This window comes from Rattus norvegicus, chromosome 11 (genome assembly GCF_036323735.1).
Source record: "Rattus norvegicus strain BN/NHsdMcwi chromosome 11, GRCr8, whole genome shotgun sequence".
NCBI lineage: Eukaryota > Metazoa > Chordata > Mammalia > Rodentia > Muridae > Rattus > Rattus norvegicus.
Genome location: NC_086029.1, coordinates 45,223,270 through 45,367,448, shown reverse-complemented (window position 1 = coordinate 45,367,448; position 144,179 = coordinate 45,223,270). Strand labels below are relative to the sequence as shown.

Sequence of the window (144,179 nt, the reverse complement as noted above, 5' to 3'; positions counted from 1 at the left end):
CCTTCAGATTCAAGTGAAGTTTTCATTTTAATATCTGTTCTTTTCAAAATACGAAGAGGGAGGCATGCGTGTGTGTGGGGGGGGGGGTACAGGCTATGTCATGCATAATGTTTTCAGATGAGAAGTGTGAGTTCTGCCCCTCTGTGGGCCAGTCACCAGCTGCAAACTCGCTGTGAGACGTAACACTGCACACACCCTCTGTGCCGAGTTGGATAATGCTCACAGTGCATTTCGGCAGCAGGACTGCTGACGTCAGAGGCCGTCTGCTCAGTGATGCCATTATACTAACGGAAACGCAGTTTTCTCTGTGCCCTGTGGGACACAGCTGTATACGTGGCGTGCTTACAGCGATACTCCTTCTGCAGAGGTGCAGGCCTGGGCTACTCTAATGAAAGATGAGCAGCCCGTATGGAGACGGGGGCCGAGAGAGGGATGGCAGCAGGGGTGGGGCTCTGCCCTTCACAGAAAGCAGAGGTTAGTTTCCTCTGAGCTCCATATGGGGCGTGCGGGCAGCATCTACTCGACAAGGTTTTTATCTGAGCAAATGACTGTCTCTGGAGAGAAGCATGCAGGGCTCACAAAAGCCACATTTTCCAGAGTGTAATATATAGAAAGCCTATACCCTAGGCATGGCGATACAATCCAGTTATCACAGCACCTGCAAGATGGAGACAGCAGAATCAAGAGTTCAAGGCCAGCCATGGCTACATAGGCAGCTCGAGGCCAACCTGAGATACACAAGACCATGTCAGCACAGTGTGGGACCTCTCATCTCTCTCTTCTATAAAAGGACACAAAGGATTTCTTTCTAGGTAGATTTAGAAAAAGAACACGCCAAAACCCTTAGTTGTTTTGTTTTGTTTGGTGTTTAATAGTGGTGAATAATCACTCAAAACATTCACACTAATTTTCCAAAGATTCCACAGTGCAGCTCGGTGGTGGATTGAGGGAAATCGCACTTTAGGTGCGGTGGATGGACTGTGAGGAGAAGGAGAACGAAATGTCCAAGGATGTTTTTGTGCCTTCTGTTTACCATCACTTAAGTTCACACACGTTTTCTCCTGGATCTCATATGTCCAAACCAAAGAGAAGGCAGTTCTCTTGCCCTCTCAGGGCTGCCCTGTTCACCTGTGAGCTGAGGAGGAGGCTTGCCTTTTACTTACGGGAGAGTCAAACCAGAACTGGTAAGCGTTTTTAAAGCCAGCTCAAAGCCATGGGGGAGCAAGTTCAGATGGGTGCCTCTGCCTGCTTTGTGACCTTGGACTGCTTCCGCTTGCCATTGTGTATGCCTCGTCCCTAGAAACTGCAGAGCGGGGTGGGGGTGCTCAGGAGAGTCCTGGGCCTGTGAAACAGCCCGCTTGTGCACAGAGCCATCGTCATGGACAGGTGGCTGGTCATCTGAGGCTCTCTGGAGCACTGAACTTGCTCTTGGAGTATCCTAGAGGCTTGATTGGTGCTCTGAGAAGGTGTGTAGACTATATTGTGGATGTTTTTTCTCTCCAGTATATGAATTTGATATGCAGGGATTTGCTCCCTCCCCCACCCCCAACCCCCGGCAGACATACAGTTTCAAACAGTGTCAAAATATTGCATGTGAAACTGCTTTCACTTTCTCGTGTTCTCTCTCACTCCTGCCCTGTATTTCTCTCGCCTATCCTCCTTCTTCCCCCTCCGCTCCTCCTCTTGTATCTCGTTTTTTTTTTCCTTCTTATAAGAAAATGCCATTTACTACACATCTAGTTTTGATTTTTCATTTTTGATCTAGTTTTGACTCTTGGATTTTTTTTTTCCCCTTGAAATTTTAACATTAACAGAGATGATGTAACAGGCAGTCGTTCCTGGGGTTAGCCCTAGAGCATGCATGCCTTTTTAAGGTGGGAATTTAAGCAATGCACCATGGGTTCCTGGCTCTCTGAGATGGCAACCACAGTCTTAAGACAACTATCCCAGAGGTAGCCTGGACCGCAGAGACACAAGAATGACTTTCAGCTTTACAGAGGTGTCAGTCACTGCAGGGGGCTGTGGAGAAGCAGGAGAACACAGGCTAGAGCCACCCCTTGTCTCTGCCAGCAGAGGATCATGGGTACAGAATAGCATGTTTCCTTACCTCACCAAATAGACACCTCGAGTGATCTACATATAAGTTGGTTCATTTTAGGTCTTGAATTCTGATTTCCCAGCCGACCATCATGCAGGGGGTGTGACTTCAGCCTTTCTGGGGAGATGTGGATGGGGTGTGAAGATACTGCTGGGGAAATCCTTCAGACCACAGAAGTATGCTGAGCCTCTAAAGTTTAGCTTTCCTTGGGTTCATTGTGAGGAATGTGGGCATAGCTCACACCTCGAGGTCTACACTGTTCTCTCCGTGATCTTGCGGTGTGGCTTTTAGACAGACACACATAATTCTCAGCTCAGAGGTTAAACAATCCCCCACCACTTCCAGCACTGTTAAGTGATGAAGTCAAATCCAGACCCCTCTGAAGGCACAGGCAGCAAGGTGGTTGGTGTGGAGGAAGGTAGTGTGGAGGGACACACTTGTGCTCCTGGCTCAGGGACTGGTGTGCCACTGGACCAACAGACACGGAGAGGTGCTGGGCTAGCCACCCGTGTAGAAGACTCGGACTGCATGTGTTCTGTTGTAATTAGTGATTGAAGCGGCTGCTGATAGAGTGATAGCATCAGGCTCTGGGTTTTGGGCACCTTGCTAAGTCATAATTTGGGATATTTTATCTTTAAAGATGGGGAGAAGGTAAAACTCATCAGAATACATAAATCCTGAGCATTCCCTAAAGGGGACAGTGGGGTGAGGAGACTTCGATCACCCCTATGCTTTCTTGGGGTAACTCCCCCTACATATGAGTCTCTCTCCTGTGGCCTTTTACCACTAAAGCCTTCTTCCCAAGTACCATGTGATCAGCTTAGATGAGAGGGGCTGCCCCCACTTAAAGCTCCATGCGACTAAGGAAGGCCACATGCTCTCAGGTGGCCCCCAGATTCTCAGTTCTCTAACGGATTGTCTTAGGCTCCTGTCAAGTCCCTTTGGAAAAGTTATACACGCTACCGTCTGTGACGCTCTTAGAGGTAGGGTTATGACGTCAGTCCAGTTCTCTCCACCCACAGAATGTACAGAGGGAAGAGAGCATTTCCACCTTCCAGAGTAAGGAGCAAACTCCTGCATCCAGACAGCCAGACCACAGGAGATGTGAAAACTTCTTGTCCTGTCCACCACCGGCACTCCCTATGGAGTAACTAGCATAGGCGAAGGGAGAGAAAGGGACCTGAGAACCCCACCCACCCTGGGGTAAAGCATGCTCTGCATTGGTTCCCTGCTTTTCTCTATGTCTCTGCCCCCCTCCCGCTGTGTGCGCTCTCTCTCTCCCCCCCCCCCCTTTCTGTGTCACCAGTCACATACAAATACCTTTAGAGCCATCATGGGATAGGCCTGCTGATTTTCCAGGTAAATCTTTGAATGGCCATCTCACGCACACATCGTAAAAGTACTAAAAGTTAACCCACGCCACTTTCTCATAACACAAAGTAACTTTCCCTTCAAAATAACTCTGGGTCAGTGGCAGGCACTGGACCCAGAGAGCTGCAGCATGGGAGTTGTCCGGGCACAGCACACCGGAATCAGGCGTTCCCACAATAAACGGGAAAGTGGGGAGGGGAAGGGGGAAAGAAGTAGGTTGGAGAAGACCCTGAAAGAAGAGTGCAGAATATAGAGCCCCTGTCATGTGGCTGCGCTGCCCCGCCCCTGTCACGTGGTGCATGCTACCCTCCTCTCACCCCACAGGGAGAAGGCAGAAATCCAAGTTCATAGAAACAGAAGCGCTTCAAGGCAGGAACTGAGGACTCTGCACCAAGTACATATATATTCTTAGCTGGTGCAACACAAACTCTACGTCTAAAGAAAGTGTGGAAGTGCGGGCTAAAAACCCATACTATAGACATTCAGGAGAAGAGGAAGACGGGCGGGAGGGAGAAAGAGCCCCACGCCTTGGTGTTCTGTCTGGGCCCCTCCGTCTCTTGAGTGCGAGGTGCTAACACAACCAGCCACCATAAGGATGGGCGCAGGTGTCAGCACCATGGTCCCTAAAACAGTGCGGTGTGCACAACCTTGGTGCATTATGTATTGACCTTGCCCCCAAATACGTAATCAGCCCTTCAAAGAATCGCTTACCACTTAAACTGACACCACCTTTGTAACCCAAAACCACAGTTTAATAGGACTGGTTTCCAAATTGTTTCATGAGCGTTGCTCAAAGAGGTCTGCCCATATTCTCAGGATCCTGTTAGTCCCTGTGGACACCTTTTCTGATTACAAGGGAGAATCCTTTGCTGTGGGGCTGGGTCTCTGTGATCAAATCGTCCTTCTCTGAGTTTCGGAGGTTCTGGACGTCTCCCTGACGCTAATGACTCTGCAAGTGGCACACAGGTGCATTAAACCATGTCCTTGGGACCTTACAGCGCGGTCATTTGTGTGCTTACTGAAGTTAAATAGCAGAGACTTCGAAAGGCACCGGTTTTTAGCTGCCAAGAAGGAAGAACACAGCCACAAACTGGCCCATACCACATATGCTTTAGGACTTTTAGCAAGAAGTTCCACCTCTTAAAGCCTTTGTCTTCCTGTCAGCACAATGGAGTAGTAATTGTTCTTGTCGGTCGGTCTTCAGGACAAGAAGCTCGAGCCACGGAATGTCCTCCATGATTGGTCACTTTTACAATCCTTGTCGACAGTACCAACTTGACTGGTTTTTCTGTGGCTGACCCAACATATGGAACACAGATTTGGTGACTTAGAACAATGAGAATTTATTCTCTCAAAATTGGAGGCTGCTAAGTCCCAACATTAAGGTGACACAAGATGGGGGTTGGGGATTTAGCTCCGTGGTAGAGCGCTTGCCTAGCAAGCACAAGGCCCTGGGTTCGGTCCCCAGCTCGTTCGGTCCCAGCTCCGAAAAAAAAGAAAAAAAAGAAAAAAAAGAAAAAAAAGAAAAAAAAGAAAAAAAAGAAAAAAAAGAAAAAAAAGAAAAAAAAAAAAGGTGACACAAGATGGCCCTCCCACTGAAGGCCCAAAAGAAGGGCCCTTCTGGCCTCCTCTAATCCTTGCCGGCTCCAGGCACTCACTGGCCATGGCTGCATTCCCCCCAGACCCCCCCTTCTCTTCTGACCTCCTCTCTGTCTCTCCCTCTGCTCCTTAAAGGGTTGTGGGTCACTGTATCTAGATCCAGGTTACGCATGACAGGGTCAGGCCCTTCACTTAGCGTCGGGAGTTATGTGTGTCACTTAGCTGTGTGTGTGACAGACCAACCCCTTTGCTAATGAGATCCTAGTCACAATGTAAGTGTCAGAATAAGGGCTTTCTGGTGCCACCATTCAGTGTCCTAGATCAAACCCAAGATATTTATGTCATCAGAACATTAGCCAGCCGATCCAGGTCTGTCCAGGGAGAACTTTCTCATCTGTCCCTCAGAGTAGAGCTAGTGTCCAGGTAAATGCGAGTCCATGCTTCTGTGTCCCCATCTTGTCCTCTGGACTTTGGTATCTCAGCCATTCATTTTGCTGGAGCCGCGTCCTGCTTCTGCCTTTCCCCAGGACGGGGAGTAGAGTTTCTGTTTTCGGGACAGAGACAAGATCGGCTATTTCCCGGTGTTTCTAGAGCACTCATGAAACCAAAGGCCAATGGCAGTGGGAAAAGGAGGCTTCCATCCCCCAGCCCCAGCCCCAGCCCCAGCCCCAGCCCCAGCCCCAGCCCCAGCCCCAGCCCCAGCCCCAGCCCAACATCTAGCATATAATGTCAGACCAGAGCGCAGGAGGCCTGGGTCCTCCCGTAACAGCCTCCAGAATCCTGTGGCCACATAGATAGTAGAGAAACAAACATTGCCCTGAAGACCAAAGCCAGCCAGTTGGGATGGACTCAAGAATGTGACCTCCCAGACAAAGCCAGGCTAGAGGCAGGCATGTTGTTGTTTGGAAGCACCGAGTGGTATTAGCACAGAGTATTGTCAACCAGAGACCCATTCCAGAAGAACAGTGATTCGCTCTGGGTCTCTCATCATGCCAAGCCACAAGTCACTTACAGATAGCCTTTCGGGTCTGGAGGGATAAGAGTATGTTTAACGGCAGCTGTGAAGCTTTATCAGAGTTTAAGAAAAGTTTCGCCCCAGAGAACAGTGCCAAGCTGAAAGGGACTGGGCCACCTAGGAGTTCTCCCAGTGGAAGGCTTTGTAAGTGCAGCCACACCCCAAAGGCTTCCCCACTCTGTCTCATCTCCCTCCAGCTCCCAGGACAGCCCCATCTGGGGGACCACGGACCAAGGTTCAGGACCTCCCTTACCTTCCAGACCACAGCCACCTAGTACTTGGTCTCTGTCCTGTTCCTACCCCTCTTGGCCCCACACAGACTTTATATTTCCATTAAACAATTGCCTGCAGAGCCACAGAACAGCCAATTGTTGTGGAGATTAAAGGCGGGGACTCAGCAAAAAGCCTGCAAACGCACTGTTTACTGACAAGCCGCATCTCCCCACAGAGTTTCCTCCCATAATCCCTTTCTGGCAGGACATTTTATGTGCCAATGCTGGGCGATTCGGTTACCAACCACAGTCAATATGACAAAGTAATAAGGAGGAAAATAGAATAGAACTCACCCTAAAAACAAACACGGATCAGTCATGTGTGTGTTCTGCCTCTGGTGCATGCCTGAGAACAGAGCAAGGAAGAAGTGGGCAGGGACCGTGTTATTTCCTTGTTTTCAGTCTCTGTGACCAGGTAATGGCGGGTCCTCAGGCTGAGTCCCAGATGACCCTGGCTCCTTGGAGCTGTGCTTACCATTTTAAAAGTAGAGCATTTTAAGGGCAAACAGAACCGTGTTTCCAGTGCTAGAATGAACCAGTGGGTGGAGAGACTGGCCAGAAGGGAGCCTTTTCTCTGACTCAGGTCAAAAGGTCTCAATAACTGGGCATCACCATTGCCCAATGTCTCCCTCTGGCGCACGCACGGCTTAGAACCTTCCAGGTGTATCTGCAAGAGTTGAACCGTCACTGTCAATCTGATCTCCATGACTCATAGCCTTCCAGTTTTGGAAGTGGGGAGGGTATTCATTTTAAACACAAGACTCCAGCCCTTTCCTCTGAGAGGGGAATCATCTAGGTAGAACCTCTCTGCCAAATCAGATGGACAGACACACCTTCCATGTCACCCAACAACTACGGGATAGCATTTGAGGACTCCAAGTCTGTCGCTGGTTTCTTCGTGCCCCATCTTAATTCTCACAGTCTCACTAGAGTCACTGAATTTGGGGTTCCAGGATATAACACAGTTAAACCTATCAAGACTTGGGCACTGCGGTGATCCTGGGAGTGTGGCAGAGGATGTGCTAGAACCATGCTGCTCTGGAATGAAGAGACACCGTTGATGGATTAAAGTAGAACTTCCCCGGGGAAGGAGGGTCTATGAGCTGTGTTCATGGGTTCAGTGGCTCACCCATTAGGGCCGTCTCCAGCTTCAAGCAGGAGCGGTCTTCTTCCCGCGGTTGTTCTGAGGCCAGATCCGAGGCTCAGAGCTAAAACTTGGCCTTTTCCTCTCCGCACAGCTTTAAGGGCTGCTTTGGGGGCTTTGAGAGAACATCTTGATACCAAAAGGGGCCGAAAACTAATGAGACCGAGGACCTCATGTCTTAGAGATGCTGCCCGTACAAGGGGAGCGAACTCGGTCGCTTTATGGTGTCTCCTGAGACAACCGCACTGCTGCAGCCACTCTCCTTCCATTAGCGCTTCTCTCTGCCCAGATCAGATGGCAAGTTACAGAATGATAAGGTTATTACAATATCTGTAAAAGGCAGCCCAGGCTCAAGGGCTCGACTTGGCCTTTCTGCCCGTCCAGTGGTTTATTTACACCTCCCAAGGTCAGCTCAACCTCATCTGTATTTTGCGGTAAACCGCCCACTCCACAGACCCACCAGAACAGGCCGCCTTTAAGGATGTGCTTCCGTTGATTTTCCAGCAAGGCCAATATCTTACAAGTAAGCCCAGAACTCTCCAGACTTTATCCTCCCTCCGCACCCCCAGCCCTGATTTAGACACTTCAGGGTAGGTGTGTGACCATGTCTGCAGCTGGATTTTTACCAGAGTAGCTGAGGTAACAAAGACTGTCATAATGATGGCAATAATATCGCCGTCGTAGTTTATGTTGGCGGAACGGATTGTGAGTGGCCTGGTGAGGTCACCGACAGAGGAAATGAAATACATTCTAGAAGGTTCAGTTCAGCTGCCCCTTCTTTTTCGTATTACCTGACAGTCCCCCCCCCATCCCCGTATGGGATGCATACAGGCGGGCACACGCACACATGTACCCTCGAAAGCCGGACGACAGCCTCAGGCGAGGGAGGATGGCCTCAAGTGTCATCCTCTAATAACGGCCACATTTGCTTAAGCAGGGTCTCTTGTTAGCCTTGAGCTTTGCCGAGTAGGCTGGAAGACCAGCCAACTCCAGGAGTCACCGTCTGTATCTCCCTCTCGCTGTGCCCCTCGAGGTTACCTTCATGTGCCACCGTACCCCACTCTTTATAGGGATGGGTCTTCGGGATGAAATTGAGGGCCTCCTCCTTGTGAGGAAAGCGCTTCACTGAATCTCCCCAGGCCTGGCTTCTGCTCTACAACCTCCCAGGCCGGCCGTGTTGTCAAGCGAGAGATTCACTTGTAATCCTGGACGTGGCATTGTGAAGGGATTACAGTCACCCTAACCCTCTCAGGGAAACCGCCAGCAATGCCCCAGAGCCCCCCTCCCTGCTGCTTCTGATTGGCAGACTTTTGTGGGGGGGGTGATACTTTTTGCTGTGTGATCACGCTTAAAGAGGCTCCGACCCACCCTGTGTTGCTAAATGAGAGAAGTCATTGACCAGACATGGATCTGTCTAATTTAATATGATTTTCCATAAATTACAAAGCAGGAGTTTGAAATCGAATTTGTGTAATATTACGGATAGCCAGTTCAGGTGGAAGGGGAAGGGAACCTTGTTATTCTTGTTCCTGTTCTTTTCCTGATTTCCCCGTTTGATTCCTTCACGACTTGGGGGAGGGTAGACTCGGTGAGGGCCTACATAGAGTATAGCTCTTACTGTCAGACTTTCCCCCTGGCCAGTCATGGCTTCCTCTAAGGAGGACTCCAGAGCCTGGAGATGGTGGGGCAAAAAGACAGATCCGCGGTCCATCCATCCCATCATCCAGCCCAGAACTAATCTTCATAGCTGGTCATGTGAGGGGTTTCAGAATAAACCCAGGCCACCAAAAAAGCCTAATGCTGACCCATGATGCTCTGGGATTCAAACCCCCACTTTGTCCACTTCCTAGTGATAGGACCTTGCGAGAAGCACTCAGGTCCCTGTGCCCCACTGTCACCATCTGTAAAATGGGCACACTCGTGACGCCTGATTCATCAAATGGTCTCGAGGACTAAGTCAGCATGAGTAGAGTGTTGGGTGCCCAGAACGTTGTATCTTGGTATGGTTGGGTCTTTCCTCTCACTCCTGCACAAACCCCTCACTGAGGCCAAGATGCAATCATCTCAGGGGATCTGTCCTTTTGCCTCACCTGGGGTGCGCTGAGGACAGCGCCCAGGATGCTTAAAGTTCTTGAGGATGCTCCTGTCGTTCTCAGAGAAGCCATTGCTACTGCAGCTCTCGCTGCTGGCTCCCTAGCAGGCTCCCATGAGGCCTGTCCTGTGAGCTTCACAGCCACTCTGTAACAAGGGCCTTTAGAGTTTTCATGATTTGAGTTTTGGGTCCTTGGGTAAACTCCAGCGGTATTTAGGGACTCTAGTCCCTAGTCAGTATTCCACAAGTCCGTGTGAGAATATAGAGTAGTAAGGTTGAAAGGAGTCTTAAAACAGCTTTGCCTGGGGCCACCTCCCACCCCATCCAACACCCTGAAGGCCCAGAGACTTTCCATCCTCCACCCCATCCAAAACTGAACTCTCCCAGCACTGCCCGTCCCCTTGTATTTAAGTCTGTCACATGGGAACAGCTCATTTACCCCAACGCTGGCTGAGTTTTACTCAGCCTTTTCCTGAATGTGTCTTTGGCTCTGGGAGAGGGTAGGATTTAGTTTCTTATGATCCTTTCTCTCCTTCACTTAATGCTAAATTTTATTTTTAAAATATTTTTAAAAACAATTAAAATAATACGTTTTAAAATAGGGATTTTTTTTCTTTCATAAACAAGGCTCCACTCTTTCTCCTCCTCTTCAGCCCCAGCAAGCACTCCCAGATAGCTAACAGCTGCATTGAGCTGACAGGTCACTTCCTGAACCCAGAGGCTCTGAGTGGGCAGCAGTCGGTCCTCAGTGGACAGCCCCTCCCCCTCTCCATTGCTTTCTTGAGTTAGACAGGTTCACCCCGTGTGGATAGCATGACTCTTCTGTGTTTTTAACAATGTACCATGTACTAAAGGATTTCTTTGAACGAGGCTGAGTGATTTTTTAGTCAAGACCTCCCTCTGCTGAATCCACCGCTGAAAGCCATACCCTGTAAGCCTGCTGTCGGCTTCGGCCCAGGCTGTCAAGCCCAGAAGAGGACAGCAAACAGGTGTGTGAGGTGACACAGCCACAGCTGTGGGAACGCCAGCCACTCCGGCCAGACCCTAGGCTGGGATGGGGAGGAGGTGCAGAGTCCACTCGACCCAGTTCAGGATGGTACTGCCAAGCTCGAGTCATTTACTCCCAGAAGACTGAGTGCGTAGCCTGAGAGGAAGTAAGCAGAGACCCGAATCCAACCAGAGGTGTCCCTGTGACAGACAAGTCTTTGTCATGAGTTCAGGGTCAGGGTCATGAATGGCTGGATCAGAGGCTGCTTTGGAATTTGTAAGATCAGCCACCACTCTCTCTCTCTCTCTCCCCCAGCTGATAGGGAACAGGATCCTGCTTAGATGGTGTCTTCTGTCTCCCTTCCTTAACTGAGAGACAGAGGATTCCAGCATCCTGGCTCTCAAGTGATATTTACTTAATAGTTAACCGGGTTTTAAAAGAGAATGGGGACTAGACTCCCTTCACTAATTAGCCCTGGCTGCCTTGTCATCTCCACCTTCACCACCCACGGAGTGTGCTCTTGACAAGTCATGACCCGAACGCCCAGGGGACTCGCACTCTGGGCTTGCCTCCTCCACTGTCTGAGAAACACAAGTCTCTAAAGAAGATAAGGCTAGAGAGATGAAAGGCATGCTGGGAAATACAAAGGATCCCCTCCGAATCCCAGTGTTCAGTGACTTTTATCTCCCACCTGGAGTGATTTCTCCCCACTTAGGCATGCTTATGATGACTTTGAGCTTGTCGGGGATGGCGAGTGTCTCAGAGGGAGCAATGGCCAGCCTGTTCCTTACATAGAGGAGTAATGGCATCCCAGAGGGGTAAAGTGACTTGCCACAGGTGGCATACACTGTTATCCCAGTGCTTGGCTTTCCTCTCTGTCTCAAATGCTGGACGCATTCCTAATATTTGGAAGTAGCACAGGGAGCCGTCCTGAGGAGTCCCTTCCAAACACCATCCAGGCAGACGAGGGGCTGTTGGGACAAGATAGGGCAAACCCAGGTGTGCCTGTGCACACAGCTCCACCCATTTTCTCGTGCTTATAGTGTGTGTGTGTGTGTGTGTGTGTGTGTGTGTGTGTGTGTGTGTGTGTGAAATAACCCAAACAGGCAGGGTCTGATCTGCAGACAGTCTGCAGGCACCTGCCCAAGAAGCTGCCGGTCGGCTGGTCCATCCGCCTCTGATTTATGCTGTGCGTGTTAAGCCTTAAATTGTTGAGTCTCTGGCTGGCTGCAGGGGCATTACTGGAGGGCTGGTGCATGTTTGCAGCTCACAGGGCTGGTTCTGGTGCTGGAGGTGTTGGCTACGGATCAAGTCCAATCTCACACCTGTCTGGGACAATGAAGGCCTTGTTAAAGGTATCTCCAGCCTTCAGCGCTTGGGGGAGGAGATGGGAGGAGGGGGGACTGAAGAAGCCAAGGCAAGACTAGGGAAGTACTAGGTCAGCCAATGCTTAAATTCTTTTCCTTTCCTGTCCCCTGCTCCCCGCCCACTCCTATCCCCCCCCAACTTTATAAATTTATATTTAGAAACTAAATATAGTTTCTAACTAACAGTAGCCCTGTTGTGAAGAACGTCTTGCGGCATAAGGAGAGAGAGAGAGGTCTGTAGAGGACTCAGGGTGAGGAAGGGAATGTAACCTTTAGCCCACCGGAACCTGAGCCCATCCCCCACTCGTGGTCCTGTCTCTTCTAGTTCTTCCTTTCCTCTGCAGACATTAAGGAGGGAATCACACACTGACGAAGTACCAGACATCACACTACCATCCAGCCTGCCTTTCCCACAAGGTCAGCAGACCACTGGGCTGGCCATGGGCAAGCCCCATCTGTAAACTCTGCAAAGCCAGTCTCCAGCCCAAGGTTCTGACAGCAATAGATACAGGCAGGGGGACTCTTCCAGCCCAGGTTGGCACCCCTCAGGGTTGGTATCCCTGAAGGTGTGTGTTGGTTAGCCATGGACTGGTCCTCACAGGATTGTACACGGGAGGCTCAAAGCAAGGGCTGTGGAAATTATCCTAGGCGCTCTGTGATGCAAGAGCCCACCGTATGGAGGCCGTCCGTATAGGAGCCCTTGGTAGTCTTCCCCGTGTAGTCGCCATACCTTGGGGACTTAGCTCAGGAACCTGGCAGCTTAGGTGCTTGTGGCCATTTTTCTCAGAGCTACAAAGAGCTTGTTTCCACACAAAGCCCATCTCTGAGCTTCCCCATCACGAGCACTACAGGGAAAGCAAACACTGTTAGTTCATGGGCAACTGAGGACTCAGGAGACTTGAAGTTCATCCCGTCCTTCTTGTAACATAAGTCAGTGTTACTCAGCCATCCTGTGTCTCTATGTGGATATCGGAACAGCTTTTTAGACGCAGCAGAATGGCTGCAGTGCACAGGAAGAGTGACGCTTCTGACCTCAGTGTGTGCTCCGCCACTGTGACTCTGAATGGCAATCTAAGTGAAGATCCTGAGGCTTCCGGTTGGCTCCCTTGCCTTCAGGGAGTCCAGTGACCATTATAAACCTCCCTCGGTCTTGTGCCGCTGACTGTACCCACCTGGTCTGATCATGTAGCCTTCAGTGGGCCATGGCCATGGACAAAGAAGCCATTAATGCCTTTCAAGCCAACTGAAGGCCAAAGGCTTGGCACACAGAGCTGTTTTCGCTGCCCGTTTTAAATTCCCTTCTCAAGGAGTGCCTCCCTGTGGTGTTCCAGACCATGAGGGGCTCTCCCTGGCTCCCTAGCCCATCCAAGCACTGAAATCGCCCACCGTCGAGCACAGGAGCAGGAGGGAGACAGGGGTACCAAGTGGATATGAGCGTTAGCTTCTTATCTGTCTTCCTCTCTGGCCAGTCCTGTTCCTGCCTCACCCTGTACCCATGCCCTTCCATAATTCAGCATACCTTACATATCCCTTCCTTCAGGACATCTTCATCTCCCGGAGGACCAAACCAAGTCCTCTCCAGTTCCTAGACAAGCCTGACAGTCCCTCTCACTGTGACATCTCCCCATGTCTACTCTCTGGTTACACTAGAGAGGTAGTGGGGCCAAGTGCCCTTTCCCTCCCTGTCCCGGGCGAGTCGCCATCTTGTGTAGTCAACATCTGCAGCCAGCTAACAGGAGGACCGTGTCTATGTGCTCCAGCATGACCTTCCCCACACATCTGGGCTCTGAGACCCACAGAAAGGTCAGTAGAGTCCCAAGTACCCTTGAACCCTCTCTCACTTCTCTGGGTCCCCAGGAATACAGGCCTTGGAGTTCAGAAGCCAGCAGCAGTCCCCATAGAAGCAATTTTTTCTGATCTTAGGAACTCAGGTCAAAGTGGGGCATTGGTGGGTCTGAACCCCATTTCAGAGTTCCAGGCAGGGAACAAGGCTGGTCCCTTTACCTCTTGACAATCTGGCCCATAACTCATGGCTGCGTTCATCCTTGAACACCTGCTGCACACCCCCCTACCCATCCCCCATTCTGTTCCCAGCCCCACTCCTCTCTGATGCCCTGCCTTCCTTCCTCTGCAGACATCTCAGCCTCACCCAAGGCAGCCTTCCACAGATTCGAACCTGTTTTGCATCCTTAATTAGAGACCTAGGCCCTGAAATAAGCTGTCCTATTTATCCACAACTTCCTAGGGATCCCAACCCCTACCACAATCCTGCCTCTCTTGTACCAGCCAGGTTCCTGCTTCCTGCCCTTCAGGTGTGTCTGTCTGTTGCTTCCTTCCCAGACCACATTCCTAGATTCTTCTTCAAATCCATCCTTCGAGACTATTTATTTAGGGCTCTCTCTCTCTCTCTCTCTCTCTCTCTCTCTCTCTCTCTCTCTCTCCACCTTTTCACACCCGTAAAGCCTCGCCCGGGGCTAGAACTGGAGCTCGGTTGGAAGAGTGCTTTCCTAGGGAATGTGATCCCTAGATTCCGTCCCCAGCACTTGGTGCCCTGGCATGGTGGTACACCTCTGTACCACCTGAATTCCAGCATTTAGGAGGTGGAGGCAGGAAGATCAGAAGTTTATGGTCATTTTTGGCTCTCAGATATACAAGTTCAAGGCTAGTCTGACCACAAAAAATTCTCTTCTTTAAAAATAACTGATCCATTGCCAAGCCGACGGGGGTGGGGTGGGGAGGGGTGCTTCAGGGCCCCATCCACAGCTTCTGGGGACTTTAACATATGTCTCCCACCACACGGGAAAGCCTGGCTTGCCTTCCTCTCGTTGTCCTTCCTCTGGTCACAAGATGGTGCTCTGCCAGCCATCCAGGTGCCCACTCTCATCTGTCTGTCTTCTTACCCACCATCTGTGAAAGCGTGTCCGCTTGTGACCCTGCACCGGAAGCCTCTGGCCCCCTGGTCCACTAGCCCCCTTGGGGAGAAACCTTCACTAGGTACTCTTTGGAGGGTCCTTGTTCAAATCAAGGGGAAAGTGCTTTGAATGAGTAATTTTGTTTTTAGAAGACAGGAAGTTTTTTTTTTCTTTTTTTTTTTTTTCAGAAAAGGCCATTCATTTTCAAAAAACCAACTTACAGAGCCAATCAACCACAGGGTTCCTTCGGGGTCCCTCCTCCCCTCCCCCTCTTCCCCCCACAAGGTGGCACACAATACATACAGAAGAGAAAGGGGGGAACCCACCAGTGAGAGATAGTCAGCAAACACAAAGGGAGATATTATAATCGGCCTTTGTTGATGCCTGCGTCTTCTTGTTGAAAACCAGAAAGCCCCTGAGGTGCTGAGGTGCGGACAGAAGCTGATGTTATCAGCCCCCAGAAATCCTGCCTGGAGTCCAGTGGCAGGCGGGATCCAAAGCTCCCAAGACCACAGCAACTGGCCCTGCTCAGTACAAATGGTGCTTTCAGTCTCTGGTAAACAGCCTGTGCCCCAGGGCTCAAATCCTTCAAAAGTTTGCCTAGGTAATTGCGTTTCATTGCTGTCTGGCCTGCACTCGTCAGTCTAATCTGGAGGTTCAGACAGCCAGGCCAAAGCTTGCGAGTCTGGAGGGGAACAAGCCCATGAATCTAATCCACTTGAAAGACAGACTAATACAAGTGCAGCTAACTCATTATTTTAAGTGATTTGAACAGAAAGGGTACAGTGCTCTCCATAAAAGGTTTCAAGTCAGCGCAGTGCGGTGCTCGGCAGCTTAAAGCCATTAGAAGAACGGCAAAGGGTGTCAATGTCCCCCACCCCCACCCCACCCCAGTCACCGTCCTTGTTTTACGAAGCCGAAGCTGGGTCCCTCCCTGTGACCACCCTGAAGTGGTCTTTTCCTGCCTTGCACTTCTTTTGAATCATTGGTGAATTATGATAGTAAAAGACACCAACTTTTGTCTTTGATCCAGGTGTGAGTCCAAAAGGTGACACAAATGTAAAGACAGAGTTCTGAAGGAACCCTAAGAGTTCTGAGTACCCCCAGGTCGGCAAACAGGGAGAGCTACACTCTTCAGAGCCGGTCTTACCAACGCCCTCAGCAGTTGCAGGTTGTAGCGGTTTTTGAAGGTTAAAGTGTTCCCATTTTGCCGGTTTGGTCACTAGACAGGAGGAGGGGAGGTTTGCTGTAGCCTTATGGAAGGAAAACACGTCTACAATTAGCCAGGAGATCTGCCTTCACCCTACCACCATCCTTGTGCGGGGAACAGAGACCGTGCCTTTGTCTTAGACTCCAGCTTTCTCTGAGTCGGAGCTGGCACAGACAGTCTCTGGGGCTGCTTCCTGCCCCATCATTCTGTGAGTCTTTGGAATGAGACCTCAGAACTGTTGACAACAATCTACATCATTATCTAGTTACATGTGACTCATTCCCAGAAAGCCCAGGAGAAGCAAGTGCTGGCCTGTCCCTTCCGAGGTAGCACAGCCAGTGGTCAACTCAGGGGCAATCTTATTGGCCATTTACACCTGTGGCTCCCCCACACACACACACCCCCACTCCCCAGGTCTGGATTCAGCCAGTGCCAAGCCTGGGTGTCAGCCTGAGACTGTGAGAAAGCAGTTTCTGCAAATGCCAGTGTAGAGACAGGATTCGCCTCAGCCTAGCCACAGCAGCCCCCACAGCAGCCCCCACCTCAGCCCCCTCTGTTCATGAGTCTCCTGACCATGCCACAGTGCTAGCTTGTATCTCTCAAAATCAGAGCAGCCTCTAGAAGTGAAATTCTCTGCTTTGATGTTGAAGTTGGCCAAACTACCCTATCAGTGTGACCCTCCCTGGGTCGGTCATCCCTCGTCATTTTGGTTACCCTAGACTTTGGGGGTCAAACCATCCTTTAAGGGGAACGTCTTATCAGATATCAAACAGCGCCTGTGGTCTCTACCCGCTAAATGCCTCTGGCTCTCCTGACTCTAATCAAGGGTAGTCCTGTTTCCTGACATTGCTAAAAGTCCTCCAGAGGACAGTTTCCAACTGGTTTAGATCAGCCTGGGAAACCCTGAAGTGTTTAGTCCATGTGTATAAGATGCCAATGCGCAAAAGAGAACCGAGTTGATCGGGTGTCTGCAGAGCACTTCGGACTCCGGGTCTCTGGCACCTCCTTCCTCCCCTGACCAGTCCCGTTGTATGATCAAATGCGTCAGTACCTCCCGAAATCTCAACCTGTATGTTGCTTTTCTCCCATCTGTGTCCAAGTCACTGAAAACCTATCGCTTCTGTATGAAAGGCTGCCTTGACCTTGTAAATCAAAGGAGCTCTCTGGAGGGAGGTTTCCCACTGCTGGGCTCAGTTCGGTATCATCTTTCTCAGGGTGACCTCATCTATTCAAGTGTGAAGGTTGTATTTGAAATGTCATTTACTCTCCTTAGTCAATAAATGAGTCTGTGGATCTTTAGATCATCAGAGGCCTGCTTATTACCGAGAGTTTTTACTATGTATGGGTGTGAGTCTTTTTTTTTTTTTTTTTTTTTTTTGAGATCTGTGTTAGAGTTTAAAAGAATTCTGGCAGATTTCTGTTTGCCTTTCTGAATCAGAGCATGGGGCAGGAATTCCTCTGTGAGTGGAGATTGCCCCCAGATGAATCTGCCTTTATTAGTTTATGTCTTTGTTAAGAGCACCAGGGATTAGTTTATGAAAGCGCGCATAACTCTTATCTTCAAAGGTCTCCCCTGTATGGCAGACTCCGCCTCGCCAACCTGCGTTATTAATCCATTGCCGTCCCAATTAGTTCACACCAAGGTCAACTACTTGGGGTGTGCAGAGAGGGGCCGCAAACATAAGTGAGCGATGCCCCCTCCTGTGGTTCTCCCACGAAAATGAGAGATTACGGGGCAGGGAATGCAGAAGCAGGAACGGTCCGGTGCCTCCGTGCTTCAGAGTGAAGACACCCAGGAAGCCTAAATGACCCAAAGCTTAAGTAGAAATGTAAGATCCCCTGGGCATGGGAGGGTCTCAGCCCCCTCTTCCCCGCCCTATTCCCCATGGCAAGCATCTGCGTATTTAGCAACCTCACTGTGTCTGAGAACATTTGCTGGGCATGGAGGAAGAGCCTTGTATTTACAGCGTGTGATAAGCAATGTCCTAGCCACACATCCCACTGTCATCTTGAGGCCACACAGCAGGAGGGAGGGTAAGGTATGTGAGGGCTGCATCTCTCCAGCTGGACAACAAGACCCTTCCTTATGTAATGAGAATATGCTTCCCCGATCTACCATTATTTCTAGGCCACTGAAGACCAAAAGGAAGGGCAGCGTTTCGTGCTGGTTGTGCTGGACAGTCAGCCAGGACAGTTCTTGGGAAAGAGGAATGTGTTAGAACAACCCAGATTAGAACAGCCAGGAATCATGAAAGGTTGATCCCCTCATCAGGAAGACCCTGGACTTATTTATCAGATTCTTCTGATGTAGGGAGAGACCTGGGCACAGCCTGACTACAAGATAGGTAAAGGCGGGGAGGGGAGGGAGCACCCCACCCCCACCCCACAACTCTCACTGTGCTACACTGCTCTCCTGGCTTCGCTTTGGGGAATCGACTCCATGAGCCCAAGTCCGATGCGTAGGAAAGGAAAAAACAGCAGTGACCAGGGTTCAGGCCGGAGGGAACAGTCGAGTAAGACCAGACCAGCACTCCCACCCTACCCCACCACACACACACACACATACACGGAGCATGAAGATATGGGGGCAGACACTGACTGGATCTCTCTTGCAAACACTTACCAAAGGGGGCTAGGCACTTCATATTTGGGGAATTTTTCTAATTCCCTGTGTTGGAATGTTCTTTGTGAGTTGGGAGTGTGGAATGAGAGCTCTTAAAGCAAGAACAACCGTCTGACATGACTCACACCTCAGGAGACAAAGAACAATGAGTATCTCTGACTTGCAATTCAGCTTCCAGACCCTGTGTCCCAGCAGGAACTGCGCCACCCACCCCGCCACAAGCCTGCGTTCCACTGAGTGGGTACAGGACTCCCTCTGGAGCTGTGGTGTTCAGGGAGGGGACGCTCACACTGTGTCTTGACGCTGGCACTCAGCCACGGGAACCACACACATATGGTTGTGGGAACCACAGTTTGCACCCCCAGAAGTCTGGCTGGCTCAGGCAGGTCCCATTCCTGGTAGCCTCCTGGTGTCTCTGCTATGCGGAGCACCAGAGTGTGGATAAGGAGTCTGTGCTGGACAAAGGTCAAGCCCTCCTCACTCTGGACACCGTTACCATTCCCTGAAAGGGTAGCAAGGGGAGATGGCCTCGCCTCTTCATACCAGCAACAGAACTGACAGTGATCAGGCCAAGGTCCCATTCACCCTCCCAGTATCTCGCAGGCCGATGCAATGACCCCTCTTCACAGGAGGGGAGTGTCCCCGAAATAAGCCACTTGCCTCAACGGAAAACAGGCAAACCAGTGTCTCCATTGCAACCTCTGAGACTTGAAAGTCGTCCCCTTGCTCTATCACTGCCTGAGCACTGTTGGTTCAGGAATGGGGGACAGCACAGAGGTGAGGTACCCAGAACCTAGAGATGCTTGGGGTCCCCGCACAAGCCGTAGCACAGCCGGCATCCTCTGTTCTGTTGGGGGAGTATTTTAGAGGATACTGCCCTGGATTCTTCTTTTCTGTCCTCACCAATATGAATTTCTCTTCAGACTCTGCTGTAGAATGAATGCTGTAATCCCTACTTAAGACCCTGGTCAGAGGAACACAGGGGACAGGAACTGAGTTCTGCCCTTTAAGACGCCTTAGAAATTGACATGCAGGTCTAACATTTAACAAATGTTAGGCAGGTTGAGCACTCACAGGAAACACTGCGGGTCAGGTGGCTGGGGTAGAGGTGACCTCTGCCCTCCCATCAGAGGTCCCAAGTGTTGACTCAGTGACAGCCCCCGGCACAGAGATCTGAGTGCTGCACAGGTAGTGGTGATCCCCAAAGGAAGCAAGGCCACCCAATGGCATGACAGAGTCTGGAGTAGGTCGGACTTCACTCTAGGCTGGGCCCGACTGACATCGTCTGAGCAATAGACCCACTTCTGCAATCCCAAAGAGAATGGTCACTCCTTTCTTGGTGCCTTCAATCACGCTAAGGCATGTTAAGGACCCTCATAAAGCCTCAGCCGTTCACTTAATGTGATCTGCCCAAGGGACAGCTCTCACTGCATGGAATTGTCAGAAGACAGTCAGTGCTTCCCGGAGACCCAGAGCAGACTGGACAGAACAAGCCGCCTTCCGCAGGCACCTGGACCATCTCCAACATCCCCTGGCCTGAGCCACACAAGTCAAGTCTGCCGTGTGTGCTACTGTCAGTGAGCCATGCCCAGAACCTTCTACTCTGTAAGACACCTGGAGGCATGAGGTCCTCCTGCCTGCAGCTCCCCACACGAGGTGTCAACACCTTCTGTTATGAGTGAGGGTCCCCTCACCCCATAAGCTCCCAAAGTACCTGGGACTTCCGGCTCCACTCAACAAAGGAGTAAAGACGTGGAAGAGGTTAGAGAAGAACCACGGGGGTGCTGGGGCAGAAAGATGTCTTTACCTTCAGCCTTTCAGGACTGAGAGGAGGAGGGGAAAAAATGGAGGAGAGGTTAATTCAGCAGGTGCTTAAAGAATGGCACCTGCCACACAATGGCTAGCGTGACGGGACTTTACCCAGCCTGACTATAGGCTCCTCCAGGCCTAGAAAACCCAAGTGGAGGTCAGAGGTGCAGACAGCCCTTACAAGTGAGGCACTGGGGTGGGGGCAGGGTTTCTTCAACATACTTCAGCGAAATAAGTTATCTGCAGGAAAGGACACTGCAGAGACCAGACAGGGCCTTTGGTGCCCTCAGAACCACAGTTCTGTCTGGATACTAAAGGCCACTCTCTGTCTGGAGGAGAGACGGTGCCAACGGAGAATGAGAGGTGTTATGAAAACAGCGCCTTTTCTAGAAGCGGGTGACTTATCCCTGAACCCTTGCCCAGGGAGGACTCTGCCTAAATACAGAGCCCTTTCCAGACGTGTCTCAGACTGATCTGGCTGAGAGGAGCAGCCTCGTGGTGAGGGCTGAACTATTTCCCCTGGGAACTGTCTGGCAGCTCTAATGAGGAATAGCACTTTGCATTTATAGAGAGCCTTTCATCTGTGGATCTCAAAGCTGTACCACAAACATTAATTAACGCTCACACCTGTGAGGCAGGTGAGTCTGGTTACCCCCCACCCCCAAAAAAATGAGGAAACAGAGGTTTGGGAAGAAAAGGGGATCTAGGGGGACGAGCCACCAGGGTTAGTAGTATCCCTGATTTGGGGAATGAGTATTTCAGATTTGCAGCATCCTGACCACAAAGTCAGGAAGCCTCCCTGGGCTGAGTGAGGAATGTGGGTACCGGAACAGGAGTAGTGGGGATGAAACCACACAATTCCTTCTTCCCTTTCCCAGGCAGCCTGTCACCTGCCGAGTCCATGAGCGTCAGGGAGAATGGGTTCCTCAGACCCTGAAGGCCTTTGAAACAGCCTAACCAGACAGGTCTCTGTCTGGCTCAGGCTGGGTGCCTCCTTTCAAAGTAACCGTTGGAACAGTGACCGCGGCTGATCTGCACATGACTAACCGAAATGTCTACAGCCAGTGGGAGACAAATGGTTGGCAAATCCCGGGGCTCTTTCACAACCCTCTCTTCTTCCAGGATGCAGAGCCAGTGGGAACCAACCCCTGTGATCACAGGTTCTCACCGGTATGCTTAGGTGATGCTAATCCAGTGCTGGCTACCTGGTGGGAGGGACTCTGGAGTGTTCTGACTTCTGGGGCTGTCCTAGATTTACTGCCCTCCGCAGAAGCCAAAGGAAACACGGCTCAAAACCACCAGACGCTGCTGCAAGGAAGTAGCCTTTCAGTGGGGTCACCTGTCCAACACCAGGACTGTGAAAGCTGACACCGCACAGTGTGGGGGAGGGGGTACGCCTCCAAGCATCTGGGGGCATGACTGCTTTCCTGTACGAGGAGGTATCCTGGGCCTTTCTTTACAAGGGTCCCAGATGAGAAGGTGCAAGCCTCCCTTGGGGCTCGCCCTGACACATCACCCTGGAAACTGACTCAACATCTCTGTGTCCTGACTCACATCCTGTTGTGCTCTCTGAGGCATCCAAGAGGGCATTACACCAGCTACCCATGACCGAGGTGCACTGGGAGGGCGCCCTGAGGATGACTCTGCCTTCTTCCTTGCAGAAAGAGGGGGAGTCTTCTAAGGAAAAACCCAGAACAGGCCTCTTGGGTTTAATATCTTCACAGACCAGTTTGTCTCTTTTAAAAAGCAAATGTTTACTTTGTATGGATTGAAGGTGAATGAAAGACTTGTTTTAGGGATGCCTGCCAAATGGTCAAGGAACGGGGTTCTGACTGCGGCCGAGCCCCACCATCCTGACACCAGATCTTCTAATTCCCTGGGAAACCCAGGCTGTGAGGTCAGGTGCCAGGGCCATCAAAGGCTCGAGCGAATCAGGCTGATGTCCCTGAATGTCCTTTCCTTGGACAGGGAGGGCACAAGGCTGGACCAGGGGGGTGCTTTGGATTTTCAAAGCAGGAGCATTCGTTCTTCTGAACGGAGTTGGTTTCATTGACAACTTTAGATAATGGCTACTTCTCCTGCCCTTGGGTTTGGAGTGTCCCTCCTCCCCGGCTCGTTTTATAAGCTTAGTTATTGGTGTTCGATCTTTCAAATACGTCTTCAGCACCAGAAGTTTCCCTTCCAACGCTGCCTTTCCTCCAGTCCCTAAATGTTGGCCTTTCCATTTTCGTTAAGTGACCAATAGCTTGAACATCTTCTCAGATCTCTTCTCTGAATGGCTACAGCATTTACAGACAATCTCCCATTTTCGAGGATTTCCAAGTAATTTTTCTGTTACTAATTTTTGTTCCTGTTTTGCAGGGGAGGTGTTGCGTTTTTAGCTTAAGTCCTTGTGGCCTAAGAAAACACCCCGTATGACTATGCTGCTAAGCCCAAGTAGTATTTCATCGCCTCAAACGTAGTCTGTCTTAGTGAGTGCTTTGTGCTTTAGAAGAAGAAAGGAGCTGTCTACCAGTGTTCATTAAGTCAAGCCGATACTCTCCAGGTCAGCAGAGTCTGAATTTCTGCTTGCCTGGTCTATTAGTGACTGAAAGAGGGTGCTGAAGTCTGTGGTCGTAAGGATGGGTTTGTCTGCTCTTCCTTGTACTCAGTTAGCTCTCCCTCAGGTCTCTTGACACCCTCCGTTCACTGGGTTAAGGAATATGTATTTTCAGTTGGCCACATTATCATAATGTAACTCCTCTCTTATCCCCGAGAAGCTCCATCTCCAGTTAGCTCTGTATAAAACTGATGCAGCAGCCTGGGCCTTCTCTGGATTGATGTTAGCATAATTCCTCCCCACCCCTTTATGCTTAACCTATCTGAGTCTACATTTAAATGAGCCGTTTGTATGCGTCAGGTAGTTAAGTTTTATTTGTAGCTTGTTCTGACAACCTCTGTGGTAGATGTAGACAATTCGCCTTTACAGCGTTTATAGATCCAGCTGGGTCATTATCTGCCACCGTCTAACTTTTATGTCTGCTGCCCATGGTTCTTCCCCCTACCTGCTTTTCTGACTCCTCTCACCGTAATGAAGCACTTTACTTGACTTCATTTTAGCTTGCTCATGTGTCTATCAGGTATGCAAATAAACTCTTTAAAAATGTGCTTGGTGGGAGCTAGAGAGACGGGTCAGAGATAAACGCACTGACAGCTCTTCCAGCGGACCTGGGTCTGATCCCTGGTAACACGAGTGGCTAAAGGCTGTGTTAACTAGGGAAATCCTAGGGAAATCCAGCACCCGATTCAGGTCTCCCTAGGCACTACAAGCATGAGGTGCACAGATAGGATGCAAGTAGAACCAATACCCACATTCATTAAACAATAGATAAGTAATAAATAAAATCTTTTAAAGATTGCTTCAGTGATTGTTCTAGAGTCTAAAAGCGAAGCCCACAATCAAATAATGTTATATTGTTATATGCTGCTTATTTTTATTTTTTTTACATTTTTAAATTAGTGTCTCTCTCTTTCTGTGTGTATATGTGTCCGTCTGTCTCTGTGTGCTTGTGTGTGTATGTCTCTGTGTATGTCTGTCTGTGTCTACCGCTCTCTCTGTGTATCTGTCTCTGTGTTTCTCTGTGTGCGTGTTGTCTCTGTGTATCTCTCTGTATGTGTCTGTCTGTCTGTCTCTGTGTGCTTGTGTGTGTATGTGTATATATGTCTCTGTGTGTCTGTCTGTGTGTCTGTCTCTCTCTGTGTATCTGTTTCTGTGTGCCTATCTCTCAGTGTGTCTCTGTGTGTCTCTCTCTGTATGTGTCTGTGTGTGTCTCTGTCTGTCTGTCTCGCTCTGTGTGTCTGTCTCTTTCTCTTTGTGTGTATGTGTCTCTCTGGGTGTATATGTCTGTGTGTCTGTCTCCCTCTCTGTGTCTGTCTCTCGGTGTGTCTGTCTGTCTGTGTATCTGTCTGTCTCTGTATATGTCTCTCTGTGTCTGTCTGTCTCACTCTGTGTGTGTGTATATTTCTTTCTCTGTGTGTATGTGTCTGTGTGTGTATATGTCTGTGTGTCTGTCTGTCTCTCTGTGTCTGTCTCTGTGTCTGTCTGTCTCTCTGTGTGTCTGTCTCTCTGTGTATGTTTGTCTCTCCCTGTGTGTCTGTCTGTCTCTCTGTATGTGTCCGTCTCTCTCTGTATGTTTGTCTCTCCCTGTGTATCTGTCTCTTTCTGTGTATGTGTCTGTCTCTGTGTGTGCCTGTCTTTCTGTGTGTGAGTCTCTCTCTCTCTCTCTCTCTCTCTCTCTCTCTCTCTCGTGTGTGTGTGTGTCGTAAGTGGTGTGTGTGTGTGTGTGTGTATGTGTGTCATAAGTGGTGTGTGTGTGTGTGTGTGTGTGTGTGTGTGTGTGTGTGTGTGTGTGCTGCGCTGTACATATGGAGGTCAGAGGACCTCACAGGAATCAGTGGTTCTAGCCTTCTACCATGTGGGTCTTGAGGATCAAGCAAGCTCGTGTTGTTGGACAAGTGCCACCCTGCTGACCTGCATGACTCCTTTACTATCTGCCAATCATTTCCTTCATCTTGATGCTGTAACTGTCCAATACATTGTGGCTGTTACCACACTAACAGTTATCTTTCAGATCCATTATGAATAGAAAACGGGCTTTATTTCATTTGATTCGCTTCTCTGATGACCTCCTTTTCACTGCAGATCTAAGTTTCTGGTCTGCTTCATTTTCTTGCTGTCTGAGGCCCTTTAAACATGTCTGTTGGTGATCACTGATTTCATCAGAAGGTGTATTGAACTTCCCTTTGTATTGGAAGAATAGTTTGGCTGGGTATAAAACTCTGGGTTGGTTTCCGCTTTGCTCCCTTCAGATCTTTGGTATGAGTTTTCTGTGCTTGTCAGGTTGGGTTTAATGATTACAAAGCTATAGTTGAGAAAGGCATCCAATCCCCCCCCCCAACCCCGTGTCTTTGTTTTTTTTTTGTTGTTGTTGTTTTTTTTGGGGGGTTTTTTTTTGTTTTTTTGTTTTGTTTTGTTTTGTTTTGGTTTGGTTTGGTTCTTTTTTTCGGAGCTGGGGACCGAACCCAGGGCCTTGCGCTTCCTAGGCAAGCGCTCTACCACTGAGCTAAATCCCCAACCCGTGTTATTTTCTTCCTTGTTGTTCAAGTTTCCCATGAAATCTGCCTTAGGCTGCTCTTAAAGCTCTTGGTTGGCAGTCTACACTTAGATGGGATCCCATAAGAACCCAATGGAGTTCCTGGGTCACAAACATGTCTCTTTTGGACAGGACTATGGCTCTCCAGACTTTATTCTCATTGTCAGCCTAGCTTCAGCTTCCTGCAACTTGTGACATCCCCATGATGTACTCCTATGAACTTCTGTTTCTAAGCAATAGTCCTTAGATTGGTCTTCTATGCTGGCCTGCCTCCCAAGGCTTGGGTGGAAGCCTGGTTTACTGCTAGAATTCTGTGGGAGATCCAGGAAGATCGTAGATTCTCTGTTCTGCTTTTTTCCTTGTTCTGAAGATAAGAACGGTAACTCTGCAGCTCTTTACATTTTGGTGCTAAAAACTGAAGAATCAGGCCACTCTGACACAAATTATGTGATAGGCTCATGGCAGACTCAATGACATTTTGACATTGGTCCCTTTAAGGCATTCTTTTCCTAAGTGAAATGTGTTGTGGTCCTTTATACTCTCTCCCTACCTTCTCCCTTGTCTCTGACCTCCATTTCCAATGGAAGGGAGTGGGGTTCGGGAATGTGAAAGGAGCCCCTCTTATCTATGATTTGTAATGGCCTTGGTTGTGTAATCTCATCAAAGCCATTTGCCCTGAAAACAAAAACAGCCAGCATACGGAAGGCTAAACTTTTCCGGTGCTTTCAAAAACAGAAGCATGAATTGATTAAAACACTGAATTCCTGCTTTCTCTACATCACAAAATTCTACCTTCCTTACTCATAAATCATCTAATCCCCAGAGCCTACCACTTCTCAGGATACTCAGCTCCAAGCACCGCAGTAGTGCCTGAGTCCCACCCCAGTGCGAGTCTGTGTCGCCTCACCTGTAGGCACCAGATAAGCCTCTTGGTGGGACCTGCTCAAGGCATTTCTTTTAGCAATGCAATCACAGAACTCACTCAGATTAATTATGATGGTCACATATTGTGACAGGTCTTTTTTTTTCCTGTAGCTCGCTTGTTCCTTGATAGTACTCTTGGTAGTCAGAAGACTATGAGTCTTGCCTGAAGCTAGTTTATGGTGGAGGCAAGATTCAACCCCAAATCTGGTTGACTTTTCTACCCTGGGCAGAGCATAAGCAGGTCACAAGTGTCACTGCTGTCCTCGCCTCTGTCTTGGAGACAGCCATTTGCAAGCCCAAAGTAAGTGCGTGATTTAGTAGGCAGGCTCTATTCAACCTTTACCCCATCCTGTGGCTGTAACTCTAACAAAGGAAAGACTATAAAACCATTCACTAGTGGGTCCCGACCACCAGGTCCCCCTGTGAAGCAGAACTATTTGTGGAAACATGAATGAAGGAAAAAGTAAACAATCTCACCAGCCTACGAACAGACAAGTGTTTGAATGAGTGAGTGAGTGAATGAATGAATGAATGAAGCCACTCTCAGTGTGCTAACATGTGCATGAGGAAGGCACCTTTCCAACAATCACATAGTTAGAAACCTTTCCATGATGAGCTGCAGCAGGGGCCATGTGGCTCAGTCAACACTATCACTGGTCACCGCTCCTGTGCCTGGCACGTGGTGTATGTTTAACCAACTCTTGTTCACTTGGGTGGACTGGCTTACCAGAGGCAACTCCTTCAAGAGTACTTCGCCTACACTTTGCAGAATGCCTAACACCTGCTGTCTCTCAGCCTGTAGCCTTTTCTGGGTAGCTCCCATTTAATCCCTCCTTGTGGCATTTCCCAGAATGCACATAGTTATGATTGTAAGTACCTGCACCTCGCCTCACGTCCCCTACCTGACTCTTCCCTGACTCTAGGGACACGTAAGTTAGACGATGCAACGTTGAGTTGGACTAATTTGAATGGGGACCCTCCCCTGTCGCCACTGGACGGTTTTAGAGATCAGAGACAGAGAGAGAGGTATGGAGGTTTGATCCAGAGCACCTGGCCCTCTCACCAAACGGATGGGCCTGGACTCCTTTTTCTGCTAGGCAACCAACAACATGGTTGTTTTGATTCTGGCTTCCCCTGTTCGAGGCCCCACCTCCCCTCCCGTCCTAACGATGACGACAGAACCTCTCATACAAGCGCAGAGTGCGCTGAGCCGCTGTGCGTCTTTTGCTTTGGTTTTTGTTTATTTGTTTGTTTGTTTGTTTGTTTCTGTTTTTGTTTTTATTTGATCATTTGACAAAGCTGAAAACAACCCAAATCACAAGGAGAGGCTCACCACCACCACCTACTGGTCCACCCTTGGCAAAGGACCCGAGTAGATTCCTTGTGATGGTGGAAATGAAGGTGGCTTCCGGTATCCCACTCAACAGTGTGGTGGGAAGCAAGATGAGGCCAAATCTATAACCTGCATTAAAAAGGAAAAAAAGGCACGGACGCTGAGCCCGAATCATAAAGGTCATTTTCCCGAAGCGAGGCTGTGAAGTATTGTGCAACGTTTGCACGGCTTAATTACAAGTTTAGAAAGGCCCAGCCTGAGTTTTTCACTACAGTAAAACATGACAGAGCATGAACCCTGCCATCATGCTTCATGCTTAGTGTGGTTTCAGACACAGGGCTGGGGGTGCTAGGCTGTCTACACAACAAGGCACGGATTACAATACCGCAATTCACACCCCGGGGGCCTCTAGGACAATTACGGAGCCTCCTTTGTTTGCCTTTTAAGTGATTACACTATTTGAGTAGCGTATGTCCATTTGCTGAGTGTGTATAGGGAAAGCGCAGGCGCATCTGATTAGAAAATACCTGGGCCCCGCACACTCTCTGCAGCAAGATGCTTATAGCGAGTGTCGTGGGATGCAGGACGGTGTGCTGTTCCTGTGCACCTCAGAAACAGTCGGCTGTAAAACTGCACTAGGCACCACCTCGTCCAAGCACTCACTTGTCTGATGTGCCCCAGCTCCCTTTTCTGTACCAATTCTTCAAACAAACCCTCCACCGTTTGGAAGGAAGTCAGGAGGTTCGAAGTTTAAAACGTTTGTCCAGGAACAAGCAGGTTTGTGGCCCTGAACGTTTTCAGGTTTGTTGTGTTTTATTTTCCTGGACACTAAAACCAAGGTGAGCGGGAGAAAGCAGCTGGGCGTACTTTGGAGTCAAGTGGACAAAAGTCACTTGCCTCGAGTCTCTGCTCTGTCCTGGTTCCTTCTCAATGACATCTATAAAATACATTCTCAAAGTTCTGCCCTTTTCAAAACGCTGCTGGATCCGAGGCACCAGGCTACCGGTTTGGTTTGATGTGAGGCAGCCTCACTGGTGTGCCTGTGGCCTGGTCACTCGCCGTCTTTGTCTTTGCTGTCTATCTGTCTGTCGTCTGTCTGTCTCTTTCTCTGTGTGTGTGAGATCCTTTTACTGTCATGATTGCTATTGTTTCTGTGGCATTTGGTGAAATAGAAAGTGTTTACAAGCCTGTGGACATTTTTGTCAGGGTTTCCTCATATTCCACATCGCCTCACATCTTTTGTACTTCCGGACAAAGGTGACCATCTGAGCTGATAAAATGTTTCTGGTAATTATAATTGTTGGCCAAGATGTCATGTTTAGTACCTCAAGTCATCCAGTCTACCAGAGTCCAACTCCAGTATAAACCATTCCCCACAGTATTAGTGTGAATATATTTGTGTGTATTTGTGTGTATATTTCATACGTGCACATGTATGAAAGGGTTACCAAATAAAAATCACTCTAAGTACACGAACTGAATTTCAGTGTCTTTAGGGGGCTTTCATACAACAGAGGCGTCAAATACTTGGACTCTACTGGTCTCGTTAGATGCAAGCAAACAAGCTGTGTACATACATGTGTAATTATTTAAATAATGGTTAATAATTCTCATTATCAGAACCTCTCGTTTTAGAAACTCCGCCCCACCCCATCTACCACCAACATCCTTGTCTCCCTGCAGATGCCAGGCAGATCCAGCCGTCCCCACCGTGGTCCTATGACCAGTCTTACCAGTACCTGGGGTCCATCACCTCTTCTGTGCACCCGGCGACACCCATTTCTCCCGGCCGAGCCAGTGGCATGACCAGCCTCTCAGCGGAACTTTCCAGTCGACTCTCAAGTAAGCCCTGTGAAATCATACCTGCAGAGGGACTGGAGGGGAAGGTTTGGAAGGGCCACAGGAGACTCAGGAAAACACAGAAAGACACAGAAGAGGCAGGACATGGACCAGGAAAGGGTTCAAAGACCAAGTCTCCTGCCTCTGCGCTGGTCCAGTGCCTGAGCGCCAATCTTCCCTGATGTGCTAAGAGGTGACAGATAAATAGGCAGACATGCCTCAGACAGTCTGTCTCTTGGGTATTTAGGGTTCACTCATATCTGGTGGGAAACATTGGTGGCTAAGGGCTACCATCTTGAAAAGTGAAAGCGGCCTAAGGATTTTTTACCTTTGGCCAAGAAATTAACATCCCAACTGAACGCTAGGCCGTGGCTGCTCTTTCCTGGAGTGGTGAGTTTTCACGGGGGGCCTGCGTCCAGCACAGTGGGGCACATATTGGAATAGGACACAAATACGCCCCAAGATAAACATTCCCAGCTAAGAGCTGTTCAGACCAAGGCTAGGAACCAGGTAGAAAGCTCAGGTGTCATGGTTAGCATAATTGTTGTTAATATGAGCTCATTAAATATTAGTCATTTAACCTAGGAGCCCTTTGGACTTGGCACTCCTCACCTTCGCTCCTGGGCAGGGAAATCAGAGTTACAGAGGGGAAAAAAATCCCTTTGTTGAGGGCAAAAGAAGAAACTTAGAGTTTGGGGCTTTGAAATTGGAGCTGAAGCAAACTGTGAAACACTTCAGAGAGCTTCGTCCTTCTGAGGCCCCAGTGAATGCACTTGAACGCGTGCTGGGGGAGGGGCAGACTTTGCTTTTGGACTCATGGAGGCAGAGTAGAACAGATGAGGGGGCAGGCAAAGGAGTTGGGGCTGCTGCCTTAAATGTTGTGAAAGACTATGTTTCCAGACAGCCATGATTGCTTAAGTCTCTGTGGGTCAGTTGCTCCATCACGATCACCCCCAGCTCACCTGGCTACGATAGCTTACCATTCCCCAGCAACCGAACTGACATTTGGGCTAAATCATGATTTGTTATTGGGGGTTGGCCTATGGGACAAACAACAGTTAGATGCACTTTGACCTCTAGACACCAGTAGCGAATGCCCCTGTCTGTCCATCAGAAATGTCTCTGAGGCTGGGGACTGACTCAGTTGGTAAAGCCCTTGCCTAGTAAACACGAGGACACGGTATGGACTCCAGAGCCCAGGTATAAAGGCAGAGTGTGGTGGCACAACCTGCTAGTTCCCTCATGGGGACATGGAGACGTGTGAGTAAGTTTAATTAGAAAGTTACAGGCCGAGGAGAGGACCGGCCTCAAAAGAACAAGTTGGGGTTGCTGAGGAGCAAAACCTCAGGTCAACCTCTGGCCTCCACACACACGTGTGCCTGCACAGGAGGGTACTCATCAGCGAACACTCAGGACCCTCCCACGCCCCGACACAAACACAAACACAAACACAAACACAAACACACCCACACAGACATTGTTGCCGGACACTGTGATTTGTCTCAGCTGGGCACCGAGAGAGCCTCTAACTTCAATGAGCCCTTGGTACTGGACTGAAATGCCAAAGCCAGCTTTCTCTGCTTTCACCTGACTTTGGGCCGTCAGTGCCAACATTTCCCTGGCAGCTGACAGTCTCCAGAATCGAGAGGGTGACATAGAAATGCTGGCATTCGTTCAGCTGGCTGTGTGTAAAAACCTGTCCCCCCTCGGGGACACAGTGTGATCGCAGCAGCAGCACCTGTCAACATTCAGATCCCTCCCAGTGACACTCCTGTCCACTCCATCTGAAATACTGTTCTCCTTGGAAATGTCCGCAGTGTGGGCTTGTCCCTTGAAATTTATTACACAAGTCCTTTAGCTTGGTCACCGTCCAAAATGGGCACCTAGGGCTGACTTCTCTGGCAGAGTGGCCATCGCACGCAAGAGTGGCCTCTGACACTCTCCATTTACTCTCTGAGAATCGCATGCATGGGGACGATCTATTTGGTCCACTTCCCTTCCTCCTTTCAATGCCCCATACCATCTCCCTCAAAACGTCATGTCCTTTAAGGTTTTTTTTTTATTAATGCTTTTGATTAGTCGAGTGCAGGGAGTGACACCCACAGACACATGGGCGTAGGGACATTCACTATGACATGGGCAATCTATCAGCAGCCATTGTCACCCAAAGGAGAGTAAGTTACAGGTCCTAATCACAGCTATATGATCTGGATTTCAACAATACAAGCAAGAAGGAAAGGTATTTAATGGCACAGGAATGAGGGGAGAGGGAGAGGGGAAGGGAAAGGGGGAAGGGGAAGGAGGAGGAGGAGGGAGAAAGAAAGAGGGGAGAGGGAGAGGGAGGAGAGGGAAAATGGGAGGGGAGGAGAGAGAGAGAGAGAGAGAGAGAGAGAGAGAGAGAGAGAGAGAGAGAGAGAGACCTCATCAGGACCCAAAAGCAACCCTCTGCTACCCAATAGGAAAGACCAGAGAATGATAAAGAAGCCACACAGAAAGTGAGCTTCAACTTGGCAAAACTCTAGAAACCAAGGCCCCAGCACAGGCCTCAAAGACCTGTAAAGTGTTGTCATAAACCTGGCCCAGAGAGGGTGGGATCCTTGAGAGGAAGTGGCAGGGCAGCCAGGCCTACAGCTTGTCGAACTTGACCCCCCCTGTGGTTGATGTGCCTTCTAATCTCACCGTAGGGCAGCTTCCCCCAGCCCCCCCTGCCTCCTCCCTCTGGGCTGCAGACAGGCTCTCTGTGCCTTGCAGACAGACTCCACACCTTGTCTGAGAGGAGCCGCCCTGTGAGGGGGTTACCTTTCCTCCGAGTTTCTTTGCTTCCTTTCTTTCCCCCCTTCGTTCTCTTTTTGGTAATTAATGTTTAGCTGCCAACCTGGGCGACAGACAGTGCGCACTAATCTGAGTCACGCAGAAGATCCTTTTAAGGCGGCCATTATCTGCTCTGGTTGTTTAATCCTTCGGGGGCAGTGGGAGGGGCCTGAGATGGGACTGCTTTCATCCACTCGGGCTTTAGAGCCCAGACTAGCTCTGTCAAGGCAGAGTGCACCATAGAGGGGGAGGCGCTTCCAGTGAAAATAGCTGAACCTTCTAATCCTCAGACTTCCTCCTTTTAAAATCTCCCCATGAATGGGGGAGGGGGCAGTCACCTTAGATACTGAATTGGGGGGATGGGGGAACTAGGTCAGCCAAAAGGACAGAGGAGCCATACCTGGGTGATGGATAAATTCTGTGTGACTGCTGATTTGTAAGAAAAGAGGTTAGACCGGATTTAAAAATGAAAACCCATGGAGCTGGAGAGATGGCTCAGTGGTTAAGGGCCTTTGCTACTCTGCCCAGGCCCCACATTAGCTGGCTCACAGATGTCCATAACTCCAGCTCCAAGGCATCTCCCTCCTTCCTCCAGTGTCTGCAAGCACACTGCACTCATGCATGCATACGTACACGCACACACACGTACACACACACACACAAACACACAAACACACACGCACACACAAACACACACACACGCACACACAAACACACACAAACACACATACACACACAAACACACACTCACACACAAACACGCACACACAAACACACACACAAACACGCACACACAAACACAAACACGCACGCACACACAAACACACACACACGCATGCACATAACTGAAAATAAAGTACAAAATGAAAGCAAGCATTTGAATAGAGCATTGGATCTGAACATACCTAAAAGCCCCAGTTTTTTATTACAAAGTATGTGTAAAAAGAGAAAACAACCAAGACAGGGAGGGATGGAGATAGGAGGGGAGGAAGAAGAGAGAGAGGGAGGGAGAAAGAACTTGACCTCCCGCAGAAAGACGCCACACTCTCTGAGATCTTCCACATACTCTGCCCCCAGCAGCTGAGACTGTAACATTACTCCTGTGCTCATGCCCATGACAAATCACGGACTCATTCGGGATTCCAGTAACTTGGTACCATTACCACATTACCGTGTAGGAATTGGAATGGACTGGCAGAGCATGTTCAGACACGGCTGTGAGACGGGGTGACCTCTCGTTCATTTTTTTTTCCCAGTGGATTCACCTTTTTTGTCTCAGGACAAATGAAGCAAGAGGAATAATGGGCAGAGCCCTTTGTGTCCAGAGTATTGCATCAGATGACAACAAGCTGGATTGTGTGTGCCTAACGCTCTCCCTCCTACCTCAGCTTCTCCCTAGACTGTATAAATCTAACTGGGGGCTGGGGGCGAGTAATGCTTCCTGTAGACTCTCAAACACGTCACGGCTCTCTGTAAGCAAAACAAGTGACACAGAGTTTGCTCGCCGAGGTCCCTGGTGAGGGCACAGAGATGAACCCTGAGGAATGAGGTGTGGTCTGGTCAGAGGAGAAGCTAGAGAACAGCCTAGCTAGGGCAGTACCAAAACCACTGTTGGTTTACAGCCTTTCCCTGCCCACATGTCTGACTCGCTTTGAAAAGATTAACAGGAGTGTTTGTTTGAAAGTCAGACTCCTGGTTTCCTCATTAGTAGAGGGATTTGCTGCAGACTTGGGCTGTTCCTATAAACTCTAATTACCTCTCTGATGAGGAGTCTACTTCTTTCACATTCAGCCCAAATGTACACAAGAGTTCCTTTTGTAAAACGGTGTTAGAGCAATAAAAGATTATTGAGAGGGGGTGGGGGGGAGAGGGAGAAACAAGAACACAAACCCTAGCTCCCCTTGCAGGAATAATAGCCTTGGAGCAGAAGGAAGTTGGTCACAGCCCATGCCTTCCAAAAGCAGATTAATCCGCCAGGATAACTTTCCTTTCAAAGGAAGTTTTTCGTTCCCTTCAAGTTTCTCTCTAGCAGGCTCAACTCAAAAGGGTCCAGACCATAAGCCAGCTGAGCTTAGGCATTCTGGAACGCAATTTGAGAATTTAATATTTCGAACCTTAAGTTCTTGCCTCTGCCCTGTGTTGTTGCTGCTGAGAGGGGCTGGTGAGAACAGTACAGTCCCAGCCTGCCCTCACGCTGACAGACAGACACAAGCCACCGCCAACACCATCCTAACTCACTGTGGTGACTCTCAGCAGGGGGCGGATGTGCATCCCTTCCTGCCCACTCTCAGATTATTTGGCGATGTCTGGAGTACTTCTAGATGTCACAATGGGAGGGGGGCCACCACCAGCATCCTGTGGGTAAAGTCGGCAAGGACTAGTCAGTCTCCAACCACCCACTAGACATAATACGGCCCAAAGATGCCAGCAGTCAGTGCCACTTTTGGCAAACCCATCTGCAAGGGAACCCATGCTGGCCCTCCTGTCCCCTGGTCTGCCTCAAAGGCAGCCTGCACACGTGCAAAGTGCAGAGGGACCTGGTGAACCACCGGAGGAGAGCCAAGGGCAGTCTGTAGAACTGTGAATTTAAAACGAATCTTGTGGTTTCCGGTTTTGATATCCACTCGTGTTAGAAACTAGTGAAGCGGCAGCTGGAGAGGTGACTCAGTGGTTAAGAGCATGCACTGCTCCCCTGGGTGGGGGGATATTGGCACCCTCTCCTAGCCTCTGGGGGCACTGCACTCACATAGGGCACTGCACTCACACAGGCACATACCCACACAAGCATAAGCATGATCAAAACTAAAATCGCCTTTAGGAAGAAGACAGCGACACAGGTCTTAGATAAAGTTGAAACATGAAGTCAGATGTCTATTGTGACTGTAGATGGGAACAAGTCAGAAGGCAGGGACAGAGGCAAGTGATGTGCCAATCAATCACCGACATTCACACCCACTGTCCCCACCACAACACACGCTGCACCTAATAATAGGAGATTAGCCAATTTACAAGTGTTCAGAGCCCATGAAAACAACAGTTTTCTGTTATCCAATCTGAACACCGCGCGCAATGACATAATGTTGTTATTATATACTTCACATTTAATATTGTACTAATGACACGTCAGCACACCCATTACCAGGTACCTTAGAGTTTCGCCACTGTATACTGTCATATTAATGCTGTTATGCCAGTGTACTGACTATATTACCAATATTCTAGTCCGTATTAATGTTTTCATATAGAGGGTGCGCTTTTTTTTTCCCCCAGTGAAGGGCCAAATGGAAACTGTTCAGCATTGGACACTCTTTTGTCCTGATCACTTAATAGCAGTGGAATCTACTTAGCACCCATGAAAGTGCACACAGGACCACCTTGTGCTACAGATTGAGGCTATGTCTCAACAGGGCAGAAATACGAATTTCATGTGTTTTTGTTTTTTACAGTTTTACCACCATTTGAAAAGGTAAAACTCATTCTTTTTTAAATCCTTTTTTTTTCTTTTCTATTTTTCGGAGCTGGAGACCGAACCCAGGGCCTTGCGCTTGGTAGGCAAGCGCTCTACCACTGAGCTAAATCCCCAACCCCGGTAAAACTCATTCTTAATTCCTAGGACACACAAAACTTCTCCCCAGTCAAACTCAGCCGAGTTTGCCAGTCTGGGATCTAACATGCATTTGTACTGTAAGCTTACATTAGATGACAGTGTATATGACAGGTACCTACATATGCTGTGGCATGTCAAGATATATTTCATACACTGCTGCACCATGTCCTGCCATCTCTCTGTCTCACACTGTTTGACATGTGTCATGTCAGACATGCTGGGGGAAGGAAGCCCACTTCTTGCTGGGTAGTCCCTACCCCCCTCCCTGGCAGCAGCACTCTGTGTAGAATCCCATCTTCGGTGACCGTATCTTGGGTAGTTATCTGTCCTGTTGACTTCTAGGTAAGTGCCCATCTCAGGCAGGAGTATTCTCAGTGGTCCCCTCCTCCCTGGGCAGGCAGTCCAGTGTGTTGTGTTGGGTGGGAGCATTCTCCACGCTCCCTCCTCCGTGGTCAGGGCCAGTCTGGGCAATTTTGTATGTCCTGAGTAGGAGCAGTCCCTGTGGTTCCCTTCTCCAAGGTCACACTGGGCAATCTTGTGTGTCCTGGGTGGGAACAGTCTTAGTAGTCGCCCCCTCCATGGGCTGGGACACTCTTGGCAGTCCAATGAATCAGGGCAGGGGCACTCTCTGGGGTCCCTCCTCCATGGGCGGGAGCACTCTCTGTGTTCCCCCACTCCCAACCCTTCCACTGGGCAGGAGCACTCTGGGCAGTCCTGTGTGTCCTGAGCAGCCAGTACCCTAGCCTCCCTGACCACACACTCACGCCATCTCTTCCACTCACTCACAGCAGCCCCGGACCTGACAGCCTTCGGCGACCCGCGCCAGTTCCCCACGCTGCCGTCCATCTCCGACCCGCGCATGCACTACCCAGGCGCCTTCACCTACTCGCCTCCTGTCACATCGGGCATCGGCATTGGCATGTCAGCCATGAGCTCGACCTCTCGCTACCACACCTACCTGCCGCCGCCCTACCCAGGCTCCTCGCAGGCGCAGGCCGGGCCCTTCCAGACCGGCTCGCCCTCCTACCACCTGTACTACGGCACCTCGGCAGGCTCCTACCAATTCTCCATGGTGGGCGGCGAGCGATCACCCCCGCGCATCCTGCCGCCCTGCACCAACGCGTCCACCGGAGCCGCGCTGCTCAACCCCAGCCTCCCCAGCCAGAGCGACGTGGTGGAAACCGAGGGCAGCCATAGCAACTCGCCCACCAACATGCCACCCGCGCGCCTGGAGGAGGCTGTCTGGCGGCCCTACTGAGCGCCTTCGGGGGACTGAGCCCGCCGTCCATGCACAGACCCCGCCAGGAGAGCCCTTGGAGGCCAACAGGAGGGAAACTGTGAATGCTTCTGATTTAGTAATGCTGTGAATAAAAGAAAGATTTTATACCCTTGACTTCACTTTTTAACCACGTTGTTTATTCCAAAGAGTGTGGAATGTTTTCGGTTCCGGGTGGGGAAGACGCAGCCCATCCTGTTTGGCATCTATTTCTTTTCCGCACCTTATTGATTGCAAAAAAAAAAAAAAAAAAAAAAATGCCTGTTTGCATCTGGGTGGTCGTTATTTTTAAATATGTATAGATTTGAGCTTGCTTTTTTCCTTCCTTTGACCAACTCAAAGAAATAAAATTCCCTTCTCTGTAACGTTTATTTAACTTTTAGACTTTCATGTAGCTGGGGGATTTAATTTGTGTTTGGTTTTTGTTTTTGTGTTTTTTTTTAAAGAGACAGCTACAGCTTTGGGTCATTTTTTTTTAACTACTGTATTTCCACAAAGAAATCCCTAGATATTTATGTATCTCGATGTTTGAACATTTACATATGTGTTGATACTTTTTTAATTATTTAAATGTACTTATATTAAGAAAAATATCAAGTACTACATTTTTCTTTATAATAGCCAAAGTTAAATATTATTGCATTGAAGATGGCTGGAAAAAAAAAAGAGATGGGTTATGCGATCGCTTGTTTATCTAGAGATATTGTTTACATTAAACTCCCTTTGTTATTCAAACAAGTTGGTAGCTGATGCAGCAATGTTTTTAATTGGATTGTAGACACTGAGGGTCACTCCAAGGTCAGAAGTACAAATTTTCTGCTCATACCTGGCTTCTTCCCTTCAAAAAGAAAGGCAAAACTCTTCCCTCAAAGGGTACAGAGGGGTGCCGAGGATTACAGCTCTGAAGAGGATTTCATTTTGGCCTGGAGATATGCTTGCCCCAAGGCCTCCTCGTTCAGGCATGCTTCACAGAGCTCAGCCAAGTAAACTGTTGGTCAGGGGTTTAGTGTTTATATAGACCCAAAACCACTGACTATAATCCTTTAATGGCCTTCTATAACTAGTACCTGCTCATTGATGAGACCCAAAACGCGAGGCTGCACCCCAAAGATCCAAACAGAAGAGGTAAGAACAGGCGCCCTTGAGGCCCAAAGGCTGAGTTTTAAGAGAGTGTACCCCAAAAGTCTGAAGGAGCCAGTTTCCCTCTACCTATCGTAGTGGGATCGGTCATGGGAGATAGAGACCATGTCAACCTGTGCAGGACGCTTTAGCGGACCTGTGCTGCTCCCTCACCAGCATCTTTCTCAACCAGGCTGAGCCCCTAACCTTTGGGGTTTGTGCACTTTCTCCGTGCGCCTGCGCGATAGGTTCCTGCCTCTGCAGTCTGCCTTGGCCACGGTTCAGAGGTGCATGGCGTTGCTGTAGTTGTAACGGTACTATTGTTATAGTGGAGGACTTGCTCAAAACTCAGTCGTTCTACATCGTATACATAAGCGTAACTGCTGGTTCTGACATACATGTGCTCAAAATGATCTGGTTCGTTTTCGGTTTTTTGTTTTTTTCCTTCTTTTCTTAATGTACCTCTTAAATTAGTTGAAATGGTGTCAGGTCAACTCCGAAGAGCGTTTGAAAGCAGGACTTCAGAGCAGTGTTTGACTTTTTTATTATTATTTTTATTGTTATTTTATAAATTTAAGCATTCATATTAGATCTTTGGCTGCAGGCAGCAAAAACAGCTGGACTTATTTAAAAAAAATACAACTCGTTCTTGAGTTACCTTTATCTATATCTCTATCTATCTATATATTGATCCTTTGTTTTACATAAGAGCAGCAGCACTTTGGTAACCTGTGATACCAGGTTGTTCTTGTCTGGAGAAGAGCTCTAGCCGAATTCGGGGGAACCCAGAATAGATTTTTCAGATCAGACATACTTCCTCCTCCATCCATCTCACTCAGTTATTCCACAGAACATGCCTACAGCTGTGTTGTCAGAAAAAAAAATGAAATTTCAACTTCTCGAAAGGACCATTAGTTTGTTTCTCCAAAATTAGATGTTCCCCTTAGCACGGGCTGCCATGTCTGGCCTGAGAAAACTCTAGGGAAAGACAAAGGGAGAAGATGTATAGTTTTCCATATTCATTTTGATACCTGAAGATGCTCTAGCCCTAAGAGGGGAGACAGATAATCTCACCAATGGAGCCTTTGCCCTGGACACCATGCATCAAGAAGACTTGGCACTTTGTTATAGACGGCCTGGTGAGCCATTTAGTGTTTCCTAAACCTTTATCAACGTAGGCAGTATTTAGTCATCTCAGAGAAAAGCAATCAATCAGGAACTCTTCGTCTTGGAGAGAGATTCCGCAGGGCAGATATTTTTCTACCTGAGAAATGGTATTCATTGTCTTCAGGTGCATCAGGGGGGTCTCCTCATTCTCTGTCTTCAGGGAGGAGCCACAAGTCAATTCTGAGATGACGGAGCTGTTGGGATTACTGGTCCAGAGAAAGGGAAAAATGGAACAAGCCATTTCTACTGCTTAGCCAAGCCCCTATGTATGATTTGGACACCTGCTTCATTTCTTCTGGTTTTCTTGCCTCCTGTGACCCCCCAGTATGCCTTCTTACTTTTCTTTTCCCTCCTTCAAACTCCACACTCTCTTCCTGCATAGTCTATAGGTAGGCAACACACACACACACACACACACACACACACACACACCCTCTACCCCATACTAAGTGTCCAGAACACAGAAGGTCCAGTTCTTCTCCGTTTATTAAAGAACAGGGTGAGTCAGCCATTCTCTTGCTCACGGGTTGTTTTTTCTTTCTTTCTTCCTTCCTTCTTTCTTTCTTTCTTTCTTTCTTTCTTTCTCTCTTTCTTTCTCCAACAGAACAGAGGCGTTGCCAGCCATTTTTGGGTCTGCTTTCTGTCCTGATACTGCAACAGAAACTCCGAGGATCCCAACCCATGGCTGAGCGACCGTGCTGCTGCTCAAACGCCCTGTGCAGACAAACGCATGCTCGGACTGGAAGGAGTGTCTCTCCTTCGGCCTCTTTTCTTTCAAACAGCCTCAGCTGAGGGCTGCAGATTTCTTTCTTGAAATAACCTTTCCCCCCAGGACATTCTGTCTTAGGGGTTTTTGGTTTTAATGATTTTTTTTTTGTTGTTGTTGTTTTTTTTATTTTTGTTTGTAGGAAGAGGCGTGAGATGTCGAGGGTCTTTCACACATGAAAATAAATGGTTTGACAACAATCTCAGAATATTTTTCCATATCTGAACAAAGTACTGTTTTGTGTGCTCTATGATATACATTTATTTGGGGTTTTGGCGGTGGGGCGGTTAGTCATTTGTTGAGAATGCCTTCCCTCATTCAGCTAGGTCAGCACGGACAAAGCTGACCCTTGGTCTTCTTGTTTTTCCTCAGAAGAGTTGTATCAGCAAACTCAATTGTATTTATGTATGTAAATAGATTTCAAGCTTCATTATAAAATATTGTTAATGCCTGCAATGACTTTTTTTTCCACATTTCGTGTGTGTTTCTAAGGACTTTTTCTTACATTCGCTAAATATTGTAGAGGAAAACAAAATGCTTCTCTCCACTTGTTTATTTTAGATTTAAAAAAAAAAAAGCCAAACTCCTTCTTACTCACTTTTATAAACAGATAATAAACAGCATGGTTCCAATTATTTTAAGTTCACCTTATGTTCTAGGAGAAATGAATGTGCAAAAAAAAAAAAAATCAATCTCCAATGAACTGTTGGGCGTTTCTGTGACTCTGGACGTACAAAGATCAACAGAAAGAAAATAAGCTTCCAAATTGAAATAGCAGCAAAACACATGTATTGGGAGGGGGGAACACCTCAGAAAATGCAGTTCTCCAGCCTCCAGCTACTGCCCACGAATGTGGCAAGTGTCAGAGGCGGTCACGAGGAATCCTGCAATCGGTACTTGGGCCTCTTCCCGGTTCTAACATTCAGAACACCTCCTAAGGGCACTGTCAGGCTCAGGTCTTAAAGCACATAAGAGAGAACGTCCTAGACCCCTTCTCAGTAGCCCAGGAGAGCAGTCACTGCACTGCAGCTGCCAGTGCAATCAGTAAGCCAGCCCCACCCCCACCCCGGGGAGTCATGCAGAACCAGTGCAGGGCAGCCCTAAGCCACTGAAGTCTCCCTCTCTTTGTACTGTGGTCTTTTCTGTAACTCCAATATTGAAACCCATGTGAATGGCAAATAAACAATTTGACAAGCACCTATGCCCTGTCAGATCGATTTCGTCTGTCCGTTCTGAGATGTGTGCCCAGAGCACTGTAACACACTATGTAAATTTTTCCATGAAGCACTTCAAGTTCGAGGCTGAGCCCTTCCTGAAGTACTTGAAGCCCTGGCTGCTGGGGAGGGGGTCAGGAACCCCACGGGCAGGGGGTTCTTTAGCTATGAGAAGTTTGGGAGTGTGTTATAATTTCTCTTTAAAACACAAGAAGGGCTAAAGAGATCTCAATCAGTAAAGCCCTCCTCACAGGAGGACCTGAGCTGCGCTCCAAGTGCCTACGTAAAAAGCCCCTATGATTCTGTGTGCTTGTAAGTCCAGCACAGGAGAGACGGTTTCCAGGGCTCGATGGCCAGCCAGCCCAGTACACTTGGCAAGTCACACACACACAACCACACACATACCACACACACACACACACACACACACACACACACGTACATACACATATATACACAAATATGCACACACATACATATACAACACATGCATGCACATGCATATACACATATATACATACACACATACATACACATGCATACACATATGCATATGTACACATATGCATACACACACATACATACACACGGACATACACATCTATGAAAAAGGAAAAAAAGTAGAATTTGCAGACATGAAGTGGAAAATACACATGTCCAACCTGAAGCCAGTCACATCGCCTGCCTCCATTTATGTAAACAGAGAAATTTCTAAGACTAATTCTTTCCTCCCTGTGCAAACTGTTACTAGCATCTTAGTCTTGATTCTACGTGGCTCACGTCACCCTCCTGCCACACACCACTCTGGAAAGATTCTGGCCCATCTCCCACTGGTGGAACACGTGTGGCCTTAGTCTTCTGGGGAACTGCAGAGAGCACAGGGAATCAGAGCGAGGAGGGGTTTAGGTAGAAGTAGTAGCCGGGGACACCACTGCCTGGGGCTTTGTCCGGTGCTGAGGAGTCCAAGTCAGAGAGAACATGGCTTCAAATGGACATGAAACCAGCCCAGGGCTTCTGTTTTTACCTTGTGTATATGGTTGTCCATCCTGCCCTTCCTTCGGCACCCCTTTGGAAGGAAGCCCTATGCACTGCCCTTCTGTGGTCTGGGAAGCTGAGCACCCTTCCCTTCAGAAGACAGAACTCAAGAGTACACCAGGAAAGCCTGAACCCGCAGGCTCCCTTGCTCAGAGGGGACAGAGTGGCCACAAGCCCCTTGGGTGAAGACCTCTCTCTGCTCCAGAGGGGACAGACATGTTCTCTCCCTGCTCTCAGGAGCACTGGGAACAGATCTCCACTGTCTGTCTGTCCTGCCAGCCGTCTTTGTCTAAGCTTTGCTTCAGCAGTAGACAAAGCCCTCTCCTGGCATCCAAATACAGTTCCAATCTTGTGAGTCTTATTCAAGTTTTGGTCCAGAATAGGTGGCTGAGTTTGACCTTATGACTTTCAAGAACTGGTCACATCTTTGTTCAAAATGAATCCGTCCTATACTCAGGACCGCCCTTAGCTGGACTGGAGATCCCAGATCTTAGGGCTGCTCTGAAGTGAGTAAACACAGCCCCCCTTCAGATGCTTGGTCCCCCTGCACACAGCAGTGTTCCTCAGAGGACAGCCTTCCTCCTTCCCTGATGCACTAGACATAAGGAGCTGCGCCCCTCCAGGGCACCCCAGGCCCTCGCACATGTTTCCTGGAGTGAGAAGGCCATGGAATGTGTCGGCTGTCCTGGTAGGAGGAGTGTGAGCTGTGTGCCAGATTTTAATATTGGTAATTAAACTCCACATGCCTCACATTCTCCTTTTGGTTTCGATTTCATTGGTGCTTTTGTAAGGATTAATTAATGTTTTGAAAGGGGTTTGAAGATGAAAAGTCTTACATGCACACAAGTGTGATTATTTGCTATTACTAATAACTCATACTGCCGCGGTCTCACCTTGGCGGCTGAGGAAGAGGGCTCTGTTAAACCGCAAGGCCTCTCTCACAAAATGGCCGACCTTCACCAGACTTGCTCTCCCATCAATTCTTTTCTTCAGTCAACATCTGTTGAGTGACAGGTATCTAGGCAGTGAGGAGGCTCATCTCCTAGTACAAGACAGACAAACAGACAGACAGGCCATCTGTGACGACTGTGCTTTTAGGAGAGTCCCTCATTTGGCTGTTTATTCTTCTGTTGCCATCTTGAAATTATTAATAACTTTTTAATAAGAGGCCCTGCCTTTCTATTCTGCATAAGACCCACAAATTAGACTGCCGACAGTTTCACAGACAGGTAAACGAACTGTCAAAGGGTGGCGGGTGGGGCAGTAATTAGGCATGAAAAACATTTTTAAGTACTTGTAAAACTCAACCTGAGGACATTGGGAAAGATTTTAATAAGTGCCATTTGCTTTCAGCGGACAGATAGGACTCGTTACGCTGGCCAGAGAGTGCTGTGATCTGGATGGGGCTTGAGCATGAGTTAATAAAGAAGCACTGTCTCCTAGGAGCCAGAGGTCCGGGGAGGTGGCGTGAAGGTCTTTGCATGTGCAGTCATGGGGACAAGCAGAAATGAGAAAATATTGGAACCAGTCAAGGTCAGAATAATTGTATCAGCGCCCCAGCACCTGGGAGGCAGAAGCAGGTGGATCTCTGTAAGTCTGAGGCCAGCCTAGACTACATAGTGAGTTCCAGACCAGCCAGGGCTGCAAAGTGAGACCCTGTCAAAAGGAGGAGGGAGGAATGTGGGAGGAGTTGGGGGAGGAGACACCATAATCAGCATATACTGTATCAAATATATATGTATATATATACATAGACACACACACACACACACACACACACACACACATATATATTAAACAAGAACCTGGGGATTGGGGGTTGGTGGAGAATTGAATAAAGAGTAATAAAGAGGCAATTCTCAGAACTGTGTGCAGCACACACATACACACACACACACACACACACACACACACACACACATGTTCACCATGTACACACACACCCTTAGGTCAGCTGCTGAGATTCCCCCAGACTAGGACCACCAAGGTCATCTGAGCCATTGAATGTGCTAGGTTAAAATTACAAATTCCAGATTTAAATTCCTGTCAAAGCCCCCGGCTTTGCTCTAGTCCATACCAGGGCCTCACATTGCATTCTGGCTTCAGGCTGCTGTCTCAGCTCAGCCACGGTCCAAGGGATCACGATCAGCCACAAATACACAAAAGTGTTCCTGCTGGGGCTTGTTTGGAGAGAAAGTGGCCAACTCACTATGGTGGGCTGAACTGTGTCATGTTGACGGCCTAAATCCCGGCACTTTAGCCCGTGACGTAACTGAGACATGAGGTTGCCCATCATGCGGTAAAGGTGCAATTCGGACGTGTGAGGGTGGCTGTCTAATCCAATCCCGTTGGAAGAAAAGGGTGGGGACAGAAATAGGGAGCTAGAGGCACACAGACAAGCAGAACAGCGGGAGGAGATGAAGGCAGTGACAGAGTTGTCCTTCACCCGCTAACGAAGGCCACAGCAAGGTCCCAGAGACTTCAGTCACATCTGAGTCCTGTGAGCGTCACCTCCTCTGACTCTCTGTGCAGAAGGAGCACAGTACGTGCCATTTGGTTGAAGCAGGCATGTAAGCATTCTGTTTGTCACCTGTTTCATTTCCCAACAGAGAGTCCCACGAGAAGGAGTGTGATGTCAACACTCCCAATTCCAGGGTTCAGGGTATCCACCCACTGAATCAGAGGCTCTTAACCTGTATGACTTGTGTTTGTCACCCAGGACCTCTCCCTGTCAGTCAGAGGATCCCGGGAGTGCGAGCAGAAGCTAAATGCCATTCGCAGGATAAAACTGTTAAAGGGAAACAAGAATCCTAAGATGGTTGGAAAGAGAAAAGGGAACGGTCTTCAACACTCTGCCTGAATTTCTTACTTCGTACAGATTCGCTTGGCCATGCCCCACAGATTCCTTCCGAGTTGCCCAAAGTGGCCATCCGAAAGCAAGAGAGACTGAACCCTGTCAAACTGTGGATCTACCTCGGCTCCCTCAGGTCCTTTGGGTGAATTACAAAATGTCTCTGTGCCTCTCGCAAAGCTGTGAAGGTGGGAAGTGGGAAAACTCTTGTTTGCTTTTGAGGCTGCGGGGAAGCACACGGGGTTCTTCGTACTTTGCCTGCCGTGTTAGAAACGCTCTCGCACTGTGAGCAGTCACCGATGTACTCCCGGCGCCTCTCCGATGTTCTGTATCTGTGAAGGGGTACGCCAACAGTGCAAAGTCCTGGATACTGTAGGAGAGTAGTACTCGCCCTCCCTAAGTCCTAGTCCCAGGGACGGGAACCACATCTCTGGAGTGAAGAACTCAGCAAGAGACCCTATGGAGGCTCTGGTCTGTCAGCTGCCTGGAAAGGTGCATCCCATGCAAGATAAGATATGTATCTCCAGGTGGCTTCAAATGGCAGAAAGTTAGTCATCAAAATGAGAAGCCTAACTCAAGGTACCGGTCAAGCTGATCTTCCTGCAGACTCTGGGGAGAACGCACTCTGAACCTTGGTTTTTGTTTCTTGCTTTCCACAGCTGTGTTCCTTGCTGCTGTAGGCCGAAGGTCTGAGTCTAGGGGATGTGAATCTACATCCAGGGGACGCAGCAACAAGGTGCTGTCTAGGAAGCAGAGGCAGAGCCCCTCTAGGGGATCTCATCAGGCACCAGGACAGCCGGTTCCATGACCCTAGCCTTCCTCCTGCTCTCTAGAACTACAAGAAAACAACTTTCTGTTGTTTATAAATTACAAGTGTTTTTTTGTAATAGCACAAAGGACAGGCACTTGCTCTGAGACCTTGCTCCGTCCCCACCTCCTTCCGTGACACATGGTCCTCGTGTGTCTCTGTGTCCCCATGTCTTCACTCTTACACAGGCACCAGTCATTGGACCAGGCACGTTGTAAGCGTGACTTCGTCCGGATTCCATTCATCTGCAAAGATTTTATCTCCAAATGAGGTCATGCTCGGAGGGACCTGAAGTTTCCAACTTGAGTGTGTCTTCTTAGGATTCCACCCACAGTGAGCTTGTCCGTGATTGGAAAAGGAAGGAAAACGGGACACTCAAGGATGGGATGGGATGGGGGGGATGGGATCCAGGGAAGCACTCCTTAGGATGTGAGGGAATGGGCTTCTCCAGGCAAAAGCAACAGCCAAGTGTCAAGGTCACAACACAGGAGCCAGCCTGGAGGTGGACCTGAAACAGGACACTTGTCCCAGGCATTGTGAAGCCATCCCGAGGAATTTCCCTATGGGATTTTGACTCTTTATAGCGAGAAAGGTCGGGAGCTGACCCCCTGGGGAGGGAGTCCACAAGGCATCTTGGTGAAGATGACCCACTTGTTGCTCTGGAGGAAAGGGAAGACTCCATTACTAGTTCACAGCTTTCTCACCCCGATGAGAACTACTGCAGTAAGCAGCAGATGACTTTGAACTCACTTGGAAATAGAGATGATCTGCTGATGGGTTCAGGGGGAAACCTTTAGCGTGAGCAACCCAGGGATGAAGTGGCCGGCACTTAAGACGGAATCTGGGGTTTGCAGCCCCAGGCTAGTGGTCCAGGGAAAGGGGGAGACTGAACTAGACAATCTTTGCTCGTTCCTCCAGACCCAATGATGGAGACTCCGTCTGGGTGGAATGACAGTAGCTGACAGAACTTGCTAAGACCCTCTCTCTGGTAGGGGACAGTGCCTGTGGGTCTCGTGAGAAAGCAGCATTCCATCTGCTCAGAAGTCCTCCAGAGACCTCCAGCTGAATCTTTGCAGAGCCACATCAAGGCTGAACTCTTACTTTACATATTAACTGGTGGGAAACGTTCTCTCCCTTTGGCCTTATTCCCTGGGAAAGCTGCCCCTCAGCGGTGGCCCGACGGTTGGCTTCAGCTCCTCCCTATCCTAGCTGGCAAGAATGAGGGAAGGGTTTCTCTAAGACTAGTGCCTTGATTGTCAGAGAGAAGAGAACGGCTTTCGTGTTACAGCCTGCAGACCGATAGGATTTGTGTTGCAAAAGCATGTGCACCTCTCTTTTGTTAACAAACTTCAGAGAAGGTACAGCTGCCAGTCATATGTATCTGTTTACTTCGGGAAGCCGCTTCCCCGTGGGCGCACGACTGCTTGGAAGACCAAACCTCCCAACCTCCCTCTGGCTTATTGCTCCCAAGGACAAGCTTCTGGCCAATGTTATCTAAATAGCAGGGTGTGGCAGCTTCCAGGAATTCTCCTAAATGTGTGTGTGCTGCAGTGTATGCTCTGAGATTCTTTATCTTTTATCCCTCTCCTGATCCTCCTCCCTAAACTGCAGAGGTGATAGTGAGGTCAAGAACACCACATCCCAAGGAACGAAGATGTCTTTGTGTTAGACAGAGCCCTGCACAGTGTCTGCAGCGCTCCCCTCCAGTCAGTCTCTGAATGGCCAATGTCTTGCTTCAGCTAACTAAACATCTCTCATATATATGAGGCTCCCCATCACTAGAGAGAGCCCTAACCCTAACCGGCCCACACATGAGTCATGTCCACAAGTCATGTCCATGAAAATTTGACCAGTGGAAGAAGTGGTCCCTCTTGGATTTTATGCCTTCCAGCTTCCTACAAGTTTTGCCAGATGTTCTAGTACTATGGCGTACAACAGAAGGCAGCGTGGTTGTGGGGAGGCACTAGGCTATCTCTAAAATCACCCATGGGGAACCCTGATGCCTGCCCAGCCCCTCCCCTCCTGAGGTTTGTAACCTCACAGAACTAGCCCTACTCCCCCCCCACCCTTTCCAATGTCCAATTCTCATTTGTCTCTTGTTATCTTTCTCTTTAACTAGTCAATACATCTCTGGGAATCCTCGCTTGCAAACAGCGACAGAAACCAGTCATTAAATTTGAAGGTTTATGTATCCATCTGCCACAAATAATAAAGGTTTGGATGAAATTGAAAAGAAACACACTACAAAACATGGAAAGAACCAGGAGTGAGCTCTGGCACCAGAGCTGGGGATGTAAATTTATATAACCCCCTTGGGACACAATGTATCACCACTCCTAAAAGGATGAACACATTTTTGTCCAAAGTCCAAGCATTCCCTCCACTAGGGAAAGAAGTCTCATAGTATCTCATAGTAGCACCAGAATAGGCTCAAGTGCTTTAACAGCTGCAAACTCAGGGGTCTGCACCTGAAGACTGAATAAATACATTGTTGGATTCTCATGGTAGATAGTATATGTAGATCAAAATGGGTGGCCACTGTGTGTAACAACCAGAATACCTAGAGTATAATTTCATCTATATGAAGCCCAGAACTAAAAACAACTAGAAAATGTATCTGTGGGTATATACATACAGGCGTCGACGTAAAACTGAGGTCCTGATTAAGCTTACTCGGTGATTAATTACAGTGTGACGAGAGTGCAGAGTAGCCTCGATGTCTGAAGCACCTTCCCCAGGATGTGGGGAGCAACGGGACTGTGTTCTTCAGAGGAAGGTGAGTAAGTCGGTCACTGGGAGTGCTGCCTTTGGAAATAGTGTGCCTCTCATGGGACCTTCATGAGCTCTCATGAGAAAGTTGATAAAAGAGCAAGCCTGACCCTTCCCTGGGCTCTTCCAGGCTTCTCGTCTCAGCCTGTGACTTCTGCTCACATGCTTTCCTCAGGATGCTGTCCTCAGTTGCCTGGCAAGGCCCCCTCAGCAGAGACCAGCTGATGAGAACGCCCATCTTAGATTTTCAGCTTTTAGCTTTCTTTCTTTTTTCCATAAAGTACCTAGTCTCTGGTACTTTGTGATACTGACAAAAAATTGACTAATATGTTTAGTTATATTTTATGGGACAAGGACTTACTGGGGATTCTGGGATATATTTTCTATTAGTTTAGATGATGAATATTCGTTTTATCATAATTCACAGAACGTGGTTTAAGTGAAGTGATAACAGATCAAACTGTACTTTTGACCAATTGAGCTCAATGCCGTCCACAATTCCTTTGGAATCTCAGAAGCCAATCAATCACATGACCAATGCAAACCTGTCACCATGGCAATCAGGTCAAAGGCAGTATGGCTGCTATCAGCATCACCACTGAGGTTTCTGTTTTAGTGTCTGGGACTCTTACACACAAGCACAGTGTATTTCTTCTTGATCATTTTGAATTAGAAGGAGATAACACACCAGCATGAAATTATTCCCAGACACCAGTGACTTCGATATTAACTTTTTAAGCTACCTTTTAACAGCAGTTACCCCCAAAGCCCTCATGGTGCTCCTGCTCTGGTTGCTCCGTGAGATAAGCAAGCTGTTCATAAATTAGCTGTCCACATGTGGTTCATGATCTCAGTGCAAAAGTGGCAGGGGGCGGGGGAATATGTGTATGTGGGTGGCAGCGAGGCATGGAGTAGTCAGAGCCCTCCATCAGAGCAGACAGGAATGACTCCGACCACAGATGTAACTCGGAAACAAAAGCACGCTGTCTTTTGATTTCAACTGTCTGTCTTTCTCTTCGCAAATATCTTGCATCTGTACAATGACTGGTTCAAGTGTCCATAAAAAGAAACCTTCCAAGCTGCTAGCTCATTGGTTCACAGGAAGAAAAGAAAGCCTGGCTCGTGTGTAAAAAGGACGTGCAATTGCCCTTCTTCTTGTCTAAACTGCCAACTCCTGCAGCCCAAGACTCTGCTTGGATTTCCTCCCAATACTTGAATACATAAATACAGGCTGAAGTGCACTGCCCTGTTTATGAGCCTTTTAAAGATCAAAGAGTCAGTTCAGCCCTTGGGTTTGTCACTAGTTTAAAACACACTGTATTTACCACTTAGCGGGTGGTTCCCTCAGCAGATCTATTAGTCTCTTCATCTCTGTGTCAGCACTGAACCCTGGGATTCGGTTGGGAAAATAAGTGCCTTTAATGAAGAATACTCAGCTCGGTCTCCAACATATTAAAAGACTGGGGGCCTCTCTTCAATGCAACCGGATTTTAAAAGGACAGGTCTGAGCCAGACTATGAGTGGTTTGTAAGGAGTCACCGTTCCCACTCAAAATCATTTGATCACATGGATGACAGGAAGTTTTAGAGTCAGGACACGAGCAAGATCCCACAGAACTTGGTTTTTCCTGTAGGAGCTGCCTGGACTAGAAGTATATGTAATGGCTTCAAAGGTATGCATAGCCTGGGGTCCAACATGCCCTGCTTCACTGTGTAATGGCCTCAGCCCACACATTTGGATTGCTAGGTTTTGCTTTAGGACAACAGCTTTTAATTCACCATGTTGGCCAAGCGTGGTGACATTACATAACTACAATCCCAACACTGGGGAGGCAGAAGCAGAAGGATCCTGAGTTCAAGGCCAGCCTGGGCTTCATAGTGAGAGCCTGCCACAAACAAGCAATACGTGAATGAACGAATAATAAAATTCTATTTCGAAACTTTACTACTGGATTCAAACATGAGCCCTTGGCTAGCTTGAGGTCTCCTTACACGGATCCAAGATGGCAGTGCAGAGAAGAGAGAAATCAGGGCTCTTGGCTGGAACTGGTGCCAGTTTTCAAAGGCCTGGTTCTGAGACACAAGCCAGGCAGCCGACTCTGAAATTAGCTAGCTATACATTTGGTCTATGAAAACCATATAGGTTTTCTTCCTCCAGAGTTGAGAGGCTCTCATGATGGAGAGCAACACATCTACTGGGAACAGTTTCATAAACCTTCAGAAAGTGTGTGCATGTGTGTGTGTGTATGTATGTGTGCATATGTATGAATGTGTATGTATGTATGTGTATGTATGTGTGTGTATGTGTGTATGTGTGTGTCTCTGTGTGTGTATGTGTGTGTCTCTGTGTGTGTATGTGTGTGTCTCTGTGTGTGTGTGTCTCTGTATGTGTATGTCTCTGTGTGTGTATGTGTGTGTATGTGTGTGTATGTATGTGTTTGTGTCTCTGTGTGTATGTGTGTGTATGTGTGTGTGTCTGTGTGTATGTCTGTGTGTGTGTGTGTGTGTGTGTGTGTGTGTGTGTGTGTATGCATGGCCACATGCAGGATGATGCTTGGAGATATCAAACCAACATGAAGAAGTTTGAGGACCCAACCTCATGGGAAGAAAGGGGATGCGGTGTGGGATAAACAGGTTGATCCTGACACAGAGATGTGATTTTACCTCCTCCTTAGGTCAGTTTCCTGTTTCTCAATGACGGCAAGCAGTTTATAAACTTCTGTTAGTCTTAAAGGATGAAGGGACAAAACATGGAATTAATAAAAAAAATTTTTACAGAAAGAAATTACTGGTTAAAGAAGTATACTGGCTGGTTCTGTGTGTCAACTTGACACAAGCTGGAGTTATCACAGAGAAAGCAGCCTCCCTTGAGGAAATGCCTTCATGAGACCCAGCTGTAAGGCATTTTCTCAGTTAGTGATCAAGGTGGGAGGACCCAGTCCATTGTGGATGGTGCCATCTCTGGGCTGGTGGTCTTGGGTTCTATAAGAAAGCAAGCTGAACAAGCCAGGGGAAGCAAGCCAGTAAGTAACATCCCTCCATGGCCTCTGCATCAGCTCCTGCTTCCTGACCTGCTTGAGTTCCTGTCCTGACTTCCTTTGGTGATGGACAGCAATGTGGAGGTGTAAGCTGAATAAACCCTTTCCTCCCTGACTTGCTTCTTGGTCATGATGTTTGTGCAGGAATAGGAACCCTGACTAAGACGAGAAGCATACATTTCAGTTGGGATACTCAAGGAGGGAGACTAGAGAGTACAGCTCCACACACAGGAGCCTGGACTCCAACCAGCCCAGTACTGCATGAATTGTTCTAAATGATTCTAAACTGCTTTCAGAAAAAAAAGATACAGTACACCAAATAAGCACGACAAAGTTTGGTGTGTAATGCTTATAGTTCAATACAACGTACTGGGCAAACCAGAGGACATAAACAGATAACAGAAAACAGAGACAAGTCACAGGTGAAAGATACTGTTATTGTTATACACATGAGTCTATAGTGGATGGGACTGCATGCACAAGACCTGCCAATCAAGCTGGCAAGAACCTCAGCATGGATGATGGGGAAGGGCTCTGAGAAGTCCTAACCCCATGGAGGAGCTATTAACAATTGATGGCAGTGAGAGCAAAAAGTTGGTGTTCTTCAGGGTGCACACAGCCATGCATAAGTAAAAGGACCCACACACTGTGAGTCCTGTGCACACACAATACTGCCTGGACTCAATGGGCTTAGAAAACAAATGAATGTGTGATGGTGGACTGGGGGTAGGGAGGAACCAGATGGGGCATTGGGGGTGGTGTAGGGGGGAACCAGATGGGACATTGGGGTTTGGGGGTAGGGAGGAACCAGATGGGGCATTGCGGGTGGGGGAAGGGGGAACCAGACCGGACATTGAGAGGGGGGACAGGGAGAAACTGGGCAGGAACAAATGACTGATGGATTTGGTCAAAACACATTACTTGCACATATAAAATTCCCAAAGAAGACATTTAAAAATGTAAAAACCAACCAAAAATCAGAAGCTATTACAGGAGTTAACCAAAGTGCATCCTGAAATGTATATATGATTAAAAAGTCTAAGAAAGTAGTTATCTATTTCGAGACTTGACAGAGTCCTGAATTGACCTGCGAGAGCCAATGTTTTACAACTGAAAATGTGTAAGCTGAAATTAAGAACTTAGTAAGTAGATCCGAATGGAAACGAGAGCACCTGGAAGAATCAGAACGAGTCAGAGAACGTCTCGGTGGCTAAGAGAAAGCAGCTCCCAGGCTGACCAACTCACAACCACCTCTAACTCCAGCTTTTGGGCGGTCTGACTCCTTCTGCCGTCACAGACACCCACACACAAGGCACATACTCGCACACAGAGAGACAGAAATGAAATATAGAAAAGAAATCCATGAACCAGAGGACAAGTCAGGAAAAAAAAGATAGACAAAAATATATTTTTAAATGGCACATAACATATAGAAACTGAATATAAGATGTGTAAAAAGTGGGGATGGGGTACATTAACGGAATCACTCCAGGAGAAGGAAAAGGGAGCTAGAAAGATGCTCTTATTTTTAAAAAGATTTATTTATTTATTTATTTATTTATTTATTTATTTATTATATATAAGTACACTGTAGCTGTCTTCAGACACACCAGAAGAGGGCATCAGATCTCATCACAGATTGTTGTGAGCCACCATGCGGTTGCTGGGAATTGAACTCAGGACCTCTAGAAGAGCAGTCAGTGTTCTTAACCTCTGAGTCATCTCTCCGGCCCCTAAGATGTTCTAAGAGCTAGCAGCTTAGGACAATTAATAGCAGACAGTCAAGATGTAGCTTCACCAATCATTAATAGCACCAAGCAGGGTCAACGCGAAGGAAGCTGCACGTACATACATTACAGTAAAAATGAAATAAAATGAAAATCCAAAGGGAAAAAACTCTTAAAATCAGCCAGAGAGAGGAAAACAACAATATTTTGTCTCCAAGGAGCGGCCAGAACATTGACACAATTTCTAAACAGGGAAAGAAACTGGATGGTGGCAGAGAAGTGTTAGGACGGAAATGACTGAGACTCAGCCTCTTTACTCAGGAGACAAGAAAAGTGGCTTCAGGTGAATCACCGAATTTGTCACCAAAAGATCTCTGAGAAAGAACATCTATAAAAATAATCTTTGATGATGAGGGGAATGATTCACGTGGAAACAGTTCGGGAACATGGAAAGGCAGCAGGAGCACGGAAACGCAGTGGGAGCAGTAGGTGCTATGAGGGCCAGATTAAGTGACTTGTGAGGCTTACCAAACAGAAAGAAAACAAAACCATATGATAAAACTGCTTTAAAGGCAGGGGAAAAGTTAGTGACGGTAAAATGTCCAAGCTTATTTATGGTGACCAGCGAAGAGAAAAATGACTAATTGATGTTGAATTTGAATAGCTGAGATGAATGGTGTCATCTAGAATAGTAACTACAAAGGAGATAAATGTGTGTGTGTGTGTGTGTGTGTGTGTGTGTGTGTGTGTGTGTGTGACTGCAGGGGCCCACAGAGACCAGAGGCATTGGATTCTTGACAGTTAAAAAGTTACAAGCAGGGGTTGGGGATTTAGCTCAGCGGTAAAACGCTTGCCTAGCGAGCGCAAGGCCCTGGGTTTGGTCCCCAGCTCCGGGAAAAAAAAAAGAAAAAAGAAAAAAAAAAGTTACAAGCATTCGTGAGTCACCTGACACGGATGCTGGGATCTGAACCCAGGTCTCCTGCAGGAGCAGACTTCCCCCCTAACTACTGGGCCATTTCTCTAGGCCCCAAAACGTATAATCTTCTACACAGGAACAAAATAACAAGCTATGTTCTCAAAGAAGGCAACAGATGTGTTTTAGACGTTTTTTATTTGTAATAAACTAAAAAAACATAGCAGCTTAAAACAAGCTATTTGGTCTGCCGCAGCTTCTGGGATAGAGTTCAGAAACTTCCTCTGGTAGCAATAACTTACAGCATTGCTGAGGCATCATGGCTGCAGCCCAGTGGACACAGCCAAGGGTGAGGCACTTGACTTTGAAGGCTGTGAGCAAGAGTGTCAGTTCTGCTCCTTCTCAGAGTCACGTGGATGACCGCAGGTTGCATGTCACAACTAGTGGCTTAGCCAAATCAGCACCTAGTGAACACTGCTGTGTCCGGCTACCTCTTCTGTCAGGGACAGAATATCACTGTCTGTGTATCTGAAGCCAGAATTCTATGGAGCAGCAGTAATCCCAGGCTGTATGTATATAAAGGGGGGATTGTTACATTGACTTCTGCACTGGCTGCTTTTGTGTTTTGTGTGTCAACTTGATGCAAGCTGAGTTATCACAGAGAAAGGAGCCTCCCTTGAGGAAATGCCTCCATGAGACCCAGCTGTGAGGCATTTTCTCAACTAGTGATTAAGAGGGGAGGGTCCAGCCCATGGTGGGTGGGGCCATCCCCGGGCTGGTGGTCTTGGGTTCTATAAGAAAGCAGGCTGAGCAAGAGATAGGGAACAAGCCAGTAAGCAGTACTCCTCCATGGCCTCTCCATCAGCTCCTGCATCAGTTCCTGCCCTATGTGAGTTCCAGTCCTGACTTCCTTTGCTGATGAACATCGATGTGGAAGTGTAAGCTGAATAAACCCTTTCCTCCCCAACTTGCTTCCTGGTCATGATGATTTGTGCAGGAATAGAAACCCTGACTAAGACATCTTCCACGTCCAGACAATGAGTGCCAGCTAAACACTAGTGGTGACACACATGTCCTGTGCTCGTGTACTTCAATGCAAAGGTGAAGCTGGAGGGATTTGAATGGTGGCGCTCTGCTCATTCAAAGACGATGCTTAGATGCCCCAGACTTGATCATCCAGCTGGGACAAAATCAAACTCCATATCGTTTTACAAGAGAAGATCACACTCGTGCTCAGGTGTGTAATATTATGCCCCGCCTTGTATGTGGAGAGAAAAACAATGTCCTGGAAGTGTCGGGGACTTGTTCTAGGTGACACAGCTATTAACACAAACCCAACTCAGCCAACAGCTGGACAGCCAGGATGATTGAGCCTTGGCCACCTGCTTGCCTTTGACTCCTTAAACCCACCTCAGTGACACTTCCAAACATGACTATGCTACCCTTATTCTCTCCCTTGGCTTCTTAAACTCAGGTGAGTGGGTGGGATGGCAGGTGAAACATAGACTTTGCAGTTAGATGGGGATGGAGAGGGTTCAAGCCTTGCACAAGTTCTCTGTGTGAACTTCGGTATGGTTCACTGTCTTAAAATGTCACTTTCTTCATCTACAAATGGGACCGATGGGACCCGGGGGACACCTAGCCTGTTGCCTAGGATCGCCCTGCCTGCACTCCACCAACATAAAGATGATTGTGAGGTAGGCATGGAGGGGCACCTGGGCTTATCTAATCCAGCAGGGGCAACTGTAGCTGAACCCACTTAGCTTCCCCAAGGTCACCAAACAGACAGGCACAAGCTACATGCTCTCTCATCCCAGCCACAGACAAACACAGTAACACATAGCAAACATCTCAGGAGCTAACTCTGTCCCTAATCATTTATGAAGGACCCTACATAGGCTCTCTGTCTCATTTAACCTTGAAAATAGCCATATTGTAGGTGTGGTTATTATGTTCATATTAGCCTGTGAGAGGTTAGAGAGCATGTGCAGCTCTCGGTCACCTAGCTAATAACAGCAGAACAGGGGTCTCCCTGCGGGAATCTCTCCTCAGAGCCCACGCTCTGGATCTCTATACTGAAGGGCCTCCCTGAGACTCAAGGGCCCATGTCTTGAATGAGTAAATACACAAGCGAAGAAAAACAGTGCTTGGATACTATGTAGCGCCGGGCTCTCCAATTTGCATAGTTCAATAGTTTGAAGCTTCTTAAACTGCGAGTTGTGACCCCCCACCCCACCTGGAGTCATAAAAACAGAACGGTGACAGAGATTCCTGGAGACCTCAGAATCAAACCTGAATTCAACAAGATGAAGCAAACACAGGACAGCACAGAGGGGCTCTGCTGTGCTTCTGGCCATGCTCACCAGCCTGAGCTGCACAATGTGACTTCACTTCTGCCTTGGTTCTGAGTACAGTCTGCTCTGTGACTGCCTTCTCTCCACACAATACCCAAAACCTCTAAGCCCTAAATCAAAAACCCTCCCTAAAACATGCGGCTCAGACTCCAGACTCTCCTGTGTTACCACTTACAGATCTTTAATTGTATGTAGGACGTTTTCTACTACAGAAACACAGAGGTTTAATTACAGGGAGCAAAGATATGTATTCTTTCTCTATGATCGTTCCTCAGCATGGAATTATCAAATTAATGTATTTGGATTGGATTGGGCAAGCATGAATATTAGTGTGTGAATTTGGTTCCATTAGTAATAAATGGTAAAAGTATATGTATACCAAAGCGTAATTTTAAATTAATTTTTTTTATTTTTTTCTCTCCTATAGTATATCCTGACTGCAGGCTCCCCTCCTTGTGCTCCCCTTGGTCTGTCCCCTGAACTGCCCTCACACCCAGATCTACTGCTCCCCTGTTGTTTTCCTGGGGAAAAAAAAAAAAGGAAAGCAGATCTCCCAGGGTTATCAACCAAACATGGCATTACAAGTTACAATAAGACACAAACCCTCAGATCAAGGCTGGACGAGGCAACTCAGTAGGAGGAAAAGGTCCCAAAGAGCAGACAAAAGAGTCAGAGACACCCCTACTCCCACTGTTAGGAGTCCCACAGAAACACCAGGCTACACAACCATTACACATGTGAGGACCTAGCACATACCCTGCTGCTTCTGTCTCTGTGAGCCCATATGAGCTCTGGCTCCACAATCCTTCCTCTCTCCTCTGTGGTTAAAGTAAATTTCTTTATGATTTATTACCAGTAATTATTTTATTTGTATATCCATTTTATATACCCATTACCCGGAGTCATACATCTCCCAGGCTAGAGTTGTGGTATTATCGAGGTTGGCAGAATGCTTGCCTGGCATTTTTGGAAGCCTTGTGTTCAATCTCCAGTGTTCTGTGAATCAGGCACAGGCCTGGGCACAGGTACAGGCCCAGATGGAGTCCCAGCCCTCTGGATGTCAAAGCAGGAGGATGAGCCGTTCAAGGTCATCTTGGGCTACATGAGACTCAATCTCAAAATCAAAAACAAAACAAAACAAAAAGCAACAACAACAAAAAAACCAAACCCAAAACAAAACAAAAAACCCAAAAAAACTCCTTTGAAAATGGAGCCCAGGTGGATAAATCCTAAAAGGCCCTGGGGTGGATTTTGCCATCAGGCCCAGGAAAGAGAACAAAGCCATGAGGAGGAAGGCAGAGTGTGGAGTCCTGGCCTTGTGGAGCTAGGGTATGACGGAACCTGGAGACTTTGCTCAACCATCATTCCCATTCTTCCTCTCTGTATTTCTCTGATTCGCGGGTCCACACAAGGCAGCTAAATTTTCCCTGACATCCTCCTGTATCTGTTGGTTGAGCTTGTGAGAGTCTCCTCCTAACCACACCAGGCCAACGCTGACATCATGTGTGGACTCCATGTCTCTCTCCTCGTGGACAGATTCGGTCGGTTGTTCTCCAGTGTGAGCCGCAGATCCCCTGGGAGAGCTCACCCATCGAGCCTGCTTCCTGGTGGCATCACTTAGACATCTCCGCACAGAGCGGGAAGCCGTCCTCTGGCACTGCGTGAGTCTGTGGTGTGCTCTCTATGCATCTCCAGCCAGTTGCTATTGGGCCTGATCCAGAAACAGCACCCTCGAGGCTTACTACCAACCCTGCCTTCTCCAAGAACGCTGAGCATCCTTTCCGAGGGCAGCTTCCAGATCCTCTAGGAAGCGCTCGAAACTCATGGACCACAGCTTGGCTTTTGACTTGTATGTCTTGATTTTCACCAAGTGTCAGCTCCACGGGGGCAAAGACTGTGCGCTATATTCATTTGAGCATCAAGATCAAATTATAGAGATTCATCATCTCTACGGATTTTGTAGAACAATCAACAACAGGCCACTGCCTCGGTTGGTTTTTTGCTTGTTTGTTTTTGTCAACTTGATACAAGCCAGGATCACGTGGGAAGGGATACCTCCCGTTGAGAAAACGACTCTTTCAGATACAGGCCAGTCTCCCGAGCATTTCCTTGGTTAATGATGGATGTGGAAGGGCCCCGCCTCCTGTGGGCGGGGTCAGCTCAGGGCAGGTTGACCTGGGCTGTATAAGAAAGGTTGTTGAGCCATGTGTGGGAAGGAAGTAACATCCCTTCAGCATCTCCTTTAGTTCTGGCCTTAAGTGCCTACTCTGGCTTCCCTGCTGGAATAAGCTCTTTGCTTTTGGTCGTGGTGTTTTATCACAATGGTAGAAAGCAACCTTAAAGTGTCATCAAGGAAAGGACAAAGTAGACTATGATTCTAAGTGGCACAGTTGCAGTAGTGGGAAGGGATACACAGGGTATAGAAAGTGCAGCCATGTTTGCAGCTCCTGGGTCCCAACATAGACCTCTGGTTCTCACACAAAGGCTGGCACAGGCTGCTAGGGTTAGGACATGCCCGTCCCCTTAGGTTCATGTGGTAAAAGTTTTGTCTCAAGTGTGCTGGTGTCAATGTCCCTTTCAAAGGTGAGGCCTAGAGGAAGGGCCTCAGGTAAAGAGGCTTATGTCCTCAGCAGATGTGAGTGAGTTTCTTACATGGCAGCGCTGGGTCTCTGTGAGACTTAGGCATTATGAGGTGAGGCCATGCCCTATGCTTGACCCCTTTTGCATACAATCGTGCTCCCTTCTGCTTCTACACCATGCTACAATATAGCCAGGAGGATCTTCTGCAGACCTGTTACCATGCTGAATTGACATTGAAGCCACCAGCACCATGAACCTAATTAAACATTATTTCTTTATATTTTGATAGCTTGTTCTAGTAGTACAAAATGGACTAAGAGAGGAAAATATATGTGTGTGTACATATATTTACACACACACACACACACACACACACACACATTTCTCTTTGAGATCAGACGTCCCTATGTAGCCCAGGCTAACTTTGAACTATCGGCCCTCTTACCTCTACCTCCCAAGTGCTGGGATTACAGGTGTGCACCACCACATATGGCCAGGAGTTGAGGCTTTGAATTTGCCAGAGGAGAGCTATACTTTAGAATAGCCATCCCAGTGAATCAGCCACAGATGAGAAACATCCTGCGGAAAGGATCAACGCCAGCACCCTGCCCACCCTGGCCCTGGGCTTGGGTGAGCTCTTCCCAAACTGAGGGATGAAAATCAAGTTTAGAAAGTCCTGTGTGTCCCAGGGGCTTATCCCAGAGGCAAGCTCGTTAGAGGCCGTCTGCCTTGTCTCCATGGCAGGGATTTTGTGAAGTGTTGAATGTCGGTAGCTTGGATTTGTCATGATGTGTCTGTGTTGGTGAGATTGGCTGAGGCTTTCTGCCCAGGCCTCTCTGCACACCTCTCATCTAAGCACAGCCACTTGTTAGGCACTGGCCTCCTACCTGCCTCCTACCCAGCTGAGCCCCAAAAGCCTCGTTGATTTGATCCCCTGAGATGTGGACAGTTGATAGAAAAGGAACAACCTGAGGGTACTGCCAAGCCCCCAAAGAGCATGGGGACTTGTCCTTACCCCAGGAGTAAGTATGCGGAAGGAAAATGATAAAGGATGGGAGGGGGGGGGGCTGGTGAACAAACAGAAATCTCAAAAGGTTCCCAACATCAGAGCCTCTCTCCCTGTTACAACTCAGGTCAGGTTCCTCAGAGCCTTCTTCCCTACTAGATCTCAGCTTTCCCTAGTAAAAGCTGAAACAAATGTTAACATAGTTTCTAGTAGTCCGGGGCCACATCCCTAATGTGTCTCTCCCACGCAAAATGCCTGCCTCGGGAAGCTCAAGGCTGACAATAAATTTACTCCTTGTAGCAGCCAACACTTGAAGATAGGGCCCCGGCTCCAGCACCTGTGAGAGGGAAGAGCCCAACTTCAGCAGCTGCCAGCAACCGGGCACAGCTGGTCTAATCGAGTGTGCGCTGACCCTTTGAAGCTCGTCACTTCCCAGACTCCTCTGAGCCCCACTTGGCTCTCCCCCACTCCCTCCTTCTCTCTTTATGTAGGGCCACCTCTGTGTGACTCAAGTATGGTCTGCTCGCCCTGGGGTTTGCCTTCTTGGAAAGTTCACTACTGAGGGAGCTCTCTCCAAGCCGCTCTAAGGTCTAGGTTCGTTCATAAGATGACTAATCTCTATTCAAAGTCACTAAACAAAAGGGGTCAGGGTGAGACATTGATGTGACACCAAGGCTATGCTTAATATAAGCTTGTGTACCATAGACTAAAACAGAAATATGAGAGGAAGAGAGGTGTGGCTGTGTGCTGCTTGCTTTACAGTGGCTTCCCTGGCTGTGGGGACCCAAGGCTCTGCAAGCCCCGTAGGGCTGTATCCACTAATACACAGGAGTCAGGGATGTCTCCCTGACACCTGTCGTCCCAGCTCTACCCTCCAGCATCCCTGCATGCAACCCCTGGTACCCGGGGTTTGTTCAAACCTTAGGAAAGTGTATCCAGCCCGTAGATCTCTTTGCTTTCCCCATAACCTAGGGTCAGCATTGCCTCTGGGTGGGCAACAGCCTGTGGATCAGGACCTGGACTCCTGTGACATCACCATCCATATCTTACGTGGTTTCTTTGGTCACCTGAGATGTAGAATGAGTGTCTGTTTTGCCTGTGACAGCATGGCACGTAAAGGGTTAATCAATCCAAGGTGCCAGCTAGGAACAAGGCTAAGATTTGACTCAGGGGTCCCCTCCTCTCCAAGCTAAGAGAAGGCCTTTCTCTGCTTGGGAGAAAGAGTCTGTTGCCTGGCCAATGGGTTGGCCATTCCAAATGTCGTCCCAAACTTCAGGGTTGGGCCGCTAAGCCCTCAGGCCCCAGCCTGTTCCATCTATATCCCCAACCCGGGCCAGCTCTGTGCCCTCCCCCTGCTCGGCTGGATCAGATTAGCACAAGAGAGGCGCTTACAAGATTGCTCCACTTGGCTCTCCAGCAATTAATTAAGAGCAGTCTGAGAGTTTTCAGAGGACCATGCAAGCTTCAGCAAGATAGGGCACACTCCACTCAGTCCAAAATATTTTGTTGTGTTTTTCCCCTAGCTGGGGAACCGGTTCTTACCTGTTCCCTGGGCTGATGAGATTTTAAAGCTATTCACTCCCCGATGCCAGTTGTGAGCCAGCCTGCCCGTCTTAAGGGAAGCACAGGGGGAAGAAGCTACTCCTGGTTTGAGCTATGAGCCGCTCTGATGGTCATAAGGAAGGTGGAGAAGAGGCTGGGAACCCACACAGCAGAACAAGTAACATCAGCTGGGGGCTGTAGCATGAGGCACTGTGCATTAGGGTTGACAGGCTGCTCCCCACATTAGGTCATTGGCCCCAGAATGGCCAACAAGGAAACCTGGTCTGCCGTGATGGCAGCTTTGTGGCCCTAGAGACTTTTGGATCATTAGGCCCCTCACAGCAATTAGGTCTTGGGTATTAGGAGATCAGATGGTCTCAAGTCCTGTCAACTCTGAGGCACGGTTGGTGTTCTGTCATCCCGTGACATTGTAGTCCGGTTGGGTGACTGCACAGCCAAGAGTCAGTCAGTGGACTTGCTCTATAGAGACACAGGGGAGGGCTGGGCCGTGGCTCAGCTGAGGAAGCACTCACTGGGCAAGCATATGTATCTGAAGCTCTAGAACCCTCATAAAAAGGCCAGTATAGCAGTGGCACGCCCTCAGTGCTGGGGAGGCAGAGACAGGAAGACCCCTGCAGCCCTCTGGATAGGCGCTCTTGCTGAGACAGTAAGCCCCAGCCTCAGGGAGAGATCCTGTCTCAAAAAATAAAGTTGAGAGCACCGGCTTCAATTCCCAGCATCCACACGGTGACTCACAACCTGCAACTCCAGTTCCAGGGGATCTGACGCCCTCTTCTGGCCTCTGTGGGCACTGCACACATGTGGCAGACACGCAGGCAAAACACCAATATACATAAAATAACTTTTTAAATAAAAAAAAAATAGAGAGGCACAGGAGAACACTCAGTGTTAAGCTCTTGCCTCCACTTATACACACAGGCAGTGGAGGCCCATGTCTTCCTTTAGTCTCAGCACTTGGGAGACAGAGGCAGGTGGATCTCTCTGAGTACAAGGCCACCCTGGTCTACAGAGCTAGTTCCAGGACATAGTGAGACCCTGTCTCAAACAAACAAACAAATAAAAAACAAAAACAACACACACACACACACACACAGACACACACACACAACAAAGAGTTGTAGGTCAGAAATCAAAGTCAAGATATTACACAATTCTTTATAAAACAAAGAGAAAACACATCTGCATGCATTTTCATGGACGAAATCTAGAAATAGCAACAGTTAAAACCAGGTACTTTTCTCAATGAGGGTTAATTAATTAGGGAGATAGGGCCTTTGAGGGAATAACAACACTGCTGAGTGATTCATTGTGTACTCAAATGGGTTTGTGTCCACCTGTCCCTCTTCTGACACAGTTTTGTTGGAACACACAAGCAACAGGCCCACCAGACAGACCCCTGCCCTTGGATACAGAAGCAAGCTCTTGCTAGAATTTGAGGGAGGACTCCACAGCCCTCCCAGCTTTCCTTTTGTCTCCCTTAGCCTGCCTTCCACCATGCTGCACCAGACTCTGAGAAAGGGAAGACTTTGGTGCCATGGCTCCTTTCTCTCTTCACAGCAGTTCAATGTCGGGGCCTAAAGGAGACAAGACCAAGCCCCCAAAGAGTACACACAGCAAAGAGTCAAGCCCTCCCTAAGAGGAGTCCAGGGTCCTGGAGACTGGGAAGTGTTGCAGGCCTGCAGGACTCTTACCCTCTACAGCTGCAGCTGCTTTCACATGCAGTCACCAGACACACAGCTAAGGCAAACAGCCTGGCTGGTCACTGCCTGCAAGACAGTGTGACTGACCTCCGACTGGGAGTGCACAGGAAGTTATGTGGATGGCTTAACCCAATCCCACTGAGCTGGAATCAGGGCAGCTGGGCCCTGCTTCTCCACTACCCAGCTGTGTGACCTTCACCAAAGTGCCAGCTCCCTGGGCTTGTGCTTCTTCATGAAGAAAAAGCAAAGTCTGAGCGGCCTTCAAAGTGGTGATACTGAGAACCATGTGTGGAACCTTCAAACTTACAGATTCCTAAGCCTTGACTAGAACTCACTGAATCAGGAAGTAGTATACACCACACAAACACACACACACACACACACACACATCACAGACATATACACCACACACGCATACAGAAATCCATACATACACATACATCACAGACACTCACCACACACAAGCACACACATATACACATGCACAAGCACACACACACACAAATCCATACATCTCACACACACACACACACATATATATCAATATATCACAGACACACACACAAATCCATATATCGCACACATACATCACAGACATACACCACACACACCCCCACACACACACACTATATATATATATATATATATATATATATATATATATATATATATATCACACACACAAATCCATATATCACATACATACATCACAGACATACACCACCACCACCCCACACACACACACACCAAATTGCTTTGAGATCCTACCTAGATGCAGTCAGAATGGCTGTCTTCAAGAACAAGGAGAGCAAACACTGACAAGGAAGGATACGGGAAGAAAAGAGTCCTTATTCACCGTGATGGTTGCAACTTGTGCAGTTGCTATGGAAATCACTACAGACGCTCTTTAAAAGCTGCAAACAGAGCTACCCAGCTCAACCACTCCTGGTTGTGTTCCCAGTCAACAACACACCACAGAGATACAAACAGCAGTGTTTATTGCTACACTCTTCACGGGAGCCAGGCCTCTCGTCCACCGACAGATGAGCAGACAGGGAAAATATGGCACACACAACATACACAGCAGAGGGTTTGCAGTGGTAAAGGAAAACGAAATCACAGCATTGGCATCAAGACGCGCCAGACTGGAAATCACCATGCTGAAGGATGGACGTCTGACACAGAAAAGACAAATTACCGTGTTTTCTCTCATTTGCAGAAACCAGATGTAAAATTATATGTATATGCACACATGTGCACACATGTGGGGAGCTACGAAGCTAGGAATGAAAGTATGAGGAAGGAAAGAGATCTTAAGGGGGCAACAGCGGGTAATGGAACACGAATGAGAAGAAAAATAGAAGGGGTTGGTCTAGGGAAAAGTGGGAAACAAGACAGAAGGGGTCAGAGGGGGCAGCCGTGGGGAAGAGGAAAGAAAGGCACCGAGTTCACTTGTCCGTGAGATACCACACTGAAAACCAGTCATTTCTATGCTAACCAGAATTTTTAACTTAAAAAAAGAATGAGTTAAACAAATAAACATATCCTGGCTAATGTTAATATCAACTTGACACAAGCTATAGTCATCAGAGAGGAGGGAAGCTCAGTTGAGAAAACGCCTCCAAAAGACTGGGCTGCAGGCAAGCCTATAGGGCATTTTCTTAGTTAGTGATTGATGGGGGAGGGCCCACTCCATGGTGGGCCAGGCCATCCCTCGACTGGTGGTCCTAGGATCTACAAGAAAGCCAGCTGAGCAAGCCATGAGGATCAAGCCAGTAAGCAGCACCCTCCATGGCCTCTGCATCAGTTCCTGCTCCAGGTTCCTATGCTGCTTGAGTTCCTGTCCTGAGTTCCTTCGGTGATGAGCTGTGACAGGGAAGAGTAAGCCAAACCCCTTCCCCCTCCCCAAGTTGCTTTTGGTCCTGGTGTTTCATAGCCTCAACAGCGGGCTGGCTAGTTTTATGTCAACTTGACAACAGGATGTAGTTATCTGAGGAGGGAGCCTCAAATGAAGAAAAGGCCTCCCTTAGACCCAGCTGTAGGACCTTTTCTTGTTTAGTGATGGGTGGTGGGGAGGGCCCAGTCCACTCTAGGCGGTGCCATCCCTCGAGCCCTGTAGACTCCCAGTTTCCCAAGTGCTCCGAGAGGCTTCTCAGCTCAGGTCTGTCCGCAGCCTTTACCCCACAGGCTGAAGACCATGTGTTCTTGCCACAGCTGCCCCCTGTCAGACACACCTACCAAGTCATCCTTGAGTCTCTGTCAGGCTGAGCACCCAAATCCTGCTCCTTACTCTCCTCTTTCTTCTCTTCTGGGCTGAGAACCAGCTTCTGCCGAGACTGATAGAAACCCCTTGTTGTTTACGTTCATTTTCCTTTTGTCTATTTTTCTCCGATGTCTTATTGCTTTCATCCCCACCATGGTTTTCTCCATCTTACAAAGATGCCCCTTAAGGGCTTCCAGACATATATGAGGACCCACTTGGGGACAAGTCATGATACTGAAGGCTTGAGGATGCCAGGCAGTAGGGGAGGTGAGACAGCGGGATGTCATGGATGGCCCTGAGAAGCTCACCTGACAGCATCCCGTGCTACAGCAACTAAAATCATAATCAAGTTGTGTGTGTGTGTGTGTGTGTGTGTGTGTGTGTGTGTGTGTGTCTGTGTGTCTGTGTCTCTGTGTGTGTGTGTTGGGGGGGGATAATCCAAACTTACAGGAAGAGAAGCCCTAGGACAGGAGCTGATATGCAACCTAACAGTAATCTGAGCTGAGGGCACAGTGTGTGAGGCTCATAAAGGTCAGCTCTGCCACATGTTTCAAGCACAGAAGTCACAGAAATTTCAAATACAACACTGTTTACTACAGCAGTAGCAATGGCTTCTAGGGCCGACACCCTACCAAAACAATCTCAATTCCCCACTGTTGGTGGTCCAAGGATCCCGGCTGCAGGAGGGCAGGGTATCAGGTCATAACAGCCACTGACAACGTCTTTGCTTGCAAAGCAACCAGCTAAGACCACTCTACTCCAAGCTAAGCATTCTCCTCAGAGTTTGAGCAGAGAAACAATTTCGGTAGATAATTTCTCGGTAAAGTGGGCATTACGGACACAGAACTCACTCTTCCCAATCAAAATGCCATGTGTGTGAGAAAGACAGACAGGAAGGGAGGGAAGGAAGGAGGGAAGGAGGGAGGCAGGAAGGCAGGCAAGTGGGATCTGTGTTCAAGATGCATTGGGAAGGATGCGCAAGGCGGAATGACACAGACAGGAGCTGAAGAGAAAAAGTCTATCTCTGAAGTGGGCCTCGTGTGACAAGTGAGGGAAACTGGAGAGACCATGGAGGCTGAGGGGCTGAGAGGATGTGGGAGGGTGGAGACTGGGGACAGGAGTTGAGGGGGGAGATTGGGAGAAGGGTGAGGACTATGGAGAGGGGGCTGGGAGGAGAGTAGGGACTGGGGTAAGAGTGAAGACTGGAGAGGAGGACGAGGGTGGACAGTAGGTTTGTGAGAACAACCTAAGGATTGGTGTTCCCCAAGTCAAAACAAGGATACAAGCTACAGGGAGATTACAAAATGAAGGTCATAGGGCAGCTCTGGATTAATTCCTATGCTGTGGAGTCAAAGACAGTGGAATGGAAAGGAAAGGACTGTGGCACACAAGTGACACACAGAAGCCCGCAGCAGTTCATAACTTGCTGTTATGTTTCAGTGTGCACATGGAACACTCACACCCATGCACTAGCATGCACATTTATGCTTGCATATAGGTCACATGGTCACACATACACTAGCATGTGTGTGTGAACATTTATACTTGCATATATGTCACATATAGAGCATTATTAGATCTCTGTGTGTATGATGTCTATATGTGTGTATGTATATTATGTGGGTGTATGTTATGTAGTTGTGTGTGCACATGTGTTCCCATGTATAGGTGTGGAAACATTCATGCCACAGCATGTTCCTGGAGGCCTGTTGGTCTTCACCTTCTATCCTGACTGGGACAGGGTCTGTCTGTTGATTGCTACCATGTTCACCAAACAAACTAGCCCACAAGCTCCTGGGAAATTCTCGTTTCTCCGCCTCCCATTTTAATGTAGGAGCAGCAGGATTATAGATGTGTACTACACACCTGGGCAACAGGAGTGCAGATGTGTAATACACACTTGGGACAGCAGGATTCCAGATGCATGCTACCGAACCTGTGTTCTTGGGATTCAGACTCAATTCTTATGTGTACTTGACAAGTGCTTTATCCACGGAGCCATCTCCCCAGTGCGCACTGTCTCTTCACCGTGAGTTTCTGAGGGCTGGCATGTTGATATGGATACCTCTAGAAGAATGTAGAAGGGATTTGAGGGTTAGTTTAGGGGAAGGTGTCCAGTAAGGAGGAAGCAAGAGAACATCCTAGGGACCACTGATTCGAGGGACCCCGAATGGAGAGGGTGACAGGAGGCAGGGAATGAGGGGATGCCAGTCTACTGCAAGGAAGAAAGGCAGTCACATGAGATTTGAAGAATCAGAGATTGGAGCACTGTACAGGTAGTGCAGCATCCTGGACCCAGTGCAGGAATATGGTGGCCCATTTCTTAGTGACAGACAAGTGCCAACTCCTTCTGAAGGGATGGGAGATGGGTGTGTGCAAGCATGACAAGCTACCTATAGGGTCAAGGAAATCATGATCACTCACTCACTTGAATTAAAATTCTGCTATTTGGGGGGAAATGCTGATGACTAGGAAGACCCAGAGTCCCAGTGGGGATTTCTGCAAACCTCCTTAAAATAACTTTCCACTATTCGTGTATGTGTACGTGGGTCACCAAACATTGTTTCCATTTTCCACAACTACCAGTCTTCTGTGCATATGCCCTTATTTGGATAGACGTGCTTAGATTAAGGATCTTGGAATGAGATCACACTAGATTTATGGCGGATCCTAAGCCCAGTGACTAATGTCCTAAAAGGAGGAAGAAGAGATCTGACCCAATAGAGAGGATGTGTGAAGACAGAGGCAGAGATGGAGTGATGTGTCCCCAAGCCACAGGACTCCAGCAGATTCCAGCTGTCACCAAAGGCCAGGAAAGCAGCATGGTGTGGATTCAGCCTTTAAAAGCGACCAGGCCACATGAGACCATCCGATGACAGCTGATTCCAGACATCTGGCCTCTGGCCTCCAGAACTATGGGGAGATGACTTCTTGTTGCTTTAAGCTACCCAATCTGTGGTAGTTTGTAACAAACACACCCAATGAGAATAGTACAGTAGTTCAAATGAAGTCTAAGGATGGGGAAGGCAGGATCAAGCCTGTGGCCTCCCTGGGCATATCCATGTCTCCCAGTGAAAAAAAAACAAGGAAAGAGAGGAGAGAAATGAGGTGGAAGAGGGAGGGGAGAAAGGAAGCTGAGGAAAAGAGGGAAGTAAGGAGAGGAAGGGAAAGGAGATATGCAAAGCACCACAAAACTGGAGACTTGATCTTGGCCACAGCTGTGTGACTTCAATGGCCTGTGCAGCTGACTCCTCATTCTCTTAGCAGCAAGTGACTGGAACTGAATCTGGACCCAGCCTGCCTGGGTTTGAACCCTAAGGCCTTGGGACATCTGGTCTACCTGTGATTCAATGTGCTCATCTGCAAGACTGAAATGCTAATGACTCCTCCTACCCTGGGTGGTTTTGAGGGTCACACAATCTCCTTGTATGCATTACAGGTGACACATGTGGAATGAACAGAGCCATGGTGGCAGCAGAAATCTTATCGTCCCCTCCGGGGCTCAGGGAGCATCATGAAAGAATGTGTAGAAAGGAGGTAGAAGCTGGATGAGGGAGCGGAGGCCTGTAGTGCTGTGTGGAGACCTGTGCGGGGCTGTCTTGTGGTATGACAGGGCTGTGGCACTCCTGAACTCGTGGCAGCTACAATGCTTGTATAGAGTCTGCATAAGACTGAGTCAATAGGCACTCAAGTCACAGGAGGAGAGGGGCTCGTGGGGCTCAGCCCTGATTAGAGGCAGCTGGTAGCCTTTGTTTTCAATACTTTCTTCAGACTGAATCTCCCACACCCCATAGGACAGAAAGCATGGCATCTGTGCCTGTGCAGGTAGCCCCTGGTTAAGCCCAGTGGGTCACAACTTAAAATAAGAACAGGACCAAAGGGTCTGAGAGTATGATGGAAACTTTGTAGGAGAAAGGGGGCTGGGGCAAGGAGGGAAATGGATGAGGGAGAGGGATAGAGAGAGGGAGGGGGCGGGGGAAAGGGAGGGAGACAGAAAGAGAGAGAGAGAGAGAGAGAGAGAGAGAGAGAGAGAGAGAGAGAATAAGCAGCCTGAATGTATCACATGCATACACAAGACTGTCAGATAAAACAGGTTATTGTTAAGTGGGCTATAAGGAAGATGGTGGGTGCTGAAAGGATTAACCACAGCCTCATTCCCAATGTGAGTGTAGCCCAACAGACACAGGACTGACCTGGTGAAGCCTACCAGACCCAAGCCATGGGTGGGATACAGCACCAACCAGTCTGCCAGGTGACAAAGCTGTTGGGGTGTCTTAGGGTTTCATTGCTGTGGAGAGACACCATGACCAAGACAACTCTTATAAAGGAAAACACTTAACTGGGCCTGGCTTACAGTTTCAGAGGTTCAGTCCATTATCACCATGGCAGGAAGCATGGCAGTGGTGCTGGAGGAGACAAGAGATCTACATTTTGATCTGTAGGAAGCAGAAGGAGACTGTCCTCTACAGACAGCCAGGAGGAACCTGTACCACACTGGGTGGAGCTTGAGCACTAGGAGACCTCAAAGTCCCCCACTCCCTCCAACAAAGCCACACCCACTCCAACAAGGCCACACCCACTTCAACAGGGTCACACCCACTTCAACAAGGCCACGCCTACTCCAACAAGGCCACACCTCATAATAGTGCCACTCTCCAATGGCCAATGAGGGCCAAACCTATTCAGACTGCCACAAGGGGTCAGGGAGACATTGAACATATCTGTTCTGAGATCCTTCAGCAAAGTGTCAGCACTGAGGATTGTTCAGAACCATCAGAGCAGCTTTCGGCCAAGGACAGAGCTTCCAGATTTATCTGCACTCCGTCCTGTTTGTTTAAGGATAAGCAGATGTAAAGACAACAAGCAAACCCAAGTGCTATAATAAGAACCCTGAAGATCAATAAGAAATACAATCGCCCTGCTGCAAAAGAAAGACAGAGCCTTCTCAAATAAACCATTCCAGAAAGGGAGCAATCCAGGCAGCTGCGTGTGATTGCACACATCTGTAACCCCAGCACTTGGGAGGTTTGGACAAGAAAATTTCAAGTTCAAGTCCACCGTGGACCACATAACAAGACCCTGTTTCAACCTCTACTCAAAAGAGCAATTTGTAATAAGGGGAGAGATGGGAAGGAAACAGAAATGCAAATGAGAGTGTGTGTGGAACCTTAAGCAACTGATTTGTAATAATAAAATATAAATAAAAATACAAACAAAAACCATTTGATTCAAAGAACTAAAAATACCACAGGGCTGGCAAGGGTATGGGGCAACTGCAGTTCTCAAGTGGGTAAGATGATACAGCCACTCAGAAAACTATTTAGAAATATCTACTACAGCTAAATATACAGGGTGACCACACCTCCTTTTGCTCCCTGGATGTGAGAGCCTGCATCCCCCCGACCCCCAGCCAACCAAATCAACTAGAAAAAAAAAAAAACTAAGATCTCTTTCTGCAGAAGAAGGAATGAGTAAAAAGTGGTTTGTTCATACATGCCAACAAATCCAATGAGAAGGCACAAGCTACAGATGGGCATACCATGTGGATGAATCTGACAGACAAGGAGTTGCGTATAAGAAGCCAGCCCTTTAATCCCAGCACTTTGGAGGCAGAGGCAGGTGGATCTGTGAGTCTGAGGGCACCCTGGTCTACAGGGTGAGTTCCAGGACAGTCAGGGCTACACGGAGAAATTCTGTCTCAAAAATTAAAAAGGAAAGAAAGAAGGGAGGGAGGAGGGAGGGAAGGAGGGAGGAAAGGAAGGGAAGGAAGGAAGGAAGGAAGGAAGGAAGGAAGGAAGAAGGAAGAAGGGAGAGAGAGGGTGCAAGCAGGCAAGCAAGGAAGCAAGCCAGGCACAGCATAGGTACTGGGTATTCCCAGGATAGGAGGGTTGTGGACAGGGCAAGAGGAAACATGGGGAAATTAAATTGGGAGAGGCACAATGAACTTTCTGGAAAAGTTGGAAATGTATATTTGGGTCAGGGTTAAGGTTAAAAGCACATTTCTATACATTAAAATCCACAGAGTAGTGTGCTCATAACGGGTTCACTTTATATGAATTAAACCCAATAAAAAATAAATTCATTCCTATAGTTCCAGCACTGGACAGGCTGACACAGGTGATCCTGCAGTACATGGCAGAACCCCATAACCAAAAATAGAGCTGATAATATTTTTTTAAAACTCCAAAATATCAAACCAGTGAAATGTCATTTTATCCCACAAGAATAGGAAAATAATTTATAAATATATGTAAGTCCCACTTTCTCATTTCTGGCAGGTGAGAGTCATTTAGAAAGATATTTCAGAAGAGCAATCCTGAAAACTCAAACAGTGCCTGTTCCTTAACTTATCCTGTGAAAGAAGCCAACAGATGCACAAAAATACTTTTAGAAAGACGCCTAACTCCTCGTTGCTTAGAACAGTAAAGACATTTGGAGCGCCCAAGGACTGATTAAATAAACTTGCCACATGTGTGAGACAGGATGTATTAATTACCCACAACAATGATGGAAGAGGGGCTGGAGAGATGGCTCAGTGGTTAAGAACGCCCGTTGCCGTTGCAGAGGACCCAGGTTCAATTCTCAGCACCCGAGTGGCAGCTCACAGCCATCTGTAAATCCAGTTCCAGGAGATCCAGTGCCCTCTTCCAGCCTCCTCAGGCACCAGACACGTACAAGGTGCACAGACATACAGGTAGGCAAACACCCACACACATAAAATAAAACCATAATAAAAATTTAAAAGTAAAAAAAAAGATTTAGTAGAATAGGTAATAGCAAAAGAAAAGTCATAAAAGAGAATGGTCCTCATAATCTCATTTTCATAAAAGGTTACAGATGAATTCATGGATAGACAGAGAGGCTAGGCAGACAATAGCTAGACAGAGACGGAAGGGCGTCTGCTAACACTAACCATTGTTCTCTTTGAATGTCCAGTCACAACAATGTTTAAAGTGGAGGAGTAGGTTTACCTCGCCGTTTTGGAGGCTACAAGTTTAAGATTGCATGGCCTTGTCTGTTTGACTGTGGCAAAAGCTTATGGCCACAATGTACGTGGAAGAAACCACAAGGTGACACCAGAGGCACGGGATAGATGGATTCTCTGGGGACAGAAGGGCACAGAAAGGGAAACTTGTCACCTTCTGTCACTTCTGGGCCTGTGAGATCCTAGCCTTCCGCCGTTCTCCTGCTTTCAACTACATTGCTGTCAAACTCATGAGGCAGAGTCCACGCTGGAGATCTGTACACAGAGGATCCTCGCCACTGACATACTGCTAGATGAACTCGGCTCCTTTCTTGCACATCCTCTTCTCGGCAACCTGTGGAAGAAAACCGACGAAGCCAGAAAACCCTGCAGTTGGTGTTTGGGGGACTTTCAAGTAAAATAAATCAGTGTCTTGCCTTTATGGTCACAATAAGCTAGTTAAGAAAGCTGGGCCCACTGACTCCCTAAACTAAAGGAAAGGGTCCGTCTGTGTGCCTGAGGCTAGGGTCTAAAGGAGAGGGGCCCTCCTTGTGCCTGAGGCTCAACACTGTACCTAGAAACCATAGCTGAGCTGGTGACTGACTGTAGGCAGAAGGACCTGAGGTGGCTGTCTGGAACTCACTGATTAAAAAGCTAGACTTCACAATGTGTGTTCGCGGGGTTTTAAAGCTCCGGAGGCAGAGATGGGCCGTTGCCGAGGGCCCACAGTTTGGCCAGCCTAACCTACTGGTTTCAGTTCCCGGCCAAAGAAAAACCGTCTCACAAAACAAGGTGGGCGGCGCCTGAACAACAGCTGAGGTAGTCCTCTGACTCCACAGTGAGCACACACACACGAACATACACACACATACACACACACACGAACACACACACACACACACACACACACCTCACATGCTCTGAGCGACTGGGGCCTTAGGTAAGTTTGGGGTTTCTCTTTTCCCTCAGAGCCTTTTGCTAGACTCAAGTCTAGACTCTTGAGTTTCTTCAATGACTCCTTTGGGTCTTCAGTCTAGAGGCTCTGGAGACATAATTATGTCTCCAAGAATTAGCTGACCATGAGCAGAGAGCGTATCCGACATCTGACTTTACTTTGATAATTTCTTTCTCTTTTCCCTGGTAAAGATCACACTTGGAGGAAGGGGAAGACGGTTTATATTTAATAGCAGGATCAGCTACTCCCATAGTAGGTTGGATCACCTTCTGGAGTTTCTGGCCTCTGAGTATTTATTTGTTTTGTTTCGTTTTGTTTTGTTGAGACAGTTTCAGTGTGTATGCAGTCTTGGCTGTCCTGAAACTCGCTCTGTAGACCAGGCAGGCCTCGAACTCACAGATCCGAGGGTTTTGCCTGTTTAGCCACCCCAACACAATGATGAAGGAACCACAGACACTGGGCTTTTACTCAAGTCCCTGGCCCTGCCTGGTTCCCACTCCCCACCTCACCCTACCCTGTCTCCTGCTCTTACCATCCCGTACCCATCCTTCTACACCCTCAGGCTCCTGAAGGGACCTGAAGAAGATGGTACAGGAGGGAGAATTCTTTTTAACCTAAAACACCCTCCTGCACCTGATGTGTTTCCTTCGTTACCTGCATCTCAATTCATCTGTGAAGGCCACGCCCCATCTCCTCACAATAAAAGAATGTGCTGTGCTGTAGGCTCTGCCCAGGAAGAGTTGGTCTGGTCCAGTCCAATCCTCAAAGAAAGGCCCCACATCGGATCAGGTGCACCTGCTTGTAAGAGACCATCCCCATCGGGAATTGGCCCCATCTTTCCTCAGAGAAAGGGGTTGGGGTGGAGAGGGTCATGAAGCACTCGCCTGAGATTCCAGCCACCTGTACACAATTCTGCCCTAACCGTACGTGATCTCTCAGGAGGTAGTCGAGTATACTGGCTGGAGAGGATTAATGGAGGGGCTCTCCATCCTCCATGCTGAGTGAAGTCTGTCCAGGGCAGCTAACACACCCACCCCCAACCCCATGTTATAAGCCAAATTAACTCCTTAATTCCACAGGTTCAATTTGGAAGATTATAGTTGGGTTTGTCACTGGGACCTTACAAGGAGGGAAAGGGCTTTGTTCATATGTTGACCTCATGCTTGGAGGGCCCACCTGATTGGTGGCTAGAGCTACAGAGTGCCCATTTTACACTGGCTCCGTTGCCTTGGGGACCTGTGACAGTCAGTGCATGTGTGAGTGCCATGTGTAGGGAAGATAGAATTAGTTGTTAGAGCCAGGGAATGGGGTGTGGCTTGAGATCAAAGTGATTTTGCTAGAGGATCCCCCTAGAAGACACCCCTGATTCTCCAGCTGGGGTGGGGAGTGGAGGCAGGGGTGTCTGTGCTTGCAGGCAAAGGTCACCGGAGGGAACACAATACCTTGAAAAGATGTTCCTGGGCTGGAAGCCACCGAATTCTCCACTTATTTACCAAGTACTTTTCATCTTCAAAGCCCTGCACCTCAATTAAGTAATTAATAGGTCTGGTCATGTCCACAGCTGTCCCGAAATAAGGCTGGCTGGGGCTTTGCTTTTCCTCCAGGAGACACGCTCTCACGTGGAGTCCAGAGAAGCCCGGAGAAGAAGGCCAGAGTCCAACTCCTCTGACCTCCACTTGGGACCAGTTTAAGTTGTATGTGGGAGGAAAACACACACAGAGGCTGTGGTCTGCTGCCCCCTGGAGGGTGTCTTGATAACAGCAAGCAAGTGGACTCAGGTAAACAATGCCTCCAGTAAGAGGAAGAAAACAGAAGATTTTGTCAGCAAAGGAGTGTCTGGCCAGCCAGAGCCTTCTTAAAAGGGGGAAAATATTAATTCACAGCATAACAACTCTCTCTCCTCAGCCACAACCTAGACAGACAGTGCTGGTGCTGAGTTAACAAGACTACGGGCCGAAGCCTTCAGAGTAAAATGGGAGAGCTCGTGGACTGACGGGTGAAAACTCCCCTTCGTACATCAGAAGACGAAAGGAAGGTAATTGCCCTCAATACTTGTTTTTCATTTGGAAAAATCCAAAGCAAGAGGCTTTGAAGGAGTAAAGATCTGATTATAATTCTAGGCTCTGTGCCAATGGGATAAATCGTCAGGCGGATTTTTTTTTTTCCTAGCATCGACTCCCTTTGCATCTGATGCCAGTGGCATCAGGAAAGAGCTCCGGAAAGGGTGTTGTTCCTACATCATTGATAAAATGTAGGGTGCCGCCAGTGGTCATAGCCTGGCCACCCCAAGCCTGTGAAGAGCCTGGGTTCTACTTTGACAGCTTGCGTGGTCTCTGTGGCCTGGCCCGACATGTCTAGGGACTTCCAGATGTAGACAAATTAACAAACAAATAAGTAGAGAATATTGAGAGGGCGCAGAGACTCATGGGATATGCCTCAGGCTGTGAGTACTCCCGCCACGTGACTTGTCGATGTATGGAGCCGTCTACTAGCCAGACCTGGGGTCCGGGAGGAAGCGGGGATGGGGCATTCATCGGCAGTGGGTCCGTGGGCTTCAAGTCAGTCAGCAATATTCCATGAGCGATAGGGGAACAGTTGAGAAGCAGGTGCACTGACTCCACTGACTGCGCTTGAAGGAAATGCATGGTGACGATCTATGTTCCAGTCTAAAGCAACCATGGGGGACTGGAGCTCTGCCTCTGCTCCCCAAGGAGCTTAGGTTAGTGAGACGTGGGACTGGAGAAGGTGCTTGTGCTTGTGGTTCGTAAAGCTGATGCAGAAGGAGTCAAGGCCCAGCAGGTGGGAGCGCTGCTACCATTTGCCCCGGAAAGCAGTGGATAATGGAGCTGGGCGTCATCCAGACATGGGGATCAGCCAAGCCGCGTGAAGCAAAGAAAGGCAGCTCCGGACACAGACAGAAGGCATTGCCCCGGATATAGAGACTGTATGACAGTGCCACGAGAGCAGCTTTCTCCGGCTGACACCCGGAGTGACCCGAGCACCTGGAAAGTCCACTGTTAGATGGTCCGACAAGCTGTCTTACAAGAGGCTCATCCAAACCTATGGGGCAGTGGCATAAAATATCCAATCCCAATGACTCTGCCCTGTCTGCAGTGACTGAAAGCCACTCACTGGCCAAGACCCAGAGAGCAGCCGAGTGCGGCTGCAGTCTATCCAAATTCAATTTTCTACTGAGAGTGGAAACAAGTCGCCAAGGTAAACTCGGGTCATGACTTAGCAGCAACTGACACAACAAAAACATTGTCATCAGGGAGACACAGCTAGGTCCTTGCCACCATGGAAGGATGGTAACATGCCACAGCCAGCTGCTGCTGCTCAAACACTTTTCAGAGAGATGTTTGTTTTTATTGTACAACTATGGGATGATGTCATTATAATCCCCAGGGAAACTGAGGCACACAGCACCGTCAAGTGGCTACCTAAACTCCCAAGGTCATAGCAGCACAGATCTGAACCCGTTTCTCTCTCTCTCTCTCTCTCTCTCTCTCTCTCTCTCTCTCTCTCTCTTTCTTTTACACGCAGGAGTTTAGTTGTGGTAGAGACCAGAAATATCATCTGCAGACTCTGTTGGCGAATGACCATTGCAAAGACGTGATGGTCACCCTGGGAAGTGGGGCACTGGGGATGAGCCAGTGTTTCTCACACCCTACGGAGCTGGGGTGTCTATGCCAGAGCCATTCCCAGCATGTTCTCACTATAACTCCAGGCTTTGCTAGTCAAATGCAGAGACTATACAGGGCTTGAAGCAAGTCAGTGTGTGTGTGTGTGTGTGTGTGTGTGTGTGTGTGTGTGTGTATTTTAAATTTTTATTTACATCAACATTTTTAGTGTGTGTAAGCCAACAACAGGTGTTTATTGAGCCACTGCGCTCATCCCTGCAGAGAGCCATTCCTAAGAGCCAGAACTATCGAGGGTATTCACTGATGACTGAGGGGAGCTCAAAGAGGAGAGTTCTATGGGACAGCATATAGGTTCGGGTCCAGGAAATATGGCTGCACCATGAAAATGAAGATGCCCTTTCAGAAGCCAGCTAGGGTAGAGGAATAGCCCCAAGGAGACAGGCTCCTAATGCTAGCCTCTCCTGCTGCAGCCCCTCTCCCACCCCAGTCACCCCACACCTGGTTTCCTCCATAGGCTGGGGGAGAATTGGAAGTAGAGACCTGTTCTTTCAGATGTCAGCCATGTTTGTCTGTAGGTACCATTCCTCCTGGGATGAAGAACTATCTCTAATCTCCAGAATCCTTTTCCATCTGCCTCATGTTGGCCCTGCACACATCTAAGGGAGCGCCATCGCCCTGAGCTCTAACAGCACCTGGCACAGGATGATCATGGGTGACGGCAGAGGAGACTTGGAGGTCTCTTCACCACCTCCTCAGTGTCTAGCATTCTTTGAAAATTTTTACTCTTCTGCCCCTTTATTTTTTTTTTCATTGTATGAATTAATGAGGCTTATATCAGGTATGACATGATATCATTTCACATGAAACAATAAGATATTGAGAAATTCATTTAGTGTCTTCAGCTTTTCATCAGGAGGTGTTTTAGTTTCTCTCCTCGTTTCTGTAACAAAATACCTGGCAAGAAGCAACCTAAGGGGCATGGGGTTTATTCCAGTTTACAGATATGGGGGGGCGCTGTCCACCATAGCAGTGGAAGCACGAGGCAGCTGATCCCATTGTCCACAGTCAGGAAGCAGAGAGTAATGGACTCTGGTGCTCTGCCCGCCTTCTCCTCTGTCTTCAGTCTGGGACCTCGGTCCATGGACTAGCACTGCCCCATACTCAGGAACATCGCTCCTCCTCAATTACCATAATTTAGATAGCCCCTTAAGTAATATGATCAGAATCTGGTTGCCTCCAGATCCCCCTCAAACTGACAGTCAATATTAACCATTATGGGAGATAGGTGAAAAATCAGATTTGGCTACTGGGGAGGAGAAACTTGAAAACACAAACACAGCAGTGGCAACATTAAACTCCACAGAACATCTGAATCCATCAACAGAGCATAGCGCGTGGGGTGGGGTTGCCAACGAGGATACTAGAGTTGAGAAGTTGTAAATTCCCCAACCCCCAGGGGCCTGGCACGTGACCTGACACTTTCTGGGAGGAGATAAACCTTCAGTGAGAGCCACAGACATCATCTTGTCAACTTTCTGCTTTTTCCACCAGCCCTGGACACAAAGCCAGGCACGGGACAGGGGAAACACAGTCACTTTCCAGTGATGGGCACCTTCTGTCAAAGCTTGGCTACAGTTTTGTCAGAAGAGGTGAGCCACATGGTGGGCCTTGGGAGACCATTTCAGGCAAACAATGCACCATAGCAGGGAGCTGGACACTGGCGCACACACACACACACACACACACACACACACACACACATACACACACACACACACACACTGGAGATTGTCAAGGTGCAAGGTGAGGGTGAAGGCGGAGACTGCTACCCCTCCCTGGGGTTGTGGCTGCCTAGCTGATACAAGCTCCACACCCTCCTTCTCCCACCCGCTCCAAACACAGATGTTCTAGAAGAGTGGCACAGTGGAGACCGATCGATCAGTTCACACTTCCAGGTTTGAACCTGCCCCTTTCCAAACCAACATCCAGTCTTTCCATCTGCAAAACGGGGGCAGGTCCTTAGCATTTGCCTTAATGACCTGGCTGAGAAACAAACCAGGAATGTGTATGTCACCCGGCACAGGATCTGCAGATCTCTGCTCCCAGACATCCATTTGTGTCTAGTCTTTCCCTCTTGTGTTTGAGCCTAGAAGATCTCTAACAGCTCTCAGAAGGGGTCAGGCCTGTCCATGCCTTCATCTTGGACTTCAGATCTCCCTCCAGTTGGTGGGGATTTCTTGCTGTATTTGTAACAAAGGAATAAACTATGGACATTCCGTGATGTAATAAATGCCAGGACTTCTAAGTTGCTTGGACACGGACTCTTGGACCCCAAGACTGGTGCTTGCATGCGATAGACAGTAAACACACCTTTAGCTTGTCCTTAAAAGATGTACAAGAGACAAGTACCCTACAGAGTACATCCAGCCCCAGTCAATTCTCTCTGGTCAGAGCCAGGCCATCTGGGGTCTCTTTGAAGCTCTTCCTCTTTCCAATAGATGTTGACTTGAGTGTTTTTGAAGAGCTGAGCAAAGGCCCAGGTAGTTCAGACAGAAGGTCTTGAGTTATGTTATTTGCAGTGTGTGCGTATGTATAGGTTAACGTGTGCATGCGAACGCCTGTACCCATGTGTGCACATGATCCATGGAGGCCAAAGATCAACCTCATGTATCATTCTTCAGGAACACCCCCCGTTGTCTTTTGAGGTGGGGGCTCTCTCTCTGGAACTTGGGGCTCACCAATTAAGGTACACTAGCTAGGCACCAAGACTGTGGACCCAGCTATGTCAGAGAGCATCTCCAGTACTGGTATTACAAGCTCAAGCCACTTGCTGGGCTGTTTAGAAGGGTGCAGGGGATGGAACTCGGGTCCTCACACATGTGAACCAAGTACTTTACCAATGAGCTAATTCCCGGGCTCTGGGTCTAATTTATAACTGAGTATCTGCTACTACACTGCTGAGAGAAAGGCTCCTTTCTGGTCTGGTCTGTAAGATGAGCGTTTACCTTGCCCCAACCCTTGGGTGATGGGAAGACTAGATTCCAAGTCTTTCCTCAAATGCTACAGCTGTGTCAGGTGTCAGCTCCCAGGGTCCTTCCCAGGCTGATATGTGGGGATGGTGGATTCAGAGACTATGTTTTAGATGGGATCCCCCAAAAAGTGCTAGCTGCCACTTCCCAAGGGTGGGAACCCTAGTCCCACTGGGACCCCAGATGAGCCTCCACACCGGAAGGTCGCAGAAGAACAACTCTAGTGGGAGTCCATGTTCAGAAGCATGATGAATGCAGAAAGTGTTTGATAAACTGTTTCCACACAGAGGGTCTGTGTGGTCATTCTGTCTGCTGTTATCATGGTCATTCTGCAAGTTCAATGACCAAGACTCTAAGACACACAGGAACTGGCGACTCTTGACGATTGGGGACCTTTGAGGTAAATAAGATTGTGAGAGACAGAAGAGCTGGGCCTATGTTGGGTTCTGCTGACTGAGACCTGGAGCTAAGGACATCTCTGCCTGAGGACTCACTCGTAAAGACACTTTATAGTGAGTAGAACTCACTGTAAGGACACCTGAGGACTCACTCATCAACGTGGCTTTCTGCTGCATGCTCAGATCGGCAGACCCCCCAAGATCTATGGGCATGCTCTGGCCACACCACTGGTAAAAGGGCCTTGCAGCAAAACATCAGCAGGACCTGCTTGGCCCAGATCTCCTGTAAGTGTTCCCTTGGATACAGCATCTTGTCCCCATGGATACAGCATCTTGTCATTTGGAAGCATGAGCACTAGGAGGGAGGTTCGTCATGGACAGTAGCAGTTTGGTATCTGGGTTCCATGGTTTCTGACTGAAGAGGAAGCTTATATCTTAGTCTTTATCAACAGACAGAATTCGTGCCGATGTTTGAGTCTCTGATGGGACAGCAGTGAGAGGCATCGAGCCGACCTCTCCTGAAAGGATTATTCTCTCCAAAGAACAGGTTGGCTATATCGCATATTCAGCCATTTTTCATTCTTTGCAAATGCCCCCGCCTTCTGCCCTCTCTGCCATGTGCGGGACAGCACAGACCCTTCTTCAGAGAAGCTTGTGGCACAGGCAGCCACCAAACCTGGGACTCCTGGTGTCCTTATCTACATGTTAAATACCCAATCTCGGCTCTCTTATTATTACAAATAATATAAAAAGAAACTAGACTTAAACCGTCTAAGATGTGCAGAGTCCCTCTCAGACATCATGAGCCTTAGCCAGTGGTCTGTGGATTGGCTCCTGCTTAGCAGCTCTGACGTGTGAGAAGAGGAAGGACTCATCTGAGATCAGGTGGCAGATTGGGAGCTGAGCTGGGGCTCCCAGGATCACTCTTCCCCATCCTAGAATCACAGACCAGCAGTGACAGGACTACATACGACGTCTCTGCAGCTGTGATCTCCCAACCGTACTTGTAGCGAGGTTAGATCCACTGACAGCCAGATTTGGAGAAAATGCCAGAGATACCTCATAGCTGGGGCGGGGACGTCTTTTTTTTTTTTTTTTTTTAAAGATTTATTTTATGTACAGCATTCTGCCTGCATATGTGGCTGCAGGTCAGAAGAGGGCACCAGATCTCATTACAGATGGTTGTGAGCCACCATGTGGTTGCTGGGAATTGAACTCATGACCTCTGGAAGAGCAGTCAGTGCTCTTAACCGCTGAGCCATCTCTCCAGCCAGGGCAGGGACGTCTTATGAACTCATGAACAAGACTCAAAGAGACAGGTTTAAAATGATCAACTCAAACCATCTAACCATGTACCACCCCTGTGCAGATGGTCCTCAGTTGTCCAAGACTGAAGGCTGAGCAAGTCACGTCGAGCAATCTAGTAATGTCCGCATGTCCCTCCATGGCCTACGCTTCAGTTTCTGCCTCCAGGTCTCTGACTTGAATTCCTTCCTCAATTCCCCTCCATGATGAACGGTGCCCTGAGAGTTGTAAGAAGAAAAAACCTCTTTCCTCCATAGGTTTGCCCATGGCGTTTATCAGAGCACTAGAAACCTATCTGAGACACGGCCTTTACCTGGGAGCTGTGCACTGGTGTAGAAAAGGAAGACGTCCATTCTAAGGACAGTAACTAAAGACACCAAGGGCTGGAGAGAGGCTTTGCACAGAGGAGAACTGTGTCCTTATAGAGAAGTAATGACCTGGGGCGAGAGGCTGATGGGTAGCGCTCGGTGGGGTGGACTGTGTGACACAGAGGATCACAAAAATCAACAGATATCCCTTGTGCCCTTCCCGCCACTCTCTGGGAGTGCCACCAGATACTCTGGCAGTAACGTGGGTGCAAGATAACTCCTCACAGCTCCACTGGCTGGGGCTGGAAGCTGGAAATAAACCCAGACGTCCATCAAGAAAAGCTTAGTTAAACAAGGCATGGGACAGCTGAACAACAAACCCCGGTAGAGCGATGAGAAGGAATGAGGAAGCTGTCTGGTGCTGATGGGAGCCCAGATCCAGGATGTTTTGGTAAGGGACAAAAAAAAAAAAAAAAAAAAAAGAGGAACAGTATATCATGTATAGACCGTCACTGTGTGTGATCGAGAGGAGATAAGAGTGCGCCAGGTGTTCTGGGACACGGATATGAATTCCAGAAGGCTCAGCAAACAAGGATGGCATCTGGGCAGGACGGGAGCTACACTGGTGGGGGATGGGCTAGGAGAAAGGAAAACCTGGCCGGCTTTTCTATCTGCAACTGCTTTGGATGACGGAAAGTTCACAGTGACGTGATCATGTCCGTGCCCTACAAAAATATCCAGGATAGACAGGTCTATAGGGTCAGCCGAGTGGTTTCCAGGGTCTGGGAGGAGGGGGACATGGAGAGTCTCCTTCTCTGGTGGGTCTGAGAAGTGGCTGCGGTCATGTGTGTCTTGAATGAACTGGAGGTGACTGGTAGTAAGTTTTATGTGGTGTATGTTTTCCTACAGTGAGAGGAAGACAGTGCATCTGTTCCCTAATGTATAGGTTTTCTAATTCCCACATTCCAGACTGCACCAGCTCCTAGTTCTCTCAAAGATTCTGGTGCTCGCTTCGGCAGCACATATACTAAAATTGGAACGATACAGAGAAGATTAGCATGGCCCCTGCGCAAGGATGACATGCAAATTCATGAAGCGTTCCATATTTTTAAGAACTGGAAGAGCTTGAAGGGGCTCGAGACCCCATATGTACAACAATGCCAAGCAACCAGAGCTTCCAGGGACTAAGCCACTACCTAAAGACTATACATGGACTGACCCTGGACTCTGACCTCATAGGTAGCAATGAATATCCTAGTAAGAGCACCAGTGGAAGGGGAAGCCCTGGGTCCTGCTAAGACTGAACCCCCAGTGAACTAGACTGTTGGGGGGAGGGCGGCAATGGGGGGAGGGTTGGGAGGGGAACTCCCATAAGGAAGGGGAGGGGGGAGGGGGATGTTTGCCCGGAAACCAAAGAATTATTATTAAGTATTAAATAAATTTAAAAAAAAAAGATTCTGTCCTCTGGGAAAAGTTCCAGACTCACACAGGAGTCACTCAGGGTTGTTTCCATTGTCCTGCTCAGTCTAGTCAAGGATTGGGTAAAAATATTAACTGCTCAGTCTAGTCGAGGATTGGATAAAAATATTAACTCTGATTCCATCATGAAGCTTCTCCATGGACCTTGAAAAGTCATGCTCCCAAGAACCCGTTTTACCTAATTTATTTAAAGCAAAACCACAGAGTATGAGGGGTTGCAGTCAGTGGAGTTACAAGGTCAAGGGGTTCAGATCGGAGGTTCCTGAGGTATCGGATGCTGAAGAAAGGTCTGTATTACCGGGGACCCTAAACCTCTGCCACGAGGGCTGTGGGAAAGACAAGCCACAGACTGGACATCGGTGTTTTTAGGGTTGCCAACATTCATCTGTCAGAGCAGCTGAGCGGTCCAAGTCTTTCCACATGCTTCATGCAGAACTGACTAGTCACCAGGTCACCTGGCCAGACAGATGAGGACCATTAGCTAAACCAATCGATGGGCTGGGAGCAGAATCATCCCAGGAGTGGGGGAAGTGGATGGCATCAGAAGTTCTGAGGATGAACATGGCCACAGCTGATGCAGGGATACCGGGAGCAGAACAGTTAGGCACAAGGCAAAGCTTCTCGGCAACACTCTCAGGTATTCAAGGCAAACACTCTCAGGTATTCCTCACATCGTCCTGTGAAGAAGGCATTCCTCTCTGAGGAAACAGAGTTTCTAGAAGTTTCTTAATCCACAGAACCCCATCACTAGATGCTGGCTTAAGATGCCATTCTGTCTTCCACCAAGGTGTGTAAGGTGTGTGTGTGTGTATGTGTGTGTGTGTGTGTGTGTGCATGCATGCATGCATGTGCGTGTACATGTGTGTACTTGCGTGTGACTCTGTATATGTCTTTGTGTGTCTGTGTGTGATTGAATCTGTCTGTGCCTCTCCCCGCCTCCTCCCATGGTTTCCTTTTTACCTTGTCTTTTGTGACTTGGAAGGTGTCAATCTTTTTTTTTTTTTTTTTTTTGGTTCTTTTTTTCGGAGCTGGGGACCGAACCCAGGGCCTTGCGCTTCCTAGGTAAGCGCTCTACCACTGAGCTAAATCCCCAGCCCCAGAAGGTGTCAATCTTATCTGTGAGTCAGCTCACCGATAAGACTGAAGCTTTTATGTAAGCTTGCCCTGTAGGAGCCTATGAGAGTGACACAGATGACGAGTTTAAAGTCACAGCGCAGTGTCTGAGGCTGTCCCCAGTCCATGCTAGCCTGCACTGCTTCCGAATATAACAGCTGCTATACTACAGTTTTCTCTTTTCAGCGTGGCTGGAATGGTGCATCTGGTCAGTAACGGATCCCCAGTAAGGAACTTCCCTGCACACATTGCACTTTACTCTCTGTCAAACATTGAAATACAATAAAATGCCCCACAGCCGAATACTCAGAGAGATGAGTATTGTTTCCTGAATAATCTAGTTCTTCAGGGACCTACTGCCACAAGCCTGTGCCTTAGCTTCCAGGCACCTGGAACCTCTTTGGACACAGAACCCAGTATGGTGGTCGGGCTGGATCAAGGAGCACTGTGTACCATAGTGTGACGCTGCCCATCCAAGCCCCCCTCCCTTTCTTGGGAGCAGGGACTGACCTTGACCAGGTATGCACTTGTGACTCAACCTTCTGTTACCCCTTGCTATTTCCAAGTTCAGAATCAGCTCAAAGCTTCCTTTAAAAGAACAATTTGGCCCTAGCAGGCTGCTGGAGTGACATGTCAGGCTGTCCCAGAGGCACAGTTGTTTCCCAACAGCCAGAGTCATGCCAAATTGCTTGAGGCTTGTACCACAGTGCAGCCTGAAAATACGCCGCCCCCCATCAGATAAAAGCTTTAAGTGTACTGTGGTGCAACCTGAAAATATGTCCTTCCCCACATTGAGTAAAAGCTTTCAGTGCACTGTAGTGCAGCCTAAAAGTATGTCCCCCAACCCCAATTACATAAAAGCTTTCAATGTACTATAGTGCTGTCTGAAAATATACTCCCCATCAGATATGGGCTTTCAGTGTACTGTAGTGCAACCTGAAAATATGTCCCCTCACCCCCATCAGATAAAAGCTTTCAATGTACTGTAGTGCTATCTAAAAATACATCCGTCTCCCAAATAAAAGCTTCAGAATCAAGAACTGCACGGTAGATCTGGAGACAACCATTCATTCTTTTCTGTCTCTAAGGCCACTACTTTTGGGGTAACTGAATCACTGAACTTCTCATAGGTCTCCTACGAGAAGAGGCACCCACTGCTCTAGCCCATCCTGCCTCCTGACTCTTTCTAGAACTTGCTGGTCCTATTCTACCACGGACTTGCTAACGTGCTCTCCTATTGAGATTCTCAGCCCTGTCTCTGCCTCCCTTCTTGTCCTCATCATTCAAATCGCCAATCATATGCTGACTTTCATCTCAGAGCAAGCATTTGCTCTGCCTGTGTCATGGTGCCCTGGCATCTCCTCGAAGGAAAGTCTAAACCTAGTGAGTCTGCACATTCCAAAATGTGCCAAGCGTGAGAAGGCATCCTTGGGATGACAGCATGAACGAGAATCACTTCTTGGTGCTCGGTAATCCTATGAATTACGAAAATAACGAATGTTCCCAAGATTCACCTGATCTAATATGCCACAGACAAAGCTTCCCAAACTTTACCAAGCACATGAATTCTCCAGGGGGGACTAAAAGATGGCGGTTTCTAACTTGGTCAACTCGCAGTGCACCTTAGTAGTTGACATTTCTAGCAGATGTTAGCATGGACATTTGACATTTGACATTTCCAACAGAGGCCACTGCTGCCTCTCCAGGAACATATTTTGAGAATATTTGCCATGGCCCAAGGTCATCAACTATGACCACCAGATAAGGGACTAGGGACAAGTAATCTAAGCCCTCATAAGACCCTTGAGTCACCCTCAGTGATGAAATCTTAGGTGACTCAGAACAACGACCACTGTTTACATCCTCACGGAGCTCAATACCCGTTGTTGCTGGGTCCTAAGGAAGAGCTAAGTACAAGTGAAAGAAACAGAGACCAGTCAGCACTGATGTGGAAAGCTGACTTGGAGAAAGCCAGGCCAGTTCTCATGGGGAATTGGAGCCAGGTCTGAGCTGGGGTGACATCGTGGGATCCAGCCCCTGAGGGACACTAACTCCTTAAGAAGGGACCATGTCACCCTTCATACAGCCCAGTGTTAGCTCCATTTTAATGCCACATGGTCTTTCCTAGATGCCTTCAGATCCTTTCCTAGAAGGGAGTTGTCTACCATGCTCTTTAGCATCACCAAGCAGGAGCTGTCCCTTCCTAAAGGATCCCCCCCTGTGACAAGCATTCGAGGACACATCAGTTCGCAGGCATCTTCAAGTGGGATTTACTGGTTTTCTAGTCTCAAAGGCAAAGGCCAAAGATGAAGTGTGTACCTTCAGAGATGGTGATGGGAAACCATGTTCCATGTCATGATCTTTAGGAGATGATGATACAAAAGCAAACTTGCCCACTGGGGGAAGACCAATGCCTCAGGGTCACCCTCATATGTGGAATCTAATGACCCTGACGTCATAGAGGACAAGACTAGAATGAATGAGAGCAGAGGCTGAGGGGACTGGAGGGAGAGGATGATAGCCAGTCAACTCTACTAAGTTAGAATTGGTAAGGAAGAATACAAATCTGTCCTGGTGCTTTAATACACAGCAGAGGAACTGGTTAACATCATCATATCAAACATACCGAACACCTGGAAGAAATGGTTTGTATTATTCTCATCAAAAAGAAAGAACCATCATGTCATGTGGGATACCCTAATTTGATCATTACGCAACATATAAATGTATCAAAACTTCATGCTGTGCCCATAAAGACGTGTACAATTGTGTATCTGTCAAAAATAAAAATTAAAAGATGGGACTTCAACATTTTGGGACCGACACTCGATGTTGTCTCTTAGAGGACTTCACTGTTGAGTCGGAATTTTTCAGGTTTTCACCCCCTTACCTGCCTTCCAGCTCTGCCAGCCACTGAGACCAAGCCTTGGAGCTTCTGGGGACACTGACAACCAAGGAACCTAAAACACAGGTTTTTGTAAGAAGCACCCCCAGGGTGGAGCCCAGCATTCGACTGTGAGAGACCAGAGCTACAGAGCATGGGTTGGATCATTCAGTCTGCTGGGTGTTCTCTCTTTCTGGGTCTTGTCAAAGTTTCTCAGTTGAAGTTATTCAGAAAGTTAGTGGCTAAGGAAACAACCATTAACATAATAGGCATTTCCTCTGTCCTTCTTCTAAGTCTCCCAGAATTCTGGCTGCTTTGAAGAGATGAGTTTCTCATCAGATCTGCAGTCACCTTAAATGGTGGCTCACTACCTAGAAGATAAGAGAGCAGCTGAAATGCGGATGGCAGAAGTATGGTTTGTGCCTTGCTTGACTCGTCATGTGTATTCTCGACTGGAGGAAGTGACTCAGACGGGATGTGAGTGCCCAGCACTTAGTTATGGCTTCTGAAGTGATCTGGACTCAGACAAGACCTCTTCCCAGGCTCTCAGGTCAAGGGACTTCTTTCAGGAAGGGACAGGGAGTATCTGGGACAGAGCTGGGAGGTTACTGTTAAAATTATTTGAGAGTTGTGTAGCTCTCTGCAATAACGCTTTGTTGAAAGTCAAAATTATTTTGTTCCCATTTCTTCTCTCAAAGTCAAAAATAACAAGCGTGGGGCTTAGAGAGGAAAGGAGGTTTGTTCTATGTCCAACCAGCACTGACCAAACTTCCTGCCTAGTTCCCTGCCTACCAGGCCCTGGCCAGCCTCCTGTAGCCTATTTCCTTATATTTCAAGAGTTGTTCAAATTCTTAAGACCAGCACCAATTTCACATCCATCGTGTCTGGTGCGAGAATGCTACGTACAAAAACCTAGCACACTACCAAGGAGAAAGCCCGATAAGTGCTTTTGACAGTTTTGTGTGTTTTCGTGAACATCCTTATCAGAGTTCCAAGAGCTGAGCGGAAAAAATCTTTTACAGATGAGCAAACTGAGATTCAACAAAATTAAATAACTTGCCGGAGGCCATGCAGCTCTTTCCCCAGTCCTCTTGAGTCACAATTAACTGTCTGGATCCCAGAAAGAAATTGCAGACCAGCATCTAGACAATGGGAAATGAGCCGTCTAGAGGTGGCTGCCCTTAAAGGAATGTGGACTGCTGTCTGGGAGCTTCAGTACCCGTAGTGACCACACTCGGTACCTCCAACTCCCAACTCTGGGAGTGTTTAAAAGGATGAAAGGCTTATCCCAAGTAAACCTTTTATTATCTTAAAGTTCAGAGAGCACATTAAACACTGCAGGCCAACTGTTGGTGAGTGTGAACAGTCCAAGTTAATCCAAAATGTTCTGCGTCTCTGCCTGGGTCAGTGCAAGACACTGCCAAACAAGACTGGCACTGACCATTGAACCAAAGCCTGTCTCTAACAGAGTTTAAAACAGTCATTGTGCACACATGCCCCTTCGGGGCCCTATAGATTGTTCTGTTTACTAAATCTCTACTGGCTTCTGGTTTGCATTTTTCTTTTTTTGTGTGTTCAACAAAGGATATATTGTTCATTACTAAGATCCCTTGATTAAAAATCCAAGTGTTGAGTAATCCCGCTGTTCCTAGCTGTGCTAACCCCTCCCCCGTTCCCTGATTTTCATCTACTTCAACTTCCTTCTCCATCCATCTCATGAGGAGTGGATCTGAACCCACATCTGTTTGATGTTACTGATATTGCCTTAGACACATGTGCCTGTACAAAAGGATCCCAGAAAGACTCAGGACGGGATGGGGAGATGGGAAGAGAGGGCTGGGTTGCTGGGAACCGTCACTCTCCTGATCTTGTCGGTAATGCGTGGTTCCACAAAAATTAGCTTCAGGCATTAACTATTAATGTTGCTCTGAGTTTTAGGTAAGAATTAAATGACTTAGTAGTTGTTAGTTTGGAAGACAGCCAAGACTGGCCAGCTGCCATCGAGCACCCTGGGAAGACGGTTTGCATCCCAGACAATAAGGGCAACACTTGCTACGGTGGAGGGGCACTACTGTGCCACGGAGCCCCTATCAAGCAGAAAGCACAGAGGTGCCACAGCAGTGGGGTGTTAGAGGTTGGGTGACGGCATCCAGGAGGTGGACACAGTTCAAGTTTTACCTATGAGTGTCCCTGTCATTCACACTAAGAAGATGGAAATGGGTCTTCAGACATCTCTGAAGAGTCAGGAAGAATCTCTTTCTCAGAAAAGTGATCACTGCTACCAAGCCAACAGGTGATCTAATCAGCCCGACCAGACAGGGCAACCCCAAGATGTCTCTGAAAGATGAGACGTTTTCTTTATCAAGATGTCCTGGGGGTAAATTTAACACCTCCCCCATCTCAACTGTTTCAGATCAAGCTATTATTGTTTTCTAGAAAGTTCTTATGAAACCAAATTAACTCCTAAACTCCCAGGGAGCATGGCCTTGGGTCTAGCCTTCAGGACAAGTTGGGAGCATGTGTATCTATAGCAACCGCATTAACAGGGTATCCCAGGGTCCCCAGAAAATGTGCTTCCTGACGAGGGTCACCATCGTGTCATCTGTTAAGAGTCTGTGGTTGAGACCATGCATTCATTTCTCACCGAGGAGACTGTTGTGTCACTCAACATGACCAGAGGAAACTATCTATGCCTGAGAACAAAACCAACTTAATTTCACTGTGCTCCCGGGACATAAAATCCCAAGAATCAGGAGAGTAGGCAATACTGTTTAAAACATTAGTTTTATTGCACGGATGATGGTATCTCTCACTGGAATGTGGCTCTCAGGGAAACCAAGCTAAGAAGGCTATAGGATGGTCACCTTCTAGCCTTTCCCAGCGAGAAATGTTCATTGTGTCCTCAGAAGGGGATTCTGTCAGAAGCTGGGAGGCAGTGACATAGCTACTCAGGCTGCACAGACGAGTGTGTGTCACACAGAACCAGACAGGGTGCTGTTCAAACAAATCTCAGAGATGACACACACTGAGAGTCTCTCTCCCTCCCCTTCCCCCCCTTCCCTTCCTCTTCCTCCTCCTGCACCAAGAGCCTTGGGGCCTAAGGACTGGATTTCTGTCCATTTCATATCTGCCCTGGTGACCTTCCATGGCACAAGCAGGTCTTGCTTGTCTCGTATCCACAGGAGCCTGGTCACCACCTTACTGTTCTGGTTTTGACAGACTTTTTCCTTCCCTTTGGTGTAAGCGCTGAAGGCCTCCGACTGCCCCATGCTCTGGAATGCGATGAAGACAAGGCAGCTTGTAGCCTTTATAGTTCTCACCACTTGAAAGGCTGTGACTGGTTTGAATGACAATCCAACGATTGAAACCACACATACTATAAAACTACCAAATGTGCACGGGTAAATGTTTTACTTTTTTTTTTCCCCTTTGCTGTGACAAAACACCCTGGGAGGAGCAACTTTTAGAGAAAGAAGGTCCATAGCTCCAGTCCATCACGTGGGGAAGTCAAGGAAGGGACTTGAAGCAACTAGTCGCTCGGCATAGAGCAGACAGGGATGGATGCATGCACACAAGCTCCTCAGCTCACTCTCTCTCTGCTCTTTGGCCATTCAGGATCCAAAGCCAAGGAATGGTGCTGCCCACTTTTACGCTGGGTCTTCATACAGTCCAGACAACATCCTACAGACATGTCCACAGGCCAACCTGGTGTCATAATCCCTCACTGAGACTCTCCTCCCAGGTGCTTCCAGACTGTCACAGCTGACAAACCATCTCACAGCTGAAACCTGAGAACAGGGAAGAATCAGTGCCTTGGCGTTTGTGTGCCGCATCTTTCTGGCTCTTTATTAAAACGCTCTTTTCTTCTGAAGGAGCAGCCTTGGCTTGGCTGTTGTCCGTGGTAGTGTTGTTATTGTTGTTCATTTATATAACTGCCTTTGAGCTGAATTCAGAAAGGACTAACGGAGAAACATGTCTACCTTGTACTGAGACGCTCAACCACCTGTTCAACAGGAGAGGAGTCGTGACAAAGCCCTTCATTGACCAACTGCAAAAAAAAATCCTTCCTCCAGCCCCACCTTCTCTCCCCACCCTTTGGCAAAAACACTGAGTAAATAGTACACTTAGTGCCAAGATGTGGAGGTCAACAAACTCTTGCTTTGTCACAGGAACCTGGGAATCAGGTCAAGTAGACTTCAGGGAATGTCAGACCTGCCCGCCCCATGGAGTTTGAACCTGAGGATTAACAGTAAGAGAGTCTGGAGGATGCTCGCCAAGAAGATACGCAGCAGACACCTGATGCCACGACTTGGCTTGGCAACACGTAAGAGGTTTAGCAATGCAACCTCCATTGACCTCAGCCAGGGGTTGTATATGGTGGTGGAGCCTTGCTCTAGAGTGTTCATCGCAGACTCTAAGCTGGCTCCTGAGATTCCCTGAGGGCCCTGGTGAACAGGCCCCTTACTCTTGAGGTTGGATAGGACTTGTGAACAAATACTGTAGAAAGAATATCTTATATCTGTATGGCTGTGGCACCTGTCAATATCTACCCGATGCCCTATGGCTTAGGCAAGAAATAGGGGGTCGGGGTGTGGAACATCCAGAAAGAGAAAGAATTCTGGGATATAGCTAGGCATAGGAGATTCACCCGGGAAAGATGGGACAAGACAGATGAACGGTGTCTGAGCACAGGTAAGGAGCCACATGGCAGAATGTAGATTAAAATAAATGGGTCATAATAAGTTATGATCTAGTCAGAGAAGAGCCTAGCTATATGGCCAAGGTGTTTGTAAATGTATTTTGAGTCTGAGTTTTATTTCTGGGAACATGGGACTAGGAGGAAGAACCAGGACAAAACTTCTACAAGACACCAAATCCTTCTTGTGATTAGGTCGCACGACAGAGCAAAGGAAACAACAGTCCCTCAGCAGTTGACTTGAGTGTAGGGACTCCAAGGGTTTGATTTGATCAGCTGGTTATAAAGGCCTGGACTAGTCAAGTGAGTGCCTAAAAGGAAGACCACAGTCAGACATAAAGGAGACTGGAGAGAGGTGAAGCAGTTTTAAATACCAGGAGCAGACCTGAAAACCTTGAATGGGAATCCAGCTTTAGCCAGTACCTTCCTTTCAGCCTTTGTGACCCTAAACAAGATAACCAGTTCCAGAACACACCGACTTCTTGTGGATTAGTCAGATTTCTGTGGCTGGGAGCACGTGGGGAAGCAAAGCCGCGCACCCCATAGTGCTGTGAAAGCAAGAATTTGGAAGAAGGACCCTCAAAGGACACACCCCCAGTTGCTCACTTCTAAGTCACTTAAGCCTACCTTTCTAAACTTTCCAATACATTCCATCGGCACCACAAGCTGGCAGCCAACACTCATCACCACAAGGTCTTTGGAGGATGTTCCAGAGCCAAACCAAAACACTCCTGACCCTGCAGCCTGTGACAGAACAGGTACATGCCATGTTGGCTAAGCTGGTAACTTTGTGGCCTTTGCTGCATGGTATAGAAGACAACTACATCATGGCTAGGGAGAGGGCTCCCTGGCTAAGAGCACTTGCTGTGCAGGCATGAGGCCCTGAGTTCGAACTTCCAGCACCTACACACAAGAAGCCAGGCATGACTATGTGTAAACTCGGTGTTGTCCAGGGGTGGCAGGGGGCTAGAGGCAGCAAATCAGCAAACTTTCAGTCCAATGAGAGAAGTCCTCTTCAATGCATAAGCTAGTGATCAACAAGAGGGGGAGTCCCTGATGCCCGTCTCTGGCCTTGGTACACACCAGCCTGCCTACATACATGTAACACACACAAACACGCACACACACAACCCCCACACACAAAAACACACACACCATACCCCCCCTACACACACAAACACACACACCACACACACACATACACACCACACAACCCCCCCACAAACACACACCACACACCACACCATACACTCCACACACCACACCACACACATACCACACAACCCCCACACACAAACACACAAACCACACACTACACCACACACACGCACACATACCATACAACTCTCCCCACACACAAACACACACCATACACACCACACAACTCTCCCCACACACAAACACACACACACACACCACACACACCACACATACCACACACACACACACACACACACACACACACACCATTATCATCACTGTGATCATCATGGTCACCAAAAACATGCGTGCATTCCTCCACATCTATGTTCTCTGGACACACTTCTCAAGGCCCGTGTATCACTCCTTATTGAAGCAAGCTGAGGTCTCGTGGAGGGAAGTTGGTAGGATGCTAAAAAAGACTCCTGCAACCGTCACTCCTCTGTGTTGGAATCATGGAAAGCTGGAGGGATACAGTGGAAGGTGTTCTGTGGAAGGGACTCCCATTGGACACACTGAGGGTGATCACAGCCGACCCCCTAAGAAGTGAGCGGGTGAGTAGACAGCCTTCCTGTTGCTACAAATGTCATACATGCCCTAAATGTGGAGAATGGCCCCTTCAGAAAGCAAGATGTCTACCAAAAATTCCTAAAGCAGGTGGCAAGTGATGTCTGAGCTAAGAACTAGCCCTGGTGTAAGAGCCATGATGGCTATGGTCAACCTGCCTGGACTTAAACTTGCCGTGGGAGCAAACCTCCGGGCACGCCTGTGAGAATGTTTCCAGATTTCACTGAGGTGGGGAAGGCCTACTCTGAAGGTGAGTGGCACTGCCCGACGGGCTGGGCTCCTGGACTGAATAAAACACAGAACACTAGCAGTCACCTGGCTTTGCTATCTGACCACAGGACCAGTAGGACAGCTGCCCCCCATCTGTCGCCATGCCCTAGCCTGTAAGTCAAAACAAACCCATGCCCCCAAGTCACTTTCGTCAAATATACTGTCACAGCAGTGAGGCAGTGACTGATTGACTAATAAAGATGGTGTTCATTTCTGTGCATGAGGACTGCTCTCAGTGTTATCACGGGGCCTGAGCCCATGAGTCCGAGTCAGGGCTGCCCCTGAAAAGGTTGGAAAGGCATAAACAGCAATGCCGTGCAATCCCTGTTTGACAGTAGGAAAGCGAGGCCCAGGAGGGTCAGCTGTTGTTATGTCAGATGCAAAGTGTCCTCTGTAGGCATCTGTACAGCTGGTTCCCAACTGCGATGTGGCGCTGGTTCCAAACCTTTGGTGCCCAGGGATTTAATGGCGGGTGTAGGTCCCTCTGAGTATGATCTCAGGGTTAGACGCTGGCTCCACTTCCGGGCTGAGCTGTTTCCTTATTGCCACAGCAAGGGAACCGGTAACCCACTGCCTGGTGTGTCCACTGTCACAGCCTGGAGTGGCTCCAGGCAGACAGCCTTCCTGCCATAGGGCTGGGCTGCAGTATTGCCCAGAGCATGGCCCTGAATAAGCCCTTCCTCCTCCTCCTCCTCCTCCTCCTCCTCTTCCTCCTTCTCTTCTTCCTCCTCCTCTTCCTCCCCCTCCTCCTCTCTCTCTCTCTCTGTCAGGGGCTCTCTCTCCCACAGCCGCCCAAGTGTGACTCCTACCCCTCTTACTGGTGTCTTAGTTTCCTGGGGATTCAGTAATGAAGTACCATGGAGACAGTGGGGGAGCTTAGGTCATCAATGTGCCCACTCACACTGGTCCAGAGGCTGGAACTCTCAGTTGAGATATCAACAGAGCCTCTTCCTGCTTCCGGTGGTGGCAGAGGTGGTGGTCTTGGCTTTCTGCTGCGCCCCTCCCGCCTCTCAGTCCGCCAGCACATGGTCCCTTCCTCCTGTGTGTCTGTGTACTGCCCCTTCTTATGGATATATATATGCATATATAAAACACGCTTACACATATACACTCATGTGTGTGTGTGTGAGTGTGCCTATGTATGCACACCAGGGTGAGTGTGTATGCAAGTGCTCACATGCCCGTGTGCACAGAAGCACACCTATGTACTCACTCACGTGCGTGTGCTCAGAATGAATCATGACCACCTTTCTCGTGTTCTTTGTCACTGCACTAATGTTGCTATAAGCCAGGACGCAGAAGTCTGAATTGGACCAAACATAGCATTAGAGGGCATCTAGCTGATGATCAATGGTGATCCCAGCTTCCGGCTACATGAGATATTGTGGGGGGAACATGGTGGGGGGAGGTAGGTAAGCAAACACTCTTGGGCCATCTCCTGTCCCATGAGAGATGGTACATCATGGGGAGATGAGGGCCCTTCTGTCCATGGGAACATTAAGGTCTTATATTGGATGCCCAATGGGTCAGGAGCTGGGTCTCTGAGTCCCTAAGATTGATCTAAATGTCCCTAAATATGTTGCCAAATCTGAAGTCATCAACACATCTGATTTTATCACAACTGTCCCCACTTTTGTTGGTGTCAGGCATAACCGGGGGCTTCTGGTCCCTGGTAGTTCCATGACAAGGCAAAACAAAAATTACAGACTGAGCAAAGTGCCTCCTCCCGTGGTCACCACCAGAAGGCAAAACAAAACAAAACAAAACAAAACAAAACACAGTATTTGGGAACCAACAGGGTGCGAATTCACACTTTGTTCTCTGGTCCTGACGGGTTAGTCCCCTGGGAAATACCTAGAGGCCTGGGCAGTGCTTGGATGAAGGCTGTAATCTGTCTGCATCAGGCCAGAATGGTCAACCCAACTAGTACTTCTGGTCCAGTCCCATGAGGGTGGTGGCTCCAGGGGAGGGAGGAAGTGCCACCTAGTGGTGAGAAGAGACTGGCTTGCATGGGTCCAGGACTCGGGCTTTATTTAGGGAGTCCAACCGAGTCTCATGTAAGTATCAGACAATTGAAAATACTGTGTCCAAGACAAATGGGATGGCTTCCCAAACAAGCCAACCGTCTACTGTGGAGCCTCCCATTTCAGTGTGTCTGACAAAGCCCCCAAAGTCCCCACCCAGTCAGCCCGGAGACCTAGGGAAAGGACAGCTGAGTCTCCAATGACCACCATTCCACCATCCCTGTGTTGTGGGGAACCAAGAATTTAGAGTATAACTGCTTTCCATCTGTGTGACAAAAGATCAGATACATGTCCAGTCCATTCTGACAACTTCTATTTTAGGAAAAAAGCGGATCATAAGAGCAAATACCACAATAATAATGATTTTAAAACAGCCAGCTAGCTGTGTGGTAGATTATAGAGAACTTTATTTTCTTTTTTGAGCCTCAGTCTTCAGCCCAGGCTATATCCAGGCTCAAGGGACTCATTCTACTTCAGCGCTACTACTGCGCTGGGGTGACAGGGTGCAGGGTTACCATGCTTAGCTCTTTGGAAAGACTGTCACAATAACATCATGTCATTACGTCTGCTCAGGACTCGGCTGCTGTTTGTTTTTTTGTTTTCTCAGGACTGCCTCAAAAATCCTCCTGGAGAAGAGACTGAAAACACACTCAGCTTCTTAGCATCTAATCCTCAGATGAGAAAATCAAATAACGCAAGTGAAAACCGTGACGTCGTTTGAAAACATTTCCTGTTCTCAAAGCGAGGAGCATTCTCAGAAAGGACTAACCCGCTGCTTCTGGGAATGGGGATTATCGTAAGATCATTCAGGAGCTTAAGGGAAGTGTGGAAGAACCTTGAAAGACTCTGGTAGCCATTGGCACACAGAGACCCAATGCTTCAGAAAGGCATCTAACTCAAATTCACAAGCAGCAGCTCCCTGGAAGGAGAGCCTTGCAGGGTGACAGAGCTGACCATCCTAGGCAAGACCTTGGCGCCATTCTGCTTGTTCCATCACTAAGGGCATTATGGGAAGAGGTGAGAACAGGCAGTACCCACAGTGGGTAAAATGGCTTCTCTCCAAGAGGGTTGTTAAATCCACTGAAGAGCTGGGAGCCCTGGAGGCACCCACAGTGAGCTAGGACAAGGCTGGGTAGTAATGAATGCAATAGTGTATAGGCTAAGACACCGTTAGTAGTCTCACCTGAGCCTTTACTCTTGGGACAGCAAGGTCCTTGTGCTGTCCAGGTGTGTGGCTCCACACTTCTGAACGTAATTTCCTCTGGACCACAACCTGACCACCTATCTGTACTTGGTCAAATCACGGGAGCTTAGGGCTCTCCCTGACTACGCAGCCTCCTTCAAAGCAAAAGCTGTCCCAAACTCAGGCTGATTCTTGTGCCACGGGACCACTTACTTTGCCCAAGCTGGACTATGGCAGTAGGAGCTGCCCCGTTGACCTCCTAAGCACACAGAGGACAGGGGGGCAGGCTAGACCTACCAGTCCCAGGGTAGACTGTCCTGTGGGCGGGTATCACAAATATCCATCCGGCTTTTAGAATAACCACGTCCAGAAGCGTGGTAACAGATTAAGCAAAAATCCAAACTCTGAAAGGTAACCGACTTAAGAGGAAAAGCTAAGCCACCGTCATTTTGTAACATTCATCACATAATTTGTCCATTTTGTAGGACCACGGATTGGTTGTGCATTCTTAGAATGACGCATATTTGTGTCCTCTTAACTGTAAAACCGAAGAAAGGCTGGGGGGTACTCTAACTGTTTAAGGCAATTATTTCCAAGAATAACTTTGAACCACTGAAATGGACTCCTCTGGGAGTGAGCCACCAGGCATTGGTGGAGGATGTCGCTCTGGGAGGTGGGCGAGGCCATGCATGTGTATGTGCATATACATGCAAACATGTGTGTGAGAAGGTGTTAAATACACATGCATGTGTATTTGTGACAGTATGGTGAACTTGTGTAATATGCATGTACCTGTGAGTGCGCATGTACCTGTGAGTGCGCATGTACCTGTGAGTGCGCATGTGCACGGTGGGTCTGCAAATGGCGAGTGAAGGCCCTTTATTTCCAGACCTGCCGAGACCTTTCTCTGACTGACTTCTACAGGATAACTGTGCAATGCTCTCTCTATAGTCAAAGGAGAGTTGGTTTTCTAATAAAAACAATGTGGTTGTTTTCTAATTCTCTTCAACAACTGTAAGTGAGAATGGAATTGGATCATCCCAGATGTTACACACACTCAGCGTCTATGGAGGGATTTCCCAATGAGGGTGGAGCTTGGGGCGTGGCCGAGCTGGGGGCGTGGCCGAGCAGGGCGGGCATAAGGCTAGGAACAGGGGCCAGGACTGAGGATGGGTGACTGCCCCCAGGAACCACTTTCCTATAGCTACCAGTCTACATGAAATGGCCCCCACGGTATCTATTTCAGCCACCTGGACGAAGAGTTCAGACCTGTCTTTCCAGACCACTTTGAGGTGCTGTTAAAATGTCTGTGGGTCATAACTCACACAACGATTATCTCTCACGCAAACACGAGCAACCTCTGGTTTAGATTTGCACTCTTCGTTCTATTCCTTCAAATCCAAATGGAAAAGGCAAGGTGTGGGAGAGGAAGCTGGTTTCACAAGTTTCTACTGGGGCTGGAAAATGGTTCAGCTGCTAAGTGCCTGCTGCACCGGGGTTCAGTTCCCTAGAGCACAGGTAAATGTCAGGTGGGCGTGGAGGCGGCACCTGCAGCTGCAGCCTCAGGGGTGGAGACGGGATCCCTGGAGCAAGCTGGCCAGTGAGACTAGACATACAGCTTCGGACTTGAATAAAAGAATAAGGCGGGAGAACCGTCAAGAAGACTCTTGACATCATCCTCCAGCATCCCGTGCCTTCACCACATGTGCATGCACTCCCACACAGTCCAAACACAAACACTCACATGTGAGCATGTCACACACATGTAACAAACTAAAGAAAATCAACAAAGTTGATTGAAAATGTTTAATTTGTAAGGCACACAGTTTATGATCATTTTAATATCTAAAAGAACGAAATTAACAGGACTAAAACCTGATTGTCGAATCATTTACCAAGTTTGGATGTCACGTTGTAAAAGCAGGCTTAAAAAGATGACTCCTTACAAAGGAGTGAGGTGGACCTGGGTGGGACAGGCTAGACATGGCCCTGAAAACCTTCTTGGGTGACAAAGAAACAGACTACTGGACTGAAGCCACAGCTTCCAAGAAACAAGAAAATGTAGTGGCCACCACATTGGGCTTTGTTTCCTTATGAGACATTTTCCACCTCATCTCGGGATCTTACTGTTACCCTTGCCCAAACTGCTTATGGCATGAGGGTTCCAGAGCCCAGCGCCCCAGCCAAGTGTACAAAAGACGTTTCCTGTAGAGTGTGCCTGTGAGGGACAAGCTTGAGGAGTCCTGCAGAGCGTCCAGACAAGCTCACATTTCCTCATTCATGGATGATGAAGGGGATGTCACAAGCAGACCAGAAACTCCTCAATGTCTCAGGAAAGGACCGTTTTCCAGAGCGGCTTACAAGTGGGACTTTCTGGGTTTCCATCTGGAGTTTGGTTTTCCTGCTTGGCCTCAGACTGAGATAGAAGAGCAGTGAGACAGAAAGTAGACAGAGAATGAGCTAGCCTCCGGCATATCGTCTTCACTGAAGCCCTGACAGGAGCAGGGAGAGACTCCAAGCTGGAGCTGACAGGAAGAGTCCCCATGAAAGCAGTCCCTCTTGGGAGGGAGTGGTGAGAAAAGAAGGTTCCAGAAAAGGAGTGGACCCAAAGGCACCCTAGTTCCTGCTGTCCCATGGTTCTGCAAGGGGCTCTATGATCCCTGTGTGGCTCAGCAGGACCAAATCCTTTGTTTTAAATCTTCTGTGATGACCTTTTAAGGCACAAGAGGTCCCTTCATTGGTCCTTACACGAATGTCATACCACGGATGAATGAAATTATATGTGATGTATGTGCACAGGCGTATATGAAAGATTAGCAGTTCTACAAATATTCAAATTGTTGTCAGAAAGTATATGGAATAAATTTCAGGTGATGTTTTAACTTCTTCTTCATACCCTCTAATACTGTTCTAAAGTATTCTATAAGTCTAAACCGGCATTTCCATTTTAAACTGATATTTAAGAAGAGAAAAGGGAGTCATGTGATTATCACAACTATCAAAGACTAACCTCTTAAAAATGGTGAGAACTTGAGTCAAAGCCAGTTTGCTCTGAAACAAGCTACAAAACACTATTTCCCTAAACATGGCCGACCAGAGGACTGAATCTCAAAGATATAAATTAGCGTAGATGAGATGGAGCAGACAAATCGCAAGACCATGCATCCTGCGGTGGCATTTAGAGAGTCAGCGTTCTTTTTGCAAAAGCTGTTTTGGGGAAGAAACATAGAAGGTCCTCCTGGAAGCCCTGTTCACTCATCTGAGGAAAGACGCAAGCCAGCATTACTTCATCCTTTTCGCTGCGTCTGAATACGCGTGTTCAATCTCCTGGTCAGCTGGACACGTGTTAGTGAACTCATCCCGGGCATAAGCATTGTTCAAGTACCTCCAAATGCCAGTCATTTCAGAAGGAAACTCAAAACCTCTGTATTTCTTGGCCACAATCTGAAAATCAAAAGGCAACAATGAAAGGAGACAGTCCACTCACGAGGGTGACCAGGTCAGACAACCCAACCTTGGGAAGCTCATAGCTTAGTTTCCAATGTCATCCTAAGGTGCTGCCCATGGTGGCACTTTGACTTTGCTAGGGCACCTTGGAAGCAGGAGGGGTGACAGAGGTGCAGGACCCAAATGCAGTGGTCTCTGACAGGATCTAGGATCACCTGGGAGATGACGCTTCGAGTACAATGAGGGAGCCTCTAGGGTGGGCTCAATGAGGTTGAAAGACCTACCCGAAATGTAGAAGACTGGATTCCATGGACTGGGGTTCCTGGACTGAACACAAAGAGCATAAGGAACTGGACACCGGCACCCACAGCTCTCTGTGCCTGACACCTTGTGACCAGGTGCCTCGCATTCCAGCCACCGTGCCCCCCGCCAGCCACCATGGTTTTCATCCCATCAAACTATGAGACAAAATCAACCTTCCTCTTTTAACTTCCCCTCAGGTTCCCAGAGGTGATCCTTGGGACCCAGCCACACGTGTGTACAGCATGCCAGTGGCTGTCCCCCTGTGTCTGTGGCAATGCCTTGGCAAAGTGTCAGCTTCTGTGTTACGTGGTGCATGAAGACACATGGGAGGTCTTCGTTTTGGATGCCATCAGGAACTTTTAATCAGCTGTCTCTTCTCGCTATTCAATGCCACCTCCAGCAATTCCCTAATGCCTGGTATTTGGAAGTCCGCCACTCTTTTCTAAGCACATTGTTTAACCATGAGCTTTACTGTGTGCAAAAGTCAGTGCTTAAACAAAACAGCTTGCTCCTCACCATCATGGAGACGGTGGGAGCAAAAAACCGGACAAGTGGGGTGGATATACTAAGGAACTCGGCTATGTGAGACGGGTTTTTGGTTTGGAGAGGGCCAGGTGGGGAATCGGTCACTAAGGAAGGTGTCCAGCGATGAGGGATGTGTGCCTCGATCAGTGCTGCACACTTGAACAACTGAAAACAAGAAGATTTTCTATCATAGTCCCAGCAGTCAAGAGGTCAGTGGGTCCCTGCTCCCACTAAAGCTTCTGGGTTCAAATCTGTCTCCAGCCTCTCTCCTCGTGTCTTAAGCTCTTGACTATGGAAGGATAGCTGAGTCTGTGCATGTCTTCTTGCTGTGTTTGGGTGTCCCTGTCTTAAATCCTCTTTCAGCAGCAAGCCATATTAGAGGAGGGTCCAACCTTCTCTTCTGCACCTCCAACCTAACAAATTGTATCTTGACAGACCCATTCTGGGGTAGTAGTGATTAAGACTTCAATATAAAAGCTTGGGGGGGGGGACGATTCCATCTTTCCATCTGCCACAGGGATGCAGGGCTACAAAGGTCATATCTGTTGTGTCCCTTCCCTCCCCACTGATCCCGGGATGCTGGGATTAATGGAAGCTAAGATGCAGCACAAATCAGATCTCAGTACTCAATCGCCAGACGATGACATCGACCACCATTCATGCAGCATGGAGGCAAATTAGGACCAAGGAAGGTCTAAAGAGTCTGTGACAGGGTCTAGCATTCTTCATCTGAACACAGATTTAAGAATGCTCGGGGCTGGGGATTTAGCTCAGTGGTAGAGCGCTTGCCTAGGAAGCGCAAGGCCCTGGGTTCGGTTCCCAGCTCCGAAAAAAAGAACCAAAAAAAAAAAAAAAAAAAAAAAAGAATGCTCGAGTCAAGAATTCTTGTCTCTTTGGTTGATTCTCACCCACCTGCTTCGCTTTTGATCTTTTTGAAAAATCTTAACCTGGAGTCTCCCCATAGAGCCCAGATCTCTCTTTACTTTTTATTTGGGCATGGGGTCTTATTACCTTGCCCAGGTGGGCCTTGAACTCTCTCTGTAACCCACTCGAGGTTGAGCTTTCGGTCTACCTCCATCGGCCTCGTTGGTGGCAGGTATTATGGGCCGGTGCCATTAGCTCTGGATATTTAGTATTAATGAAGAAATTTGCTAAATGTCCCCCTCTCATACATGGACTCTTGCTTTTAGAATTTCTCTCTGTGTATATATATCTCCATGTGCATGTGTGTCAACCTACATACGATGGTGTGCAAGTGCGTGGACAAGGCGTGGGAGTCAGATGGACACTGTGTGACTTTCTGGATTGCTAACTATATTTTAAATGCTATGCTAGATTTACTTTTTAAGTTATGTCCTGTGGAGGTGGGGGGAGGTGGTCTGTGCATGTGAGTCTAGGGTGGATCCATGGACCCAGAGTTACAGGCAGCTCTAAGCTGCCTGATGTGGGTGCTGAATTCAGGTCCTCCGGAAGAGCAGCCAGTGTTCTTAACTATTGCCCTAACTTAATGTTTTAAAGATGTTTTTCTTATGTGTGTGCACACATGTGTGCAGAGGTCCCTAGAGACCAGAAGAGGCATTCCAGTCCCTACTGCCGGTTGCAGGTGGCTACTCTGCCAAGCACACGAGTCTCAACTGCTGAGCCATCGCCCCAATCCCTCTTTCTCTATCCCATTTTTGAGACAAGGTCTGTTGTTGAGCCTGGAACTTGAAATGTGACTTAACTGTCTGGCCAGCAACCCGGTGGATTCTCCTGCCTCTGCCTGCCTGAGATGGGATGCCTCACATCTGCCATGTTTTGCAAGCATTCTGGGGAAGCAAACTCAGGTCCTCTTGCTTGTGTGACAAGTTCATTAGCAGCTGAGCCATCTCCCCACCCTCATTGTGATTTCCGAGTTTACTACTTTGTTTCCTATGTGTATGCGCGCGCACACACACACACACACACACTCCCTTTCAGTTGCCCAGAGGCTGTGGTTCAGTTCTTTCTGAGGGTCCCCTAATATTATCTATCAAGGTGATTCCTGTTAGTGACAAAGGAGGGACTGTGTGTCTCCACATCTCGCTGGTTCCTTTCCTTTACCACGTTCCGACTTGACTCTGTGGCTGGAGCTGCTGCTTGGTCTCTCTACTAGTGTCAGCATGGGTTCTCCATCGAAAGGGCTTCAACTCCAAGCTAAAAAGCTCACGGAGAGGACTTGTCCCCTCTTATTGAATTTCCAGCTGCAATCTCTCTTTATAAATGTATTTTACTTTTTGATTAAAATATAATCACTTTGCTCCCTTGAGACATGTGTTCACCAAACACATAAGAACAGAGAAACCAAACAGGTAAGTGGCAGCCTGGATAGTTAGGTTGCCCCTAAGCCTCTCTTCTGGCAGTCTATAAGCAAGCTGGTGTCCTTTGAGCAAATCTGTGCTCTAAGTTAGAACAGGATAGGTTCCCTGTTTCTGAACAGCCTTTTCTAAGGCACATCTTATCTGTCAAAGGCTCCTATTTTCATGATCATTTGAATATTTCAACATACAGTAATTTTACTACTCAAGAGTGCTTATTTTACTGAGGCTGGGTGTCTGGGGAGATAATAACTAGGAATATAAAACTCTTTCATAATACCCCAGACAGCCTTCCTTTTCCTGTTTGCTGATTTTTGATGTCATGAAAGTTCTTGAGGTCATTGTGGATAACTTCCCCCTGTAGGCAATTCTACTGTTTATCTGTGTCATCATTGCTGTTGGTGACTACTATTGTCTGGCTGTCTGCTATCATTTAGGCATACTCCCTGAAGGGTCACTGTTTGGAAGTTTGGGTCTCAGTGGAGCAATGTGTGAAGGGACCTTCAAGAGGCAGGGCTTGGAGGAGGGCATCATTAGAGCATGCCATCTACATAGCGTGAGATAGTTCTCATGGGACTTTGGTTAATTCTGTGGGAAAGACTGATAGACAAGAGCAAGTCTGTATGCTTCTAGTTTCACCATATGGTCACTTCCTGTCTCACCAAATGGCTACTTCCTGTTTTACCTATGGTTACTTCCTGTCTCACTCAGGCTCACTTCCTCTCACCTATGACCACTTCCTGTCTCACTTATGATCATTTCCTATTTCACCTGTAGTAACTTTCTGTTTCACTTGTGGTCACTTCCTGTCTCATCCATGCTCACTTCCTGTCTCACCTATGGTTATTTCCTGTCTCACCTACAGTCACTTCCTGTCTCACCTATGGTCACTTCCTGTCTCACCTATGATCACCTCCCCTCCCTCCCCACATACACACTCACACTGAAATGCTGTAAGTCGTGAGACTAAGACCAGACTGAGCTACATAGTGAGACTCTGTCTCAAAATGCCAAGGGCTGGCGATAATCTTGGTGGTAGAGTAGCTAGCTGCCCAGCATGTATAAATCCCTGGGTTTCACCCTAGCACAAGTGGTTGACCCAGGCTATTCTTCAGATAAAGCAGAGGCCCCAGCTCTCCTTTAATTAATATAATCTTCTGCTTGGACCTTTGCCTTCCTGCTATCCTTCCCTCTTCTCCCATTCTGAATATAAACACCTGGTTTCAGGTCATTTGTTTTCAGGTCCAGTCTAGCTACTTTCTGTGGTGTCCTTTTGTCTGCCTCTTGCTACTTCTACATATATTTTTTATTTCGTCAGGACTTTAACTGTCTTTACTTTCCTTGCCCAAATACTTCTTGCCTGGTCCATTTTCTGTACTGTGTTTTTTCAACATTCTACATCTTGTCTTAGAGCTTTTTCTGAAGAAGTCCATATTATTTTCCCTTTTCAAGGTTGTAAAAGGATCTAGAATGTTCCTTGGCTTCCTGGGACAAGTCTTTGTCCCATATGCATTTCCTGTCCCCTTTACCCCCTTTAGTTTTTGGATCCTCCACCATTTTCTTCGTTGTCTATAGCTAGGCAGTCCTTCATGGATTCCTTCTTGTGGCTAGCCATGATTTAGTGAGGCAGACATACTGGGGATACCATTTGCTTAGAAATCACATAGAGCAACAGGACAGTGGGGACAGGTCAGTTGGTAGAGCGAACTGAGTATTATGGACCATTCATTCAGGAAACACTGACCTCTACTCAGGGACACACTAGAGCTTGAGTTAGGATTAGAGATAGGGTTGGTATTAGAGTTAGAGTCAGAGAACCCTTGCTTCCTTCCTTCCTTCCTTCCTCCCTTCCTTCCTTCCTTCATTCCTTCCTTCATTCATCATTCCTTCTTTCCTTTTTTCCTCTTTTCTTTTTCTTTTACTCTGTTCAGCAGCCACAAAACACAATGACAGATCTTCCTCTTCTCCTACCCCATCCCCTCCAGGACACAGCAGAGGAAGAGGTGCTGGGCACAGGCTGTGTAGACAACATCTCTGTCTCTTTAGCAATCTCAACCCACAAATATTCTCTGTAACCTTTGCCTCACTGCCAGCTCGTGCCCTACCCTCTACCCAAAGATCTCAGGCATTTCAGGATGGCATTGTTTACTTCTTAAAAATTCTGAACTCTTCTAACCATAAAGGGAGCCATGCACCAATCAATCCTGTCTCTTGGATTTCTTTGTGTTTGTGGGTGATCTGTCATTTTTTTTTTTGTAGGCTCATGAAAGATGAAGCCAATGCTCTATTTTTAATGTCATTTTCAGTGGGTTTCAGGAAAGGAACTAAATTATAAATCTCCTCACTCTCATCTTTTACCATAATTCCCTTAGACTAATTCTCATTTCCTTCAGAAGTACTCTGTGCTCTGATCATTAAACAGTTTAGGATCTTAAGTGCTAAATGGCTTTGAAGATTCTGTTTCTAGGCCTTATATTCTCACCATGGACTGCTTTAGACCTACCCCACCCCCAAAGCTCACCCTGTCCACTGCTTACATATATGTGCATGTCTGTATGTACATGTGAATGCAAGTACTCATAGAGGCCAGATGAAGAGGTGGATCCCCTGGAGCTGGAGTTACAAGCGGTTGTAGGCTATCTAATATGGGTGCTGGGAACCAAACTCCGATCCTCTACAAGAGCAGCCAGTGCTCTTAACCACTGAGCCATCTCTCCAGCACATTGTGACTGGTGCTGTGTGGTTGTGATATTTCTTGTGTTCTCCAATGTGCTTTGAATATTAAACACTTTTCATATAATGAAGGTTTGGTCCCAACTGGTAGTGATTAAACCATGAGGGACCTAGCCTCATCGACTGGTTAACTGTAGCGGATTAGGCAATAGGACGTGGCCCTTAGGCTACTGGAAGCCTTTGAAGGGTACATCTTGTCTCCTGACACTACTTCTTGCTCTCTCTACCGTCCGGCTTCCACTGATGAGCTGCTTTCCCGTGCCACAGTGTTTGCCATGAGCCTAACACCAATAGAGCCAGTTCACCGTGGACTAATAGCTCTGAAACCACAGGTCAAGCAAACCTTTCTGTTCTTACAGACTTTCTCAAGCGTTTTGTCATAGTAACCACTGTCTCTTCTTCAGCCTACACATACCTGTCTGGTGCTATACCATTCATAGCAAAGACTGAAAACCCATCCCTGTGGGAGACTAAACCACAACCCAGTGACATGAATGTCACTGGAAAATGACTTGTAGAGTCATCAGATTGTCAGAGGTTGAGCAGCTTTCGTTACTCTGGATGTTGGGACCTTTGCAAAGCTGCTGAAAAGACATTCACTCAAAGAATTGGTGATGTCCATTGTAAGTAGGTCTCATACACAGGCAAGAGAGGAGGAGTGAGTCAGAGACTGAGGGGAGGGCACAAAGAGGTGTTCAGGAAGAGAAAGACAAAGTTCTCACACAGAGTGAAGGAGAGCGATAGGCAGCCCACCATGGACAGCTGAAACCAGGATGGGTAACTTTTCCAGCCAAATATGTCTGAACTTAGAGCATGGCACAGACCTGTTTCCTCTTTATTATCACTGTATGATCCTATACCAGCTCTAGGCCTAGCGAGAATCTAATAATAATGGAGGTGCCCAGTGCACAGGCTTCTTCAGACACACCAGAAGAGGGCATCGGATCCCATTACAGATGGTTGTGAACCACCATTTGGTTGCTGGGAATTGAACTCAGGACCTCTGAAAGAGCAGTCAGTGCTCTTAGCCATTGATCTATCTCTCCAGCCCTTTTTTTTTTAGACATCTGAAGGTCACAAACATAGCAGAGTTGGCTGTCAGTCACAATAACAACTGACACCCATAAGTCACCAAGAGGTAGAGAGAGAAAAGCACCTCATCCAACTGTAGGACCAGCTGCCCGGGATTCCTCATGGAAGCCACGACACGTTCTGATTGGCTAGGTCAGGTGACCAATCAGAGAACTGAGACTAAGAGAAATAAACATCTTAAAATTTGAAAAATGGTCCCTCAAACAGCTCCAGTTGTATGTGACCGTTAACCCTGTTACTACATTCAACTACTTAGGAAGAAACGGTGCCAGCTACAGAAAAGGCCAAGCAAGGAGATATATCAGCTGCTCTTAGCTGTGTGTGTGTGGGGGGGGCTGATATTAAGAGTTTATAGGACACCCCTCTATTGTCCCTGCAACATTTTTCTTATCCCTAGAATTATCAACAACACATCATCTTCAAGCTACATGTGGAAAACGCCACGGAGACCTTGAGTGCATGTGAGCTTTCCTCAGGCTGAGGACATCTGTGAGGACTTGGGGCAGGGAGCACACTTGCAGGTATTTCGTGAGAAGGGCTAGAGTTCGTAGCTCCATGTGTTTAGCACACTGCCTTGACTATAAACTGCTAGTCCTCAGTTTAAATCTGTGTTCCAGGCCTGTTTCCATGCCTGGCCCCAGCATAAGTCAGAACAACAACGAAACAAAACAAAACAAAACCACAAGGAAACCCCGTCATGCATGCAGCCCAGCTGCCAAGAGCAGGAACAGACCTTAATGATGTGAAGCTTGGGTAAGAGGTTACAGTCGGCCAGTGTGAGCTCATCCCCATCCAGAAACTTCCTCTGGGAAACAGTGACATCCTCCGTACTGTAGGCATCTATTTCGTCTGGCAGCGGGCTGTTTAAGTAACTGTCCAGCTTCTTCAGGGCCCGTAGTAGGTTCTTTTCATAAACTAAAACACAAAGGCAAGAGATGCTGGAGATGGGCCGTGCAAGTGTCTGCCATCTTTTTTCTGCCTTTGAAGGAGAGAGAGGGTGTGCTTCCTTTCTGAGACACAGCCAGTCAGCGGCAAGAAAGCCAGAAGGACACAGAGGCAGACAGGACTCGGTCTCTCTGCACCATCTACAGTGTCTGGGTGTATGCATACCACATGTGTGCGGGTGACATCAGAGGCTGGAAGAAGGCTCGAGTGCCTTAGATCTCGAGTGACAGAGGGTGTGAGCCACCTAGGATGGGGTCTGTAAACCCAACTCCAGACCCACTGGAGAGCACTGTGTGCTCTTAACAGCTGAGCCATCTATCCAGCCCAAACGCATCCACTCTTACTGACATTTATGAGAAGCCTATGATGACTTAGAGACTGGCAGAATGGCCATTCAAACGACTGCCACACTGCAGGTGGAGACAGCCGAATGTCGAAACGTCTCCCCTTAATTGTGTTGTACTTTGGATTTCCCAACTCTAGAAACAGTCGCTCCAAAGTCACGTGCAGAGTCAAAGACGGGGATATTTTCCCTTATTCCCTGACTCCCATCTGTACCCTCTGAAATGAGCTCAGATACCCAGTATCTCCCCAGCAGCCCTGTAGATGACCCCGTGGGGACAGAACCCAGGACCCGAGAACTTACTGTCATTTGCATCCTTCTTGGTGTTCTTAATAAACGCTGAGAATTTGGCAAAAACGTCATTTCCCGCTGAGTTGGATTCGGGGTGTTGGGTTCCCAGCTTAGGGTACCTTGAGGAGTTCACAATTGGAGGGTCACAAATAAGCAATGGCTAGTCGGGATGATGAAGTAGAGGAAAAGGCCTTTCTCTGGGATGATATTAAAAGGACAAACTCCTGTAGACTGGATTAGTGATCAATGCATCTCAAGGCTGAGTAAAAATGATTTGAGAGAACTGCGTTGGATCTGGTCCCGGCAAGACCAATCCTAGGGACAACGGGATGTTCCTGACCTAATCCTCTCCCCCATCTAATGAAGGTGTTTGACTAGAAGGTTCCTGAAGCTTCTTCCAGTAGCAGACATGAGAGACAGTTATCACACACAGCAATGACACTTCCTCTGTCCCTTCTGCCATACCATTCTGACCACCAAGCTATGGATACAAAGAAAGGAAGCTGTTATGGTTGGTTTTGAGTGTCAAACTGCCACAACCTAGAATCACCTGAGAGAAGAGTCTTAACTGAGGAACTGTCTAGATCAGACTGGTCTGTGGGAATGGCTTGATTATTAATTGATATGGAAAGATCCAGTCCACCCTGGGTGTGCCATTCCCTAGGAAGAGGGTCCTGAACTACACAGGACAGGGATAATAGTAGATCCAGTCCACTGTGGGTGATACCATTTCCTAGGAAGAGGGTCCTGAACTACACAGGACAGAGATAATAGTAGATCCAGTCCACTGTGGATGGTGCCATTGCCTAGGAAGAGAGTCCTGAACTACACAGGACAGGGATAATAGTAGATCCAGTCCACTGTGGGTGGTGCCATTCCCTAGGAAGAGGGTCCTGAACTACACAGGACAGGGATAATAGTAGATTCAGTCAGTCTACTGTGGGTGGTACCATTCCCTAGGAAGAGGGTCCTGAACTACACAGGACAGGGATAATAGTAGATCCAGTCCACTGTGGGTGGTACCATTGCCTAGGAAGAGAGTCCTGAACTACACAGGACAGGGATAATAGTAGATCCAGTCCACTGTGGGTGGTGCCATTCCCTAGGAAGAGGATCCTGAATTACACAGCACAGGGATAATAGCAAATATCAGCCTGCATTTCTCTCTGCTCCTGGTTGTGAATGTGACATAGCTGGTTGGCTTACATTCCTACCCCACTGACTTCCCTGCAGTGTCTTCCCAATTTGGAATTGGGAGACAAAGAGACCTTCCCTCCCCTAAGTTGCTATTTTGTCAGGATGGTTTCTATCTCAGCAACAGAAATGAAACCAGAGCAGAAGCAGTGTCTATCTTAACTCAGAGTGTCTAACATGGCTGTCTCTGTGGCATAGCAGCAATGGCCTTGTGAGTATCAGTTCTAGGAGGCTTACCTCGGGGGGACTAACTTCTCCTCTAAGAACTCCTCAATCTTATTCACATCTGTCTTGACTTCACCATCAAAAGTCATGAAAGGAGGGTTGGTCCCAGGAGCCAGGTTCTGCAGGTCTGCAGGCTTCCTAGATAGGAGGAGAGAACACTCTGCATGGACGGTCTCAAGCACTTGGAATCACAGACAAGGCTTAGTTGTGACCTCATCATTTAAGAGATACAGTCCTTGAAAATTTCTAAGTGGTTTGTGAATTAATAAGGTAGCTTGCTGGAGACTAAGGCCAAGGAACTCACTAACAAATGACGGGTGGCTGGCTACAGTGATGGGAATCGCTCCCCAGTGTTATCAGCCCAGACCAGTGCTCAGGCAGGGTGCTTGAAGGGACAGCAGGCTCTCCCTGGCCCCCAACCCCTACCCCTTTCTGACTGCAGCCCCTGAGTGCTCTAGGAACCATACTGCTTGGCTGGACCTTGGGTTTCATTCCAGACTCCTAAGGATGGACATATCATCATATGCCATGGTCCCAACAGTGTATATGAGCGTGTTTTGTGTGTACATGCATGCTTGTATACATGTAAGGGCATGTTGCTGCATACAGGGAATTAGGCCCAATTTCATCAATGACACAGAAACCCCATCTCACCGTTTCAGGTCCACCGTTGTCACATTGAATATAACACCCTTTAGCCAGAGGATCATAAAGAGACGCTGTGAGAATGGGCAGTTTCCGATGCTCTCTCCATCAGAGCCAGCCTGAGAGGAGAAAAAGAGAGATTTATGCTGTCAGCAATGTATACACACACACACACATGCACACACACACACACACACACACACACACATATACACATACATGCATGCACACACACATGCACACACACACACAATCACTGTGAATGTTTATAAATGGTCATGTTACTGTCTATGACAGGTTAGAGATGGATATGATACAGGGGTGATACACACATACATATACACATACACGCATGCACACACACATACAATCACTGTGAATGTTTATAAATGGTCATGTTACTGTCTATGACAGGTTAGAGATGGATATGATACAGGGGTGATACACACACACACACATGCACACACACATACACGCACACTCATGCACACACACACATATACACACACACATGCACACACACAATCACTGTGAATGTTTATAAATGGTCATGTTACTGTCTATGACAGGTTAGAGATGGATATGATACAGGGATGATACACACACGCACACATACACATGCACACACACACAATCACTGTGAATGTTTATAAATGGTCGTGTTACTGTCTATGACAGGTTAGAGATAGGTGTAATACAGGGGTGTCACACACACATATGCACACACATATATATATGTGCACACACATGTATATATGTACGCACACACACACACTAAATGGAGAAGTAGGAATGAGGGAGACGGCTCAGTGGTTAAGAACACCGGCTGCTCTTGCAGTGAACTTAGGTTCAGTTCTCAGCACTCACATGGCGGCTCATGACCATCTGTCAACATCAGTTCCATGCGATCAGACTCCCTCTTCTGACCCTCATAGGCAAGCACATGGTCCACATACATGCAGACAAACACTCACACAAAAATAAAAATAAATAAATCTTCCTTAGAATTTGCACAGAAAAATCTGGGACCCAATAGATAGTGACAAAGCCGCCCAGGACTTTGCTCTGGGAATGCGTTCAGGATGGTCTCTGGGAGCAGCTCTCATGCAAGTACAGTGTTATTTTAAAAGAATGTCAGCAGTGTCAGGCCCTGCCAGCTGCTTTTGTGTCCTTGGTATTTATTTGATTGTTTTGAGACCAAGCCTCAGGAAGCTCAGGCTGAAGCTGAAGATGGTCTTGAACATGATCCTGCTCCTTCCATCTTCCCAGGGCTGGCATTGCAGGCGTTTGCCACTACACCTGAGCCTCTGCCCTGTGGCACTGCCTGCTCTCAGACTGCCATCAAACCTGAGTGTAAGCCAACATCATGCGCGTGAACCTCTGACACTGTGAGGTAAATCAAACCCTTGTCTTTAGACTCTTCAGCCTCCAGTATTTTGTTATAGCAGCAGAAAATAGCCTAATGCCCAACCCCAGTGATAATGACCATTCAATAATTCTTTAATAGCACAAACATAACCACGTTCCACCCATGAGGTCTATTTCTAACAACTATAGTCATAAGAAATTTGAGAAGAAAACACTGCCGTGGAGGGAAGATGAATCATAAGGCAGAAAGTCAGCTGCTTGCTTATATGGTGAACATTAAAAGACAATGCAACCCCATACCCAGTCACCAAACCCAGACAACATTGCAGATGCCAAGACATGCATGCTGACAAGAACCTGATATAGCTGTCTGCCGAGAGGCTTGGCTAGAGCCTTACAAATACAGAGGCGGATGCTCACAGCCAACCATTGGACTGAGAACAGGGTCCCCAATGAAGAAGTTAGAGAAAGGACTGAAGTAGCTGAAGGGGTTGGCAACCCCATAGGAAGAACAATAATATCAACCAAACAGACCCCCAGAGCTCCCAGGGACTAAACCACCATCCCCAGAGTACACAGGGATGGACTTATGGCCCCAGCCACATATATAACAGAGGATAGCCTTGTCAGCATCAATGGGAGGAGAGGCCTTTGGTCCTGTCAAGGCATCATGCCCCAGCATAGGGGAAGGTCAGGGCGGGGAGGTGGGAAGGAGTACCGGGTGGGTGGGTGAGGGAACACCCTCATACAAGCAGGGGGAGTGGGATAGTGGGTTTCTTGGGGGCGGGGACCGGGAAGTGGGATAACATTTAAAATGTAAATTTTAAAAATGCACTTAAAAAAAAGAGAGAGAGTGCAAAAGAACCAAAGTAAAGAATACTCTGGAGATGTGTCACCTCAGAATTATGTCAATGGAAAATAACTGAGCAAAAACACCACGAATGGAGATTCCTACAAGTTGAGAGTTAGCACTTCTAAAAGTGCTAACTAAGCAAGGTGAGCTTACTTCACAGAAAGAGTCTCCCGGGTTCAGAGTCTGGGTCCCTCCCATGCTCAAGCCTCCCTTCCTGCAGCTCACACTGACCCCTCTCTGCCTATTAGACGGCAAGGATCTGGGACTTCCCTCAGGTACAGTCCGTGACATTTTTGATGGCCCAGTGGCTGACAGGGAACAGTTGGGACACAACCATCACAGTATTCTTTGCAATTCTACAGCCTGTGGGCCCTCAAACACCACCCTGCCTTGCCCACCAGGACGCACCAGCAGGGCCCCCAGCCCCTGCTGCCCTGGTCTCCTGCTCTCTGTTCCATAGCACAGAGAGGTGCTGTACAGAATGCAGTCGTTGCTGCCTGCCTGGGAAGCCTGCCCTACACTCTCTTACCTGGTACAGGTTTGGGCACAGTCAGACACAGCAGAGGATGAAGGAGAGAAGGTAGGGTACGTGCCGACTGGCCAGCCCCGACTTGCTCGCTGGCCTTTAAGCCTCTCATTTTTATAATAGCTCCACTAAGCACAATAAAGTCTAGAAGCTCCACAGAGTGGGGCGACGGTTCTCTCTTCCCCTTGCTTCTTGGATCTTTGGGGTCTGTCCACAGCTCACTGTGAATGGGGCAAAGGCCTGCTGAGTCCTGGGCCTCCTGTTCTACAGCTGCCTGTCTGGTGACAGAGTTTACCATAGCAACGAATTCTGATGGTAAAGCCTCTCTGTCCCTCACCGCCTCTCACCACAGCATCTGGAGAAGGACGGGAGTGCACAGGCAGATCTGCCCTGCTGTTTCTCCGATGCTCCCAAACTCACTTCCACACTTCCCTCAAAACTGTCCTCACCACTTCCTCAGGTGCTTGGTGGAAACGAGGGTCTAGAAGCAGTGTGTGTGCGAGAATTCTTACACTTCTCAAAATATAAGAACCGCCTTTGTCATGCACCTTGGTAAACACTTCGATTGAACCACCATAGAGATGGTTTGGTCGGTAAACCACTTGCTGTGTGTGCACAAGGACCCGAGTTTGTTCCCCCGAAATCATGTAAAAGTAAGCCAGGGCATAGTGGTCCATGCCTGTAATTCCACTCTGAGGAGGTGGAGACAGACGGAGATCCCCAGGACTTATGGTAAGCTCCAGGGACAACGGGAGACCCTACTTAGGATAAGGTAGAAGCAACTGAAAGGAACACCAACATCAACCTTGATTTCCATGGGTACTCATGCATGTGCAAATGTGTACATGCACACACACACACACATGCAAGCAGGCACCAAACCCTTTCGAAAACCTGTCAAGGCTCCCTAACTCAGTGGACCAACATCCTGCCTGAACGTGAGAGAATGGTCCGCATGGCCACAGAAAATAATGCTGTAAAGACAATAGAGAGATATTTAACTACCCATGCTTCCCCTGTATAGCCTTGACACTGAATTACACCAAGCCAGCAGAGCCCATAAACTGCAGGCTGCTTGGGTATCTTAGCTAGCTGCCCCAACTGCCAATAAAATGGGATTTTCATACCCAGTGTTGCCTCATCCTAAATTGCTCTAAAACTTTCTTTCTCTCTTAGTCTGCTGTAAATGAGGGGGTTACGGGAACATGGTGGGAGGGACGGGGACGCCTTGCTTAATTTTATTACTTTAATGCGCTTCGGTGCTAGGATGTGCCAGCAAAAATAAAGGCAAAGATACGCCATCTCCACGGTCCATTATTGGGCAATAATGGGAGTGGACCGCCTTGCTTGTGTCATTAACCCGACAAGATGATGAGATAAACGCATATGTATTTGCAGCGAATAACTGACACTGTCCCCGTAATTGGGAGGCTCTATCGTACTGAGTTTTATTTCCCAATGTTGGTAATTCTCTCTGGCTAATTGCACTCTCAGCGGGCTGAAACGTCTCAGTGGGGCTCTCAGGCAGCAGGGGGAGTTGTTGTAGGTCCACGTTTCTGATTAAATCAGATTAAGTAGCTTGAGAAATTGGAGTGGTTTTTTTGTTGTTGTTGTTTTATTTTTTCTCATTGTTGTTGTTGTTATTGTTTTCAGTTTCAGTAGAGACCTGGACACCGAAAAGCCAGAATGGCCTCTCATCTGTCTTTCTCGGCATTCACTTGGGCATCCACATGGCACATCTCAGGAGAGGAACAGGCACACCTCTGACCTGTTCTTGGACAACGATCCTTTTGCACATGGCACCTGCCTTGGCCTTGGAGAGGAAACAGTGCTAATGGCCCCTGGCCTGCACCTACTGAGGGGACCCCAAGCTGTGAAAGGAAAGGGTCTGGCCAATGACACAGCAGTGAAGAGCCCCTCTGTGTTCCAGAGCCTCCCCCACTAACCTAGCATGAATTGATTACTCAAAATCTATAGAATTGTTTTCTACCTGGAAGCTTTCTTCTTTTAATCAAAATGACTTCTCTGATGCCCACGGGTGACAGCCACACTGCTACTCCCTACTACGGTGACCGCAGCTACTGCCTTCAGAGGTCCGGTGGACATTTCAATGCTGGTCTCATGGGTGATGACCCTCTCACATAAAAGACCATACACCTACCAGCTTACTTCCTCGACTTCTTGGTTCTACCTCCTTTCTAGAAATTCTATATGAGACTAGAGAGTAGGCACACTCTATAACATAAGCACATATCTCTGCTCTTACCAAATACAATGACAAGCGATCTGGATTGCTGGGGGGAGTTGAGAAAGCCATGAGTTGATGCCCCACCCCTTGTTCTTTTCCTGATACCCAGATGCACACTGAGGGGAAAGGGAGGCACATGCATGGGGGGTGCAGGGAGGTCTTTAGGGATTAGTCCTGGTCCTTACAGGGTTAATAAAAAGACTTAGGATGAGGTGGAAGGGGTGGGAATCAGTAAATATACCTCCATTGCAGGGCTGGAGAGAGAGAGAGAGAGAGAGAGAGAGAGAGAGAGAGAGAGAGAGAGAGAGAGAGAGAGAATCATTGTTCCCAGCAGAGTGCAAGGCAGATTTTAGGCTAAATAGAGACAGTGGGTGCTCAGAAGAGATACAAGTCAGAAGGAATATTGAGACAGGAGACCAGAGGGGAGTGAGGTAGAAACAACTAGCTGGAAACAGTCGTCCTGGTTGCTTTTCTGAGGCTGTCATGGAATCTCGGAGGCTGGGTAACAAATAATGGAGAAACATTCATTTCTCATAGCCTCAGAGGCCAAGAAGGCCAGTGTTCCACACCAGCCTCTGGTGAGGCCTTCTACATCAGAACATGGTGCACTCATGAGGTCAGAGAGACAGAAGACAAGGGCAAGAATCCACCCTGAGCCCCACTGTGTGTCTGCTCTGTGGGACAGTAAGAACAAGCAGGTGGGCCCACTCCTGGGTGGGGGTTTGGGATGGATGAGGGACTGTCCTGCTGGTCCCTGCAAGAGGGTGGAGATCTCTCTAAGCCTGGCCTCACTGAGTAAGTACCTAAAACCAAGGGATACATCCATCCCTTGTGGGGGTCATTCTCACAGACGCTAGCAGTTGCTAGCAAAGAGGAATCCTCAGACAGTGACTGGGAGACCACCTCTAGTGACTCTATTGACCCTGGAGACCAGCACTTCCTAGGAGCACCCATGGGACCTCCCTGCTCCTTCTGTTGTGTCAATACTAGCTATAAGCTTCAGGGCGTGTGTAAAACCCACACACATTCACTACAAAGCAGTGTGGTATGCTGAGTCACATCTACCACAGGGAAAGAGAGTGGGAGGTGGAAGAGGAAGGCAAAAGGTTCAAGCGATAGCCACAAGCATCTTCCCCAAGCCACCACAGCCACAGCCTCCTAGCGCTGTGGTGATGGCCTACGCTGCAGCTTTGTAATCTGAGACAGCCTGATTTTCAATGATTCCGGAAAAAGAATCACAACACTCTTCATGAGTTTAATTACGTCTGTGTGTGCATGTGTGAGTGTATATGTGTGTATATATGTACATGAGTGTGTGTGTATGAGTGTGTGAGTGTGTGTGTGTTTATGTGTGTGTGCATGTGTGTGAGTGTGTATGTGTATGAATGTGTATGTATGTGTGTGTGTTCTCTGTGTGTGTGCATGAGCATGTATGTGTGAGTGTGTGCATGTGAGCATGTATGTGTGTGCATGTGTGTGTATATATGTGTGCATATATGTGAGTGTATGTGTGAGTGTATGTGTGTGAATGTGTGTGCACATGCTTGCCCATGCAGTTATAAGCATGTGTGGTAGTCAGAAGTCACTGCACGTCTTCCTCCATTGCTTTCTCACCTTAGTTTCTTGAGAGAGGATCTCTCAGGGATTGGGAACCTGAGATCTGCCTGTCTCCATCCCACCGTGCTGACATTCCACATATATACTACTGCAGCTAGCTTTTTAAATGGACGTTAGGGATCTGAACTCTGGTCCTCATGCTTGCATAGCAGGCACTTTACCCACTGAGCCATCTATCTCCATAGCCCAACATCTCCATTTCTAAGCAACACCAAGTGCCTCTGAGATAATAAAAGAAGCGGGGGCGGGGGGAGTGAAAGACTGCAGCTCTGCTGTCAAATAACCCCGTAGTCAATCTGTTTCTGTTCCTTGGGTTCTATTTTCTCAGTTTGAAAGACAAAGATCTGGTCTGAGCTCATGGGTCACTGTATAAAGCGCTTGCTTTGAGGGCACAGGAGCCATAGTTTGATCCTCTGTAATCCACGTATCTCAACAGCCAGGCTTGGTGGCAAGGCTTGTAATCCCAGAGATGTGGAGTGGGACAAGGAGGTCTCTGGGACTCCCTGGCAGGTCAGACTGCCTCGCTGGAAAATCCAGACAATGACAAATCCTGTCTGGAAAAAAGTGTGGGTGATACTGGAAATAAATACAGCAGCCATGTACACATATTCACATGTGCTCAGTGTTCACCTACATATGTGCACTTGTACACACACACACACACTCACAAACACACATTCACACACTCATGCACACTCACACACACTCACACATACTCACACACACTCATACTCACACATATACTCACACTCACATACTCACACACACACAGACATACACACTCACACACTCACACATACACACACTCATACACAAGTGCAGACACACACATGTACACACATTCACACATACACATATAAACTCACACACATACACTCACTCACTCACACACACACAGACATGCACACTCACACACTCACACACACACACTCACACAAGTGCAGACACACACATGTACACACATTCACACATACACATACAAACTCGCACACATACACACACACTCACACACACACACACACACACACACACACACGGGGGCGGGGTGGAGAACAGGGATTAAAATACTGATATGCTTAAACACCCTGGGCACCCAATAAAGGGAGCTATTATTGTCATTACCAGCAGCAACATCGTTTACGCTCCCAAACCTGAGCCCATCAGAGCAGACAATTATGGAATTTAGGGTACTTTTTAACAAGCCTCAATTAGTGGGATTTTCATGCCAGCCCACGTCCTCCTCAGGGAAATGGATTTTTCTCTCTTGTTTTTCTCAACAAGTCACCTATCTTACACCCATTCTCAGGGAACATTCAAATGTTCTTAATAGCAGAACAAACAGCCCTTCAGCCAGTTAACAAAGGGGTGGGCCTCTGGGCTGGTCAGAGAGCCACGTGAGCTGACCTCTCACTGGATAAAGGGTCCCATGGGGACACGTGCAGAGCTGTGCACACCTTCACCATAGCAGGGCTCATGAGCCCAAGGGGAGACATGAGACCCTGCTCTTAAAAGACTTGCCATCCCAAAAGGGGTCAGCTCCTCTGGTTTGCCCAGGGACACTGAGTTTATAGCTGGTCTCTCACCCTCTCCATTCCAGGCAGGCTGGGACATCTGGTCACCCCACCGCCTGGGCAGATTCCCATTTTTAGAGGAGGAGAAGGCATTCATTACCAAAGCCTGCTGGGTCACTCAGAAGCAGGCCTCCACACTCCCCGACAGAACATCTACATGGGAGATACCTCAGGTTCCACGGCTGACAACGAATGGTGAGGAGGTGGCCCCACGGCAAGGACCCATCAGCTCCCAGGGAGGGTGAACAGACAGATTCGTGACACAGGAAGGCGGCAGGACATAGCCTGGAACACACCCCAAGTCTGCACAGAAGCTAACCCCAAGTCAGCTCTCTGTGCATTTCCACCCAGCTCTGGGCCAGTCTTCTGCTGAGCTTAACCAACGAAGCAAGGTATCAGGTGGCCAGCATTCCAGCCCAATCCATCTCAGAAGGCAAGAGACACACCTAATGAAAGACACCGCATAAGTGGGCTGCGAACGAGCCCCTCCCCTCTCAAAGCCCGGAGCCTATCTCAACAAAGGCCTCCGTCCCTCTTTGATCCTCCACAGGGTTCCCTGAATTAAAACCAGAAATGAATCTCTGTCTAGGTTGAGTAGGAAAAACATCCAGAGTTCGCTAGGCTATGGGCAGTAGGTGAAAAACAGGAGGCCCTGGTGGGTGTCACTCTGAGGAAGTTGGGGTTCAAAAGGATCTGCACCAGCCTCACAGGTTACCTTGGGCCCCAGGCCCCAGCTCCCAGATGTGACTCTTCAAAACTGTAGGCCTTAGGCCCTAAGAAGCCCACATGCCATCCCTGTCTTCTACAGGTTGGATTATGAACCAAAAAACAGTCACACTGTGAATATTGCTGATGACCATGGTGGCAGACCGTAAGCATAACTTAAGACACACACACACACACACACACACACACACACACACACACACACACACACACACACGGTGTTTATCCTGCCCCATTCACTGTTTGAAACATGTCACTTAAATCACTGCCATCAATCCTAACAAGGACCTTGGTAGATAGATGTAATTTTATTATCTCCCCTGAGAGGTGTGAACGTTAAGACACAGACAGATAGAGGAACCTGCCCAGGGCCACACAGCAGGATTTGAACCAGAGGACCTGGCTCGTGTAGCCAGGTCATATCATGCTCAACAAGCGGAGAAGCTCCCACGCTATTTATACTCTGCTTTCATCAGAGCCCTTCCAGAGAAAAGTGGAACTTTCCGGACCGTTTTCCTCAGCCCTGTTGCACAAGGGTTGGAGGTGACTTGCAAGAACCACAGCGACAATAAGAGTACAAATGTCAGAAGCAGGTAAGAAATACAAAGGTCACTATGGTGGGAGAGGACAGTGGAGGTCCACTGAGGATCTCAGCTGAAGTGGGGGGAGGGAGACACCCGACAGGCGCCCGCCCTCCACCCCTCAGGGCACCTTTGGCGCTCTGAGGCTCTGTACACTATATCTCCTCACTGGGAAACTTTCACAAGCCTGGAGGAGGGCAATTCGGCTGACTCTGCAAGCCCACCGTACACCTGGAGTCCTGCTGACTAACAGAGCCCCACATTCTCAGGAGGGAGCTGACCCCCTGGGGCAGAGTCTGTGCCGTTCCAGGTTCCAGGCTGCCACAGCCTCCTGGGCCCAGACAAGGAGTTTGGGTCTGGTGTTTTTTACAGCAGGCAAAGCCAGGGCTCCCTTTGGCCATAACGAGTTTTCGATAGAAACATGAGAAGTGCTGGGTACTAAACTGAGTCATCTCTTAACAGAAGCCTTTCAGACGGCTCTTCCCATTTTATTTCTGAGAAAGCATTGGTTGGCATCCTTGATTCTGAGAGAAGCTGGGGGAGGGGGTGGACGACACCCCAACTGGCTTTCCAAACAGGTCTGCCCTTGACCACAGCTCTCTCTACCACTGGTTGACAATGACAAGAATGTGAGGAAAAGAAGCTCGAAGATTATTTACTAATACAATAGACTGGGGGTGGGAGGGAGATAACCCTTTAAAGATGCCAACATCCTAATGCACACATCACCTTACGAGGCAGAGAGGGCGGTGTGAATGAATGATACCCAAGGTATAAGTTTTTTGATGCAAGTGTTATCCTGGATGATTAAGAGGGCCAATCTAATCATATGGGTTCCCACAGGGAGACCTCGCCCTGGCTGTTGTCTGGAAATGTTTGACCAGGGAAGGGTAGTCAGAGATGAAATTAGCTCTCTCTCTCTCTCTCTCTCTCTCTCTCTCTCTCTCTCTCTCTCTCTCTCTCTCTGAAGGAGGACGTCCTGGATCCAGGAAAAGAATGGCTTCAGGGAGCTAGAGAAGAAAGACTGTGGGCTGCACCCTGGAGCTTCAGTGAGACACCACCGTGCTTGGACCAGCAAGGCAATAAGAAAAGAAACCAGAGTCTCTTAGGCTTCCTGGTCTCCAGTAACCTATCACAATGGAACCAGAAAGAACCTCCAGCTAAACTTCCCATAGGAAATCCTCCACCTTTGCCCGAGACAGTTTGTCAGGTGAGCTACAAGTAAGTCAGAAAGAGAGACAACCTATGACACAGCAGGTGCTTAGCCTATTTCTAGAAACTTCCTTCATGGAGCCACTCCAGGGGGTTGCGTAATGGCCACAGGCTCGGGGGAAGGTAGGCAAAGCTTCCTTTGTCCCCGGTGGAGAGGACAGCTCTTCTGTGTGAACTCCAGAACTGCCGAAACTGTTTGAATATCAACACAGGAGACCTCTTCCTTCCTTCACATCACCTCTGAAGTTTTCTAACTGGATTCACACCTTGTCCTCAGAGACCTAGTCACCGAGACAGCTTCAGGAGGGCACTGATGCCCCCTCGTGGTTAGAAGATATATTTCATGTGTGCCACTCAATTCACCAGGGCCCGCCCTCAGGAACTACAGTCTGACTAAAAGTATCCTTAGGTTTTAACCCCTTTAGGTGGCTAAATCACCCACATGTCACCAGAACTTGGCATGGGGTGTCCTCGTGCACAGGATTTCAGTGTTAAACAGCAAATGCTATGGCCAGGGAGATAGACTTGTCAGTAAAGTTCTTGCTGGGCAAATATGATGACCTGAGTTCAGGTGCCAGCAGGGGGATGACGATGAGAGGAGCCCTGGGGCAGCTGGGCAGTAAGCTCTAGGTTCAGTGCCTCTCAAAGCATCAGGTGGGGAGAGCAGAAGACAGCTGATGACTGCCCCTAGCCTCCACGCATGCCAACATGGGCATGTGACTACACCACAGGTAATGGGAGACAGGAACACACACACACACACACACACACACACACACACACACACACGTGACTACTCCACAGATGCGTGGGAAAACAGAAAACAATAAATAAATCCAGAAAGTCTAGGAAGACCAGAACTAAATGCTCTCCCTATCCAACAACCTTCTATAGTCTACCAAAAGCTACCAAGGGGATAGTGTGTTTCTGTCTTCCAAGTTAACACCATCACAAACACACCTGGGCCCTCACGGCTTGCCATTAAAATACATCCTGAGACCAGTAAGTAGACTCTGGACAACGTGTTAGGAAGATACCAATTCCGGGTTTGTTCATCATTTCTCAATGAAATTGGAGGGTGGAGTCAGGGAGAGAGGAGGTGAATCACTCAGCAGGGACACCCGGGTGCTGGGCAGAGTGAACCCCAGGGAAGGAACCCTGAGCGCCTTCAAGTCCAGTTTGTTCAGAATTCCCTTGCTCACTCTCACGTTCTTCAGACTCATTTCCCTCTGTGGTGTTTAAAAGCACTATGGAGGCGAAAACCCTGGAGCTGCTTACAAACAAAGCGGGACGGTCCAGGGGCCTCAAAGATACCCAGGTTGGTTTTAGTGGCCGATATATGACTCTGCTCCTGGGAGCCGGCAATTCTATAGCAACTTTTGTTCCTTAGTAAATCAGAAATCTCTTAAGGGCTCTTAAGGGAGGTAACATGAGGCAGGGGTTGGGGCCTGTGTGGTTCTGGGAATGTTTTCATTTTAGCAGGAAAATATAGCAAGGAACCAGCACTCTGTGGCTATCTACGTAGGAAGGCCTACGAGATGTGTGACATTTGGAGGAATCTACCTAAAACATGCTCCCATAACTTGGCTTGCAAGCCTGAATCTCAGAGAGCTATCTAGAAAAAAAAATAAGAAGAAAGCAGTCCCTCTGAGGGACTGCCCATCTATCACTTACAACTCACAGAAAAGCAATAATCTTCCTGGGGGAGCATTTTCTATCTGAGTTTCTTCATCCAGACAGCAGGCAGGTCCATTTAAGGACTCCTTCTGCACCTTTGTACTGGTAACACCCCCTCAGAGACGCTCACTGGGGAGTAGGAAAGCCCAGTGAGCACTCCCGTCCCTTCTTCATAAACTCCACGTGCTGAAGACACACTTGACAGCTCTTTATCCCAACCAAGTGGTGGCGTTTTGAGACTAGTAGTGACAGACGCTGCTCACAGCAACTCTGAAGGACAGTCACCTAATAATTTAGGCACCGAGGCGCAGCAGCCCAGGAGGTGAAGCTCATCTGCTCCTCGATTGAAGCTCTTAATGGGGCTGATGAGTGCTGTGGTCTTTGACGAGCTTTGCTTCTTGTTAATGAGTAGAACATGAGCGATGTCAAGTCAATTGGGTAATTAGTTTATCCTGAAGTTGTCTTCCTTAATGGAAGAACCTTGACAAGAATAACAATTTTAAGAAAAGAACAGCTCTAAGGGCTAACATAGCAATGATAAAGAGAGGTGGAGGAACAAGTTTGGTTGCAGTGGAGTGAGGTGGGGCCCTACTTCAGTGTGAGTTAGGTGAGCCTACCTGAAGCTTCGTGTTTCAGAGCCAGGCTCTGTCAACCTCCTCGAGTCTCCTGACACTCAGAGATTTAAAATCAAGTCCTTTAACTAAACCAAAATACCAGGTTTCACAGACTTTAGGAGCAAACTGGCTGTGGTTCTGCTGAGGAGAGGGGGGACAGAGGCTACACAGGTGTGCGTGAGATCATGTCGTGTAGACTATACCAAGAGGCGAAGGTAAACTTTCAAAGCGGAAAAAATCACTGCATTGGTTATGACAAAAATGTGTAGTATTTAAAGAGGAGGAGGGAAAAAAATCACAAAGTGTTGTTAGAACTCCATCCCGAAGGAGTGCTCTGCTAATTTTAACAGTCAAGCGTCACCTGACATCTTGCTGTCTTTAAATCCCTATACACTCTAGGATTCTGGGTCAGGACAATTAATATGTAAATCTTCAAAGTTGTCGACGTCCAACTCAAGCGGTTCAGGAGACCTCAGATGATGCAGAGTTATCTGGAAACCCTACCACCCCCATTTTCAGCTTTGGTCTGGCTTAACCAACACAAGGAGAAGGGCCCTGGCCCAAGGCCCGATGGGATCAGCTGCTTGATAAACAAAGAGAAGCACAGCAGCCAAGGCCAACACGCTGGCTGAGCTGGAAGCTTTCTCCAAGTCACATGCCTTCTTTGGCACCTCCCATCCTCATCCTTGGGAAAAAAGGAGGAGACTTGACCTGTTTCAGGGTTCCCCAACCATGGTGTCAGCTTGACATCAGTGTCCAAAACCCAGGCACAGGGCAAAGCCAATGAAGACTCCTATTTTCAAAGAAGGGTGGCATGCTAGGTGTCCACAGATCCGCGCCCCTCGTTTATTGCACAATCATAGCTGCCCGGTATCAGGCTAGTGAATCAGCTTATTTCCATGTACGGACAGACACACGGACATTTTCTAAAGCTGTCCGTCTCATACCCCGACTCCAACCCAGGTGAATCTGCGTCCCCAGAATCACCATGATTTCCACTCGCTTTTATGAAAAATGTCTTGGAAAGCAGGAGTTTAGAGAAAGTGGGAAAGCCTCACCTCATGCACAGAATAAACTGCATGTGTTTTTGAAGTGCAGTGCCAGCAGATGGTCACACGGAGAAGGATATGGACTCTGCTCCAAGAGTGTGGAGGTGATGACTGTGATTGGAGCGTGGGGTGTGGTGGTAAGCCGACTGTGACTGGATTGATGCACATACTTAGAGGGCAGCTGCCCGCGCAGGTATCAGGCAGTGCTGTGTTCTCACCCACAGAAGTTGGGAACCAGACCGCACAAGGACCCCGCTCACCCCAACCTGAACCTCCTGGTGTATGGTTTTTATGTTGTTGTTTAAAAAAATATACATCCAACCCAAGGCTTGCAGACCCCAGGAGTCTTGGGATAGCTATGCGTGCAGCCCCACAGTGCGTGACTGTCAGCATCATGATACATCAGAAGGTTGGACACCCTGAAGGTGTTCCTACTGGGACCTTCAACAAGCTCTCAGGTTCCTATAACAGGACAGGGGCTTGGGAAATAGCATGAGAGTCTTTTGTAGGGAGACCAGGAAGTTGAATTTGTCACACCTCAATGATGATCCCTGAGTCTGCAAGAGCTGCACGGGGGGGGGGGGGGGGGGGGAGTGGGGGTGTCACGTAGAAGCTGTAAGAGATGGCGTGAAGAGAGCTTTCATACAGAACAATGGGGTAATCGGAACGGATAAGGCCTCCAAGGAGATGACAGAGAAACAGAGTCTGGCTTAACTGAAAGCCTCCGCCAAACCTAAGGAAGCAAATGCAGAGAAAAATAAATAAAAAAATCCCCATCAGCCACAATCCCCAAGGAAGGCCACCACAGGACACACTGCAGGTTACATCCATACCCTAGTCTGTGCTAGTGAATCGTGAATAGTGCCCCCTCAAAACACACGTGTGGAGCCGGGTTCAGGGCTAGAACCGTCTTTGTAAGAGTGAGTCTGGCTCTGACAAGAGACGGCTCAGTGGTTAGGAGCACTGACTGCTCTTCCAGAGGTCCTGAGTTCAAATCCCAGCACCCACATGGTGGCTCACAACCATCTGTAATGGGATCTGGTGCCCTCTTCTGGTGTGTGTGAAGACAGCGACAGTTACTTATATACATTAAATAAATAAATCTTTTGAGAGAGAGAGAGAGAGAGAGAGAGAGAGAGAGAGAGAGAGAGAGAACAAAAAGGACATGGGGAGCCAAGAACCCCATGCCCCTCCCCCCAGTTTCACGTCCTCCTTACATGGAACACCGGGTCCAGCTAGAAGAGACAGGAGACTTCTGGGACAAGGGTGAGGGCAGAGTTTTCCCTGGGCAGAGGAAGAAGATAGAAGAGAACCCCAGAATCCCCCTCCAAACCTCAAGAAAACTGTCTTGCTCCACACAAAAGGCCTTGGGCTACTGGAAAGAAAGGCCCTACTGGCATAAACTTGACTTTTTGTCCCCTACCTCTAGAAGAGTTCCTGTCAACATGCTGCTAGCATAAGGGTACCCATGTAGACTGAAATGAGACTTCTCTAGGAATTGAAGGTGGGGTGTTGGTTTCAGGGACTGGTGACTTTACCGTGGACTACATGCCTCTTTAGACTCTCCTGTCCACTCTTGTGCATCATCTGAACCAACTGTGTACACTGGAGGCCCAGACACCATCTCTGCCCAAACCCACAGTAACACCATCATCTGTGGGATCCTGGCCCAGAGAACTCTCTTCCTCCACAGGCGTCGCAAGAAGAGAGAGCCGAGGAGGACGAGGTTTTGCCCCCGTCTCACCCTTAACTTGGCTCAATGAAAGAAAATTTACTCAAAAAACGTGGGGCTGGGAAGACAGTGTGGTCAGGCAAGTGCTGAAGACTCAGACAAGAGGTCCCTAGTTCAATCCCTACCAGGCCACTCGAGAGCCAGACTCAGTGGCACGCTTGTCACCCCAGTGCTGGAGAGGTTAGGAGAGGCAAATCCCTGGGGTTCACTGGCCACCCAGCCTAGCCTACTTCACAAGCCACAAATCACAGTGAGAGATCCTGTCTCGCAAAACAAGGGAAGGGGCTGGAGAGACACCTTAGTGGGTTAAAAGCACACACTGCACTTACTGACAACTTGCACTTATCTTCCAGCATCCACATAGGGTGGCTCATAACCACCTGTAATTCCAGCCCCAGAGAGAATCCACAGCCCTGGCCTCTAAGGGTGCCCGTATACATGTACCTAAACATGTGAACACACCAGTTACAGGCAGAAGAACCAAGAGGACTTTGGGGACAAGACTGAGGGCAATGCTTTCCCTGGGCCCACACTATTTGAAGATTATTTTAAAAACACATATAGTTCTAAAAATTCACATTATTTAAAGAAGAGGAGGAAGAGGAGAAAGGGAAGAAGCAGCAGAGGCAGCAGCATCTTTAGGGAATGAAGGAGGGATGGTTCAGTGGTTAAGAGCAATTGCTGCTCCTCCAGAGAACCAGAGCTGAGTTCCCAGAACCCACACGGTGGCTCACAAGTGTCTGTAACTTGCACTTCTGGAGGTGTAATGTCTTTGTCTGACCTCTAAGGGCTCTGGACTAAAGCCCTTGGCAGCCCTGACCCAGTAGCAAATCTTCAGGGTTAAGGAGACCATGACAGCAGCATAGAAGGAGAGAGCCAGCCCGCTTGGGTGAGCTTCAGTTTGTGGACTTTACCGTGCTTCTCTCCCTTCCTGACGGTTTCTGGTCCCCTAACCTCGTACTCCCATATATGATGGAGAATGTTTGAGAAACAAAGCCCAGTGGTCTACACACTTGTCCTTGTGAGTGAACTGGATAGTAAGGGAAAGCGTTAGATCTCTTCTTGTTTGCTTATTGAGACACCATGAGTGCCGGCAGCAAGAGCTTTATTGGTATTTAACAATTCCAAAAGCTAATCGCCCAGGGTAAGGTGCACCAGAGGCTTACAGTCCTGAAGACCTGGGCTTCAACACGCTCGCACTAAGGTAGCCAGGAATTCCTCTTAGTAGACATTAGCAAAGGGTCCATAACCGGATGTGAGTGAAACAAGCAGAATCTACCTATTGACCTTTTCATGGAGTCAGTGCTATAGATAATTCTCTTCTTTGACTAGGTACAAAGAAACAACTTTTGTATCAAGTCCAAACCAACCCAAAATTGGCGAAAGAGGTCCTGCAGGAGCCTGAGTGTTCCAACACACACATAGACAGACAATGTGGCGTACAAGCGGGAGAGGCCAGCTAGAACACCACACATGCCATCTGCATTCACCAACTAAACACTACTGCTGGGGGGCGGAGGCGATGAGAACACCTTTGCAGGGGCCATGAAATAATTGCAGGGCTCTGGGGAGATGCTGGCATCACAGACCTCAGATTCTAATTCCACAGCTCAAATTCTAGAATTCCTACCCATGAGTCTCTCTTCCAGGCTGATGACAAGTGGTGCCTGACTTTACTGTTGGAAGACTCCCCACCAAGGCCCCCTCTCCTCCCTCCTTCAACCCCCTGCTCTAGTTTTGTTCTGCTTAGCACCATCCATGTCCTGTCTTCCTCCACAGTCTGTAACTTTGTCAGTCTCTCCTCTCAGTCAGGAACAGGGTGGACCTGAGCAAGACTACCCTGAAGTTGAGAACGAGAGGGCAGGACAGGTATAACCCAGAAAGGTGTCTGCAGACCACCAGGAAAGTCTCCGGTTTCTTTACAAAGAGAGGATGAGGGGGTTGGGGATGGGGACCCTCAATGACACCACCAGAAACCATTTGGTTCTGAGTCCCTCTGACCTTTGTCTGCCCCCTAGTGGGGCAACAAAATAACCAGAAACAAGCGAGCAAACCCAGAGGCAGAAATGAGGATCCTTCTTTGCAGAGTAAGAAGCTAATAACTGTGGGGGGCGGGGGGGCGCCTGCCCTCCTGAGGGGAGGGGAAGGAAAGGCTGTGGCGGCCTAAAGTCCGCACCCTCGGTCTTGTGCAAGTCTGCCACACACAAATACTATGGCTCCCACTTCTCTTAAGGACGGGAAGGGAAAAACTAAAAACTATCTGAAGTAAAGATAGGTTTATTTTAGAAAAATTAAAAGTGGAGTATTTTTTTTCTCTCTCTCTCAAAAAGTCTGCACAGTGAGCTGTTGACAAGGCCGCCCAACCATGTTTGGTGGGCAGCCTTGTGCATTGTCTGTTCATGGTTGGTCAAACGTGTCCGCAGGTTACTGGGAATTCTGCTCTGTTAGGGCAAAAGTCCCGGCCTCTCCTTCTCCCCACTCCTCTCTCTATAACTCAGAACTGGTTCCTAAATACACTTTAGCATTCAAGACTATTAAACTCAGACCTCACCTTTGCCAACAGGCCCCTAATCCTAAACGTATTCCAAAGTGTGTATAGTATTTATTCTTGCCAAACGCTGTAACAATTAATTTATTATTAGCGAGATCAAGGGGTTGACCCACATAGCTTAATTGTCTAACCACACATAGCTTTCAGCTTCCAAATGCTTAGTGATGTTGGTGTTCCTTGTCGCAGCAAGTAAAATCAAGTCACGAAAAGTACGTGAACAAAGAGAATGTCCTTCGACATTTTTCCCCCCTTTCGTGAATGAGGCTTAGAAAATGCAGGGCTATTTTTAATCCTTAGTTAATAATATGGCCCAATACCAGCCAGGGCTTTTACATGGAGATGAAAAGCCTATTTCCTTGTAAAATTCTCACAAGGAATTATTACAACAAAGGAACACCTTGTTCCGAAAGCCTGCTTAATAATGCAGCCCGCTGTTACACACCCTGCACTAAAGGTGCTTGAATAACAGAGTATTTCAATCCCTAGACTGACTCTGAGGGGAAAACATGCAGAAATCAAATAGGAAGTGATAGAACCACCACCTCTGCACACCTCCCTGCTACTACCCTTGCCCACTCCAGTCCCCCAACCCCCGACCCCTGACCCCCAACCCCTGACCCCCGATCCCCAACCCCCAACCCTAACCCCTATCATAGGCCTTCTGACCTGCCTATGGTGACCAGACTAGAAACGACGGGAGCTTATACATACCCATCACCAATTGCCATGCCAGACTACTCCAGAATTAGGAATCTAAAGTGACTGCTGCGCTCTCCCTCGCGATGTTTCAGAAGTAGTATATTTGTGTGCGTGTTCTTCCTCACACACGCCACGACTTGAGCGTGGAAGTCACAAGACAGTTCCTCCCCAGTCTGTTCTCACCTGCCACCTTGTGGGATCCAGACAGGCCCCTCGGGTTGCCAGCCTTGCACAGCCATCTTGCCAGCCCTCTCAGGTCATTTGGATGAAGCTTCCCAAGGGATGCTTGCACCCCACACGGCTTTGTTAAAGTCACTTGTCAATCAGCTGGTGCATGGGCTAGTTGTGGGAAAGCTGATATGGCTTCACAAGGGTGTCCACTGTCCTGTAAGGCTGGGCTGGACTGGGACCAACAGATTCCAGAAGGGTTGGAGGGGGCCTCTCCAGCATGGTGACCTCGGGATTATCAGTGAATGGGCAGAAGTGATCTTCAGTGGTATAAAGGACCTAGCACTGAGACAGACAAACCTGATGGCAGCAGCCTGGGTCTGTACTTGGCTTGGGCTGTATACACATCCATCTCCTAATGTATTTGGTAGCCTTTACATAATACACATATCTGTCTGTAAACAATGTGCCTAGAAACTGTCAGCAACCCAGGACCCCCACCTCATTGATCTACACCAGCGCTAAGCTACACATACATCTGCTTTTAACTGTGGGCATATGTTGTTGCTCTTCGTAGCCCTCTGATAACGCCCCATTTCTCTTCAAAAAGCACCCTAAAACAAACACGAGAACACCAGACAATGGGCCAGTTCAGCCTAGACTGATTGGAAGGGATATGTATAATAAGGCAGACCGTGTTACCTGAGTAAACTTTGAGGAGAATCCCCTATTTCCCTTAAACTTATTAACCTCAGGCATCATTGGATGCACACGTGATAAAACCATATGCACCATGGGAAAAAATGTGTATTGTGAGCTTACATAGTCCAAGACCAGTCAAGACACAGAACTGCGCATACATCCCTGAGCAGCCAAGGTCCTGCTCTTCTCAAGCTCTACATAGAGAGGCCAACAGTAATTGTGACCCTTGAATAGCCTCCCTCATGTGTGCCACTGCAATAAAGTCTCCTTGCTACTCTTGCAGTCTGTCTGAGCATTTGCTTCAGTTCCTTAAATAAGAAGTATCTCTCCCTAAAAAATCTAGAAACACCCAGCCTGACAGCCTGGACCACAAGCAACAGCATTGTAGGCGTTTGATACATTCTATCAGTCATCCTGTGGGTCATGAAGGTCAAATCCCACTCAGATTAAGGAGAACCAAATCCTACTTCTCACTGGCCAGCATGTCACAGAAGGCAGACCCATTTAATCCACCGCACGAACAGGCTCTACACTCAGGACTTGGCGAACGTGAGCAAACCAGAAGACGGGTTGGCAGTGTCTACAAGCAGTAGGGTCCTGTTCTTACAGTCACCGCAGGAAGGAACAACAGGTACCACCTTAGCAACCCCAGCATCCACAACCAATCTTCCTTGGGACTGCCACTGACAACTCAGAGTCAGGGTATATCCGTTCAGGGAACAAAGACTGTCCTCTCCTCTCTGGTAGCTACCACCTTTGAGCTTTCTTAAGGATTGAATTCTGTCTGGAGAACTAAACGATGCCAAGAAGCCATTGAGAGCAACCTAAAACTTTGTCCTGACTGATTATTCGTGGGAGCAGAGGAGAAGGCTTCAGCCTGGAGTTCAAACAAAGAAAACAAAGTCGGAGGAAAGATTGCATCTTCCCAGGTTTCTTTGAACTTTCTTCCAAGGTCCTGACATCAAAGGCACCAGAAAAAGAAGTGTTAATTCTCCGCATCTGCAGACCAATAACGCCTTTGTTCTGGGAAGCTCAGACACAAGTGATGCCTGGGATGCATCCAGTACCCAGGCCATTGCTCCAAGGCCACATCAGAGAACTGGGTGTGCCCCAGGACAGGAACAAGAGTTGCCTGGCCCTGACCCCTCATCCCACCCCTCCATTCTATTGCAGCTTGAGATACAATAGGGTCCTGCTAGGGACAAGGCTGAAGACACTGGTAAAGATGCACGGTGAGCTTCTCCTGCTGGGTTGAGGTGTCCCGTGTACAGAAAAGAGGAGAGCAAACCTAAACATTGAGCACTCCTCAAGATGGCTCCAGGTCTCTCCCCCACAACCCCGCCCCCTCCATTTGTCAAGTGTTCCCATTAATGAGAGCTAAAGGGAGAGTAAGGGAGAACTCAGGGCACTCGGGCCAGAGAGCACTTCACAGCCAATGAGGGGAGAGTATGGCCCCAGCCTACACTGATTCCCAAGCACAAGAATCACCCAGAGAATTAAGTCACCTCAGCGCTAAGGCATCCCCACGGAGGTCATCAGAACACGCATGAATACCGACAACGGTCTGGTTCCTTTAGGAATCAGGAAGAATGAGGCCAAAATCGAAGGACCACTCAGGAACAGGAGGCAGGAGATTTCAGCTAGAAAAGCACCCTCACCTGTCTGCATCTTAAACAGAAACACGAATTAAATAACAATACCATTATCTCCCACCTTTCAGATTCAAAGTGTTTGATAATTCAGGACCTGCGTTGGGGAAGGCCCTGGGGAAAGTGGAGTGTCCACAGGACATCAAAAGCTTTACATAACATATCTGTGAGGAGGAAGATTAATAAGGGCTAACACATTCTACGCATGCGTCCCCCTTCCGCTGGCAAAGCTGTTCCTCAGGTACTGTTGCATGCCTACAAGGATGTTCAGTACTCAGTTCTGATTGGGGTATCTACCCGAGAAGAAAAGCACCTGCAAATCCATCGTGGAGGACTGATTCTACAGGTCTACAGTTCGCCATCATCAGAACACTAAGACTTTTTCAACAAGCACAAAAGATGATTTCTAAGAAAATGCTAACAGGCGGAAACCAAACAAACGAGCAAAGCATTTCCTGTGCGCCAGTTTCTGTAAGAGGCAGCTGGAATTGACTTTGGTGAGATGTATCTGCAAGCTCTTGGTCCTGTCAAGCCTCGATGCCCCAGTGTAGGGGAATGTCAGGGCAGGGAGGTGGGGGGGAGTGGATGGGTGGGCGAGGGAGCACCCTCATAGAAGCAAGCGGGGAGGGATATCGGGTTTCTGGAGGGGAAACCAGAAAATGGGATAACATTTAAAATGTAAATAAAATGCAATTAAATATTTAAAAAGATGTATCTGCACGTATCTTGGCTTCCCCTTTAGAAGGTGATGCCAAGGCCACTTTCTTAGAAGGATGAGCTTGGTGACTCTAGTCAGACGAGTGAAATAACCTCACACCTTTGCTTTTGAGTCAGCTCCCAGGGATCACCAGCTGGTCTGGAATTCGGTATGTAATGGGCAGGGTGGTCTTGAACTTCTATTCTCTGTGCCACCACCCAAGTGCCGGGATCACAAGCATATGTCACCACACCCAATTTACATGGTGCTGGGGATCAAACCGGAGCCTTGGGCATGCCAGGCAAACATGCAGCCACCTGCACTACATCCCCAGCCACACACTTTTGAGAGGAAACCATAAAGGCATTACAACTTTTACTTCGATTCTCCTTGGATCGAAACCCCTACATGCCAGGCCAGAAGACACTAACATGGCATAGCAGATGGTAAGGAGCTGAATCTCCCACCAAGAAGCAAGTGAGTCGGCCATTTTGGAAGGAGATGCCCTCCTCCATCAATCCTTCATCCCTAGCCAGCATCCTAACTACAACCCATGCAAGCTGCTCCAAAATTCCCATCCCAAGTAACTCTGGACGATCAATGCTTTGAGCATAAAGATTCTAAGTGTCGGCATAATTCTTCAAGGCAATTACTAATACACAGAGGGGATTTGCATGCAAGTTTGATATGCAATGATGTCTCTGGCATGATCTTTAATAGTTATCTCTAGGGAGAAAAATCTGAAAAGCTCATACTCAGAGGTGAAAGATCTGCTTTTCATTGTATCGGATATCTTATGTTCACCTTTTTATTAAAGATTGATTGATTTATTATATATGAATACACTGTAGCTGTCTTCAGATACACCAGAAGAGGGAATGGATCCTATTACAGATGGTTGTGAGCCACCATGTGGTTGCTGGGATTTGAACTCAGGACCTCTGGAAGAGCAGTCAGTGCTCTTAACCGCTGAACCATCTCTCCAGCCCATGTTCACTCTTCCTTAGACTAATTTTTATCAAAAAAAAAAAAAAAAGACAGAGTGTGTTTCACGGAAGAGTCACATACTCTACATACACCTACTGTTCTAAATTTTATATGGACATATTTAATCTGTATTTTATTTTGACCTTATTGAAATCAAAACTATGGACTCTGTAGAGAAGATAAACGTCTAATACTACGGAAGATGCTTGGTGTCGTCGTGTTTCCTGCTTGCTCTGGAAGAACCCAGGGTCCTTTACTTTGCAGCCTGTTCCCTTGTCTCCACATAAGCTGAACCTTAGCTTTGTGCAGATGGCAGCCTCTCTACCTCAGGCGCTGACCCGGAGTTGCTGCCCCTAGAGGTCAGCAAACTTTAAAGAACCCAAGGTAGATATATATCGTAGGCTTGGAGGTCTACAATTTCTGCCACAACGACTCAGTTCTGGTGTCACTGAATAAAAGCAGTTATAACCAGCGCCTTGGGGACAAGCATAGCCAGCTCGGAAAACCTGTATGGATGCCGAGACCTTAGTTTACCTCCTTCCCATGGGTCCTAAGAGAGTTTCTTCTGTTAATACTTTCCACCACTTAGGACTGAATACGCTAGTCTTGGGTTTCAGATGTACGGATACTAAACTGGCTGCTCGTCTCATTGCCCTGTGCTGGGAAAGGGCTGCTGGTGGGGGCGGCATTGACCAGCTCTAGCCAGCAGGACAGAGGGGAAATCCACTTCCAGGTAAAAGGGACTAAGGAGTGGGTCTGAGGAGAAGGCTGCCAGGCTCATGCCAGACCTCTCTGGTGAAAGTCTGATGCAGGTAGAAAAGGCCATCTTTCCCTGACAAAGGGAGAAGGGACATAAAGTGTCAGACTTTTTGGTGACAGTGACAACTGCTGCCTCCTATATCTTGTATAAGGGGACGGAAGCTGTCTTAGCCCTTGTAACCACAACTGAGCCCACACCTTCTGGGATGTGTCCCGTCAGTCAACGTGGGTTAGTTAGCGCTGCTCGGATTAAAAACATTGTGGGGGCAGACCCAGCTGCTCAAGTCTAGGCCAGGCATTTTAGAATAACTTGAAGAGTTTGTCCTGGAGATTACCAGGGTGCCTGTAACCTGTGGAGCAGAAAGGGAAATGGTTGCATCTATCCAAACATAATTAAATAGGAAGCTGTTGGCGAGAGAGCTGTGTCTCCAGGGCCTGCTGCTCCGCAGGCCTGTACCTTCCATCCTCACAGCCCCTCCCCCTACAGAGGCAGCATTCACCGCCGTCATCATGTGCTTCGTGATGTGTTCCTGACTTCGAGAGGGCAAGCAGCTGCTGGATCTTTTACACATCAGCTTCCAGCCTGTGGAGATGTCCCATCTGCATAGCGTACAACCTTGTTTAGTACCTCCCTTCCACACCACATCATCCACATAGTGTCTATCTATCCTCTACTCTATGTGAGCTCTGAAAACACAAGGACCTTTTTGGTTTTTTTGTTTTGTTTTTTTTGTTTTTGTTTTTTGGTTTTTTTTTTTTGTTTTTTGTTTTTTTTGTTTGTTTGTGTGTTTGCTCCACTATCAATGTGACTCTAAAATTCAAGTGCTGAAATTCTGGCCTCCAGATTTACATGTTAGTAGTATTTGGAAGTGGGAACGTTAGGAGATGGTTTAAATGAGGTCATAGGGTGGGGTCCTCATGACAACATTGGTAAAGAGGAAAGAGTTTAGCTAGGTCTGTTCTGTCCCATCCCATGGTACCTCTGACATGCTATGACACATAACACAACCACCCAGAATCAAACACTGTGCTCTTGGACCTCCCCTCCTTCAGAATCGTGAACCAAATAAATTTCGGTGCTTCATAATAACATAGCATCTAGTATTTTGTTATGGTAACTTCAAGTCTTTTTTAATATGTTCTAAAACATGAACCAACGTGTTCTCTGATTTTAACCCAGTGTTCAAATATAGTACTTTATACATCCTGCATTAACAGACTGTCCTGAAATCCAGGGCATCCCCTGAACCCAAAGCATTTGGGATTTACTGCTTCTTCACTTCTTAGGCATTGCCTACCTGTCTAAACTGGAAGGGGGGACCTAGTGTCCTGTGTCTCAAATGTCTTCAGATGCTTCCAGAGATGGGGCAGCTGAGCATGTTTCACTGTGTGAAACCTGGGACCTAAGTGAGAAGAAGGGGCTCATGGTGAAAGGCAGGAGACACAACCGCTCCCATAAGGCTCAATGGCAGGAGCAATGGCATGTGTGCTCAGGGCGGGGCAGAAAAACATATGCCTAAACCTCTAGTCTCAGCATCCACAGCCCTAATGCTAAGAAGTCCTCAGGGAGGACTCAAACAGTATTCATCTTCCACAGGATGCTGGACTGGAGTCGTGAGGACCTAGGATTGTGTGTAGAGCTTGCTTCTCACTATTAGTCACATTAAAACCTCATCAATGAAAGCAGAGATTGAATGGGGAGGGGTTGAGGGGTGAGCCTCCTGCAGGGCCAGGTTTAAGGGCGGAAACAAGTAGACCCGATTCCATTCAGGTTAGTGATGAGTGTGACCACCCATGTCCTCGGCCCCACCGCAGTGTGTCTAGTTGTAGGCAGAGAGCAAAATCACACATCCTCCTTATCACTCTGCTAAACAATGCTGTGCTGACTTCCTGTGTATCGTTTTCAATCCAGTTTAAAAAGATAATCCTAAAACAAACAGTGAGAACCATTGTTTTCAGGGGGAGAGCTGAAGTTGTGCGATTCATACTTCTTTATTTCCCTTCAGAACACACAGTACTCACACTGTTGGGAAAATAACATCTCCCTGGGAGGTTCCCCAGAGACAAGCCCCACAGAACAGGTCTCAACATGTTCCCTCCGGGCAGAATGGTCACAGGGAGGAGCAACAGCCTACTGGTCGACCAGTAATCTCTAAGAAGCAGGCCCTAGCATGATCCTGCCCAGCTGTGTAGTGTAGCCATGCTCCACAGCCTTTTAATTAACGTATTTAATTTTGGCACTTCTGATGACATTAGACAAAAGCCATGTCTTTCTTGGGTTTTACTTTATTCACTGGATTTGCTTCACTTTAAAAGAAAAAAACAATCCAGATCTGATGGTCCATGCAAGCCCACTGGCTCAATTATACCTCTATGTTCTAGTGAAATGTGAACTGTTATAACGTAAAATCCTTAAACTCTAGCTAAGGGTCACTCACTAGTCAGATGGAGGATCTTTTTAAGTCATGTAAATTTTGTCATAAAAGCTATGGCTCCCCCAGTCTTCTCCTTGCCTCTGAGAACACAGGCTAGATCAGAAGAAACCATGTTCTGAGCCAGACTTCCCTGATGACTAAACCTCTGTGGGTATTTAGTTTGCTGATTTTTTTTCCCAACCCCGACCTCCACCGTGTGGTGTAAAGTTACTTTTGCTAGTCTTGAGTGAAGAAGAAACCGATATTTCTTACTATATATATTTGGGGATCACCCTATAATCTTGTGACCTAGTTAATACTTCTTTAAGGGAAGAAAAATAAAGATAATCGATTAATGATTAGCCATTAGTTTGACATACAAAACCTAAGGGGGTCTTCCTTAGCTTGCTGTACATGTGGCTGTATCTCTTTCTTTTTTTTTTTTTTTTTTCCGGAGCTGGGGACCGAACCCAGGGCCTTGCGCTCGCTAGGCAAGCGCTCTACCGCTGAGCTAAATCCCCAACCCCTTGGCTGTATCTCCTTTACAAAAACACATCCTTGTATATTCAGTGAATAAAACAAACAACAAGTTAATAGCATGATAACTCTCATAACGATGAGTGATGAAATCTACCAGACAGCCAAAAATCATAAAGTGAATTAGTAATGAATTAATAGTGCTATTATTAGTCCATGTCATTAGGCAGCCAGCTTTCTAGTGCATATTATAATAAGTAATAGTTAAATAAATTTATATGTAATAACATATAAAATATTACAGCTAATGTATTTCTTTGTTAAAAATAAGGAAAGCAGTAAAAGTCATTGACAGAGTGCAGGCCAAGTGCATTGTTTGGAAGAAAGACTTCAAATAACAACTCTGGGGACTCAAGAGGTCATGTGGGTCCCAGGAAAACCACCATGAGAGTGTGCCTTAGCTCGCTGACAAAGCTGACCAGTGTGTTGCTGTAAGTCTGCCTGTAAGGAGGCCCTGGAAGAGCCTAGGCAAGGTTAAACTGGTAACAAAATGTAATTCTGGCCTAACATTAGGGTTTAGCAATACAATGTCACGACTCTAGAAGACAAGGTGGTACAAACAGGTTTTTTTGTTTTCTTTTCGCCTGTTTATTGCTTTGGGTTTTATTGTCTCTTCTTTGTTTTTCAGAGAGCTGGATTTCAGAGAGGTGGATTTCAGAGAGGTAGATTAGTAGGATCAGCAGAAACCAAGAGCCTTACTGAAGTGAGGCAGGTTTTAAATGACCCTGCACCTGACCTCATTGTAGTGAGAGCTACTTGTTTTCCTAAAGGAGAGGAGGGACAAGAAGGGAGTCAAGACTCATCCAACCCATGTCCCATGTATACCCACCGTGGGCAAGCCCTTCTTCAAGCAACCCTGACCATTGTCCTAACCAACCACCTTGGAACAATATCCACAATGATAGTTGTTTGAGTTTTCATAACATTCTCATCCCCAGAAATTGAAGATAATGCCATACCTAGAGAGAGGTTCCCTTAAAAAAAAAAAATGGCAGGATTAGAATGACGGAGAACTCCTTGTACCACATCAAAGAAGTTGGGGGTCGAGAGCAGAAGCAGGAGACTATCCCCTGACACTGCTAATGCTGGGCCAGGCACAACTCCAGGGGCTTAGCATGATTTATTCCTGAGACTTCATAACAACCTCCATGGTATTGTGAAAGGAACCAACTGGTTTCAAGAAAGTGACCAAGCCATCATTTGCTCCAGACCCACTGGCCAGTTTCACATTCAAAGCCTTCTCGTTTCCACACCTGCCATCTGCACTCAGAATGTAATGATACATTTAATCTGCCCAGGGAAGAGACAAACACAGATGAAGTCCTCAGGGACTTCTGCCTGCTGCGGACAAGTGGAGGCACAGTCAGGGCAACTGTGAGGGAGACTCCACTGGGGCAGAGGGTGAAGTGTGTGGGAATGCTGGAAGGATCAGGAATGCAGCTCTCCCCGGTACGGTACGTAGTACCTTCCTACAGCTGCTGCTGCGGTGCCATTAGTGGCATGGGGACCCCACAATGCTAAGGAAAGGCCAGAGAGAAAGGAGGCAAGAATTGAGTCCTGAAGGGCTTGTGCCTGGGCCAGGAAGTTGAATTTTACTTGCAACTCTGCAATAAACAGAGTAATAGGGGCCAGGCAATGGGGCAGAGGCAGCAGCCAGAAAGGAGCAGCTCGCTACATAACTGCAGCCCAAGCAGGTTGGCAGGGATCACAAGCCATGTGATCAGAACAATGCAAAATCTCCCCTAAGGGAACAGTCTGGAGCCACACGGCTCATGCACTTCAGTCCCCACAGGACAGGCGAAGGGCTGTGCCAACATGTCAGACTCCACCATTTTCGCCCTCTCATGGGGTCTTTAAAACAGTGCTGGGCATGAGGAACCATCTCACTGTTTAGAAACACGGGCAGATCCCAGCCATCCAGACTCTTGGTTAAATAAATCCTGGTGTTAATCTCCTGGGAACGTTTTTCTTTTTACTTAGTAAAATCTCGGCCAAGGGGGTTTAGACCTTTTATAAACTTGCAAGTATTTCTGAAGGATTAGGGTTCAACATGTCATGCATTCTTCATCTTCTTATCTCTAGCTTCCCGGGGTCTGACCAAAGGTCCCCAGGAAGAACTTTTCCTTTTAAACAAAGCTCTTGATGTGAGCCACTGCTGGACTTTGTCCACATTTTTTTTTTTTTGTAGAAGCCTTGTAAAAGTGCCTGTTTACACTCAAAACTTCCTCCTCATGTGTCTACAGACTCTTTCAAAAAATGAAATCACGGCTTTCTTCCTGACTAAAGGGAGACCAGAAACATGACGCAGACAAATGACATCCAAGTCTCCAGCATTCTGAAGTACGCCAAAGTAAACCTTAACATGTTCAATAAACCGGACAGCATATAGGAGTCTTCCCAGTGGCCCCTGAACGTTCAGGATCTGCTCTGCCAAAACGAAGTAGCTTTTTGCAGCTGAAATGTCAGGCAGCTCTGGGCCTTCGAGAGTTAAGTCTGGGAATTCTCACGTTTGAACCTACCTGTTCACATTTTTTCACTTCAAGGATTAAAGCCTTCTTTGGCAGAAATCTTTTGAAGACCAATAAGGCGGGTCACTTTTTTTTTCCTCCTAAATCTTAGGACTAGAAGAGCCAGTTAGGATGTTCAGGACAAAGGGAGCAACACCGTTCCTCACCCCACCCCCAACACACACACACACACACACACACACACACACACACACACGCGCGCGCGCGCGCGCGCGCCTGACTTCCAAACCTTACACTGCTAGTGCGTGCTGCTGACTATTGCGGTGCTGCGGATAGCACCTCACACATTCTAGGCAAACCAGTAAAGCCCATTCACATCCCTAACTCTTGAGAAACCCTAGCTGCTCCTTCTGGCCAATGGAAGAGCTTGAGCTCGGTTTTGGATCTGTGCTGGCCTAGACCGAAAACGACAGAGCAGTCCTAGGCCCTGGGACGCGAGATTTACCTTGACAAAGAGGGTGATGTCGTGCTCCTGTCCCAGATCCCCCTCCTCCGAAGCTGGGCCGTTCTCCCTACGTCCATTCACTCGCCCCAACTCTTCTCCGCCCTGGGCGCTGGTCTCCTCCGCTAGGTGGTTACTGAGCTCCACTTGCGACTCCTCGTGCCCGGTGGATTTGGCCTCCTCTCCATCAAGGCTGCCGTCGGGGGCCTTCTCTTGGATGGCCTCCTCGCAGGGTCCCTTCAACCCGGATTCCGGTCTCGCTTCTTCCTCCCCGGTCTCCTCCTGGAGCCTGCCCTGGTCCCTATTCTCTCCAGAGTCTACTCTTGCCTCCTCGGGAGCTGCTTCCTCGAACCCATTCTCGCCAGAGTCTACTCTTGCCTCCTCGGGAGCAGCTTCCTCGAACCCATCTTTCCTCAGGGTTTCCCCTTCCCCCTTGGCGTCTGCGGCTGAAGCGCCCGCCAGCTCCCCGGGCTCGTGCCCTCCAACCTCTGCGGCTGCAATCTCAATCGCCTCATCCTGGGGCTGAGGGCTGCTTTCCCCTCCACCCTGGGGCTCTCCCTCTGACCCCTGTGGCTCTCCTGCGGGGGCCTCTGTGTCCATGTTGTCCCCTACAGGTCCCTGGACTTCTGGATTGATCTGCGACTCTGGCGCGCTGCCTCCCAGAGCTTCCTGACCAGATTCTGCCTCTTCCCCTGCCTCTGAAGCCTTGGGGTCCTCTGGCTCCCGGCGAGCGTCCTCGGGGACCTCAGGGGCCTCACCCTGAGCGTCTAGCCCCGAGCTCGTTCCCTGCACCTGCTGGGCGCTTGGCGCCTCCTCCGCTCCCTGCGGGATCAAGGCGCCCTCGGAGTCGCATTCCGCAGCCTCCGCTTCACCCGGAGCTCCACTGGTGCCCGGTGTCTCCGTCCCGGGGCCCGGGCGCGGGTCCTGCGCCTGCACTTCCCCGATTTCCCCATCCTGCCCACAGCCTCCTTCCTCCTTCCCTGAGGCCATGGCCTCCGCGCCCTCCCCCAGGTCCCTGGGTGCCTCTGCAGCTCCCTCGCTCGCTTCCCGCCCCTCCAGGTCCGCAGCCCCAGGCTCTCCTGGTCCCTCGATCACCGCACCTTCTGGTTGCCCTTGGGAACCCGAAGAGACCTCCTTGGGCTCCGTGGCCTCAGCCATGATAAAACACCCTTCCTCGACGCCGCTCAGGGGTGAGGGGCAGGGGCTGCCGTGCCTCCTCCGAGAGGACACCGCACTCTGGGCTCTGGAAGCAAAGGTTTCGCTTGATGCGAAATCCAGAGGGCCCCAAGACTCTATGTCCCTTTTCCCTGACTTAAGGTCTTTGGGCTCTTCCTCAAGCGTTCGTGCTTCTTCTAAATTCGCACCCGGACCCCAATCCTTATGCTCAGTCTGGGGTGTGGGGCTAAAGAACTCAGCTTGCCTCTCAACTCTTTCGAAGAGATGGGCTGGCTCGCTGCGGTCTCAAGTGCTGACCAGAAACCCTCAGAAGCAACTCTCCCGGCTTAGGGCTTGGGCGGGGTTTGTCTTCCCCACCTCCCAGCCAGTTTGGGTGGCCTGGGAACCTAGCCAATGACAGCCTTTCTGCGGCTTTTGTGGATTTTAATGAAAAGACTGATTTTACTGGCCACTTTAGCGTTTTCCGGAATAGCTTCGAGTTTCAGAGCCATTTAAATCACAGTCACAAACTTCAGTATCGAATTCCCACCTTACCTCACTTCACCATGGAGGTGACCGGTTAAGCCCAGAAAAGAGTGAAATAGACCCATCCCTGCCTCTGGTTCCACAGAAAAGGTATAGACCCCGAAAGGAGGAATGGCTGCCTTCCGGTATCTGTGGGTTCCAGAAGCCCAAAGACAGAAGGATCAGTAGCCAGGTGAGCTTTT

The 144,179-nt window shown here is 48.2% G+C and overlaps 2 protein-coding genes, 1 long non-coding RNA gene and 1 other non-coding gene across 8 annotated transcripts in view; 2 read left to right on the top strand and 2 right to left on the bottom strand.

The window, feature by feature from the left end:
- Positions 1-41,671, top strand: part of Runx1 (RUNX family transcription factor 1) — a 234,523-nt gene extending 192,852 nt beyond the window's left edge. For 3 of the 5 annotated variants that reach the window (XM_017598053.3, XM_008768599.4, XM_039088599.2), the window contains 2 exons: positions 29,573-29,731; positions 36,935-41,671. In XM_017598053.3, coding sequence (XP_017453542.1) covers positions 29,573-29,731; positions 36,935-37,404 — 629 coding nt within the window. In that variant the 3' untranslated portion in view covers positions 37,405-41,671. The remainder of the gene's footprint in view (positions 1-29,572; positions 29,732-36,934) is intronic. The other 2 variants (XM_008768598.4, NM_017325.2) reach the window with 2 other exon arrangements.
- Positions 41,672-73,031: 31,360 nt separating this feature from the next.
- Positions 73,032-83,376, bottom strand: LOC134480975 (uncharacterized). The gene is made up of 2 exons (XR_010056069.1): positions 74,868-83,376; positions 73,032-73,613 (listed from the first exon to the last, which is right to left on the bottom strand). It is a non-coding gene; the product is annotated as an uncharacterized LOC134480975 (long non-coding RNA).
- Positions 83,377-83,897: 521 nt separating this feature from the next.
- LOC120095806 (U6 spliceosomal RNA) lies at positions 83,898-84,004 on the top strand. The gene has a single exon (XR_005491570.1). It is a non-coding gene; the product is annotated as a U6 spliceosomal RNA (small nuclear RNA).
- Positions 84,005-101,187: 17,183 nt separating this feature from the next.
- Clic6 (chloride intracellular channel 6) lies at positions 101,188-143,734 on the bottom strand. Its single transcript, NM_176078.3, has 6 exons — positions 142,300-143,734; positions 112,399-112,508; positions 111,757-111,882; positions 110,338-110,444; positions 109,480-109,661; positions 101,188-101,754 (listed from the first exon to the last, which is right to left on the bottom strand). Exons 1-6 carry the CDS (start codon positions 143,452-143,454, stop codon positions 101,593-101,595), a joined length of 1,842 nt encoding a protein of 613 aa, NP_788267.2. The 5' UTR covers positions 143,455-143,734; the 3' UTR covers positions 101,188-101,592.
- Between the last annotated feature and the right edge of the window lie 445 nt (positions 143,735-144,179).

What these genes read in the sequence shown, in the direction of transcription:
- Clic6 (NM_176078.3), bottom strand. Translation starts at nt 143,454, where the DNA reads ATGGCTGAGGCCACGGAGCCCAAGGAGGTCTCTTCGGGTTCCCAAGGG. An exon ending in ACAACGGTGGACCTGAAACG is followed by an intron (nt 111,883 to 112,398) that starts GTGAGATGGGGT and finishes CCTCCTATCTAG; the next exon opens with GAAGCCTGCAGACCTGCAGA. An exon ending in GAGAAGTTAGTCCCCCCGAG is followed by an intron (nt 110,445 to 111,756) that starts GTAAGCCTCCTA and finishes GAACTCCTCAAG; the next exon opens with GTACCCTAAGCTGGGAACCC.